The sequence below is a fragment of the Erithacus rubecula genome (assembly GCF_903797595.1).
Source record: "Erithacus rubecula genome assembly, chromosome: 1".
NCBI classification, from domain to species: Eukaryota; Metazoa; Chordata; class Aves; order Passeriformes; family Muscicapidae; genus Erithacus; species Erithacus rubecula.
The window spans coordinates 2,670,610-2,814,788 of record NC_136658.1 but is presented as its reverse complement, the minus strand read 5'-3'; the positions used below and the strand labels follow the sequence as shown (position 1 = coordinate 2,814,788).

The window sequence follows — 144,179 nt, the reverse complement described above, 5'->3', positions numbered from 1 at the left end:
TCAATGTGGGGAAAAAAACCTGGCCATGAATTATGTTTGACTTACGCCCTGGCAGCTTTGGCATGGGTTTTGTAGCAGAGTAGCTACAAATGGATCTTCTTTGCTAAAGGTTGAGCAGCCTCCTCTGAGAGGGGACAATCAGGGTGTGCTGAGCAATCCTGTTTGATTGCTGTTTACTCTTCTCTTTTTCCTGTCTCCATTTTCATTATCATCATCATCATTGCCATTATTGCTGCTATTTTCTTTAATTTATTTCAATTATTAATCTGTTCTTGTCTCAACCCATGGGTTTTACCTTTTTTTTCCCCCCAGTTCTCCTCCCCATCCCACCAGAGTGGATGAGACAGTGGCTGCATGGCACTCAGGAGCAGCTGGCCCTAAATCACAGCACAGCTTTTCCCTACAGGCTCACCCCTTCCTTGTACCTGATAACAAGGTGAAACCTTCACTGATGTTTCAAGTGGGGCCATTCTCTTGTTTCTGACCTGTGTGTAAACCTCTGTGGCCCCAAACCTGACACTCTCTCCTTAAAATGAATTTTCCTTGGCAGGTGACTTGGTTGAATTTCCTGTTAGACTAAAGGCTGCCCTGTAACTGAAAGAATCCTAAGAATTGGGAAAGAGAATTTCTCTCCTTAGCACAGGCATCATTGGAATCATCAGGAATTAAAGCAGAAGAACAAGAGCTAGGCAGAAAAACATAAACAGATTAAAAGCAGAAGTGATTATTTTAGTAATTAAACATTTCTTAACTGAAATTACATGAAAAGCAAAAGCAGCATGAAAGGTCAGGAGAGATTTTCAAAGAGTGCTCCAGAGGAAGGGAAAGGGAAAAGCAATTAAATACAAAGATAGAAGGTTATGATGCATAGAAGATTATTGCAAACAAGTGGCTGCCAGCAACAAACTGCATTGTTTTGAATGTTTAATTAATAAAATAATCTTTTTCATTAGCCACTGCCACTGGGGAAGATAGATTGGAAAAAAAAATATGCAGGAAATAAAACAGACACATTTATTACTTCAATGCATTTACATATAAGTGAAAATATGAAAATGAATTTTGTCTGTCTTCAAAATGTTAAGGTTAGAAGGAATACAAGGTTATTAGTGACCCTGCATGTTCCATCATGTTTTCTTTAAAGAGCCACCAAATTTGCCCATGGTTAGGTGGGCTATAGGATGCAATCTTTCTTCAGTTTGTTGTGTGTAATATTCAAAGGTAGAAAAGGCAGCTGAGGGAAACAGCACCCTCAAAAGGAAAAAAACTAAAAGAAAGCCCAGCACCAAAAAATTCCAGTTCTGAGACAGGGTTGGTTAGAGCCTGTGTTTATAGTGCCAGGGTTGTGGGTTCAATCTCTCTATGGTCCAGTCTCTTGAGAGGTGGATTTGACAATCCTGGTGGGGTCCCTTCCAACTTAGAACATTCACAAACAGATGATAATGACTTTGTGTGAATAATGCCCCCCTTTATACCCTTGCCAAGAATTGAGGTGGAAGGTGTTTGTTTTTCCTTTCTGAAAGGAAAACACTGAGCAGAGCATCATGTGTAATATTCAGTCCCTTTCCCCTTGCTCCCTGCTCAGGGAATGTTTTGCTGTGCCAAAACTCTCCCCCTCTGCCTTCAGCATCAGCCCATGAGCAAAGCTGAGCAGCTCAGAACTCTGACACCATCCCTGATTAAAGCAAGGCCTTGATCAAAAGCAGATTTTACACTCCCAGCTCACTGTTCTATACACACCGTATGAATCAAAAGCCCCACTGGATGCTGTAAATAAAAACACTTTAAACAACAACAGCAACAATAAGGAAGAGAGAATCTTTGATCAGGCTACAGTTAATTGATTAAAATGTCCATTTTATTGTCCTTTCATGTCTGAGCTACAGTAAACAACACGAGAGAGCAGAACTCAGCATGCAGTGGTAGAAAGGAGGCCACAAAGGAAAGCCTGGCAAGTAAACAAAGATTAAAAAGAAAAGGAAAAAATAGATTATACAGAATAAATACAGAAACCTGCTGTGCTCATGCCCAGAAGCTTAACCCAATTCTCCAGCTATGCCACTGAAAGGCAGGGGAGTTAATAACCATCAGCAAATCATGGACTCATATTAGCATCTCTTTTCCTCACTGTAACCATATCAAACCTTCCCTACCAAACCCACAATGTGATTTGTGCAAAACTAACCTCATATAATGCTTACAATATGAAATGGATTAAGTGCTGGGGAAGGATATTGACTTTTATTCTAGGGAAATCTGACAAAAAATCCTTGTCTTTGGTTAACAAATAAACCAGGTTTCCCACTCTGATGTAAGTGGAATTGTTGGAGTTGCAATTTCTCTCTCATCTGAGAGGTGTCAGGGTGGCACCCAAGATATTCCTGATATTCTCAAAGACACTCAGACATATAAACAGCAGCAGGGGCCACAGAAACACTTGAAGATGCTCACAGGAAATCAATTTACAGCTCCTTTTCTGTGCAGTGAAAGAGCCACACAACCCCTCCTGCTCCCCTCAGACAACTCAGCACACTCCTGCTTCACCTTCTTTGAATCTTCTCCCTGGAGATCCAAGGGTCCCTCCATAATTCAAACAGAAAATCTAGAGACACTTGTCTCACCCAAGACCATAATTTTTAATTATCTCTTTCAGCCTTACTGTTAAAAAGACATCACAACTTCATTAAACACTGTTGTTCAATGCTGGGCATGACATTTGCAAATGGACAAAATTAATTGAAACTATGTTCTAGAGTGCTTGTATTGCTCTTGTTTGCATTTTTACTTTTGCCTAAAGAACATCAGTGAGATCCCTCAAAAGCATAAGACACTCAAACAAAATGTTTTAAAACTTGAATTTTGTGTGTCAAGGCATGCAAATCAATAGACACTGACAGACTAAGCAACAGGGAGGGGAGGCAATGTCTCTCATGTTAAACCTTGGTTGAGTTTTATTAAAGAAGAGAAAAAATTATTTCAGAGTAACTTATCCTGAGCTAAAAAACTCATGAATACAGTGGTTTTAAGTGAGAGTAATGACATTTTTCCCTAAAATCAATGGTGCAGCTGCAATAACACCCCACTTGTGCCATTGCCCAGTCTTGAGCACACATGGGGAGACAGAATTGCTGCCTCTTAAATCTGCACCACTTCTGCAGTGACTGATGCTGTGCAGCCCAAACATCCACCCCCAGTGCCAAGCCTGATCTCTCTTTTTTCCTCATCTTACAGCCCAAATGCACATCCCCAGTCACTGGCTGGATTTGGGGTTATTGCCTCTTGCTTTTATGAGCTACTGGCTCCCTTCTCTGTAAAACATGAAAACATCACTCTGCAAACACTCAGAGCTGCCCAATATCCCACCTGAGGCATATTGGGCTTAAAATATAAAAGCACTGATCCTGCCAGCACTTATTTCACTGGGGAAAAAGGCACTACCACAAATAAAAAATAAAAATCTACCCAGAGTGTAATCACCCCTAGCACTAAGTTAAATTATTAAGTAGTGTTGGTGTAAGGATTGCACATTCAGATATTTAACAGGTGCAAAATCTAGGAATATCAGCTTCTGACATAACATGACAATTTGCCTGAAGTATTCCACAATTTCCTTTTCTTTGTGACAGTGCAAACAATTCCTCCACCTTGGAAAGGCAAACAAACAGCTGGGTGCAACATATTGAACCACAGCCCACTAAAAACACTTCTGTTCAAACAGGCAGAATTGCAGCAAACCTCCAGATAATATGCACTTTTATGGAATTTTTATGGATCCATTAGCTTGAATAGCTGCTGAATTTTTGAACTAGAATAACAGATTTGCATATATTGCCTCAAATTTTCACCTTGCAAGGTCTGTTTGCTAATTTTGAATGATGAAGGCAGCAATGTAATACCAGAGTGTGCCTGAATAGTGCATTATATGAACTGTAATACTTTTTATTCTCTCTAATTTATTAATGTGCCATGCTTCAAACAGCAGGGGCTTTTTCAATCATCTCATTGAAGTGTCAAAGATGCTTAGTACAAACATTTCTAAGATATTTGTTATTAGACTGTTCATGCATTTTATTTTAGCAAATAGTGGAACCACGCATTTCAATTTAATTTTAATGCTCAATTCACAGAGAACATTTTCACATAGTTTTCAAATCTACTAATACTTGTCAGGCATAGTGTTCTCTGGTTGGAAAGAGCAAGTTTACAAAACTTCATTCCCACAAGTAATGGAAGTGATTTTACTTAAATTAAATCATTGCAAAATAATTTTCATTTAATTTTTTTTTAAGTGCAAAAAATGCACACCACTCCTTTCCTCTTACAGCACAAAAAAGTGTAAAGGAGGGTAGGTTCTCACCTAAGTGCAGTCCAGCACTGATAAAAATTCTGGATTTTTGGGGTTGAAAATAAAGACAAGACAGTTTTTTTCCAAAATATCAAATAGGACCTCCCCTTAACTACTTTTTTTGTGGGACATTCTTGAATACAAAGGATCTACATAATATAAAATACAAACAGTTTTATCAATATAAATTAATATTTCCTTTGCTACAGAAGAGTAGAATTTTAAACTACCAAGCTATGTATATAAATAACCAGGGAGAAAAACAAGACCAAAAAGAGCTGAGACAAACAAAAGCAAATCACCAGATAATCTTTAAAGATTGCACTTTAGCTAAATTACTGGTACTGATCTTAATTATCCAAATGACTCCATTAAACAAATGAGATGTCTGAGAACCACACAGGAATGTGTGTTCTGATTTTGCTCCCCAAATTGTTTGATTAATATGCTACAAAGCTAATTAATCTGAAGGGAAAGCATAAGAGTTGTGCTTCATATTGCACAAGTTATCTGCTGTTATCTAGTAATACACCCAAAAGAACTTTGAATCTAAAGGGTGCATTCATTATTCATGTTTTCTATTTAATATTACATTTTAGGACTGCCTAAATATTGCTGATCTTTCTATTAAACCCAACTATTAATAGCATAAATGTGAAGATTCCAGAATACATCAGAGAAGTGTAGATTTGCAAGGTTCTACTTCAGGAAAATTTGTAATGATGTCATTAAATACAGAACTGAAAACTACAATGCTCAAGGTTGTGGGTCTGGAATTTTCCAAACAGCAAAACTTGCTTATGATTTATTTTTTTAACCCCTAAAGCAAAAAATCCTGAACTTTGGACACAATGCAAACCCTGGGGATGGCACCCAACACTTGCCTCAAGCCTGTCATACAGAAGAGCTCTGGACCATATGAGGGGGGATAAATTCATGTGGAGATGTGCTCCATGAAAAAGGAAAATCCTTTCCTCATTCTCCTGCAGAGGAGTTGAGCAGACAGCCTGCATGTCAAAAAAAACAGGGAACAGGAGTTGAGAGAACTTTAAAGAGCAGAAAAATCACTTTACAAACCTTGATGGATTCATTTTAGAATATCCTGGGTTGGAAGGGCCCTTAAAGATCATCCAGGTCCAGCCCCTCTGCCATGGGCAGGGACAGGTTGAAAAAGCTGTGATAAATTGTCAGAAAAAGCAGTAAAAGTAGTTTTAATATCCTTTACTATAAGGAAAATTTGACTTTGTAAGACTGACAGAAAAGTGAATTTACTTATTGCAATCATCAGCATTAGTACATATGCTACACGTGATAATATTTACAACAAATTGTATAATCATTCTACTACTTAGGGAAAATTTTGCTTGGTGGCTCTTCAATGCAAGGAGGTGTAAGGACTAATTAGGTCTGTGAAAATGCACATTCTGCTAACTTTGTTTTTAATTCAGGGAAGTTCCTCATGGACACTTGCTCCACTTAGTGTGAAAGTGAGAGATGTGCTGAGCTTAAGGGATAAAGATTTAGAAACTCTGCATTTCCAAAAAGGGGTCTATTAAAAAAAAAAAAATCATGATAATTCTTCAAAGATGCATTGAGCTGAATTGTACGTGAAATACTTGAAGGAATAAAGCAGAATAAGAAATGGTATCATCAAGGTGAGATTTAAAGCACATTTTTTTTGGCTAGCAGCCAATTACAGACTGCCACATGCAAAAGCTTCCATGCAATTTGTCAGATTTCTGTCAGAGGAATGTTCTAACTGCCTGTGGGATATATGACAAGAGAGATAAAAACAGCAGATGGGATCAGAGCACTGGTTTGCTAATCCACCTAAAAGCACTTATGGGAGAAAAGAGTCAGAAACTATGCTAATAAAAAAATATATTCTGTAATCAGAAAATAAGACTTTACATTATGCAATGTATGTCCTTGTCTTCTAGTACTTTGAGAGGATTTCCTACTTCATTTTGTTTTCTCTCTAACCTAGATTAGCCAACTGAAAAAAACCCAAATTAATTAAAAAATCAGTTTAGTGCCTTATGTTTTAAAAAAATATATTAGACTACAATTTTCTCTATTTTACAGCTTTGTATGGCCACAGGAATGTACTATCAAGATAACAGGTAAAAATTTTTCTTTGTAAAGCACACCTTTGCAATTACAAAAATTAATCCCAGAGTTTATCAATTAGACTTCTGTGCACACACAGAGACTCATTTTCAAGCAAAATATTTGCTTTTTGTTTTTTCCATTTTTCACAACAATAAGAGTTCCCAGTTGTTAAGAAAAAAAAGCTGCTGCAAAAACAAAACACACAAGCAGAATATATTAAGCCAGGACAAGTTTCTTTTGATGGTGAATTTCTCTTTTATATATATTTCTGGTTTTAATATCTACACTTTTGCTAAGGTCATTTGGTCTGTTCAGTCTGAGGACAGACCTCATCAGAGTCTGAAACTTCCTTGTAGGAAAGGGGAGGGACAGGCACTGATCTCTGCTCCCTGGTGACCATGATTTTGGATATTTTATCTTTTCAACTAGCATTACCCAATGCTTCAGTGGAGATTGAAGAGAAGAATCAGTAAAAAAGAAATACAACAAGAGCGAAATGCTGGAAAGATGAAGGGGAAAAAATCAAAAAGTTAAGTGAATCAGCACTTCAAGTGGAAAGGTTGAAAAACCAACCATCTCTGGTATAATTGGAAACCTCAAAATCATTGAAGTTCCTTTGTCAATGATGAAAATGGAAGCAAAGCTGCCTCTTGGAAAGAAGGGGCAGGGGCATAAAAGCAGAGAGAGCCCCAAATCTCTGAATGTGGCAAAGAGGGTGTGCTGGAAGGAGGAGCAGGAATGCTCACAAAACCTTTTTGGGACAGAAATGGGCAGAGGGGGAAACTGTGGGGAGGAGAGGAGGGTTGTAGTGTGGACTGGGCATAAAAGAGAGAAAAACACAGACAAAGAGATAAAAGAGATGTGAGAAGGTCCAAAAGGGGAGAGGAACTCAGAGTGTGAGAGGGGCATTTCTAAACATGTCTAAACTGACAGGCATCTGAAAATGGAAAAAGCAGTACTAAAGTCCAACTAGGAGAAAGGAAGTGAAGGAAGTGAAGTTTTACATGGGGTAGTTAAAATTGCATTTTTATGTTCACTGGAGACACAGTTCTCCATCAGCTGAGTGCATGATCAGGCTGAGGTAGGAGCTCTAAGAAAAATCATGGATGTGCCAAAAAAAGCTTGTGGTTTTCAGGTCTTACAGCCCTATCAAATCATTGTCATTCTTGTTTTGCAAATGGGCACTTGGTCCAGATCTTTTCAGACAAGCAACATGTAAGAAAAAATAAAATGTACAATTGGAGATCCTCTCTCATTCTGACCTTGGAATTCCTTGGAATGACCAAGGAATTAGAAAAATAACTCAAGCTAAAGTCACAGAGGAACAGATTAGGGACATGAGAAAAAAAAAAAAGAAATTAGAAGTAGAAACTAAAGTTAGATTTGTCAGTCAGCAAACCTTTGGTTTTGCCAGACTCTGTAATTTTCATTCCACAGAGGTCAACAGGAGAAAAATGGCACCTGAGGTGAAATGTTTAGTTCTGAGAATGTCTCCTGAAAATAATATAGACTTCCTTTATTTTCACAGTGCAGCACAAATATTTTAGTGCTTTTTCATGGAAGGCTTCACTTTGATAACCCTGGCTGCTGCTGGCCAGAATGGTGTACAAAATATCTCACTGCCCAGGGGAAAAAAACTGAGAAGAAATTTGTGTGTTGCATGGATGCGAAAATACTGACATTGTTTTGAAACTTCCTCAAAAAATAAGGCAGTATCTGCCAATAAAAGAGGTGTTTATACTCAGAAATATATATAACTTTTTTTTTTCTATTTCTAAAAAGTAAGAAGAGGTATCTGGGAGAAATCTTCACCCAGATAATTTTGTGTTGGGTGGGAAACAGTAGTACTGACCCCTGTAGTGTTGGATTAAGCTGTTCTCCAGAGAGGCAGGTGAATGACAGTGACACTATAAATATATATGTGCTAGTGGCATCTAACCCATCAGAATGAATACAGAATTTATATATATATATATATATATATTATTTATATGTCTAGTACAGAAGTATTTGTCAGCAGAACAATGAAAGAGTTGTTCTTCCTGCAAAAAAAGTGATGTCAAAGTTTTGTGTTCAGCCCATAAACACTGCCCTATACAGCTGATTAATCCCATTTGATTTGGATTTATGAGCTCACCAAAGAGAAACCTTTGAAGGAAGTGTCCTCAACTACTGTGGGGCCTGTTTTAAAAAGTGTTTTAAAAACTGTCCTACCTGAACAGATTCATTTTAATGAAGAGGCTGAAAAGCACACCTAGAAAAAAACTGGCCCTCACCAGAGTGCAGTTCCACATTCTGTGAATGTGAAACATTCTTCTGTGATTCCACAGGAGAAGGAAGAGATGGAGAGTGAGAAAGGTGTTGGGATGGAGCATAAAAGGTATCACAGAAAATATCTGGGAGCAAGCAAATTATCAGAACCTAAACCCACCAGTACTATGGGCTGTGAATTAACCTTGGAGGGTGAAATTCTGCAGGGTGGAAAGAGCCTGGCAGACTTCAAGGCAGAAGAAATAGGATTATTGCTCTCTATTTCTCAAATGATTGAGGTGATTGTAGATCAAAACTTGTTTCTGTGACTTTAGGCAGGGTCTGTGAATTGGCACTGGGCTTTGTTTCAGGGGCCTGGAGGTAAACTAAATCATTTACTCGAGATCTCAGCTTCTCTCTTTCATTTGTATTTTTCTCTCTCAGTTTCTACTCCTTGCTCCTGGCTAACTGTGCTGTGTATCACCAAATTCACATCAGCTATGACAGAAAATGTAGCTCTTCTCTTTTCCCAGACTGACCATAAGGCTGCTGCATTTTTTCCTACCTGTCATTAAAAGAAACTGCAAAAACCAAAGCAACCCCCAAAAGAAAAAAAAAAAAAGCCAAAAAGCTCAACCTCTCTAACTTTGCAATTACATCTAACACATAGCTAGAAATGAGAGACCATTTTGTAAAGTAAAATCCCTCAACACACAGGCATACAATTTGCTCTTGGAAAAATAAAATTCTGTTCAATATAAATCTGGAAAGGAAAAAAAAAACCTCAGAAATATAAAACTTTATCTCCTACTTTGTGAGCAACAGTGGAACACATTTTCAGAGTGTTTAAGGAGGAATTTGTGCTTTGCTTCACTAGAGCTACAAATGTTGGATCACTTTCAAAACTGAGCTAGCAACAAAAACTGATTAAGACATATCTGAAAGAGTTTATGAAATAGCAATATAAGAAAAATTACAGCAGACAAAAAAAGAGAACAGATGCAGAACTGGAGCTATTGTTTTAAAAGCAAAGTGAAGAAAAAACCTTTTAACTTTCAAAAGGGTTGAAAATGAGCAAAGTAGTTATTGTGAATGAGGAAAAAAAAAAAGAAAATTTATGAAGATGGAAAGGTGAACCACAGCTGCAGTTTGCAGAGAAAATTCAGTTCAATTCACATACCTCAGATGCAAAGGAAGTTTCCCTCCTCACTTAGAGCTGTGATCTTTATTAGTGTTTTGGTAGGTGAAGTGTGCAACCTTTATCTGTATTGTGGGGTGGTTTTCTCATACCCTGGCAAACAAGTGCTGCAGAATACAGGAGCTGATGGAAACCCAAAACCTGTGCACACCATGGGATCTGTGGGGAATTCTGACAGCAGGGAAGGGGGCAGACAGCAGGAGTAATACTGCTGACAGAACTAAAGAAAACAAATTCAGGTGGGTTTTGACCACATTTAAAAGAAATAAATCCAGAAAAGAATCTGTCAATGAGTTCTCTACACATATGGAGTTCTGGAGTGTCAGTAGATCCTTGAATGACCCAAATAATTCACTTGCAGACAGCCCCCTCCTAAAATTAATGGGAATAAAAGAGAAGCTTGTCTCCCTGCCTCGTGCTGTCCATTGAACATTGATCTTTAACCTGCAACAAGCAAAACCTATCAAAGCTCCTGCAATTTTTCCTGCAGCAATCACTGGGGGAATGAAGGGTCAATGCATTACAGTGCTGTGTCCAAGCCCTCTCAGAGATGGATGGCCTTGAACCCACACCCCAAAAAGCCAACCAGGCAGCTCCCAGCAGCTTCCTCCTGCAGAATTATCCTTTACACAGCTGCATGTTCCCTCCATGGAAAGCAAAAGGTGCTTTTTGTCAGACATCCAATGATTTTGACAGAGCTGCAATTCAGCCTTTTGTTAATTGGGTGTTAAATACTCAGCTCAAGGGATGCTGCTGTTAGACCCACGAAGAGAAAAATGCACATACATGAACAGCACATGAAATTTAAAAAGTTATGTGTATATAAATATATATATGTATACATACACATATATGTATAAATATGTAAATATATGTATAAATAATAAATATGTATAGATATATAAATATGTACACACACACACACATATACATACATATAGTAATTGCTATTCTGTGATGTGTAACCTACATATTCCCTATCTCATATTCCTTTTCCACTCTATCCTGCTCTATCTGCTCAGGTTCTCACCTTTAGTTAAAAAAATGGATTGTTACACTTTTTGTAGTATTTACAAAGTTGAAACAGACCCACCAGGTACAAATATGTCCCAATAAATAAAATGTCATACCTAAAAGACTCTTCAGCTTTATAGGGTAAATGGACTAGAAGTGAAATTTTTAATATATTTTTTTTGGCAAACACATCCCAAAGAATTCCAGTCTTAGGTCAACACATGACAAAGTCCTTCCAAATTTTACATGTCACCATAGCATTTATTTGGAAAAAAACTTTGAAAATAAGAAGATGATTAATGTTTTTCTTGTCTGTTTTGAATTTAAAGTGCAAGAAATTTGAACTGGTGATTCTCTTTTTCTCACTTAACATTTTCAAGCCTATAGATGATCAAATTCTAATGAAAAACATTAAGCAAAAAAACAAACTTTATCCAGCTTATTGCTTAATTTTATCAAAGCCTGATTGTATTCTTGTTCCTTTTATTTGGTGAAAGGATCCTAAAGAAATTCCCATTTCTATGACTCTGTCCAAGTAGGTGAAATCTCTACCAAACAGTTACAAAACCTCTGCTGGTCCTTGTAAAGTTTTTCCATCAGAGCAGGCAATGAATTTGTGAGTACCTTAACAACCAAGGTTATGAAGTGCATTATAATTTCATTGAATTCCTGTCTTGAATGGATTGATCCTCTCAAATAAAATAAAAAAAATCTAAAAAATTAAAAAAAAAAAAGATGAATGAATTCTGAAGTTCTTAGTTTCACTGTGTTCCTTTAATTCTCCACACTCACTGAAGCTGAGCTTCTAAATGTTTTTGTTCTCAGTATTTTCTTTACTCAGTCTTTTTAAAGATAATTATGATGTCTCACATTTTATAAATCTGCAGTCTTGTTTCAAGGAAGTGACCCTTTTTTAAAGGCACTTATGTGCTGAGTTTTTTGTTGTGCAATTTTCTTACAAAATGCAAAAGTATTGATCAGCATAATTTCATGCAGTTCCTCAAAATGTTAAGAATCTGCTGAGAACTCTCAAGCATTGAAAATTTATGTGTCCTGTGCTCTTAAGAAATTAAAAATTTCCAAGAATCATTTAGGGTACCTCCAGCATTGAAAAAGAATGAGGAGTGCCTTCTCTGGCATCTCCCACTGCTGTAGAAAAAGCCCAGATGATCATTGTGGGTCAGAACATTTTCAAGGTTGCTAAAGTCAGTGAAAATTATTTGAAAAATAATGTAATATTCTTATCTCTCTCATATTCCTCCTCCTACATCTGAGCTACAACAAGCAAATTCACAGGTCAGAATACATCTTTTGCAAAATGCTGCAGAGTGAGGAAATTCCCTCCTGATGAGACTTCCAGCAAAATGTGGAACTGCAGGTGAGGCACACAAGGAAAGGAGAAATTTCCAGTTCTGCATCATGTAACCAGGTCATGCAGACACCTACTAAACCAGGGGTGTAAAAGAAGAATGTAAACCACAATTAACAGGCAAGAGTCAGTCAGCTCCAAAGAAATACTGGGACATAAATTACAGTTGGCCAGAAATTGTGAGTTAAGCCTCTTTCAACCACAGGCATTAACAGAGTGTAAAAGGCCTGCTGAAAAAAAAAAAAAATCAATATATAACTGTAACATTTATCAAGTTCATATAGATTGGTGTTGTTCCTGTCTAATTTGGATGGCCTCACCAAGGAGATGCTCACAAGTGGGGTATCAAAAAGCACCTGGGAGGCAATTTCTTCATTTTGTTTCCTCCTTTTGGTGTCCTGTTGAGGAATAAGATCTGATGTTAACTTCAGATTCTCAAAAGAAATTGTTATTGATCAGAGGGCCACAGCTGGGCATGTCAGAGTGCTGTGTAAGACTTTTCACATGTGAATCTTCTATGTGGCTTTTCCTCTTATATTTAATTCTTTGTGCCAATGCTTTACCACTTTTTCCAATTTTACATACACACAGGAAAAGCTAATCTGAAGGACAAGCAGGAAATAACATTTGGAATATGCAATGGAGTTTGTTTCCATTCTGCTTTTATATTGAGGGTACTTGTTTTTAATGATGGGAAAAGAGAAAGTCAACAGAAGAGTAAGAAATGAAATAAAAACCTGAACTACTGTTTTTAAGGGGCAGCTTGAGATCAAATTTGCTTAGATAGCAATTCACCTTACATTAAAAAAAAAAAAAAATTCCCTTAAATTTTTTTTTAGTGCCTACAATGCTTGCAAAGTCAAATTTTACAGCAGTCATCTTGCATGACACTGGCAGTGAGAATTCTCTTACTGCAAGACTCCAGAAAATACAGAGCAATCTGTGATCCAAATATTGTTTTACTGTGCAACACTGACATTCTTCACACAGGATAAAAGATTAAATGGAAAATAAATATAATTTTCTGAAGGTTCCTCCATCACCTCACCAACTCTCAGTTTCTTCTCCATGGTTTCTGCTCTGAATATTTGAAAGACAGAAAACAGAGACACAGAAAAACATTGCAATAGTTCAAGGGGGCAGAATTAAGACATCATTTACAAGAAACATTAAGAATAATTTGACTAAAAGGTGCAGCTTTTTTTTTTTTCCTTTTAGTGACTTGCAAACAAAGTAAAAGCACTGAACTCAACAAAAATAACCATGAGCACATTTTCAGGATGGGGCTTGCACAGAACCTCAGAGATGTTGAAGTTGTGTGGCAGATGCATTTCCTGATGTAGGAATTCCAGCTAATGATCTGCCTCCCAGAGCTTGTTAAGATTGTCTTCCTTGCTCTTGTTATACTCACTTGAGTAGGCATTTTGTAATTTTTTTCCCCCTGTTTGGAGTTAAGGAGCCCTACTTAGCCAAATAGGTCTGTATAGAAACTGCTCTGCCATGTAATTAAAGCATCTTACAAAAGGCTGCTCTTCTAGAAACATCAAATCAGCTCCAATTGCAAAATTTCCTTTCTATACCCTTCACAAAAAAACTAAAAGCAAGTGGTTAAAGGAGAAACAACAAACCTCATGCTGGGTGCGCTGCTGGTGGTAATCATTGTTTAATTAGTCCAGAGGAAATTCAATTCATAAACAGGCTTAAATAAATATTAGGAATAAATTAATCCTTTAACTGATTTGGCAAATACTACGTGATATTAAAGTATAATTGTGGCAGAGGTTTAAGAAGCATTTTGTTTGATTCTAAAGTTGAAGTATTTTTTAATAAACAGGGATAGATTAGGGGTATGCATGTATGTATGCCCACATGCACATTCTTCTTTAGAACAGGTTCTAGTGATAGGTGGAGTCCAAAATTCAGTCCAAAATTCAATTTAGATTTCTGCATGTTGTATTGCTGCTTGTGACACTCCCTGGGAAACTGAACTCACTGTACAGTCCCCCTTGTAGCAATTTCTCCAAGCCAAGCAACAAACCCTCTGGAATTTGTGAAAACAGGGGAATAGAGAGCTGAGGAGTGCTCAAATTCTATGGAAACCCCAATTCCAGTTTACCCAGGGCTGGAAGGCTCAGCTCAGTCTGTGTGTGCACAGGAGAGCAGCACCAGTGTGATGCTTGTCTTGAGAAATTTTTTTTTTTATTATTATTCTGGCCTTTCATGGGACCATCTTTCTCCCTCACCATCTCCACCACCCACTCACAAAAAATGTTCTGGAACAGCAGCAGATCTACTAATCTGAATGAGAAAAAGATTTCAGATCTACCAGTAGGGCACAAATTTTCTGCTGTGATGCAGAAAATTCAGTGGCTTTTGTTTCCACTTTGTTTGAATGTGCTGCAATGCAGTTTGATGCAAATGGCTGAGCTAAAAATGAGTATAACCAGACCCAGCCTGTCTAGCTCTACTTTTATTTCTCTTTTTCAGGTGTGCCTTAAAAGAACAAATACATTCCAAGCTACCCTCACAGCCCTCCTTTCCCCAGTGAACCACACAAATATTCAAAATATCATCCCTTGTAGTCACTGTGGCTCTTTTGGATAGGAGATGTTTCTTCCCTTACTTCTTTCAATTCACAAGGGTTTTTTAATTAATCAATTCATTTCTCATGAGAATAAAGCTATTACAATGGCTAAGCTTGAAATGACATGTTTGTTTTAACAAGAGCCTTACCAACTTCTCAGAGTCCTGTTTTGAGGGATTCAGAATTCTAAGTTTCTGAAAAAAACACTTCCTCCTTTTCCTTTCTGTTCTCTTTTCTGCTGATGAAAAATGAAGTAAAATATTGGCATCTTTTGGATCCAAAAGCATAAAAGCTAAAAGAACCAGATTAAATAAAAAGCAGTGTAATGCTATTGCAAACAAAAGTAGCAAACATTTTCAAAATTTTAATTGTTTTTTAGTAATTGAAATTTTTGGACATCATCTCTATTAATATTGTTTCTAAGCATAAATCCAAGTTCAAGATAAGCACAACATTTACCCAGGTATTATTTGTTCCTGATCCTCTCCTCTTCAAGTTTCCTCTTTCTGCCCAGTAGACCAGACCTGGTGTTGCACTGTGAGAAGAGAGTTTCATGGAAACACAGCTTTTGCATTCTGAATTATTTGGTTAATATAATTTTATCATCAATCCACTTTTTGCATGTTTATATTCTATAATGTCCAGGGACCTGATATGATTTTTATAAAATACCACTCAGACCTCAGAAAAAAAAAAAAATCATCAAGACATCAACAAAAGCTTATAGGCACTAAACAGCTCACAGATGATTGTGTAATAATAAATATATATATATAATTCTGCTCAGTCTGGCTCATCTAGAGCACTGTATTTCTGTGAGACTGTTGGCTGGCAAGGCACACACTGAATTTGGAAGAGCTGGCTGAGTGCTCCAAGCAGCAGAACGTTATAAAAGACACATTATGTTCAGTTTCTGAGAATAGACTGAGCTATGGATTCATTTTGGCTTTTGATGCCCTGAGATCTTAGTAACAAACCAAGTGCACAGACAAAACCATCTCCACAAACTTGTGCTCATGACAGCAAAGCCACCCCCATGGGCCAGGACATGATCAGGGACAGAAGCTGAGCCCCTGATTCTGCATTTAATCTTTAAGCACTTTCCAGCTGTCATTTTAAACAAACAAATAAATCATGAAATAAGTAAATAATATAAATGAATAAAAATAATATAAATAATTAAATAAAAAGAATGTAAACTGATAAATAAATATAGGTTTGTAGAAGAATATGTGCATCTCTGCCCCCTGTACTACCCATACAGGAGTTTCTGGTGGTCTCCTATTCAGAAAGGCAATGATTTCTGTCTCAGGATGAGTGTTTCAGCCTGTGTGGCTCTCAGCAGGCTGAGAGGCATTTTTCCAATTTTTTCATTCTTTCAGCTTTTTTTTTTTTACAATTCAAACAAGCCCTGGGTTTATTGCTCCTAGAACTAAATTATCAGTGCTTCATATACAGGGACAGAAGTTACCATATCTTCCATTGGGTGAGTCCTTCAGCTGAAAAAAAAAAAAAATTATTAATTATCATTTTAAAGGATGAAATATGAACAATTTCTAGAGGGAAGAATCCAAAAGCCACAATCATTCCCAGTTTCCTTTAGACATTACACTTCCCTGTAAAACAACACACCTGCTCTTGCTCTGCAGCAAAACCAGCCCAATCAAGATGATATTTGCAATAAAAATTACCCATGAGATTGCTGAATTTATTAATTCTTATTATAAATAGAATATAATATAAATATAAACATAAATGCTGCAGGTTAGCATTGATGGTTCTGATTGTGCCTGCCAAGCCAGCACATCTCATCACACCTTCAGCAGGCAGAAAATGACATTTTCTCTTCAAATTTCATCATGTGTCCAGAGCTCCATGAAGAAAGGGTATCAGGTTTTCATCTGGGAAGATGGAACCCATGTTCAAGCAGAAAAGCAATATAAAAATCAATCAGGTTCCAGAGAATACTGAAGCTGAAAAATAAACTGGCTTCACTGTACACCAGTGATCAGAAGCTGACACTTTCAACAATGCTTTATCCATGGAAAGCTCAGAAATTTCCACTTTAACACCAAAAAAAAAAAAAAAAATTAATTTACTTATTAAGTTCAAACAGCCAACAAGTCTCAGTGACAAATTAAACTTTGCTAATTATTCTACCCACTTCTATGCACCACTGATAGTCTGGCACAGACCATGGATTAAGGGGAAATTCTTCATAAAGCAGAAATGTCAATATGCATGTCATGTCTTGGACTTCACTCAGCAGCACAGTAAACTTCAGGACTTGCATTGAAAAGGAGAAAAAAAAGAAAAAAATAAGCCCCAAGTGCTGCTGGCTGCAAACAGAGCTTGTCACTGTAGAGATGCTTTGTTTGTCAGCACTTCTCATTTTTTGATGCCACTACTGAGCCTACATGAAACAAATTTCTCTGGTTGAAACACTGAATGATGGGGAAGCTTCAGAAGAGGAACAAAAAACTTACATCATTTCTATTTGATTGCATTTTAAAGCAATCTTGCCAAGGCAAATTATTTTTAAAGTGAAGGCCTAAGTTAACAAATAAATAAATGTTATTTTCTTTAATGCTTTAGTAAAAAGGACAAATTAATTTAAATATAAATTCTACATTCTATCAGAAATACTGGCTGCCTTCTGCTAAGGTGAAACCTGTTTTTCCTCAGGTCTATGTTCTATCGTGCCATTAGGATTCTTTCCTGCAATATGCACTAAAGAAAAAATTAAATGAGAAAAATTTTGTGAAAAATTCTGTCTTTTCTGTTATTATGAAAAAATTATCTCTTCTCCAAAGGAGGACTCAACTTCCAAGCATTCCCATTTTGTCAGGAATAATCCTCTATAATTTAACAGCAGCTACCAGAGCAGTTGGGTGCCTACAGAATTCCTGGGATTTCCCAAACAAAATCCCCCAGGCCAACCACATCCTGCAAAGAGGGTCCTCAGGTCATCAGCCAAACCTGAAAATGTCAATTATTGCACTTGGTACAGTGAAAGATAAACTACTTTAAGAGGTTTAGAACTCCAATTCATTTTAGAACTTAAAATGGATAAGACAACTGATGATATTAACAAAGTTCAAAGAAATAAAAAGCTGTTTAGTGTGATGATCAAAATGACTGTAAATGGTACCACTAGTCCAAATGAAAATTTAATATTTCAAAGATAGGTTCAATACTTGAAAATATTTAAAATTCCTGTGAGAAGAAAATGAAATGTCTGTTCATGGACCAAATCAGTGTCCTGTGAACTCCATTTAGACAGGTGGATTTAGCCTGTATTCAACTGAGAGGTGATTGAAATCATTAGACCTACTTAAATGTAATTGTGTCTTTACTAACTTTGTTCCCAACTTCAATTTTCACTTAAAAGAATAGAAAAAAAAAAATCAGGATTATTTCAGTAAAATCTGAAGAATGTAGGAGGGCATGTGAGAAGATCAGACAATCTGCCTTCTGAACCATTCTACTCCATGATATCTAACTTTTTGTGTTTCAGAAAAATAAGATTCTCCTGCCTCTGAAAGACTCCCTTAGTGCTCCCACACACTTTTTCTATTTCTGCCTCCTGAGAAAATGCATCTCCTCACACTGAGCCCCTCTCATGCCATCAAGTGACAGAGCCACATGTCACCCAGCTCCAGCTCCTTCATCAATATTGAAACAAAGAGATCGTGGGAAGGAAAGCAGAATATTGGAAAGAACATTTGAGGAAATTCTCTTAAGGATTACTGAAAATACCTCGTAAGGAGAAGGAAACTAGGTCACATCTTCCCCGTTTCTTATTCATTTTTGCAGATAAAATAATTATTTTAAATAGTTTAATAAAGAAAACAGAGAGAAGAACTAAGGAAAACCTGTAATTTTTGAGGAAGTATAGTTTCCTAAGAACTTCAGAGGATTTTTTCTTAAGGCAATAAAAGGAGTTAGGATGAGGAAGAGAAAAAGAGTTTTGAAGACAGGTGACTTAAGTTGCATTCTGACACATGAAGGATTTTCTTTAACTTCACAGAGTGCAGGTAGAGACACTGTGGCATGTCTTTAGTGAAGGAGAAAAACCAAAACCAAACCAAACAAAAAGAACAAAAAAAACCCCCAACAAAACAAACAAACAAAACAAGAACAAAAAAACCCAAAATCCAACCAAACCAAAACAAAATCTGGAACCCCAAAAAACTGTGAATGACAAAAGGAGAAAAGACAAAGAACAACCATTTAAACTTCACCACAGGGTTAGAGATGAGATTACTGAGCAGGACAGGAAGGAGAGCAGGTCCCCATCCTGGTGGGGATGAGAAATGGCTGAGGGGAGCTGAGCTGGCCTGCAGGGATAAATTCTGGGATAAATCCTGGGATAAATCCTGGTATAAATGCTGGGATAAATCCTGAGATAAATCAAGGGATAAATGCTGGGATAAATCCTGGGATAAATCAGGGGATAAATCAGGGGATAAATCAGGGGATAAATCAATGCAAGGATAAATCCTGGGATAAATCATGGGATAAATCAGGGCTCAGCTGTGTGCTCCAGTGAGTGGATCCAGAGAAAGCCACAGCTCCCCATCCCAAGGGATTCAGCAGGCAAGCTGCCAGACCATATCCACACCTCCTAACAGCTCAGGGCAAATGAGTTTACACTCACTCTGGAAGCCAGAGCCAAAAAAAGCTTGGCTGACCTCAAAAGGAGGTGCCCAGACCACAGTGGATAATATTCATGAGGCTTGGTTGGCCCAGAACAAAAGAGCACCAGGGAACCACAGTGTATGAATGACAAATCAATCTGTTGGGAGCTACTCTGAAATAAGATATTTCCTCCCAGAGAAAGGTCACACCTTCAGAAAACTCCCTTTGCTTCAGCAGTTACCAGATAATGAGGAGTAACTCTTCAGTGAACAGCCCCATCACCTCTGGGGGAAAAGAAAGGACTTGGGACACAAAATTCATAGGAGGAACTTGCAACCCTGAAATTTGGAAAGCAGCAGGCTGTCCTACCCAATAAGCATAAAAACAAGTGGTGTTCTTCCAGGAAATGGAGAGCATAAATCTCTGATAAATATTGTTTGGGATGAATAATTCACCCAGCTCTAATTATAAGTAATAATATTATTATTATTACTCTGGAATATTATTGATGAAGAGCATCCCATGAAGCATCTAATAACAGTTAAAAAGAAGATAATATCTGGTATACTTAGTGCTAAATTACACATTAATACAAAACACTATTGTATAGATACTTTCCCATCTATTTGTTTAGGAGTTCTAAAAGTGCATATTATACAAGTGAAACTGGAAGAATGCCTAGTAATAAAATGCACTGAAAATTGGAAATTCAGACACTTTCTGGGAAGGTCACCTGTTTTCCCTAAGGCCTAGGCTCCATCTGTGGTAGAATTGCCTATATTCCTGATTTAGAAAATAATTTTTTTCCTAAGTAAAAGATTCAGAAAGAGGGAATCCTACAAGCAAAACTAAGCACCAAGAATTGTCAAACCCACAGTAAATATAGAGCAACTAAAGGGCTAAAATGAAAAAAAAAAAAAAAATCAGCATTACTGTCCCTTCATATTTCAAAACTGTGAACAGTCATTAAGAAAATGCTGCACCAATGTTGATTTTTCTCCTCCTTTCTACTCCTGTGGCTTCTGTGGGTAAATTAGTGGAGAGTGATGATTTTCACTGCCACAGAAAATCATTGTACCACCATAAGTTATAGGTTAAGATGTAAGATGGGCCACAAGTCACAAAACCAATAGACAAAAATCTCCTTTATTTCACACTACTTTTCTCCTCATATTAATACACTAATAGTACTATAATATTCTTTTTTTTTATAACTTCTTGTAATAAATTTTAGTAACATTGGAACACAAAGAACCTTACATTCTGCTTATGGGCTGATATTTTATTTTTACTGCACTACAGGTGCACTGTGCCTGCTTTGTGTGGGGGAGGGATTTGCAGTTTTAGAAGTGCAGAGCTCAGATATCTTATTTTCTGATTTAACTGTGACTAATTGCAGTGCAGAACAGATGCAGCAATCCAGCTCTGGATAGCAGCTTCACAAATGCCACATATGCTCTTTTATATTTTTAATTAGCACTTCCTTCCAGAATATATGTGACAAGATTATTTGAAATCGTGGAAGCCCCACAAGACCCTGCACAAATTCCATGCAAATCCCTTCTAACACGTGTTCTCTGCCTCCAAGGTGCAGAAAATACCTTAGAAACCTCCATGAATGTGCAAAATGCCTTTAAAAATACTTTAAAAATACTTTACTTTAAAAATACTTTTGCCTGAGGATAAGAGAGGCAGAGCAACTCATTGGGAAGTTTTTCTGGGCTTTCTCCATTCATTTCAAGCCTTCTCCAACTTCTCAGCTCTTCCAAGGCTGGTGGAGGAGCACTGAAAATGGTGAAAAAGAAAGTGAAAGGAGCATGTGCTGGGCTGCCAGGTGCTGGATTTGGTGAATTTTACCCACCCAAACCTCTCTGGGTAGATCTAAATCCCCCACACCAACATCCTCCATCCATTTGTAATAATCCTTTGTGGTTACACTTCTGTCTTCAGGCTGATACTGGAACATTCCTATGGCCTCCCACTCAGTTTGGGGATTAAAACTCAATGTATAAGCAATTCCATAACAATTTCTCTAATCATTTTCTCCTGCCTGTCGTGGACATTGTCACTTATCTTGCTCCCAGCTCGGTGGCAGCATTAACATTTACATTTTTCTCTGAGGGAGGATTCACATATGTTCTTTCCTGAGCTGTTTCTGAACTTGACAAAGTCTGATAAGCACCCAAATGCCATTTGGGATGGGGAGACAGTGAGCCAAAATACAATTCTTTTGTATATATGAAGACTTCTTTTTTATTTTTTTTTCCAGACTGAAAGGAGCTAAGTTTCTTTCCTACAGTATCCCAGGAAAAGAGGATGATAATCTTGATATCTAGAAGAATTGTTTAACCAAATATCTCTTCCCACACCAGCTATGTAGCAGCCAATCCATAGAGTCACCCAAAACTCCTCTTCTTGCTGAACACAGCCCTGAAACCCAACTGTTGATTTCACTTCTATCCATGTTATTCTACAAAACCACCACTCACAGATGCTACCACATAAAATTGCAGACAAACAGAAACAGATGAACGTGGAGATAAATGCATAACACACATTTAGATACAGGCAGGAAGGAGCAAAAATAAAACACAACACAAGCTGTGATCATCATCGTGGAACTCACCTGAAAAATGGTGATATCAAAAAAAAAACTCTCCTGGGGAACATCTTGTCTGAGATCTGCCATGGAAAGTGCAGTATGGCTGTGCCATCAGGGTTCTGATCTTTTCCAAAAGCAGAGATGTGACAGGCACTGCCACCCCCTGCTACTCGTTGACAGGTTTGGGGAAAATGCAAATATTGAGAAGTTTCATCATTTGTTTTCCTTGAAAAAAAAGAAAAAAAAAAAAAAAAGGAAAAAAAAGTTATTTTACATAACTTCTTGCTGCTTGGATTTTTCCTTTCACTTCTGTTAAGCAGCAGTACAAACATCCTAAATTTTACAGTTTTGTTCTGGGGGCCTGTTTCCTTTCTGACAAGCACTGCAGATGTATTTTTTAGGTGGTAATGTGACTTTATGACAATCATATGACAAAGGCAACTGGCTAAATCAGCTTAATAAGGGAAATACAAGCAAGGTGAATTCAGTTTAATATCATATTTCCCAAATATGTATTGTTATTGTATATGTATTAAAATACCAAATATGTATTATTATTATTATTAAATTATATCATCTTGCCCAAAGAAGTCACAGAAGCCCCCAAAAAAGTGATATATTGGCAGCAAAGGCTTCATTTCTGCCCCAAGAACTCTCAACTTTCCTCCTTTCAACTAAATCCCACTTGTTATGTCCACAAGTATAGAAAGAGCAGGATGGATGAATTTATTCCAGACCTGGGTACCTGCTATGAGAATTTGGATGTGCATATTGGTGAATGGGATCTAAAGCATTAATTGCCACATGTGCTAATTGTCTTCCTCAAAGCTGCATGAATCAGTTTTTTCAACCACAGAGAGCAGAGCCATTTAAATATTACTTTTAGTGAATGGCTTGCTTTTGCAGGCACACTAATATGAGCTAAGGGACATAATTTTTTTTTTTGTTAACATGCTTTTCTCAAAATAGGCAATGAATATAAGGTGCAAGAAAGTCAGAATTATCCTACTTTTACACAGGAGTAGCTGAGTCATTGGCCTCCCAAGTTTCTGGCAATTTTGTTCCCCCTCAGCTTTTAAAAACATTGTTCTGAATGCTGATCAAAGCTTACTAGCTTCTGCTTCTGTTTACAAAAGAGAATTAAACAGCATAACCCAGAATGAAGTGACTCTACAAACCCAGGAGCACCAGTGTGGAGCAGCAGGGAGAGCCTCTGATTTATAGCAGCTCAAAATGAGTGAATCCTCAAGTGCTGTGTGACTCTGAGTGGTCTGTGAATGCCCAAATCTGCAGTTTCCATAATCAGTCACCTGTGTTTGAGATGATCCTGCTCCTGCTCCTGCTCCTGCTCCTGTCAGAGCAGGGCTGGGGTTGCCACCAAGTCACTGGTGGAGCATCAGTGCTGCCAGCAAGGGTCTGCTGTCACATCACACCAGATGACCAGATGAAAGCTTCAGAATCATCCAGCAGGAGCTGCCAGGATAAAATTCAAATAAATCATCAGGCATTCCAATTTACCAGCCCTACAGCATTTTTGGGGGCAGTGCTCAAAACACTCCCTTTCCATCCCCACCATTTTCCCTTTACAACCTGTTAAAATAACACTGTCTACAATTACAGGGTCATTTGTTATGCATGATATAATAGACTGCAAATATAAAAAGGCATTATCATTACTTTTGTCCTTTGTTCTTCCAGGCCAGAATATTGCATAGTTCTTTACTCTGACATTTATTGCTTTTAGATTGGTAATAGAATGGTTTGTGTTGCTCATTATCTTGAATGATGATAATATTAGAGTTTGGGGAGCCTGCATTCCCTGTTAAGTAAAGTAAAGGCTTCATATAATTTACCAAAGGTTATTACTGGACAATTACCCACAATACAGTTCAAGTCTAATAAACGTTAGCCACATTCACTCTTAAATACCACATCTGGACTGTGGTTCCTAGGAAAGTGCAGGGGATGATTTAAGGCATTGCTGTGCCTGGAAGGAGGAGGGGAGTTTATCTGGGCATATGCATCTACATGGCTTTTTATGTGTTTTTGGTGTTCACTAATTGATATGTGGGTTTGGTGTTCATTAATGGGTGTCCTTAGGGAAAGGAATTAATTGAAAGACATGCCTAGCTGGGACTCTGAGACAAGAATGGAAGGGGAGGAGGGATAAGGTACAACCTCAGTTTTCACCCTTATGATTGGGAATAATGGAGTAATTCCATATTTAAATTCCTAACAATTTTATCAGGTTTTGGCCAGAAACTTTACATAAGTTCTTATACAACAGCCTAATGCATTAAATTTATTGGCCAGCAAGGCATGAAATTCAGAGCCTGATTTTATCCTTGCATCCCTTTTATCACTGACCATGGTCAGCATCTCCTGTTCTGGACACACTCCCCACCTCCATCCCTGGGGACAGTGACTGAGGGTTTTCCACCTGGGAAACTTTCTGGGCTGGCAATCCCACCCATGTCTGAGAATCTCAGATGTTAACATGAGTATAGCACTCTGTAGCCAGGCACATACATGTATACAAACAACATTTTTTTTCCCTGTCCCTTTTCTGTTTGCTGCTCTAGTTTGCCTGCAGCCATTTATGTTCAATTTATGTTTATCAGTTCATTTCTCTAGCAGCTGCACTTTCAATGAAATGTTTTTATTTGGTGCCAAGTAATAGTAGCTGGAGTTATTTGCCCTATGAATCTTGGTAGATTAGTTTTTGTAATTTACATACATATCCAATTGCTACCAATTTTCACTGACAGTTTTCTCTTTGGACTTTGTTTCATTTCTATTTTTGAACTGCAACAGTTTCAGACGTACAGCTCTCTGCAAACTTTATGATATGCCCTGCATTATTATAGTTATCTAGCAATGCAAAAAGTGAGGGAAAACCTTTAACTCAAAATGTTAAAACAGCCTGCAGAAAATGAAGTTAATGTTTCATGAAATAAATGTCATAATACAAAAACACTTATTTTAATGGAAATATGCTCAAAGCTTGGGATGTTTCTTTTCTGGTTGACACCAGTCACCATTCTTCACAAAGCCCAGGGTGGTTGCTCCATGGGCAATAAATACCTGTACAGCTCCCAGATTTGCAGCTGTGGTGATGGGAGCTGAGCACCAGGTGAGAGTGACACACCTGCAGAGGGTTTGCTCTGCACATGGTGCCTGGATTCCTGATGCTGTGAGATTTTTCATGGCTTTGTAGACTATTAATATGTGGTTATACAGCTCCCGGTATTTTTACTACCTTTTTTCTTAGATTTTAGAGTAATAAGCTAATCTAACACATTCCTGAAATACCATTTAGTCTTATTTTTCAAGAAGAGGACCTACAGGAAGAAAGTTTTGTTTTCCAATCTGAGGAGAAACAATAAATGGGGCAAAGAAGACCTGGACCAACTCCAGTGGGGCAGCATCTGGGGGAAAAATTACCTAATAACTAGTCTTCTAATTGGACAATGTTTATTAGATATTATAATTTGTTAAACTTATAAACATGGTAGAAATCTGATACCAAGTGTGCCCATAGCCCATAACACCTGCACCTGGGAGCTCCCAGCAAAGAAATGCCTTTTAAATCTTACAATTTTAACACTGCTGCAAGGGTTTTTATCTTTTGATATAAGACAACAGATGCATAACAAAATCTAAACTTGTTTGGTGTGGGGCACACATTGGAGAGCACAGCTCGTAATGTCTGGCAGGAGGGGACCTGCAAACAGAAATTTTTTGTTGAAATCTGAAAAGCAGCAGGTGCTGGGGACCAGGGGAAGGCATTGAAAATTACCCTCAGTGTCCATCCCAGACCTGCAGTAACACAGAAGGAATTTGTGAGGATTTTCAAATAGCCTGAGCAGCTTAGAAATACAAATTAAATCAATGTGCTTGTTACTTCCACCTGCTTTCAAAACTTCAACTTAATTTTAAAAAGCACAATGGCAGCATGCATAATGAACAGGTCCAGAGTTTCAACTTTGCTTGTCCTCTGGGCTAGAAACTGGGAGTGAATTCCATTGCAAGGCAAAGATACAAGGTGGCAGGCAGCTTTCCTGTATGAGAAAAGAAATTAATTCCTCCAGGTCTGTGTATCTTGCCAAAAAAAAAAAAAAAAAAAAAAAAAAAAAGTATGAAACTTTTCCTGTACTGTCATCTTTCAATAAATGGAAAAAAAAAAAAAAAATCAGAACAACATGTGATCAAATCTAAGCAATAAAAAATAAGCAGCTACATTTTGATGAACAGTGGCACATTGAAACAAAACAGCAGGAACGTTCAGCTGTGGAGCTTTACAATACAGCATGTTCCAAAGAGACTTTTTTTTTTTTTTCCTTTCAATATTGAGGCAGGATACTCATAAGGTTGGGGAGACTGCTCAGAATCTTATAACTGAACTGCACATAGGCTGGAATTCAGGCAGAGCAGCAGCTCAGCAGCCAAGCCCCATCCACCAGAGACTCCAAATCAAGCAAGGACAAGTACTATTGATGGTGGTGATGAATGCATCCCACATGCCAATAATCCCAGCTTTGTTCAGTGTGACACAAGCTTTGCATTGCACTATTGGCAAACACCTTGCTGCTCTTTTTCCTCCTCTCTGCACTGGGTGCCTGCCCACCTGGGCTTGCAAGCACTTCTTTGTTTTCCCTTTCCACCAGCTGCTCTTATTTCCCCAGTGCCCAGGAAACATGGGGAACTTCTCAAATTAAAGTGACCTTGATGCCTAAGTACATTTTCTTGTCTTGCTCAGCCCTTTTTAAATTAAAGTTCTACTGGTAGGTATGTTATGTTGGTTTTTATTAGTTCATTTTCACACAGCAGCTCCCAAAACTTAGGGAAATGCTCTTTGATCTGTTTGTGCCATTTACACTTCCACACTCCCTGATCAAATCTTTTAAAGGTTTCACCAGCACTCTGCACCTCAGCTGCAGGAGTTTCTTGATTTAGGCACCACAGTGGAGTTTTCAATTTATTCTTCTGTCTCTGCAAACAGATTTTCTAGTGCCATTCTAGTCCTTAGATCATTAATATCATGATTCAGAGCAGCAGAGAAATCAGTTCAGTTCCTCTCTTTTCCTGGGAGAACCTGAACCCTCACAGAATAGAACTAACCTGTTACCAGTGTCCTGATTTTAGTGCTGCCCTTTCAGAAAACAGAAAACTCCAATTACATTAAAGCAATGAAGGGTTATAGATCACTATCAAAATAAAATATCTAGTTACTCATACATAAGGAATTGAGTAAGCAGGGGTGTGAGCAGAAAATTATAATTTTCACATATGGAGAAGTGATATTCTAATGTATCCTGGCATAACAGGGCTTGAGCAGGAGTCTTACAACTGGAAAGAATTTTGACTTCCTAAGGGAAATGGTTTGAAGTTTGGCTTAAAAAAAATCAAAATCCATTTCCTGAGGTAAAAAGTCTTATTACAGAAGCAATAACATGTAAAGCAAATAAACTTTGTGTGTGTGTGTGTGTCATCTTTACCTCTCAGAAGGATAAACCATTGTTTCCAGTTGAGTGAATGGCCCAGGCAGGGACATTCAGCACATCCCAGTCTGGAATGTCTGCCTCTGCCTGGGGGTTTTGGGCTGCCACCATTGCCACCAGGAAGAAATTGGCTTTTCTGTGCCTAAATCACAGATAATTGCTGTAGAGAGGTTCAGGTGAGTCACTCCCTGCTGCTCATTTCTGCCACTGTGGGAAGAGCTGAGAACACCAAGGGTGGAGCTGCACCTGCTGTAGGTGCCTGAACTCACTTGGAATTTATTCTGCCAGATAGTTATTGACTCAAAAGATCAATGGCACTAAGACAAAAAGCTAGTTATTTTTATTTGCTGCAAGTTCTGGGTTAGGTTTTGAGTCTTAACTCCATTCTTGTTAATATTCAAGGAAGAATAATCTGTGTGAAAATTAATGGAAAATGAATCACTGCATTGTAACAAGGGAAGTGGGAACACAGAGCCAGTTGTCTAGGAATTTGATTTGTGCTGCATACTGAATGCAGTGCAGGGGGCTGCAGCACCTCATGTGAAGGATAAAAGTGAATATTTTATAGACATTTTTAAGGTTAAGGTAGGCAGTATCATTAGAAATGCAACTCTCACTTTTTTTTTTTTTTTAATCCAGTGCAAACACATTGTGAAACCTTGTTTTAATTCAATATGAAACAAAGAAACAAAACACCTAAGTGTGAATCATGTTTTTTCAGAACATTCCCTTCAGTTTTGCTCAAAATTCCATTCAAAACCTGATTCTTTTTACAACCCTGACTGTTATTTTGAACAGGTAAGTCCAAAAACTTTGACATTGATTCAGGAAGAAATAACTGTATGAGTCCCCCTACAAATCTGGGTTGCTCCAAAAGGGAAATACATCTGGAAGGACATATATTTAATGAACAAATTAGAAAGCAAGGACTAGAAGATTAATTATTGTTTCTCTTTGTGTTTTGGTTGTTCTTGCTGCATCTCTCAGTACTAACTCAGCTTCTCCCTCAGCCATTTTGTTTTTTAAATCCATCCATCAACAAACCAACCTCATCTTAACCCATTTTTTCAGCAAAAGTAGCTTTCATACCTAAACATCATTACACAAGTCAATTCTTACTTTTTCTATTCACACACCCTCTCACTCATGCATGGTTCTGTGTACTACAGATATGAATTTCACACAATTGGCAGAAAAAGAATTTGCCAAAGATAATGCATGTGCCAGAAAATACTGAAGCTTCATTTACTCATGCCTGGCATATAGATATTGTAGCAATTCCCTGGATACTCTCCTTACCAAAATAATCCTGTGTGCAGGACTAGAGCTTCTGAAAGCAAATCTGTTGTTCATGTGCAATGGAAATTTCTGAAATTTATTTTCTTTGCCATGTCACTGTCTCTCTCTCTCTTCCACCTTTTCTTTCAGTTGATGACTTGCTAACATGAATCTTTTACAGGAATTTCATTTGTTTCTGACTTTTTAATGCAAAACCAGGTACTGTTGTGCTTGAGGTGCAGAAACAAATCAAATTCATTCGCTTCCTGTGGGCAAGAATAATTTTATTTCTTGAGTTACTGCACCCAAATTTAGCAGCCTATTCTTTTAGCTGATCCATCAACCCAGAAATGGCAATCCTACATACAGGATCTCTTTGCATCTCTTTTCCTGTGTCATCCCTTTGATCCCTCACTGAATAAGTTATTTGTCATTCTTTGTACTAAATAATGAGTAGCTTACAAATACATCTGCTGCAAAATAGATAAAAAGCTCACTGCAACTAAAGGTGTGGTTAAACCCTCCCCATGAGAAGCACCTGGCCAATTTTATACTCTTCACTCCCTCTCTTCAAGAACAAATTCACTTTTCTTCTTATTTATCAGCTAGGGACCATGACTGGTGGCACAAAACATGCAGGACATGAATTAAACTTCCCAATTTGCAATGACCTTTACATCAAAAGAAAGGCAGAGTGGTTTTCCCAGGAGGTGGAGTGTACTTGCAGTTCCCATTTCAAAGTCACTTCATCTTCTTTGAAGAGAAAGTCCATTAAGTCCAGGAGTAATGCACATTTTCATATTGCTTTGGGATTTGCTGGTGGTGGTGGCACACAGTGCAGTGCTCATGGTTCAGATCAGGACTCACTTGAACAATGCAAATCTAATATGCAATCCCAAATTGTTCTGTGTTCACATTTTCTTCTGTGCATACCTGAAATTTAAATTACCTATATAACTCTTCCCAGACAGGTTTTAATTATTCACTGCTTTAAATTATTCATATTTAGCAGAGTCCCTGCATAACACCCACTGATTTTTTTAATAAAGTAATTTTACAAATACTATGAGTCTTTAAAACTAGAAGAGCCCTCCTAGATTCCCAAATCCAATATTCCACTGCTATTAGCAAACATTCATCTACATTGCAATCCCCATTTTCACATGCTACAAAATTTTCTTTCAAGGAATAAAATTCTATTATGTCTGGTAGGGCTGAAAGAGAGTCATGCCCATGAGCATCTCAGATGCAGCTATCTAGCCAGAACCTCATTGCCTCAATAATCTGGTGTTTCAGGAGGCTTTGGGGTGTTGGCAGGGCTGAGCCTTCTGCTTCCTACCCACTGAGGCTTCTCCAGGGGCAGCTGTCAGGGACTGTCCTGCAGGCACAATCCTGTGCTGGCCTCTCTCAAGATGCTCTTTCACTGCTTTTAAACTGCCTGGTAGCTTCCAAAGTTTTTCTTAGACTGTATAAAATGGGTTTAAAGCATTATCTGGGGAAAAAAAAAAATCTCTTTTTCCATTCTGTGCTGGAACTCAGTTGCTGCAAGCCATATGGCTGCTCTTCTCCTGCTCCAGGGATCATTAAAACAGGGTGCCAGAAGAAGGGGATCAACAGGCATTGACTGTCTGGAAGGAAAAGAGGAGGTGACATTCCTGGGAAGGTTTAACTGCAGCTCTGCTTCCTGCTGTAGCAGAATCCAGCATTTTCTTCTGAGGAGAGAAATGTGTCCTCACAGTAGCTGCACACTGGCCCTGTCACCTTCATTCTCCATGCAGGAGACTGAAGAACAGATTTTTATACAGTATTTAGATGGTTAATTGTTTGTTATTTGCTCTGAAATCCCTCCAGGTCTCTGCTCCTCATCAATCCATAGCCCAGTGCCTGGGTCACTCTCCTGAAATCAGAGCTGTCCTCTCTCAAATTCCCTCCAACATCCCAGATGAGCTCAATAACCACTCCTACTTTCCCCTCTCAACTCAAGTCAGTGCTTGAAACCTCAGCTTCCCCTCCCTGTTTCCACGGATCCAATTCTCCTGAGCCACAAAAAGCCAATGGAATGCTAAATAAACAAAGTAATAGCAAGATAAATGAGACAGGAAGGTTTTAATGCCCTTTGTCCTGGACAGTCTGGAACGAGGTGTCTGATTGCTTCAGGAGAGTGATGGTATTTACAATCCAGACAGGCTTTTTACCTTGACTGAAGGGAGAATGAATTATTGTTGATGTGTTAATGCAGTTAACACCAAGTAACAAGGTCTGGGGGTGGAGTGTGTGAACACCTTTGTATCCAGTAACAGCTTTACATCTGAATCTTTTTGGGGTGTAGATTTTGATAAAAGGGTGATGGATTGATTCCAGCTTTTCACAGCCATTGAGACAGGGGAAGTGAACAAGATTCTACTCAGTCAAATTAAATTTTTACAGTGATGTTCCAGCAATCATTTGTTGTGCCAGGAATAACAAAACCAATATGAAATTGTTTTATATTTGGTGTCATATTAATATAACATCAATATCCAAGCTCAGCTGGTCACAGAATAATGGGGTCCTGCATTGGATCTATTTTACAGAAGTGAAAACTCTCAGGGCAAAGAACCCCAAAGCAAATTCTGGGTAATTCTGGTAATTAAAGCAAAGACTCCTCTGGCTGCACAGTCTCACGACTGGGTCACCTAAAGACACAAGATGGCACAACAGACTGTAGTCAACACACAAATATCAGCCACCAAAACCAGCACCCACCTCCTAGGGCAAAGTATCAGGGAATTACAGCAACATAGGCTTTAAAATTTCATCCCCATTCAGATCAGCTCCTTAAACAGAGGTGTGAAATTACCTCACTCCCTTCCTTTGTTCATCCTCTGCTCCAAGCAAGCAAGACCTCCTAAATTCTTGCCTCAGGCAACTACATCTCTTCAGGAAGTTTCCCAGGGATTTTTTGCTTGTTTGTTCTGTTTTTCTTTCTTGTTTTGTTTGTTTTACTTTTTGGTTTTTGAGGGGGTTTTCTGGGGTTTTTGACAGAGGGAGGAGCAGTTTTAAAAACTAAGCTGTTATTTGTAGTGTCTCTATTCCTTTCAGCATTTCTCATACAATATTTGTCCCCTAACACCCAGGAGCTGTAATGATGGACATTTAAGAGATGCTGTTGGCACAGCATCTTCAAATATCCCTTCACAGGACCCTTCCCTTTGCTGCCAGTGGCAGAGTGAAATCTGCAATCTGGGCTGTCAGGACCTGGCAGGCTGCAGGTGCAAGCCCAGCCCAGTGCCTGCCAAACCAGCACCTGGCAGAGGATGCTGTTACCCTTTCCCTCTGCTGCTGTGCACCAAATGAATGAGCTGCCTTTGTTCCTCAGAAAAGAAGGCAGTACAAATGGCTCAAGCTGTTTTAATGATCCTACCCTGCTCTGCTCCCCTGTAGGGGCTTGGTTTGTGTTCAGCTTTTGTGTTCCTGTCGTCCTGCTGGATAAGACTGTGGGTGTTTGTGCACATGTGCTCAGCACTTTATGAAAGAACAAAGACCTAGCACAGAAGCAATTATTCAAAGGCTTTATATTGGTTTTGCTGTCAGGCTTTTGTAGCATTTGTACAACTTTTTTTGTCCTTACTCACATATTTAAATCCAGAGAGATGTTAATGCAGGTTATTTGGTAAGTTCTTTGGCAGTGCTTGGGTGAAATCAGCTTATATTTGCTAAACAAGGTCAACAATGCCTGTCACCAGGATGAGTTATGGGAGTTTCTTGACTTGCTGGGGGATTTCCCAAAGAAAAATTTATTCCTGAGATGTTTGGGTTTGTTTTATAATGTAACTGATGTGTTAATCAGTTTCTAATTCAGTACAAGCAGTACTGCTTTTAGAAAGATGAAATAGCTTGAGGAAGGTTGACTTTAAACCACCAAAATTTAAAAAATGTTCCTGTTTCTCTCTTCTCCTGCCTGCTTCTCCTTTCCAGTGACACCCAGCTGAGGAGGATGTCCTATATGGAAGCATGACTAAAACTCAGGACTAAAAGATAAATCAGGTTGAAAGGAACTTCAGAATGTCCCTGTGAACCTGAGCAACAGGAAATAAATACTCCATTACAGCCAGTAGATCACCTGCTGCTTTGTATACATGCTGCTAATCCAATGAAATTGGATTAAAATATTTCCTAAGAAGTTCACTGTGGGAGACTTCACCAGTTAAAGCTCTTGTGGCTGAACTGCAGCTTTTGTAAAACATAACTACAGGTGTTCAAGTGCTCCAGTCTGATCCAGCAACAAACCACAGGCAGGAAAGTCCAAGTTATCACCACCAGGAAGAAGTCAATAAGAAAGGCTTCAATAATCACAGGGGAAGAAGAGATGAGGAACAGCAGCCAGCAGATGAATGCCTGGTTTCAAATTATGTTCAGTTTGCCCAAGGCCTGTGAAACCTTGTTCTGCACCAGCCAAAGACAAAGCAGTTTCCCCCTGCTGGGCACTGGGAGGTTTCACAGAGGAGATGTCACAGACAGAAAAGACTCATGTTCCACCCCAGTCAGGGATGTTTTCCAGTGTCAATCAAAAGGAAGGCTGTACCACAGCCAAGCAGCCACCTCCCTTCATGCTGGCAGCTCTCCCTCTTATCTGTGTCCTTGCTGGGTTCATTTTCCCTGTGTGCAGCACAACTCTCATCTGCTGCACCAGAGATCTGTGAGCTCTGTTTTGCCCTCAGCAGCCAAGACACCAAACCTCCCCTGGGGCTGCTCTTTTCTTCTCCCATTCCCAGGCAGGCACAGCATTCTGAGATCCATCCAGGATGGATGGGTGACTCACTTGGTTTAGATTTCACCTTTGTATTATTTTCACTCCTTTGGGAGCACGAGCTTAAGAGTGTTTACTGAAGACAAAACTATTATCAAGTCCAAACTGGCTGCCTTTATTTGTGTCCATTTATTCCTGGGCTGTATTTTTAGCTCATTTTGTTCTCCTCAAGTCAAACAGTTGTTCTCATTTATAATTCCTGTAAGCAGGCTCTCTTTTTTCCCAGCTGACTGCTCACACACATTGCCATCACTCCAGACCTGTCATTCACTAAATTATTTTCCAGGACACCCAAAAGCATAAATAGCCACAGACTCTCAAGTACCCACTGCTGTGCATAATCTCCAATCTGCTGATTTTCAAGTACCTAGATTGGAGTTAGCAGAGAAATTCAATAGTCCAGCAGGGACAACTGCAACCAAGCATCTCTCAAATAACTTTTTGTGTGTAACAGAGTTTAATTCAGCTCCACTCACCAGTCAACATTCCAGGCAGGAGGGGAAATCAGAGTAATTTGAAATATTTAGAATGATAACACTAGCACATGAACATTGATTTTTGGTGTATCCCATCTTACTTTTACCAATGTTTCAGCTAGCAAATTTTGCATAATTTTCTGCTTGTTCTGGTGTTTTCTACCTCAAGTGGCATCACTGGTTTCAAGGGGACCCCTCACAGTTGGCAAACTACATTTATCTTACCCTTCAAACACAAGCAAAGGGGCAGGATTCGTTTTCCACATTCCTTCCTATGTCACCTGCAATGGAACTTCACACTCTAATTGTAAATACAATTGTCTTAATTTTCTACTTGTCAGGCACAGAGATCTCATCACCTGATCTTGAGAGGAATGAAATACCTTTCAAGGCAAAAGAGGAACACAGTTTGCTCCAGAAGATAAACTCAGAACTCATGTCAACATATATTTAACCTCAAGCTTTTCAGAATCATAGATATGAAGGCATGGAACAAGCCCCACACTTAGTGGTTTAATCTTAATGAATTTAGTTTTTTGTATATTCAATTAACCATAAGTGTTGATGAGAGCAAAATGATAATTCTGGAGCACAGTAAATAAAATGCAATTAAAAACACCAGTGTAGCAACACACCTGGGACTTACATTTGTGCAAGAATGTGATTCAGTAACAGATTGGGGACACATGTCTCAGAAACATTAGTGTAATATCTGCAAAAAAAGTGGCAGATTTCTTCAATTATGGCATAAGCTTAATCAAGTTGCAAAAATGTCAGAAATGTCTGATTCAGCAGCTTCTTAATGGCAATATCATACAACTTTTTCCACCAAACAAAAATAAATTTCCTCCTGGTAGATCTGCATGGGGAGGAAAAGCTTTTTGTTTTTCTTCATCAATACATGGTTTTAAGTCCAAACTTCCTCATGCACTGGTCAGTGCAGAGTACTTAGAGAATTCCTATAAAAATGAAGCTCTGTTGGCATATAAAACCCTCTCACCTCTCCAGCAATAGCAGTTTGCACACATTTACCACACAGTAAAAGAATATTAAATAGACCTGTTGTGTCTGATAACAAATGAGGTTGTAAGCTAAACATATGGCCTGGAAGATTTAGAAATTTCTGTCTCTAAAAGTAGAATTAATGGGGCTTTTAGAGAGTCACTGAAAGAAGGATTCCTTACTGGCTCATTTAGTGTCAAGCCATCACCCAGCCCCAAATAAAAACCTTCACAAAGTCATTTTTCTCAGGCATGTGAATGAAATCAGCACTTTCACATCTTAGACAGCTAGTCCTTTCTTTCCTCCATTTCTTTTGCTTTACAGTGGACCACAAACTTCAAGATATATCAATATATTGATATAATATATTATATTCATTCTGAATTCTGAAAAATCTATTACTTGTAGAATATATTGATATGCCCGATTAGAAGGCAATTGTGAAAAAAAATAAATTACAGAGCACTGGTAAAGTAGATTGGCTAAAATAAATATGATCTAGGACAGTAGCAAAGAACAAATTTAAAATAAGTCTGGAATTAAGCAGAGAAAGAGAAGTAGGAGTTTCCTGTCCCCCATAACTCAGATTCTTAGGGAGCACTCACTGGGCAAGCCCTGAGCACCCCAGCACTGCTTTGACAGACTCTGGTGTAGCAGGTGTAGGACTTCTGGACAGCAGACCTGAAGAAGATGAAAAAAAAAAAATTAATATAAGCCCAGTGTGCAATTAAAAGGGCTTGAAAAGGCAATAAAGGAGAAAACTGAAAATAAAGAGAACTGGCTTATAAGAATTCGGGTCATAATACACCTGTTTACCAGTAAAATAGTGAAAAAACAAAGGGGGTACAATGAATTAGGATCAATTCTATCAAATAAAAACAAGGGAAACCCCACAATATCAACATCAAGCAATTTCTCACACACAAATCTGTCAGCAGAAATGCTGAAGACCCACTCAAGAAAGTATTTTCAAAGAGAGTTCCACAAAGCCCCTGTGTGCAAAGGGCAAATGGCAGGAAACAATCTGGAGCTGTGGGTGGCTGAGATGGAAGAACCTGCTCCCTTCAGGGATGGTTTGAAACAAGGTCACAAGCAGAGACACAACAAACACCTGATCAGAGTTTTACCACAAAGAGAAAAAGGGTGTAACTACTATTTCTGTTGACTGGGGGAAATGGAGTTGTCAGGGGAGAGAGATGATGAATTTCTTGCATCCTCTCCCCAGGACATTGGTGGGGATGAGAAATTCCATTAGACTGGTCTTTCACCCAGTGTTGGAGGAATAACCAAGCTGAATCACACCCAAGAGGCTGAAGAGAAAAAAATTTGTGTGTCTGCTTCTAATAAAAGTGCAAATGAATGTTATCTGGTTTATAACTTAGAGAGCATGAGGAGTATTAAATAGTGAGGAATATTTCAGGATGTGTATCTCTCCCATCTCCCCACATAAGGAGACACAGGAAAGGTTGTGGTCTTCCCAAATCTAGACAGAGAGGAGGCCAAGGGATAAATTAAATATCTGCCCTGTTTTCCCAAAGAAAAGCACAATTTTCTACCCATAAGTAGTATTTTAAATGCATCTATTTGTCATCTGGCACTGTGGAAACCCCAATGCTTCCCATGCAGAGCTTACATTCAACTATCTCCACCATGAAACAAAATAGATGACATTTTTCTAAACTGCAAAGAATACCAATAAAAAAATAAAATTGCTGAATGCAAAACATCTGATCAAAGGTGTCAAAATGCATTTCCCCCCATGAATATTCATTCTATCACAGAAGCAGAGAAAACAGAGCCACAAGGGAAATCATCAGGTCAGTTAAGTCTGTCCTTCTTCAAGGTAAAAATCAACTATTCCAAAAAATAGAACCTGTAAATTAGCCTTCAGTTTAATGTGTAGTTGCATTTCACTATTTTTCATGCTGTAGTGACAAATAAAAAGAGGACCAGAGCTGATGAAATCCACATTTCAAACCAACAACAAATAAAATATTTTTCTCTCGAGGCTGGTATGCAAAACCCTTCAAATTACTGTAATGAAATGCAAGGGGCATGCAGAAAATGAAGAATACCCCTCTGATGGGAGGAATGAACGTTGTGAAATGAGTGATTTGTTGGATGCTGTGAGCATGAGCAGCCATGAATCCTTTTCAGGAGCAGTCAGAAAAGCTTCCAATGGCTCATAAATCTCAAGCTGGGGAGGGGGAAAAAGAGAGGCAGAAATAAAGCAAAGCATCTGAGTGGAATGTGAACCTCAATCATACACAGTTTAGTTTAGGAGCTCTCCCTTCTCCTGTATTTCTCTTTAGCCAGGTAAATTCCAGTGCACAGGTGTGGTTTTGTACACATCTCACACTGGCATTGGCCTAAAGAAAATGCACACTCAGAAATAACTTCTCTCATAGATAACAGAACTGCTTTTAATGTTCTTTCTTCCTAGGCAGCAAAACTAGCAAATCATCCAGCAAATAGGAAGAAAAAGATGTTGTTTGAAATTAATAATAGATGCAAACTTTTTTTCCAGTTGTATACATGAGGAAACTATTTAATCTGTTCTTCCAAACAGGCTTTCATAAGAATAATCTCCTTTATAACTTTGGCATTTTGTTGCCAGCACCTCTGGGCATTTATCATTTTTGGGACCAATGGAAGTCAGAAGGCCTGCATACAAACATTTAAATTTATCTGTGTGATATTTACTGGGAAAGAACTGTACAAAACACATGGAACTTTGGTGGTTTTACCCATTTTGAAATACAAATGTACAGTATCTACTTATCTTAACCTACTTAAATTTAGTTAACTACTGATTACACATCCATACCTTAACTATAATGGCAAAAGTAATAAGTAAATTTTTAGCTAAAATAATAATTAGTTATATTAAGATCTTAGTAATCTTTACTTTTAACATTCAACAAATACAAAATTCAATGAAATTCAGTTTCAGTGTGAGACTACCTTGATGTAGAAAGAAAAGCCTCCAAGGATTAGTGCACCTGATTAAATAGAAGTTTGAACTGAATAAATCCAAAATGGAAAGAAGGAAAGGGATATGAATGCTCAAAGAGCAGGCTGAATAAGAGTAAATTATGCAAGAATGGAGGAAAAGATGCCACTCTGCTCACTTTCTTTGTCTCATTAGAGACCTGGGGAGATTCTGAACGTGCTAAGAGAAGGCTGCTGGTCTGGCTGTAAAACAGGGAAATCTCTGCTGTTCACTGGCTGAGTTTAATGTTCATGGAGGATGCTGGACATGCAGCACTCCAGGGAGAAAATGTCTTTGGTCAGTTCATGGCCAAAATCACAGAACCTGCCAGGGGCCTGCTTGCCATGCACCAGGCACACCTTGATTAGTGCATCCCATGCTGGAGTGAAAAAAGCTCTTTGATGGCACTTGTCACTCAAGAATATCTGAATTACCTCTTCAAAAGGCCATTTTTCATCTTTATGGAGCAATGTAATTGCCTATACTAACCCCCATTGTTACACTAGAACAATTTCAGCTGTTCAAAAATGGGACCTTTGAGACTGATGTTTCATGACATAGCAGCTATTATAAAAGAATAGTTTTAAGTCTAAATTAGATTAAGACTAATTTGCCCTGACTACTCATTGCTGTCTCTGTTTAGCACTTTTTGACCCCTTCAGTTTCTCTGTTAAAATCTATTTTAAATCAGGCCCACTAAAAAAAAAAAAAAAACATTAAAAAAAAAAAAAAATCCTGCAACATAGAGTTACTAAGATTCTTCCTTTCATTAAACCTTTCTAAACTTTCTGGATGTAAATTCCATGCTCTGGGAAGCCATGGGTAGACATTAGCTGATTTCAGGCACGAGCTGGAGGCTCCACAGCAGGTGGTTGCAGATGGAAAAGGCCATCTGTACAGCACAACTTCCCAAAAAAAGCCTGCAGTTCACTTCCCAGCAAGAAATTTTGCTTCCCAAGTTTTCCCTCTCCTTTTCTCAAGGCCTTTCCCAGCACTGCCTCTAACCCAGCTCATGTTGAACCAGAACTGGGAAAAAAAAAAAGAAAACACAATTTATGTGTCAGCTGCAGCAACTACTGATATTGATGCCTGGAAAGGCTGATCTGGAGCAGAGACTAGGCAGAGGAAAAGGGATAAAACAGGAATTTATTGAAAGGATTCACCTTGGGCAGTGCAAGAGCCTGGCCAGGGCTGCACCCAAATCAAATCCAAGATAGATCCCAGTCATGAGCTCTCACACTTTTATAAGTTTTATAGTTTTGGTTCATCTGCACATTGGGGTTAATTATCCAGCCACAGCCCCAGGCTATGAATTCTCAGCCCCCTTCCTTTCTCTGTTTATACTTTTTGGGTACCAGTTGTCTTTGATTTTCCAGCTGGGAAGGGATTGTTTTGTCCAACTCCCCTGTGAAGAGAATTTACTAACACCTAATATGAAGTTTCAGTTACACACCAAGCAGCAGAGAGTCTGAAATATATAAAAGCTAAAACCCAAGGCATCATTTTCCCTCCAATACTGCTCCTAACAGCAATCCTTCCTTCTTGGAAAAGGAGATGGAGCAGCAGCAGCAGCATCAGGGCAGAGCAGTGTGCCTGCTCCCTGGCCTCCCTACTGCAGTAAAAACAGAAATGTTTGGCTCTTTCCAAAGCAGCAATTCAATCCCATTTGCCCCTTTCTTCTGTACATTCTATAAGCTGCATTTAAGGCACTCAGCTCCCTCCTGCAGCTGGGGAAACAGCCACAGACTTTTCTCCAAAATGAAGTAGTCAGCTTGTTCCCATTTGTTCAGATGCTTGTTTTGAACCAATTTTCTTTTGTCTCCTCTTTCTTTTGTGAAATTGCCATTCTTATGCCTTTCCTGGGTACATTCAGTGTCCCTGCTGATGGATTCAGACCTGGGCAGGGCACAAGCTCCAGGCATGGAAGAGCCTCTGTCTCTTTTCCCCAGCATTTGTGTATCCAAGGATCAATCTGGGTCCCCAAATGTGGGACTGTTCTGCTCCATTCCATGTTTAATCTTAAAAATTATAAATATCTTATTGAATGGTAGAATTATGACCTCAGCAATGGCCCAGCCAGACATAAAGGCAGAAAATTCATTTATTCCCAGCTGTTCTGCTGTTGAAGGTTCTGTACAACCCCCTTCATGCTTTGGTAAAGCCACACTCCACAGCTATGTCATTACTCTAAATGTGACCCCAAAATCACATTGCACTCATTTTATTTTTTTTTGCCAGCTGGCAGTAAAATATTTGCTGGGTGCATTAGATATCAAGATCAGATAGATTTTGGAGAATACACACAGCAAACACTGTAAACAGTGGCTCTGGAGCTAAAGAACCTCTGGCACAACACTCACAGGTTATTTTCAAGCTAGGAGAATTCAGCATCCTCCTCAATCTAAGAGAAATATTCAGTCACTCACCACATCTTGGTAGCAACTCCAATGATGAACATTAGCCCAATTTTTTTTTTTCCTTCTCTTTATATTCTGCCCAGTGCTAAGCAAATATGCTTTAGGATCAATAAAATCTCCATTTCACTTCATTATGATCTCATTTCTTGCATTAAAAGAGTGAATAAGATATTTTTGGGGAAAAAAACCCAGACAAAAGGGTACATTATTTCAGTGGAGTTATTAACTTGTTTTGCTATGACACAGGTTTTCAGACAAAATAATTGTGAAAAATCACACTCCCATGCAAATTAAAATGTTGAATCACCAACCAAAAGCCTCACAAACTCTGAGCACCTTAAAATTCAGAATAGCAAGACAGTATTTTTCTATTAAAAATTAAAATATAAATAAAATTCCTGCCTCCTCCTGGTCCACTTGTAATTTTTAGAAGTGTGTGAAAGCATATATATATTTTAATGTATCTGTAGGCTACATTTTTCTTCTTTCAGTGCTTTCTGTCTTTGCACTTTTTGAGTGAGAGGTGACATAAACCCACAACTCCCACCCTACACTACATGGAAGCCACTGGTACCCAATGCACCTGGGGAAACCCCTTGGTTAGGACAGAGCAGGATCACACAAAGAAAATCCTTCTGGAAAATCATGTGGAGCACAGGAGCAGTAAGAGAAGAGAATTCTTCCCCCCTGTGGTGGGAGATGCTCCCAGGACACAGATTTCCAAACCAGAATTCTGAAATTGCCCAAATGTTACCCCAGTAGAGGAATAAGGGACAGCAGCAGAGATCACAAATTTATGGCAATTCCTGTGTAATCCAGACATGCTCTAGTGACACCTGTGACATCAGGACAGACCTTCCAAAATGCCTTACAATGCCAAGTCTTTTTTTTTTTTTTTTCCTGATAATTGGAAGATTTCAGAGGCTCAGGTATCCAAATTATACTAATGTATTCCTACTACATCCTTTCATTTGGGGAAACTCAGGCTGTTTGAACAAATATTTAATTAAGCCTCATATGGCACAGCAGGGAAAATATTTTTAATGATATCCTGTGGTCAAAATCAAAATTTCCTGTCAGTTCCCTCAGAGTGGTGCCTGACTTTAATCCTGTTTTTTGTTGTTTTTTTTTTTTTCCACACAGATAGAAGGGTTGTGCTCTGCAGCACTTGGCAAACCCTGCCCTCTCTTAGTTATTCCTCACAATGCTGGGACAGCTCTGGGATGAAATGTGGCAGGTGCTGGAGAGGATACAGCAACACCCTGAGCAAAAGGGTTCAGGATGGGTAAATGCATGAATTTATCTCTTCTAGCATCTGGATAAAATACCCTTGGCATCTCTAATTCTCCAAAGCCAGATTCTGAGATCTACAAGAAGCAGTGAGATTAATTTTACCTATATTCAAAGGTTCAAAAGTTTTTTAAAAGGGGTTATGGGGTTTACCTATATTAAAAGGTTTTTTAAAGGGACCAAGATTTCATCAACATCAAAATACAGGCAAGTTTAATATTAGAAGCTGGAGGTAATTGCTGAGAACTTTCATTTATGTGTCTGTTCTGTCAAATTTTCCATTGCTCTGTTAGCCTGTGGTTAGACAAGTGAAGCTTTTCCTGCAGGACAAACCAGGTGTGGAGTCTTTAGTTGCAAACTGAACTGAGTAAGGAAATTCATCCTGGCCTTTCCCTTTTATTATTTCTCATCCTTAGTGCCATTGCTTCATTTGCAGATTGGAATAAACCAGAGTATTTCCATCAGCTCCCTTAAAGGGACTGGAATATCCAGAGGAAGAGTGTGCTGGGAATTGATCACCACTCCTCAGATCTTGCAGGAAACTAAGACAGGTCCTGATGGAAGGGAAATCAAGATATTGATGTAACCAAAGTAAAAAAACTGGTTTGGACATACCACATTAGCAAGGTACAATCCTAATTGCTGTTTCAACAATATAAAGGAAAGAAATATGATGCTGATCAGAGAGAAATTAACAGAGAAATAATGTCAGGGCTCAATTTACTACAAATGATAAAAATTTATTTTAACCAGGTTCAAATGGCTCCTTTCTTTTCAGCTGCCAGTGAGGCATTTTTTCAGTATCTCCAGCAAAATAAACTAGAATCCCTTCTTTTTAAATAAATGAAAATGTTTCAGGAAGTTAGGAAACATTTATTCACACATAGTGACATTTGACATTACCTTCATAGAGCTTAAAGCATAAGCAACATTTTTAGCAGGTAGCCACAAGCTAAAAAAAAAAAAAATCTTCTAATGAAATGAGAAGTAGTTCAAGACTAAAAAAGCATCTATTCCCAAAATTAATAAATTGCATAAAAATATAATTTGACATCCTGCATAATGTCTCTGAGTATTTCTTTGCCACAAATACATTCATCAAATTATACCAGCCTTTAGATTTTTATTTCATCAAGTAGGAGGAGGAAAACTTCAACTTTGAACATGACAAATGTCACTATGAGCAAAAATGGACAATGACTGATCACTCAATAACCAGAAATCCTTCTCCTGCTTCATTCCCATCATCTGCACTGCAACAGCAGAAACAAATATTGAGCTGGCCAGGAAAAGAGATGGATTGTGATGTGTGCATGTCTAATGCACTGAAATGTGCTCTGGAGACAGATTTAGAGAAGTGCAGGCACAGCCAAGCTTAAGAGATTTGGCTTTGCACACACTGGCTGCATGATGGCCACACTTTTATTAAACACAAGCAAAGAATGATGAAATCAAGGCTGGGACACTGCAAAGACATTTTCCCTGCACTTCTGTGCATGTACCTGCTGTGTCATTGTCAAATAGCAGTGTTGAGTCACAAACACCATTCCCAGAGTGGAGATAAAAAGCAAAGTACCTGGAGACACCAAAGCATGAAGAGCCTTTCAGAAAACCAACATGGCACAGCAGATTGCTTGCATCAATTCCAGATCCATTGCTACTTATAATATCTACACACTTATAACTACTTATAACATCTACCATACCAGTTTTAACCAATACGTCAACAAAAATATAAAAGCAAATGAAAAAACAAAATTTTCTTCTTTTTTTTGTTCAGGGTTTTTTAGTTCGCTTTTCTTATTTGTTTGTGGCTTAATTTTGCTGGTTTTTTTTTTTCTATTAAATATCCCCAATATGTTATATTCATAGAGTACTAGTTTACAAGGAAGATCAAAAGTGAGCAAAATTTCAGCAGTCACTTTTGTCTCTGCCTCTTAATTTCCTTTCTATTAAAAACCTGAAAGAATAACTGAACCAGAACAACATTTTAAATTTACATAGCCAGAATTTTGATACTTTTCTAAGCATCCTTGCTATGTTTGCAATTAACCAAATTATTCCCAATTTCAAGGAGCTTTTATTGAGGAGTAGTTGATTTATCTTGTTGCTCACTCTCCCATTTATTAATCTTGTTGTTTCACTCTTCTGCAGTTTACTAGCAGTAAACAAATCCCATGTGAGACCCAATAAAATATTTCTTTTGTAATGTTAATGCTGCTGTCTTTATAAATCTTTGATTCAAGGTGCAGCCTTAGCTTCTCACTGGCTTTGATTTGCAAGTGGGTTAACCTGGGCCTAACCCTGTCAGCTTTGGTTCTGAAACAGTCCTGAGCATTTCAGGCCTCTGATCTGGCAAATTCCTGAGAGGAAAAAAAAAAACTTAACTGAGGAAGGCTCTCTCTGACAAGTGATAAAGCCCTGTTCTTTTCAGACTACACTAGAGATGGGGTTATGGTCAGAATTAATTGAGAGAGACTCAGGGACAACACAAAAAAGTCATGTGAGGGAAAAAAAAAAAGGAGAATACAGAGTTTATGGGAGAATTATTGAATAGGAAAGAAGGAGGGGTTGAAGGGAAGCAATCAATTCCCATTTATAAGGTAGGGAGCCTAGCAAACTAATTAGCATTAAAGCCAGATCAATTTTCCTACACAAAGTGTTTTATGAGATTGTTACATGGCAGTGTGCTAATTAAAAGTGATCAGGCTAATTAGAGCAGCATCAATAGCACTGCAGGCAGGGGCAGCAGCACCCTGAGCCCGTGATGAGCTCTGCAGATAAAGATTCTGGAATTATCACACACAGTCAGCCCTGCTGAACACAACACTTGGGTTTGCAGCAAGCCAAAAATTTCATTAAAAATACTCTTCTAATGTGACTCTTAATAATGAGTAATGGATGAATGAAGAATCTTCTACAAGAGTTTAACAGGAGACAAGTCATCAAATATCTTTATCAACAAAATGTTGTTTAAGTGTGCAAAAAGAAGCCAAACTATTATTAAACAACTGAAAATTAAGACTTATTCAGAATTAAGTAGAATATTCCACAATGGTATTTTTGGAGTCTCCTTCTCATTTAGGCTTTACCTGCTGTGATTTTTCCCATAAGAAGTGAGAAATTACCATGCACTGAAAAATCAGGATATTTAGGGTTTAAAATATAGGTGCTGCAGGTCAAGGTATTGTAAATTTTATATTAATGAGAAAGATAAGTATTGCAACAAGGTAGGCAGCTAGATAATTTTAAAAAAACTTTAGAAAGTAGAAGTTTGGGGTTTTTTTTTTAGTTTTGGGGGAAAGTTTCCAGTCTATAACAGTTCTGGTGGCAATTGCTGCCAATGTTTTGTTCCTCACTGCACAAAACAAACCCAAGCACAAAAATTATTTGCTGTTCTGCTTCCAAAAACTTCTGCCTTGAAACCCCCTGTCCTGGCCACTGCTGTGTCCCACAGCAGCTGCTACAGAACAGGTTATAAATTTTGTATAGAATTTCCTAAATCTAAACACATTCTTGCTACAAAAGCATGGTAGCACAGAAGTAAAATACACACAGGACTTGATTTTAAGTTTCACAAATTAGAATTATTAAGCCCCACATTAATTACATAAAAGTCCATACAAAGAAAAGTATTTCTACAACAGCAAAGGTAAATCTGCCACTAAATTATAGTCTGAAATATATAATGAGTTTGAAAAAACCAGGACAGCTCATGGACCTTTGCTGAGCCAACCATGTGCCTCAGCTTTTTCATAATGCACAGCATCTCCTAGGTTTCACCTAAAGAATTTTATTTGTTTTGCACAAACCTATCTCAGAACTTTGGGGAGATTGTACTAAGTGATTTGACAACACCTGATTATTTCATGACCTGGAAAATTACAAATCATTTATTATTAAGTGAAAAAAAAATAGTTAAAAGCCAGATGTTACAGAAAGATTCTATTTCCTATTACAGTTACTTTTCTTGCCCTCATATCTGATATCTGAGCTGCTCTCTAGAACTTTCTGATGGGTTACACAGCTGAATGCACCTTGTGGAGCTGAAGCTCATCCTCGAGCTCCTTGTCCCTGAGATCCTGCAGCACTGCCTCCATTCTCCTGGCTGACAATGAACACAAATCTTCAGCCTTTGAGGGATTTGGAAACTACCTGAAAACCCATCTGTGAGGAGCTTCAGAACCCTCTGCTGAGCCCCAGATCCATCCTGTTATTTAAATTTATTTTTCCCTCAAACAAGCAGCTCTGCTGTTTGGAAGTACATAATATCTGACACAAACTCATTCAAGGACTGCAGAGGTTGAAAAGAACTTGGCATTGCTATACACAGTGCAAAAAAATCCATGGATAGACTGGGAATGAAATCAAGCCATCCTTTAGTAGTCTGCCTCAAAATTTTTGCCAGTCCTATCACTTATACTTTGAGAAAACTTATTTTAGTAAGTTTTCTTTTGTGGTTTCTTTTCCAGTCAGCAGTTTTTTCTGCATATAATTCCTTCATCCTTGTATTGCCCTATACCTTAATTATTCCTACAGATATCAAATAATTCCCTTTTATTGCTTTTCAATGTGCCCATAATCACCATTCATTCTGCTCCCTTTTCACTTTTGCCATTCTTTAAGCTAACAAACTTGCATCTAGCAGTTTCTTTTCTCTTCTGCAGATTTTTTCAGTCTGCAAAATCTCTTGCTAGAGATTAGAAAATTCAGCTTTTCATAGGTTGCATCCAGACCTTTTTTTTCCTGATATTCCTCTCTGAGATTGATTTGAAAGAATTGTAACTAACTCAACCTTCTGGTTAAACTTCACAGTTTAACCCCACATACTCTAAGTGATTGATTAAGATACATCACAATGCTGATCAAAACTCATAAATTGTGCAGTATATGTAAACCAAATCTGGCCTTCAGTCATTTGTTCCTGTCCTGAATGTCAGGTCACCCTTATTTGTGTGCCTGAGTATGGATTTGATAGCTAAATTTATGGATAAGTTTCAAAACTGATTCAACTATAATGGAAAATTATGGTGCTACCATTCAGTCCAATTTGTGGCAGTGGCAGATGTTCTGGGGAACAGCACAAAAAGTGTCCTTCAAGTGTTAGGCTGATCTAGAGAGAATTATTATTCTTTCTAACCTTTACTGCCAGCAAATCTTCTAACAAATATCATAATACAGCTGAGAAATCTGAAACTCAGAGCTTTGCAACAGAAATGCTGTTTGTAAGCATTGTGAAGTCTTAAATCTGTTCAGGTTTTTTGGAATTCTTTCAAAAGGCAGCTGCCTTCCCCTTCAGCAGTACCCTGAAGTGTATTAAAATACCACAGGAAGGGCATTAATAAAACAGAGGTGCATCAAATGCATAAAAATAAAAAAATGCTGAGGGGTTTGAAATTTTAGAAATTATAACCATGTTTACAAGTTTTATTTAGTTTTGTTTAAATACACCACTAATGGATGTTAAATATAGTGATCCACATCCTCAGGTCAGGAAAAAAAAAAGAAAATCAATGAAGTTTAAATAGATCTGGATCAGGTGTGGTTCTGCCCTTCTATCCTGATATTTACATTTCTGGTTGTTTGTCTTCAATAAGACTTCTTGAAGATTTTACATTTTGCAAACCACAAGAAAACTGTGATCTCTTGAGGACTATTACTGGTGCAAGTCTTCTGAAAACATAATCACCCTTTCATGCAATGTCATTTTAGCATGTCCTGTTCAAAAGGAAAATTAAAGTTCACACATTGAATGTTAGGCTGTGGGCAACTTGAGTATAAACCCCAATAGAAAACCCTACCTTGGGGCATTTGTTAATCTGAAAAAGTGGCCTCTCAAGCCCAATTCTTTTTAAGGATAGACTGATTTTGTTGGAGCAGATTTTATTTTTAATTTGACAGTTTTGGTATAAATTTTTTGTGAAAGAAGAGGATGTTTGCAATAATTTGTCTTAAATATGTAAGTTTTCAAGAAGGAAATTTTATTGTTTTAAATGTTTAAATGGACTTCGTTCCTACTCTATTGCCCTATCCAAAAATGCATTAGAAAGCATCAATGTGATTTAATCCTCTTACAAGATATTTACAATATCAATTTATCTTGTAAGTGGGAAAAAAATTGTGCCTGACCATAGGAAAAAATCTTCCAGCTATGGAAAATAATGAATCAAACCCAAGTTAATTCTATAGATGGAAACACACCATAACCTATCTGCTGTATTATTGCCAAAAACAAAGCTGATACTGCATGTCTCTAACAAATTTGGCCAACAAATAAATTTCTTTCAGGACATAGAAGGGAGGATAAAGAAGCCCCAGTATTCATAGAGCAAAGCATTATTTGCTGAGCTGGTGCACCAGAACCTTGAAAATCATTCCTAATTACAGCAGCAAAGCTCCAGACAACTTTCAGGTCAGATTTTCAAGTGAAAATTGTGTGAAGGGACACAAGGAGATGCTCCTTGTTCAAGGTGACAACAGCACCACTGGGAGCAGAGCCCTGGCTTCCCTCCCACCATTTCATGCACCACAATTCATATGCTGTGCACAGCATCACTCCACAATGGAAAAGATTCCAAAAGAGACATCTAAAATAGCTCAAGAATGCACAAATCATGAACCAGAATAACTTTCAAATGTATGATTATACTGCTTGCTTGCCTGGAATCATCCCAACCACAGATGGAGTAATTCCACAAACTCTTTCTGACTGTGAACATTTTGTGACTTTGGAGGTGATAGGAGCATTTCAGTGTGAGAAGCCAAAAACCAGGATCTGAGTATGAGTCTCTTTCTAGGTGCCATCAATGCCAGACTCTGTTAATCCTGAGTCTACATTCAGATCATTTTCACACTGCTGTGCATCTAAACCCACCTGATTTCTCTTTCCAGATGGTGTAAGATGTGTAACTAACTCCTCCACAAAAACATCTCACAAGACTTAGTGGGCCAACCAAGAAGAGAACCTTCAGTGATTCTTGGAAATAACTGCAAAATTTTATGATTTATGCTCCATCTGCCCCCCTGAACAAAGAGAGGAAAAGATGAGGTGGGTGTTGTCTCAGTGTTTGTTTCAAAGTCCAAGGTGGCTTGGGTTGGATGATCCCCTCTAGGGGGAAAGCAAAGTGTGTCCTGAGGAATGGAATAGACCTGGCTCTGCATGCTTGGATCCACAGGCAACTGCACAATGGGAGAGCAAATAATGGAGAGGAAATTCAGAAGCAATCAGCCACAAAATGCTCTCCTTTCTTGCCATCTGTGTGAGCTGAGAGGCCCTGGGGATGCACAGAGGACACAATGCTGTCAGGAACTCGTGTCTGCAGCAGAGGGACTCAGTCTGCTCCCAGGTTCACTGTGGCCAAGCACCCCTAAAAACTTTGGGATGTGTTTTGGGTCTGCCTGAGGCAGCCAGCCCCACATTCCTTGGTACAGAGGGCAGAGCATGGGGCTGATGGAGGGCTCCAAAAAAAGCCCAAATTTCTGTTCCTCTGCTCACAGCCGTGGGACGGGAGCTCTCCAAGGTGCTGGGGTGGGGACACTGAGTGACACTGCTGCAGAGAGGGACTGGAGTGATTTTGGCCAGGCATGAGGCACAAGGGCAGCCCTGCACTTGGGGCCAACACAGGGAAGTGTTGAGCTGAGCAGATCCCAAATTCTCCCTTGGACAGAGAGGTGGGTTCCATCCCGGCAGAGTTCCATTCCTAATGTGAATCTGGGGATCTCCACTGTGGGCAAACACACTCAAAGGTCTCCCAGAACTGCCTGCATCCCAGCTGGAGCATCTGCTGCTTATCAAGGCACACTTTTCATCAAGAAATCAGAACCCTGGAGAACCCACTTCTCCAAAAATACTTATTTGACAGCACCCTATTTTCCCAGTCCAGGTAGTGACATTCCTGAGCTTTCCTTTACTGCTCAGTAAAAGTATTCTTTAAAAATACCTAGGATTTTTTTTCCTTAAATAATTATCTCTAGGTCTGAAACCTGACGATATTTCATTTTGAAAGTGATACTTCCCCCCCAAATGATTAAAACAGCCTAAGCTCTGTTTTGCTTCCTTTCCATTCAACTTTGATTTCCTTTTTACTGCTCAATATAAGAATGTTTTAAATATTTATGCAACATTTTGTTCTTGAGTTCGAGGTGGGGTTTTTACTGGTTAAAAAATAACAGGTAGAAAGATTTTAAAAGTGGAAGAATAGTAAGAAACAAAAAGAAAAGAATACAGGAATACACCCCAGATTCCTCCTCCAGATACTATTTCTGCAACATTATAGGAAAAATTAAAAAAAAAAAAAAAAAAAAAGAAATTAACACATGAAAGAAACTGTGAAGAGGTTTTGTCAAAAAACTGCTATACACAAATTGTAAAAGCTTGCAATCAATATACAGTGAGAAAAAAAATAATATAACCAGGTATAGGAATATTGAGATACCTGACAACTTGTTTTGGAAAGCTCATCTTAGTGATCCAGCCATACATCAACCTCACCCAAAATTACAAGCCAGAGAGCACTCAGAGAATGAGTCTGTATGAATCTCAGTATGACAGCAATAATTTTATGAATATTATGTGCCCCATTGGTGTGATATTTACGTTTTTGCTTTACGATTCCAAGATGTTAATTCAGGCAGGAAAACTGGCAATAGCTTTGCACAGCACCATTTACCAAACTTTAAAGGACAACACAGGTGGGTTTCTTGCAAGGAAATTGCACCTCAGGCTATTCTGAACTGCAGCATCTGCTTGTAAACCCAGATAATGGAGTGCAAGAGAGAAAACGTGTAACATTTGGTGGATAAAAGCACAATTTTAAAGAAATGAGAGAAAAGTGTAGTAAGGAGTTCCATAAGCTCACTGAATTTCCCACAGCTATCAGGAACTTGGGACTCTAGGAAGAAAAAAAAAGTCTAATAAGCAATTACCCTAAAAGGTGCAAATGTGCCTTTTCTAACATTCAGAATGTTTCATTTTAACACCTCATCTTCGTGTCCTTTGTTGAATCTCAGTTGCATCGTGTTCCTAGCCAATGGCTGCAGGTGCCAAATGAAAGAACAATGGTTACTGAGCACATAATGAAAAATTAAATCCTTCTGGTTTCCAAATCGTGGTCAGCAGAGGGACCTGTGCTAAGGTCAGAATGACCACAGCATTATGTTCTGTGCAAATGGTCAGGTCACCATCTCTACCTACTTCTGACTTCTGCAGCACAAATCTTCAACTGTCTTTGTGTTTGGAGTGCAGGAGGTGAAAAATTTAAGCAAAAAATCTTTTCCAAGCTTCTTATAACACTAAAATTTATGTCAAGCAAGCAATGACAAGCAAAAAAATATATACATGTATGTGTGTGTCTGCACAAAAGAAGGAAAAATTTACAAAAATCAATGAAAATGTGAATGGAATTAGGACAGATTCATATATAGGATTAGAAATCGAAATCCCACTCAAGCTCCCTAAAATGTGCCCTGCTTTAATGTAAGACTGGTAGAAAAAATAATTTAAAAATAAGAAAACAAGGCCTGTATAAAGTATCTGTCCCTATATTCAGTTATACTTTTTATTCTGCACTGCTGCAACTTCTGTTATCACATCACAAAACCTGCCCAAATACACAAGACACTGCCTGGAGAAAGAAAGGTTTCTGAACAAACAGACAAATATATTTTTGCAGTTCCTGACACAAAGGAATTTATAAAAGGTGTGAAAACTTGAGTATTTTGTGTTTCCCTGGAGGTGAGAAGTCTTTTACTTTTCATCTCCAAGAGGACTTCACAAAATCTGATGTTAATTTTCTGTGATTATGAACCCTGGCAGGGGAGGGAGAAATTCTCCACAGAAAAGGTCTTTGATCCAAGTTAGCCACCATGGAGCAAATAAATGTGAATGCAAAAGTGGGATTCCTCTTTTGCTTATAAATAAATAATCCTATGAGATTATAACTGTATATATTACCCTGTTTTAAATATTTACCCCCTTCTAAACTTACAAAAATACCATAAATTTAAGGGCTGCATGTAATTCATACAATATTTGAAGAGAAGTTATAATCTGTGATTAAATTGTCCAAAGCCAGTTTTAAATAATAGTGCTGGATCTTTGGTTGGAATTTTCACACATTCTTGCATTGTGGGCTAGACATTTTATAAGAGAGCCTTTCCACATGTGTGAATGTAACACCAAAATAAGTTTCTGTGTGCTTTTCTCTTGATTTAGAGCAATTCTTTTCCTGATAAGTGCATCAATTCACATTGGTACCAGTAGAAAATAATCTTAACTGACTTTGGTAGTGTTGGAGGGGTAACCTGCAGTGGTACAATAGCAGTCAAAATATAACTGCAAACATCACACTCAGTTGAGGCAGAGCTCAGTTTTCAGCAGCTTTGTTCTCACAACAAACAGAAGGTTTCAACTCTGAAATCCTTCATTCTTTCCTCATTATCCTGCACTATGAATCAAACCCTCCTGTTGCATCACAGGAATGCTGCAAACACCTCGTGTTCTGTCATTATCAGAGTGCTTTAAACCTTCAGAATAACTTGGGATCATTTTCACCATCAGCACTTTTGGAAGAAGTTTTTAAATAATGAGAAGTTCCCAGTCTGTTCCATTTGATTTAAGAAGGAAAACATAGAGCCAACATTTGCTGGGACAGATTTTCTATTCACATCACAAAAGCTCCAAATGACACATTATCTACTTTCTCATCTTATTTGTAAAGTGGGGGGTGAAATCTATTTTATTGAGCTGGATGCTCGATGCTTTCTCACTAATGCAGTATTAAACACCCTTTTCTGCTGCTGGAGCAGAGCTCTAAATTAAACACCAAATCCCTTTTGTCAGGTGGGACATGGCCAATGTAACCAGCCCCAGGCAGGGGTGACACTCTGGCACTGGGTCCATCACCAGCCATTACTGGCTCATGCATCACCAACCAATTTTAGCTTTCTCCCTCCTTCTTCCCAGCAAGGCTTTTATTGATATTGGTTCCTCTAATGAAAATTCTTCTCTAAATCAAATCAACAGCTGTTTTAGTGGGCCAGAAATAGAAAAACAATGGTTTTTGAAGGCTCGTTTTTGGGTTTAAAAAAATCGTTTACAGAGTCTGGGGAAGATTTTCTCTCTGACCTGAGAGGAAACAAAAAAGCAGCTCTGGATATTTGATTTATTCAGGTGCAAGGAAATTCAAAGTATGGAAATCATTTGCAATCTATCCCCTTCAAATAAAGGAAATTGAAGGGCATTAGAGACAGCTGAGGTGTTTAGGGACTATTCTGATTTTGAATCCATCAGTATCCACACTCCTACAAAATTCACCAAGTGGATATACATAATTTCAACTCCAAATGTTCATGAGCATCTACCCCCTCTCCTAACCTGCTCCTACATGAGGATGTTTTCCTGCAGGATCTTAGTGCATACATTGAAAACTGTCCCAGCTCAGTTTGTGAACAAATTTGTGTAAATCTTAATACTTTGTCAACTTACATTCACTGCAGCAAAGCAAAATGTCTTATCCTCAGGTTTCACTGAATTTTCTGGGTCAGCCCTGAACTGGGATGCCCCAAAGGGCTCAGGGTCACATTGGGCTCCAAACCTAGCACAGCTCTGCTGGCAGAAAAGGTCTCTCAGCAATAGCAACAGCAATTTCATGGGCACACAGGAGAAATAATTTGTCTGTCCCAGTTTGAAGATGAATGACATGTTTTAAAAGACATTAAAACTTCACAAGATCACTCATAACAAGTGTTCTTAGCAAGAAAAAACTTGTCTGAAACAAGACAGGAGCTTTAATGAAGTGCTAGACATAGAATAAGGGACAGGGTGAACTGAGCTCCACAATACAAGAGCTTTACATCAAATGTTGAACAGAGGTGAAAGAGAGGGGAGAAATGTTCCAAAATTTTGATTTCTTACATGATTACATTGCCAAAACCTGTAATTCAGCCCTTTAAAAACTTTGAATTTTGGGCTGAAAAAATTATTAAACTAAAGTATTTCTAAAACAAATGAGTAGAACATACATGAATATTTCCTTTGCCATCTTGACCTGAGAGATCTGGTTGATGTTAGAAAAGAGAGTGATGCTACTGTTTCAGGATTTCCCAATTGGCTCATTCTTCCATGGACTAGGCAGCAGTAAAGACAAAAGTCTGTATGCAAATATCAGAAGCTTTCAAGCTACTGGGTATTTGAGTTACCTAGTCAATACACAGATTCATCAGCCCATTTTTTTTTTTTTTAAGGAAGTATGTTAGGAAATATCAGAAAAAAATCCATTAAAATGCCTTTTTGAAGATATGAAATTGCAAAATGAAACCTGGTTCCTCTTCACACAGCCACTTACTATCACATTTATTGTCTGGACTAAAACTGTTAGTTGTATATTTGAAAAAAGAATGTTCCATTTTTGTTGGAAGAAGTAAACTGCATAATTTGAGTAATCCATTTGATGCTTTTCTTTTTTTTCCTCCCTATCTTTAAGGGGAAAGAAAAAAAGAGAGAAAACAAAAGAAAACTTTCCTGTTTGTGTAAAAAAGGGTTAACCAAGAAGAGAACAACATTATTTCATTTTGGATTTTTCAGAAACATCTTGTGTCAGTGCTCTGCACACATAACACAGCCATACACACATTTTGTAGCTACAAACACTGAAAGAACTTCCATTATGACTTATCCACCTGATGCAACAAACCACTACAAATGGTTCCATTATCAGCTGGTTTTAACATAGAAAATGGTCCCCTTATTGCATTACCAGAATCCTCTAGAGAAAATTGGGTTATTCTGGTTTTAGATGAACTATGCAAGAGCCTTGTTGTTTGAAAGTAACTAAATCAAGCAAGTAGTAATCACAGTGTGTGTGGGATGGACAGCATTAATGTACAGGAGTAAACATACAATAATTTGAGCTATAATTTATTTTCCAGGATTATACCACTGCTAATGGAAAAGGAGAGATATTGGAGAAAAGTGCTCCTGTCTTAGAAACACAGACACAAAAAGTGAAGATAGAAAAAAAACAAACTATGTTTTGATTTACAATCTAACTATAAACATTTTGTATTAATGGCTCAAGGTATTAGAGAAAAATTTGGGGTTATAGGTCATAGAAACTCTCAGTTCCTTACATTACATGCATAATTTGTGTGCATGCAAATACACCCAGCTGGAGAGAGAGGTTTCTAAAATTAGTAAAATATTTATACCACACATCTAACTGGAGTTACCCCACCTTAGACAAGCTGGGCTGCTTCTGTGAACATCATTACTTGAAAAATAAAGAAGCTGTAAAAGTGCCTACACTGTCATTGTCTAGATAACTACTGAATAATTGCTCCAAACCAAGGCAATTAGCATTTCTTTTATCTCCTATGTATGATAATAAGAGTCATTCTACTTGTAATAAGGCATTTGATTAATATGGGTGTCTGGTAATTTCAGATTATTAATTCCCTTAACCATAAAGAGACACCCATGTACTTGCAAATTTGATGTAAATTGAAGCTGATATAAATTATCTAACACAAATTGAAATTTACAAAAACCATTAAGCGCCACAAATATGAAAATAAATCATACTTGGCAAACCTATGGACTTATTTGCTTCTTCTATAATTCAGATTACTCCATGAAAATTATTCAAACTTTTGGCCTTAAAACAATTAATTCAAGGGAAATAGAGATGGTTCTAGTTGGGCTTGGCTGATCAGTGCTCAAGAGTGATGCAGCACATGCTACCACTCAATATTCCACAGGTTTTACTGAGAAATAGAAAAGTCTGTAGGGATGGAGGATGTTAAAAGAAGTTTAGGAAAAAACATTTTGAAAGGCCATAAATGTACACAAATTTTTAAGTATCTCTAGCTCTCTATCACTGAGCTAGAGAAAATAAAGACACTGATGATTTTAGATAGTACATAAAAAAATGCCACACTTGTATGGATCAGTTAATTTCCCTGCACAAATATCAAAATGGCAATTGTTTAGGAAGCATGTGATAATCTGATAAGAACACATAGCAAACTGGGTTTTATTTCTTTAACTCTAACATTAATTTTCATCCTACCAGAGTGGTGTCTTTAACTTAGAATCTGAAAAAAAACCCCACCTATCATTAATTCTGGATTTAAATTTTCCTCTTATAGACATCAGACACTAAAACCAGGATCTAAAATATAACTTTGGACATGATTAACCCTAAATTTTGGTTCATTGCAGGAGTTCTGTGTAGAATTAGTGTGGCAGAATTGGTGATTAACAATGCACAACTCTAATAAATCTCATGACTTGGAGTGATCTGGCCAACTTTTAAGAGCATCTGACAAGAGCAACAGGAAAATAAATGTGAAAATGTGGGAGGAACCTTAATCTGAGAGTGGAAGAGGCATTTAATCCTAAATAACTAAGACACTTGTTGCTGTCCACTTTTTGAACTATTTATATTTTCCTTGCTGAAGAACAACCAGCAGGTGTAACAGAGTAAATATATTTATATTTATGAAACTGATTTATATTTACAGAAGCTTTTGTGAGATGAAAAGGTCCCTTTAGTCTTTCTGTTTAGAACACTTCTTTCAGTAATGTGTCCTGGTGCAAGAAAAATAAAGTGAAATAGTTTGCAAATTGTCCTTACTTGGTGTTAGAAGCCAGTTAAAAATCATGTTTATAAGTAGTTGAATAGAAAGGACAGGGAAAAAATATTGGAATGTATAGTTTAAAAATTCTGTATTTATGTACAAAATAGAGCTGTTAACTGCTGGGGCTGTTCTCAGAGCTACATCTCACCCTCATCAAAGTGTGGAATAGAGCTCATGTGGGAAACACAGGTATTACTAAGGCTAAGTCCTGGGGGAGAGATACTATTTGAACTGGAGAAATAAATAAAATAAAATAAAAAATAAAATAAAATAAAATTAAATTAAATTAAATTTTAAAAATAAAATAAAATAAAGTAAATAAAATAAAATAAAATAAAATAAAATAAAATAAAATAAAATAAAATAAAATAAAATAAAATAAAATAAAATAAAATTATCTTGGTCACTGAGTGCAGCTGGGGGTGATGGAGCAGACTGTGTGGTTTCCTTCCTGTTCACACCCCTACAATGCCTTCCCATTCAGCACCTTTACTTCCATGAGATGAATAATAATAAAAAAATAATAATATTGTAGAAGAAATAAAAAGTAAAAACACCTCTGCCAAACAATTCAAGCTTTGCTGACCAGGTTTCCAGAGAGAACTCTTCTTTCCCCCACAGCACAAAATCATTGCACAGATACCAACTTGCTTGTGCTTCTTGTTTTGAGAGCATGTGATGCTTTTCTAGCAATTATTGGGGAATATAGCCAAGGGTAATCTATCAAATGCCATCAAATGGGGATTTCAGGCTGCATCTCGTTTTTGTGAAACTCTTTCCACACAGGACGGAAAAGAGAGGCTTGTCAGAAAGGATTAGTTTCAGTGCCAGGCTCCTGTACCTGTCCCTCAGAATTCAAAGTATTGAAATCTGCTGTTTTCAGCCTCAGACAGGGAAAATAAATAAACTTTTACACCCCAGTCCTCTCCTGTGCCATGTCTCCACCCAGTTATCAGAACTGGGGGTTCTGCTTGGCAAAATGAAAATATCCTGGCACAGCTCAGTGAGAGGAGGAAGCCAGGGTGCTTTTTATTATTTTTTATCTTTTTTTAAAAATCTTTTTATCTTTGGCCAGAGCCAAGGGGAGAAGCTACAGGTGACACATTATATATTGAACAACAATATTATATAAAACACATTATATATTCAACAACCTCCTCTGGGTTTACAGGGAAATTTTATTCACCAATGTTGAAAGCCTGACTCAGCCTGGCCTTTGATTAACAGCAATATAAAATTGATAGAATTACCCCTTCCTCCTGCAACTCTACTGACATTTGGAAAGCACTACAAAGGGTTAATCTGGCCAGGATCCTCTTTCAAATAATTTTGGATTGGCAAAACATTTCTAGATGTGAAATTTCACCTGCTTTCCTTAAAACTATTTCCAGATATTCTAAGTAAAATAACTCTCAATTGAAAAAGAGTAGTTTAACAACACAAATATTAAAAATACTGGTAGAATGCACATTTTTATGACATAAATTCAGGTTTAAGGTATTTTTTCACCTAATGACATAACAGCCCACAACTACTAAGAGAATTTAATTTAATAAGAATTAGCCAGCACATACTGAATTTTTACCATTCTTAAACTGCTAAAAGTCAGAAGTGCATTTGTGAGACACACTCTAGTTGCTGAGCAGAATTAGTCTGTAAATATATTCTATAAAAACAACTTACAAGAATTCCCATCAGTTAATAATTTCTTCTACATGCAGAAGAAAACTCCGTTTTTCCCCTCAGTTCTGACATTCTGAAAATAATTCCACAGAATGAATCAGCACAGTAACTGGTGTGTGAGTAATCTCAGCAGAAACAGGCTGTGCAGGTACATTTATTTCCAACACATAACTTGTTCCATTCCACAAGCTGAAGAACTGCTGCAGTTATTTCACCTGCTGCCATCCTGATCATGTGCTTATTTAGAGAGAGGCTGAAGTTTGAGGATATATTATTATTATTATTATTATTGTGCTTGAGTTTGAAAAGGTTAGCAGTGGAGTCAGAGCTCTGAAGGTACAAATACACTTGTTATGCCCAGAGCCCCTTTTCTCCAGCATCTCCAGCTCATTCTGAATATCAGCCTTCCCTCTCCAGCACTCCAAATTTATCCCCAGCAGGAATTCATACAGTGAATTTTCTGTGAGTGTGTCTCCAGCCCATCATTCAGGCTGACGATGGAGACTTCACACAAAACTGGCACCAGTATCCACCTCTGGGAGCTGACAGTGCTCAGACACCAGTTTGTGCCACTGATCACAACCTCTCAAGTGCCCAGACAGTTTCCATCCATTTTCTCATCCAGTTGTCAGGTCCACATCTCACCAAATGTGGAAAAACCTGCCAAAGACCCTGCTAGAGGCAAGAGAAACAACACATTCTGTCCCCCTGTCAGCACACCACTCATCCATTAGAGAGGAAATGAGGCTGGGCAGGCAAGACATGTCCTTGGTAAATCTAGGCTGGCTTGTCCCAAATACCTTTTCCTTTGTGTTTCTGGAAAAGGTTATTCCACTTCTTACTGCCAATAAAGAGTAACTCAGCCTCAACTCTTCCCTGACAGAGGATTATGTGGTTTTCCTCTATTTCCTCTAATATTGATGGGGTCACAAATCATTATGGATATCAGAGTCAATTCCTCTTTTTAGCAAAGTTGTTTCAGCCATATAAGAGCATGAGATTACTTCCACTTTTAAATAGTGCCAGGTAAGTAGTACTGCAAAGAAACACCCTCTGAACAGCTTCAGAAAAATCTCTGTGCAGATTTATATTAAGCTCAAAATTCAGCACGAGTCTGTTCAACATGGCTGAGAGAAGAATTGAGTTATGGAGCTTAAGGCTTGAGGCTATCAACTGAAACTGAGCTTTAATTAAAATGGATTTGATAATGCACAGTAGAGTTTGGGATGGCTTCAAAAACCATTTCAGAAAGCTGATGTGATTTGCCAGCTTTAAAGGGAAGTGTTTATATGGATATCAGAGTTTGTAAATGATGCTTAAAATTATAGAGACGAATTCTGGGTTAACCAAAAGAGAGAATATCTTCTAAACAAGAGTCTGCTAACAGCTTACCTTTGGTACATACAAATTTGCTTGTAGCAGTTTTTTGGGGGCTGTTGGCCAGCACCAGTGAGCTGGCAGAGGCTGGAGGTGATTTTCTTTCCTGCAGGAGCAGCTGGCAGTGCCACCCTCCCTCTGGGCTCCAGGTGCAGCCTGCAGGTGTGGGGCTTGCGGTGCCCCAGGTGCTAGTAGTCTACCTGAAGAGGAAAGCCTTAATTCCAGGGCTTAGGGATTGTTCATTTTTGTTATTTGGAGTGTTCTGATAATATTCTTCCACCTGTGGGTCACACAATCACACACAGCTTTTTTTAGTTAGACAGAGAGAGGAAATTAATAGGAAGTGTTACAGAAAGAAACAGACAAATTATCCTGCTCACTTCAAAGATGAGAATGTATCTTTCTCAAATTCTCAGGTAACTGCTCCTTCTTCCCCACACAGCCCTGCAGGTTGTTTCTCAGCTGTCTGGATAACCAAAAAGCTGCAGAAAAGGATATGAGGAGAAGAACAGGCTGTCTTCTTCAGTTTTTATTAAGCACAGCAGACAGTCCCACAGAAGAGCAGCCACCATAAAACAACCACCAGGCACCACCTGGCAAATCCAAAATTAGTGAATGCTCAGGGCCTGTGGGGTGCTCCCTGCTCCAATACCCCATAACCAATCTGCCCCTGGCCACAGGGAGAGAAAAGCCATTTTAATTGGTGTTCACAGACACCTGAGGAACAGAAGCCTTTAGAAGAGGGATGTCTGAAGCTGAGCTCCTCAACACACATGAGTTTCTTGTGGAGCTTTGCTTGGCTTGCCTTTGCTTGGAAACTTGGAAAGAGCAGCTGCAAGTCTGTGTCCTTTTGCAGCAAACACTTCAGACAGCAAGGAGCTTTTCCATGAAAAAGCAATTTCCAGCCTGCTTAGAGTTCACTCTTACTGAGAAACGACTGAAGCTGAAAATTTTGTGTGAGTTGTGTGGCTGATGGTGGGAGACAAAGTGTTTTTCCCTCACAGTCACAATGACCATGTATTCTAAAGCCATGCTTTGAAATGGAGGGTGTAGCTGAGAATTTCTTACTTCTACAAGTACCATTCAGTGAATGATCATAATCTCAGTTTTTGACTTTCACAGTAGCAATAGGAAGGGGGAAATCAGAAGTGTTCTTCACTTGTATGTAATAGTTAGACTGCAAGCCTGCAAGAAATTGCAACTAAATAAAGGAAAACATGGCTAAATTCAGCCAGAGGTGTTGGTTATCCTGCAGATGGATAAGACTGACACTCACAGCTGATTTCTGAGTTAACTGCTCCAGCTGTCCCAGATCAAAGGGCAGTGTGGCTCTGAGCAATGTCCCAGTCAATTTATGATCACATTCTCGTGGTAATCTGAAACCACAGCAATCAGTAATTTAGTCTTATTCTGACTTTACAAAAGGTTATTAACTTCACAACTAAAGCAATTTTGTCCTTCAACATTTTCTGTTATCCATTAAAATACACACATCCCTGATTTTACAAACCAGCCTAATTGCACCTGATCTTTTCCACCCTACAGAATGCTGCAGTAAAATGTGCTCTCACTCACAAACTTTTGATTACAACACAAACAGTGTCCATCACCTGACAGTCTGGTCACCTCAAACAACAATCTTTAAACAATTAACCCTTCACCCACCCCATCTCATTCATGCAATGCATATGTACCCCACACAATCAATTTAATAAAAAACTATTCAGCTGAAGGCTTGTCAAGTCTCTGAATTTCCTCAAGCTGAAGTTCTGGAATGACTGAAAGGAGGGAATTTGCTGCCTTCATTCTGTGCTAATGAAGATTTTTGTCATGGGAGAGAGATCTCTTTTCCTTAGGACAGAGTTTGAGTGTTCCATAACTTTTGTCAAACTTTGTGTGTGAAATAAATAATTAAAAAAAAAAAAACAAAAAACAAAAAACAAAAAACAGCAAGAAAACAAACAAACAAACAAAAAAAACCCAAAAAACCCTACCATGAAAAAAAAAGAACCACAAAAAGTAATCCAGGGGCTATATTTTCATATTCTTGTCAAATTCATCAAGCCATTCCACCATCAATAAATGGTTACCCATTGTTAATCACAGATATTCCAGTCACCAAGTACCCTGGGTTTTAAACAGATCTGCTTTTTATGGCCTCAATTACAAGAGTTGCCTTCTCTTAAACCAAAAATTTGAAGCAATTCTGTGACGTGTTTGTCTTAGCAGAAAGAAATGCATTCACAGAGATTAAGCAGACAGCATTTAGTGCACTATCCTTCCTATTATGTCCCAATGCCAGCCCAACATTTATCTAGACAATGAAATAAGCAGTTCTGTCCAATCTGATATCATCATTCACACACTAGCTGAAGGCTACAGTGCTCATAACCCAATTTATTGCTAATAGAAGTTAAAGAAATAGTTGACTAGAATAAAATTGAAAAAAACCCACACATTAAAAAAACCCTCATCCCCCTCACAAGGAATATGATTAAATTAGAAAGTATTTAGATGACAATTGTTTTGATCATGATGAAGATCAGAGAGACACTTTCTAATGACAAAAAAAAAAAAAAAAAAATCATCCTGTCTGCAAGATTAGGTAGAATATTTGGCAGAATTTAATATCTCCCTGATTTTGCTTTCAAAGGCATTGCTGTTATCAATTTACAAGCTGATGTGCAAAGAACAGATTTGTTAAAAAAATTAACAGGAAAAAACCAATATATCTGCTAGAGAGCAGAGAGATTACACAGCTCTTTTCTGCTGTTGAGTAAAAGCCTTTAAGGAATAAAAAGTGAGGATTCATACAGGGAGGGGAAAATTGTTTTAAGACCTGCACAGGGCAAGAATAATACATCTGGCAGCATTGGCATGGTGAAAGAAAATTGAGGATTGTGTGGAACTCCCAATAAAGGGCATGCAGAAATCAGGAAAGATCAAGATAAAATTCCATACAGGCAGTCATAAAAGTTGATCCTGTTTATCTCTGAGGTGTTTTTCCACAGAAAATGTGAACAGGTAAATTTTGACTCCCACAGCTTCCTCCTTCATGAAGAACAACTGTGTTTTCCCCACCTTCTGCTTCCAAATTTAAATTATCAAATCTTGTCCTAACTCAGATTCTTCCCAGGCTATGTGCCCACAGAATTCACTATTGGATTAGATTTATTGGGGTCAATACCTGTGCACAAGCCAGAATCAGGACAAGAACTCTTTAACCACCTCTAAAAGTTGCTTTCCTGACAGAGTATCTGGGACTAATATTTGATATAATCAGAAGATTATTCTGGCATATATTTAACTCTCAGTCATGGGGAAAATCTGAACAAGTAAATTAATTTAATCAGTAAAGATTTGTATCAGAGAAAGATTCTGTGTGAATCTTTGCCCTAAATGTTCTGCAAGGCATTAAGACAAAACACTGACCTGCAGGATTTGTATCATAATCATCTCCAATAAAGTAGATTTACCTCTGAAGACTGAATTAAACCTAATGGGAATTAAGGAATATAGGAGTGCTAATTTCCATTTTTTATTAAAAAAATGTTTTACTAAAAAATAAAAAAGAAGAAGAAAAAAAAGCTGTCATTACCCTCTAAACAGAAGTGTCTGATCTGCTCTGAGCTCACTATATTAACAGGGAGTGCCCCCAGAGGAGGCAACAGACCTATAAAATCAATGTAAGGAAGGTCAGGTTGAGACCCTCCTCATTTGCTGTTGAAGTTTTAACTTGGCCCAAGCACTCATGGTACTGAGGATCCATCTTCACTGGGCTGAGACTTTCTGTGCCTCACTGAAAACCTGTGCTGAGTGAACACTGCAAGCCTGACAGCCTAATATCAGGCAGCAGCTGGAGAAAAAAGTCAGGCCATATTTTTCATTTCCTAAAGCAATAATCAAAGGACCACCTGCACTGTTAGGAATCACTGGATTGCTGTTTTTTCACCTGAGAGCCTGGCAGAGCCACAGCACCAAAGTCTGCCAGGTTGTGGGGAGGGATGGGGGATTTTTTGTTTATTTTCAGAGGGTTTGGAGCTGGTTTGGGTCTTGGATGGAGTTTTATTTCTTGCTGCTGTTGTTGTTTTTGTATTTACAATGATACCATTTACCAAAGTACAGAGAGAGAAGAAACCAGCAATAAAAGTGGGAGGCAAAAGTGAGTGACAGGATTTCTGGTTTTCTCCTTCCTTCCCTCCCCTTCAGCCTCATTTGTTTTGTGCATTTAATTCCAGAGCACACACCCCTGCATAGTATTGACTCCTCACCTGAAAATCAAGCTTGGCTTTCAGTCATCAACCTTGCCAAGGGTAAGAGTGAAATGAAATTATCTTAGTACAGGGACTCAGGTCATCTGTCCCATTGCAGTAATGGGAAATGACAGCTCCATTTTATCATCCTGCTTTGCTTCTTGCACTAAACAGTCCTCACAAACTCCCACCAATGAAGCTGGAGAAAGACAATTTTCTTTTCCAGATCATCCTTCCTGACAGCACTGCTTTTAAGAGTTATAAAACATCTTCTAGGAAATCCTGGCTTTTGGAATGTAATTTGTTTATTGTCAGCAATGTGGCTGCAAATATTAAACACAGCCCTGAAGAAACAGCAGACTCTACCAAAGAGGATTCTTGTTACAGACAACAAATGAGAAGTATTTCTTACTATTTTTCAATCCCAACCTGGCTACTTTTCTTTACCTAAAGAACAAACTTGTGTGATTACAAAAAAAAAAATCCACTACAAACCAATGAATGTGCAAACCCAGGGCTCCCTCAGCAGGTGAGCACACCTGGAATAGTTTGAAACTCCCACATCAGGCTCTACATCTCACATTTTTGGAGGACTTTTTAGGCAAGCAAGAATGAGGTCGTGGATCAGTACAGCACCTTTGTATTCCAACTGAAAGATTTCCTTCTCAGCACATTTCTGCATAATAATAATAATTATAATAATAAAAAATTCTATCTAGAGCTCGCTTATCAAACTGAGGGTTGATCAGATATCTAATAATGGAAACAAAAAGGTGAATTACCTCACCTGACATCACTCACATGGTTTGTTTCACTGTTGTCTTTTAAATTTCATTTATTTTTTTTAATTTAATTTGTCACAGGAAGTCCTGGGATTGATAGGGGATTAATAATCGTGACATCCAGTTGACTGCAATACATTCCTTTTCTAGAGATGTCATCTCTAATGCCTCAAGTGAGCTGCATCAAATTGAAAGTCAAAAAAAAATTATGTGCCTTGCATTCCTGTGGGTGCAATTCATCACCCACCCTTTTCCAAGCCACTGACATGCAATTAAAATTGCATCATATGAGTAGATGGGGAAAGTTGGAGAGTATTTTAATTCCTCAGAGAAGGGCAACTTGGACAATTCAGTAAATTACTTTTTATTACCTTTCTGTTTTCTCTTTGTATAGGAGACTCTACTAAAACACAAATTTGTGAAGTTTGGTGACACTCCATCACTTTGTTTTGACATCTGAAGAAAAATAACTAGATTTTTCACAAGTTCTAATATATATTGCTATACTGAATGCAATAAAAAAAACTATTTCTTTTTATGCCAAAATTCAGATTTTGGATGTCAGGCTTGATTTTTAATTCACCTTTACTTTGCTTGAATAACTATAAGAGAGAAGACCAAACTAAGCTCCATGCAAAGTTACAGACTTTCCAAAGAAGGTTAAAAATTTTTCCAAACTTAAAACAATTTGAAATTATAATATAGTAATATGAAGATAAAGCCTTTCTTGTCTTCAAATTTAAAATTGTCTAATTTTGTTCTGGGTCATGCAGTTGCCTCTTATTCAAAGCTGGGTTTTCCAAGATCAAGTAGGGGAAAAATTATAAATTATTCCATCTATAGTGTTCAGTGCAACACTTTTCCTTCTAATGGTGGTTGCTTTGTAACTAAAGCAAAAATTTTTTAATATCATTTTTGGATAAAATTTTCAGCACAAGTGTAAGCTAAAACAGATTCTGCCATTCTCTGCATAGAAGTTACAGTGAGTATTTTCCAGGAAAGAGAAAGACCATTTAAATTTAAGTCAGACTTTATAAGATAAAAATTGTAACTTCTGACATAAACCCACCCCACTGCTCATGCTAAAGATCAGTGGCTGTTTCCAAAGACTTCATTAAAAAAAAAAAAAAAAAATTATATATATATATATATATATATATATATATATATAATAACTCCTTAAGCACATAGGCAATGATACAGCAAATAATTGAGCTAAATCAATGCATTATTTACATTACAAAGCTTTCCATCACTGCAGCAAACTCGAGGAAAATGCAGCATTTGAGCACAGGAGAGCCAAACCACAGCACATTGTCTTGCCTGTCAATCTGGAAACTTTCAGAGATTCCTTAACTTAGCAAAACTTCCAAAATCTTCAGCCAAGAGACCAATTTTTAATTTTACCAGAGCTAAATGCAGACACTTCATTCACAGGAGATTGATGTTTAGGGCCAGACTTGGGGGAGAGAGGGAACAAAACTATCTGCAGCATCTTCCAGTCACAAAGACAGAAGGAGGGCAGGGGAAGGGCATCACTAAAATGACTAAATGCAATAAAACTGAGTGAAAATGCTGTGGTTTAGCTGAAAATCCCCTGCTTGATGATAAAAGTCCATTTTTATCATCATTAAGCTGCCACTTAAACATTACACTCTGGTTTCCTTGATAGCAGGGATGCTCCTGTTCAGCAAATTGGGTTTCTAGGGGAAGTGAACAAGCTTTTAAATTTGCTTTTATGTTTAGATTGTTGGATAATGCCCACCAGAAAGCCTTAAAAAAAGCAAAGAGCCTGGCTAAACATATGCACAGGTCATGACAACCTCATAGGCATTTTTGACATCTATGCATAATTCATTCTGATTTTCCTGCATGGGCCAACACTGAATGGGTACTCAAGAGATGTGGAACCAAATTTATACACTTATTTTTTTTCCATTTTTGTGGACAAACGTCCACAAAGCAGCTCACCCCATTAAAAATAAGAAATCCCAAATTTGTTTCAGACTTTTTGTGAAAGAAAACATTATTACAAAGACTATATTCTATTTATTAGGCTGGGGAAAACTTAAGGACAGTAGCAAATATGTGTTTGATCTACAGGCATTTGGAGACAACTGAAACTGGTCATTTTGGGAAATGACCAACATGCCAGCTACAAGGAATAAATTAAAATGTGGTTATTAGGGAACAAGCTGAAACAAAAAGAACACACAAACCAAATCAATCTAGACATGATTAGAGAGTAGGGGTTTTCTCCCCAGGGTAAAATTTCTGATTACAAGAAATTACTATTTTTAATAAAACCCACAAAACCAGCAGGCTGAAGTCCTGCTGGATTAAAGAGCAGCACCAGTGTGTCAAACAAATACCACTTATTCCCAATATCTCACTCTGACAGTAGCCAAAAAGCCTGAAAAACTTCAGAAAAAGGCAAGGTATGTATTGGTAACTCATTAAAATACTCCTGCATCAATCTGTGGTCAGGCACTTTTCACTGATATTGAAGGATTTCTCTGCTGGGAATTCTCCCAGCCTTTCCTTAAATTCATGTGAAATCTTAGCACCAAAACCATCTTGATGCAAACTGTCCCACAGGTCAAATAAACACTTTTAGGGATTATTTTCCATTCTGGTCTGTTGTTTCTCAGCATGAGAAAAGGACCAGCTTAACTGCTTGAATTAATAGAGACAGATCTTATATTTAAAAAAATAAAATAAAAAAAAAATCCTGATCCTCTACACCAAATCTTATTTTGCTCATGCTTTCAAAGAATACAGGCACCTTCTTAAAATATTTTAGGACAATAAGAGACAAGAAATAGTTGGAAAACTTGGCAGCCCTGGCTGTCCTGTCACCTGTTTTGGTTTCAGATTCCTGACCCTGCCCACATCAATCACATCTGTACAGACAGAGAATTAAAGGATCAGCCTATACCAGGCAATAAGAAATTACAGTCTGTGATGCATTACCTATCAAAGTCAACCTCTTAATCACACCTGAAAATTCAGGGGAAGCCCATATGTTGTAACCAGCAGAAATGTGCCTCATAATCATAGTTATCACTCAAGCTGGTACAACCACTGCTGTTAATTAAAATGTCACTGTTTGCACTATGCCATCATATCCCAGCACCAGCTCCTGTTTCCCTCAGGACAGCAACTGAGCAATGCTGCTTTTCTGACCAAAAGCAGATGAAGAATCACAAAGTCATGGGAATCCCTCTGGAGCAATAACGTGAGAAATCAGCTCCTTTGACCCTGTGACAAATCTCTGCAAATCTCTGGAGGCTAATCTCAGGTTTGACACCAGAAATACTCAAACAGCCCTCTGATGGAGGAACAAACAAAACTACTCAAATCACTTTACAACCCATCACAACTAATCAAGCCCAAAGCAGAAACTATCAATCATAAGGCATTGTCAATAATCACTCTGAGAGGCCCAAATGCATAATTAAACTGCACACTTGAAATAATTTTGTCTATCTATACTCAAATATAGACTTGTCATGATTTGATGCAATTTGCTGATGTGTAAGTGGTTGGTGGGGAGAGAAATGTGTGAGTGTTTTATTGTACAAGGCATTGAACCTGAGAGGAATGCAATTTTGACCTTTGTTGGCAAAAATCATCAAGAAAAATGTTCAGAATCTTGGATTATTAAAATGAGAACTTCTGAAATGAGGAGAACATACTTTGGGAAGTTTCTAAAAGGTTTCAATGTAGAATTAGTAATCAAAACATTATCAGAATAAACCCATGTGGGGAGACCAAATAATGAAAATTGGTTCAGGTCCTGAGTTAGTCCAAACCTCTGTTTCCTCCTCTTCCCCCTCAAATTCCCACAGGTACTTTGAATGTCATGTTCATCCTGATTGACTAAAATGCAGAAGTCCTTAGAGTAAAAAAAAAAAAAAAAAAACCCACAATTTTTTCTGTTGGCCTAATTAAAATCAGTTACCATTTGCTTTGCAAAATCAGCATCCCTGTCTCACTCTGTGATGGACATCACTTGCTTTCAACATCTCATTTCTCAATAAACTTGGAGGCTTGTTGGCAATGAAGAATATTTGGAGACATGGTTGTTGGTATCCACAGAAATCTAATTTAATTAGAGAAATAACAAACAAACAAAAGCACTAAAGAGGGGGAAACCTGTACCTGTAATAATGTACCTGTAATAATCCACCTGAAATTTTTAACTGGTATATCCACAATAGTGAATGCTAGAGTAAAATATCTAGGTCAGTAATGATTCATTCATATCACAGATTGAAGCCAGAGATACAAGTGGTACTTTAAATAGTATTAAATACAAGCAACAACATCAGGGGGAATATTTCACCTCTGAGCATCTCACAGTCCCACACTGCCTCACAGGAAAGCTCTCTGCTTATCAGGATTGAATTTCAAACTCAGTTTATCCCAAAGCCAAAGACCTGATTTTATCTCAGCTAACAAGAAACATTATCAGTGATCATAATATTATCAGCCCTCTGAAAAATGAGGCACTTGTGTCTGAGTGACCTCCTGGAGGAGTGAATGCTGCAGGCAGAGGCTTTCCAGAGATGATGACTTCCTTCTTTGGAACCTGATTTGAGCCAATGTCAATGTCTGCACTGATCTTAGCAACCACCTTTCCTTAAATATAAAATATTTCTTGCTAGTTCACTTCATTAGCTGAGAAACAGCACACTCTAATGAAATAAATAGGGCTCAGTAAACTGCTTTTATCCTACAGTCAAGCTGTCTGAAGGAGATAGTTATGTTTTAAATCATAATCTTAAATGTATATCTGTGACAATGTCACAGAAGGCAGCAGGGAGGAGGAAACCAATTTTACACTATGGTAGGAAAAAAGGTAAAATACAAATTTGAAGTATTTAGGCTGATGGAATACAATCTGAAATTAATACAGCAAGGGATACCAAAATCAATCTCCAGGTCAAAGCAGGTTTCTGAATGCTTTAGTTCCAGTTGGACCAGTGAAGCAGACTATTGGAACATCAGGATAGAACAGGAAATGAAATTGCAGGCAAAGCTAAGCTGCCAAAAATATCAAATAAATATTTCCTAACTACTGACTTAGAGCTGGCTCATCCAAATCAATTTGCAAACTGCTTGCTTTTTTAGATTTAAGAACCCTTCAAATTGAAAGCTGGTGGCAAATGCATCCTTGAAGAGCAATTCCCATTAAACATTCTGCAGCTATTCAGAGTGAAATGATTGCATTTACCTGGAGGTGGGCACTGAAAGATGAGCACTATTAGTCCAATTATTTATTATGTCCTCAAAAGCAACATGGTAAAGAAATGTATGTCATGTAGGCAGTGTATTACTAATATAATCTTAAGAAAAAAATAATTTATTTTCAAAATATTCAAAATTGGGAAACACAATTTTACCATTCTCTATATCCAACAAAATATCTACAGAGCATTTTTCCCATGATCATAGTTTCCCATAAACAAAAATTTAGAAGTTGTAATAGTGAATATTATTTTACTGTTGATTAAAGTCCAGAGGTTCCTTACTAATCTGAAGTTGGCCTTGGGAATGGTCTGGACTTTTCTTGAGCTGAGATATCTTTTGCCTGATTAGATACAATAATTACTTACCAATCAGGTAACTTACTCTCTAATTCCATTTTGATTTGATTCACAATAATAACAAGCAAAAGTTATTGTGTGAGGATTCCAGAAGGAAATGGAATGTGGTAAATAAACCAGCTGTGAATCAACATTTCTGATGTTTATGAGTAGTTTCTGCAGTTATTAACTTAAGTAATAAAAATATTTTCTCAAATCCTCAGTGTTGAAGAGTTCCCAATGTTAGGGTTTTTTACCCTGTTAACATTACATCAGGGTACGGACAATATGTGGATAAGTTGGAAGAGAGGTGGCACCAGCAGATTGATTTTCAGCCTGGAAATGGAGTTCCCAACAATTTTTCCAAGGATCATTTGATCTTCTCTTATAGAGAGAAGATCACTTAGGCAAGTCATTTTCACTTTGTGCACATAAACCCATCCTCACACTGGTTCTGTAATTCCAAGGGAAAATTACAGGAAAAAAAAAAATCCCAAACAAAACAACACAAACAAATGAATGAACTAACAGAAAGAAAACAACATCAGCTTAAAGTCTAATGAATCCTCAGATGTGAAAAACAACTTTTAGAGCCTCAAACTCCAAGAGAGTTAAACCATTGCTGAAAGTCATTAGTCTAATTTCTGATGTGACCTGCATCCCAATGGAACATCAGCCTCCAGGGAAGAACAAAGACATTGGGTCACCAGCCCAGTTTCAATGTGTGCCTGCCCAGCTTTTCCAGAGTCACAGGTTTTACAGCAGCTCCTGTCTCTGCAGAGCCTCTCTTCAGGTCATAAATACCTTTAAATTGCCATTAAAGTGCAAGCAGCTTTGTGCAGATCAGTCCTTGATTTCTGCCTGGATCTTTTTTCAGCCTAGAACCTCATGATTCAGAGCTCTCCAATACAAAAACCCAAACTCTAGGATGTATTTTGTATTTCAGACAGATTTTTTTCCACCTCCAGGGGTCCCTGCTTATGTGCAGGTATAGGATAGAGACCTGGGAATTCCCACTTTAATGGAAAATCTTCTCTCAGAAGGAAATATTGAGCATCATGCATCTTTCACCTCAGAGTGCTGGTGTAGTTTAAAGGAAATTTATGCACTTCTCATAAGGTTGGTCAGGAATCCATCTATACCCAGCACTGAATCTGAATCAATGCTTATACACACACTCACAACCTACTCCTTTAAATTAACATTTTTTTTTTTTTTTTTAATGAGTACTTCAAAGTGTTCTTTGCAAGCAGCATTCCTTAACAGCAGCCCAGGAACATTTTCAATGACATTGCTACTGACTCTAGAGCAAAAACAAATGCATTTGTGCAAAACTGCATTTGCAGCTGTTCCAAGAGGAATTAAAAAGCAGTTTATAATGCAAGAAGTACATTAATCTTAGCATTAATTTGCTTTCAAAAGGTAAATGTCACACCTCTGGGCATGGCACATTTTAGTCTAAGGAAAAAGAGTAAAAATCTACAGACAGGGCTACAGAAACTTAGATGTGGCTGGTACTTTAGAATATAATTAACTGCAAGATAGAAACAATCATTGACTCCTGCTTGGTGGATCAGTCTCAGAAGAGGAGTGATGGATGGGGATATTTTAGAATATTAACAAACACCAGCTGAGCTTCCCCTTGTGCTTAATGGACAGAGAAAATGCAGCAGTGTCAGCAATCAAAGAACTGGACAAAACAAGTATTTTTAATGGAAGAAAAAGAAAAAAAAAAAAAAAAAAAAAAAAAAAAAAAAAAGCAGGCCTGCTCTTAGCTTCCTGGAAATGTTACTAGCCTTCTTTGTGGAAGTGTTATTGCATGCTCACACTTTGCTGTCCCAGCAGCCCATTTCAAACTCACAACCTCTCTCAAAGAAAATAAACAGAAAATGCACTTGTTCCTTGTTCCCTGTGGCAGGGTAGGGGCTGTGCAGGGAGAAGCTGCTGCAGAACCCATCTCACTCTTGCTATGCCAACTAAATGCACCCCCTGAAATCATGGAGGGTGAAAGGAATGTGTAAAATAATTGCATTCAGAGCCCATTTCAGACCAAAGCAGCTTGATTGTTATATATCATAGTGCCATGTACTGATTCAACAGGAAAATTTGTCAAGCCTCTAGTCTTATCACTCCCTTATTATGAACAAACATAACATATATCCAAAGGAAAAACTAACAAAATATGAATGGACAGTTAAAAGTTTACAAATCATGTACCAGAGGTGGCTGATGAACTGCTCTTATCAAGTAGCACACACAAATTTGGATCAGATTATACACTGTTCACTATGGAGAGGGAAAGTCACTCAGCCTCTGGATCTGCCCATCTAAACATAAATACCTGGAAATGGAGGGGAAACAGCAAATAACCATCATTTAGAGAAATACCTTTGGCAAAGACCAGGGAAAAATTAAACTCCAAGCTTTTCTCTGACATGCTAAATATGTAATTACCTTCTCTGAGTTTCATGCTCCCAGCTGAAAAAAAGACACTTGTCTGTTTTTAACTTAGAATTTTCCCTCTTTTCTGTGAGACTGGGTTGCACTTTAAAGATTGCAACACACTGTTGGAGATCAGGTCACATGGAGCCACTGGCATTTAAAATTCAATTAAAGGCTAAAACCATCATATAAACAGTGATGAAGCATAAGATAGTTTCAGGAAATAAGGATGAAGCCCTTTCCATAGCTGAGGTTAAAATAAAATAAGCAATTAAGAACTGGAAAGGATTTTTTGCAAAGGCTTCTGAAATGTAATGTATTATTCTGATGCATATTAAAGAGGAGACCCTGAGTCACCAACTGGAACCAAGGCTCAACTCTGAGACTTCAGAGCAGCAGCCCCAATTATTTGTGCTTGCCACAGGCAATTACTGACAGCCCTGCCATATCCCAAAGGGTTAATTAATTACCATAGTTTAAGAGCCTATTACTTATTCTAGATGTCTTTGATCTCACAGGATTTACTTCAAAACAGACTTGCCTGAGCTGTTCATCAGCAACACAAACACTTGATTCTATTCACTGTGATAAGAGCTGAAGGTTGCATGCAAAATCTGAACCCAAAGTGCTCAGATGAAAAGAATTTGGGTGTGGGAGGAACATCATGTGCAGCCTGTGATGTTCCTGCTGCTAAAAGCTCCAATTGAAATATTTGCTTCTGAAATGCCAGGCAGGAAAAAAAAATAGCTGAAAATTTACAAGTAACTTTCACAACACCATATAATCTTTGATAAAGCACCTGACAGCTTACAAAGTGCATTGCTGGCAGATATTAGAGGATATGATGGATATCAATTCCCTTTTTTCTTAGAGACATGTGGCATTTGAATTTTACCTGTGTCCTTGTTCTCCCCAGCACAGTGGCAAAGGACAAGCAGCAGAGGTGTCTTAGTCCTTGGAGAGCCCTTGGAACACTGACCCTGACCCTAAATCTGCCCAGAACAACAGGAAGGACACAAACCCTGCAGGCTGAACAGGAATATCAGACTAGTGAGAAGAGGTGATCATCAGAAAGAGAGTATTCATTGATATTTCCACTATTATTTGACCTGGGCACCAAAACAAGAAGAATTTTGTGAGATGAAGCTGCAGGTGTGATCAGCACAGGATGGGGAGAGCTCTGCACAAAGCAGGCAGGATGATCACAAGGACTGGAACAGAATTATTTCTGTTCCATCACTGATGTTTCACATCACAACAAAAGGTCAGGATGTCACCACAAGCTCCAGCAAAACAGCAGGAGCTCATCAAGTGGAACAAACTCAGGTTGAGGAGCCACAAAACAGCATTTGACAGCTCTTGCAGTCGTGCTCTAACTGCTGCAGTTACAGCATTGACAGAATTTCATTTGTCTAGCTCATGGTTATCTCAGAGACAGGAAAAGAAATTGCCACAGTTCACAATAAACTGGGGAGCCTCACCTGCAGCACTGCCTGGAGCTCCAGCCACCCATGTCCCCAAAAGAGACCAGGAATGTGCAAGGGAACTGAACAGAAAGGAGATTTAATCTCTCATTTACCCTAAAAACAGGAAAGGAAAAAGAGCAGTTTGAATCTGCAGTGGTCATGCAGGTACTAAAGTAAATACCAGTGGGCAAGCAAACAGAAAGGGAAATAAGAAATAAATGTTTAATTAATAGATTGTCTTGGGGTATTTCTGACCCTAGAACAAACCATCAAGAATACACCAGGTCTTGAAGACAACCTGTACTTTCTAGAACAACAATATTCTGATATATATATTTCTGATTAAAGCAGTAGGGACAAAATATTGGTAACATGACAATTGTGTTGGTGGGACAGTAATGAGCAACCTAGAACTTTTGTGAATTTTATAAGATATAGCACATTACTAGGAAAAAAAAATTTAAATCCCCCAAACCAATTAAGCTCAAGATGCACCTAAGGAGGTTTTTCTTCCCCCATTAATATTTGGGGCCTTTGTTCTTAAGGTTCTTAAACACCCCATAGCAACACAGAGTTTTTCCACCAAAGGAAAGGTTACCCATAGCACTGCACTCACCATTGCACTGCTGAAACTTTGCTCAAACCTCTTCTTAAAGGCTAAAAATTCTAAGGTATCTTCTCTTTGGCATTCCAAGGTGCAGCAACACCACATGGCCTGACAGGCCCTTGCATGAGCTATTACCTCAAAATCATTTTCAATTTTCCCCCACTCGAGTTCAATCCAATTAATTTGTAGTCATGGATTTGTTTTGAAGCCAAATGTATATTTCATTCCACTTGTAGACATGCAATTTCTTCATTTGCTTTCTCTGAAGCCCCTTAAACAACAGATCTAAATCAGTTCTGAATTTTACCTGCTGTTCAGAAGTCACGTCAATTTTTGATTTTGTGGCATCAGCAAATTCAATTAGTTTAATTCCCACTTCTAGGTCATTGATGTTGGCTGGAAAAAAACAAGGCCAGAGCACTGAGCTCCATGGAACTCTCACTGCCAGCCAAACCTGACTTCTCCATTTTCTCCTGGAAAAATGGGGTTTTAAATGACAACTGAAGCTGTCTCTTTTTTGAGCTGTCAAGTACATGTTCCCATCACCATTGGCACATTACATTATTTCTTCTGTTCCCTTTTGACACCATTTTTACACTCCCCACATCCCCAGTCAGCTGAATTTCTGCAGGTACAAAATTCAAGGGCAGTCTCATGATTTCCACTTGTATTTAGTGCATTACCTTGCATTTAAAATCACAACTAAAGTAGCACTAGGCTGTATATTTATTTGGGCTTCATTTTGAACACATCCTTTGCTATAGCATTGATTCCTTAATAACTTAAATTGCCCAATTCATAGACAAGCCCTTTTAAAATTGAAGTTCCAAAGTAAAAAAGAGGTGTTCCACAAACTACAGGTAAGATGGTGAGGGGTCCCAAATTTCTAGCTCCAGATAGATTTAAAAAAAAAAAAAATCTTAAGCACTAAAATATTTCTTTCGTGGAAAAAAATAGGAATTCATGGAGCAAATCTAGATAAACTTAGCTACAAGATGTTCATTGATTACCCACCAATTGTTGAGTTATAGACTCCAACACTGATACATCACTGTCCACTATTAAAAAAACAAACAAACAAACAAAAAAACCAGCATTGTAAATTGGGGCTGTTTCAACCATCTGTTTAACAACAGAAGAAAAAAAAAATTAACAGATCATTTGCAAAACAATGACCATTCAGCCTTTCCAGTAAGTTGACCTTGCAGACAGAGTACCTGTAATAGTGTTTCCCAGAGATTTTCCTAATTTTTAAAAAAGGTTAATAGCTGAAGATAACCTTGGAAATCCTAATTCTGGTTTATCAACTTTTAATTTAAAAATAGAAAATTATATGCAAGGCTTTATATTGATGCAGTCATGGAAAAGATGTTTGAAGTTATCATGCAAAAGTCACATCAGGGCTATTTTTGCTCCCATCAAAAAGTGAAAGGAAAACAGACTGACAAAGATAAAAAAAAAAAACAAAAAAAACAATAAAACCCAGCTATTGCCCAGTAATGAATTCCATTTTCATCACTTTCTGTTGTCTCTAAATGACCATGTCAGCTGAAGAAGAGAAGAAGGAAATAAATCTGAAACACACTAAGTTTGAGGACAAAGAGATTGATTTTGATTTGACCACCCTGTAGAATGCATCACTTTCTAAAACTGGGATTGCCACATGCCAGGGATTTATTTCCCACCATAAACAAAAGGGTAAATATGGCAATAAGTACTTTGGACAAGTTTTTTAAGTCTTGTAACTCCTGCATTTACCATGATCACCTGGGTTGTAGCTATTCCAAGGGCACTTCTTTCAATCACATTGTTAATTAGAGAGGGCTGCAGTTTTAAAACAATCTAGAAATTCTTGCAATTCCTTCAGTGTGTAGTGCACTAAGCTTGCAGATCTGTGAACCCCAGGCAGGCATTTTGCTGAGTTCAGCTAAACAGAGCAGCAAAACAGGACAGACCCTGGTCACTGCTCAGAGAATTTCATTTATTCAGAGCTCTAAGCCAGAGTTGATCCCTCCCCAGTGCAAACAGCTCCTTCCTAGCAGTGGGTGGTGTTGGTGCTGTTGTTAAAGCTGTGGGTTTGATTATCCCCCTGTTTCCATGAGTTTTTCCATGTGCTTTTCCTTTGCAGCTAGCTCACTTGACAATGTGCTGCTTGCTGGCAGCCTGCAGGAATGTGTGGGGAAAGGGAAAGGTGGGGATAAATCACAAAAATACTTCCAAGCTGAATGCAAGGAGGAGGGAAGAGTGACTGAGCAAAGAGAGGAGAATGTGGGGAAATGGGGAACGGTGGAAATGCACATCCTGTTAAATTGGCTGAGACACCCACATGAGCAGCTCCACAGCCAGAACCAAGCAGCAGCTTGGCTCAGGAATTTGAACTGCAGGCTTGGGCAGTGCCCCTCCTCTTGCACAGACAATGCAAAAACCTTTTTTTTGGGATGCAGGGGCACCATGGCACAGCCAGGAATGCACAGCCCAGGGGATTTGCACCCCTGGCACACTGCACAGACAGCCCAGGGACAACCAAAAGAGATGTCTTGGGCATCTTGTATTTACATTTTTATATCTAGTAATCCATTGTCAATCACCTATATTCTTAAAGTTTCTTTGGCAATGTTTTCAGCTCCTTAACTAAATAATTAAATGCAACATTGTGTGCTTTGATGCTACCCACGTTCCAATACAGATCAATTGAAAGCAGTCTTTCCCTTTCCATAAATGAGATATTTCTGCATATTATGTGGAGCTCAAAGAGCACATTCATTCTTATCACTAGATAAGCCACAGTCCAAGGACTTTGGTCCAGTTTAAATTACCTTAACACAAAAGTCTCCTTTTGCAGTTTTAGTATCCAAACACTTCTGGTATAGGACATCTTATAAATATCTTTCCACACAAGTCTAAACCCTTTTCAATTTACAACAGCAAAGTTCACTGCATCCCAGAAGGATTTTTGTGTATCAAGAAACTGTTTGTGTACAAGCCACAGCAGCAGGCACTGACATTTGAAAGTCATGACATAAGGATTTGGCTTCATTGCCAAGCACAACCACTGGCCAGTGATTTAATTACCACAAGAATTAAGATATTTTATTCTATTATTTCACCCCTTCAGGAAAAAAAAACAAAACATGAAAACAAACAAACAAACAATGACACCCCCCAAACCAAACAAAAAACAAACTAAAAGCACTTAAACCAAAAACTCAAAGAATTCTCAGAAGGATTTTAAAGGAACACTTTCAATAGAAAGAAATAGAAATACTGCCAGGAAATGTTTTCTCATACAGTTAAAGTGTTACTGAACAATTTTTACACTGGTAAAACTTTTTTCTTACCATTACTTAGACTGAATTATGACTGATCAATACAGAAAATAATTCCTTTAATGTAACATTGCTGCCATCACTGATGGTTTGCATACCCAAATATAGATTTATGTACCATCCCACCAGCATGGACAGGGTGTGGGACATTTCACAAGAACTTGAATGGAACATCCAGATTTTAGCCTGTGTTTTAGTTTTGCCCCTCCTATGACCAAGGATGATTCTTTGTGCATTCAGGGCAGATCTCTTGTAATCCACTTTCAGAAGGGAAAATTCAGCAAATCTTTGATTTCATCTATTGCAGACAGGAAAGCATAGATATAGAACTATGCATTATTTTCAGTGGGTAACATTTATGGCAGTCACCCATCTCAGATGGAAAAAAATCAGAAAAGTTATTTTGGTCAATAGGAAGTTTCACTATTATTCACTTGGGAATATATTTAGTGTGCTAATTTTATAACTGCTGTGAATGCCTGAACACTACTCTAAATTTTAGGCTAATTCTGACTTACTGAAGAACTGATTTGAGTACACAAATGAGTATCCCTATGAAAGATAAAACATGGAAGAGAACCATTCCTCCCACAGCCCTGCATAGACTTTGTGATTTAAGCCAAACCTAAAACAGACTTACAGCCTTTAACTGAATGGGGCCATAGTTTTAGTTTACATCAGCAGACACCAGACTGCACACAAAATTTAGAGTAAAAAAGTTTAAAATAGCGTGAGAAAAACCTCATATCAAACACAGCTTTTCAAAATTCTGCAGTGGGGGGAGTTGGAGATGTTTTTGTGAATCATTTTTTTCGTTGTAAAATGCAGTTTAAAGTTAAGAAAATATGTCAATGCAAGGCCAGGAGTTGGATTTTGATGTGCCTTATGGATTCCTTCCAACTCAGGACATTCTGTGACTTTAGGAAATTGAACTGAAAGAAAGATCTCCTGCCGTGGGAGTAAAATGGGGGAAAAAAAAGTGGATTTGGTTGCAGACACCTACTGTTCCTATTCTGTGCAAGTTTTCCTATCACTAGAAGCTCACTAGTCATTTACCTTTCAAAATCCAGCATCCTCTGCCTGTTTTGGGGATGTTCACTGTATAAAACTCCAAACACAGCCATCAAAAAGCATTGAGCAGCTTGGAGTCCCATCACTCTGTAAAAACACAGAGATCAAAATGAAAGTGACTGCTGCAAGGGAAAAATTCTGTTCAGCTCATGTGAGTAAAATCACATTAGTATCCAAGGGGGCAATTGATTTATTAACAACATTTAATTAACTAAGAAGCAGAGAATTATGTATTGAAAATCAATGTGAACATGGCACTTTCAGTGCTGTTCAGAAGTGAAGGACTCCCAGGTATCACAGCCAAGAAAAGCACTCACCCTGCTCACAAATTCCCTTTTATCCCCCCCCTTGGCACCCCAGGCTCTTCCACATCCCCTACCTCAACCAGGCTGTAGATTCCCCCTGCTTAAAAAGCAGGGATTGTGCCAGTAATTCCAGCACAGCAGAAATCCCCCTGGCTCTGCCCTGCCACAGCAGAGGTCACATCCCAAGCACCTGTGGCTCAAAGACTTTGCATCCCAAGGAGATCCAGCCTGCCTGCCAGCACATGCTAAACAGGCTCTCCTCTGGGTGACCTGGCAGAAGATGCTCTGCCAAGTGAATTTTTAAGGTCTCACAGGGATTCAGTTAGCTCATTTCACTTGAGGAGGATTTACAGACCAAAGATCTTAACCCCTGTCTGTGAGCACAAGACAAAGCCAGGGGCCAGGAGGCAAAAATCCAGCCAAGCTGTTTGCAAGTTCATGGATTCAATGCAGAAGTACTGAGCTTAAAGCTAACAGCTGATAAAATTTGATGTCTTTGGTAGATTTCAAACAACACCAGTGATTATGCAAAACAAATCCCATCTCAAACAAAACAAAATAAAAAAATATTAAGTGTTTGAACTGGGGCTGTTATCTGACTGACTATTCATTCCCTCTGCCAAGGGAAACCAGGAATGGATGTGCTGCTCCTGGCACTCCTCCAGCCTGAGCAGGATGTGTGTCCTTCCATCACACAGCCCTGCAGGGATCAAATCAAACAGTGTCAGCATGTCATGGCTTTCTCCAGTTCAGTTTCCACCCCTACAAAACAAATTACTGCTACAAGATGACAAACATGTGAGGTGGAGTGTTGAAATTAGCTGCTACTCTGTGTGTGTGTAAAATAAAAAAAAAATTACAATATTGGGAATAAAAGAAAAGAGGGCACTGGAAAAAATGTGCCCATCACACTCTGGAGAGTAAAAAATAAACCCAAGAACTCAACAGTCCCCTGGAAATCTAAATATGAGATGCCAGTGGGGTCAGAGGATAAGGTCACAGTCTGAGGTACAGTGAACACATTGCACATGCCACCTAAAAACCCCTCACTTCCAACATCAGTGTTAATTCTTAGCACTCCTGGTACCATTATTGCTTTTATACAACTGAGACATGTTCCTGCAAATTTCCCACCTCCACATATCAGCACTGATTCTACAGGATTTGAATTTATTTCCTTTTTTTTTGGTACCTTTGTACTATTGAGACCCTCAAAAAGAGGGTGCACATCTCAGAAAACATCCACAGGAAAAAAAAAGGAAAAAAAAAATAAAATCTAGATTTGCAGTCATCAGATTAAAAAAGGGAGGGGGGAAAAAGGAAGGGAAAGGGAAAGGATCACAGTTTCTACATGGTTTCTACAGGAGAACACACACCAAAGAGGATGTGTGGGTTTAGGCACACCCCAGAAATGCACACTAAGGTTCACCAGACAGCTGAAAACCCCTGCAGGGCTCTGAATTGGTCTTGTTCTCACATGGTGGCCACTGAAATGGATTTTGTGAGCAAAAATTAGCTTGAGAGTTGTAACTGCAGTGCTGCAACTCCAGCCAGTTGAAAGCAAGCAGGGATTTACAGCAGCTCTGGATCCACCCCACTTCTCCTTTTTGTGACTTTTGTGAGATGAACATTCAGGAAAATTGAAGTGATCACCCTTCCCTTACAAGGCTGATCCCATGAAATCATTTAATGATACACATTATGTGAGGCACAGCTGATTAACCCAGTCCTCTCATAAAGGTCTTTAGGGAGGCAGCCTGAAATTTTGCTAATTTTAGTGCTTTCTTTTGTCCTGTTATTTAACTTGGGGGTTTTTTGCCTTTTTTTTTTTAATGTAGGAGCATTTAAAACCCCTCAGGCCTGAATGAGGTCACCATTAAACAAAAACAGGAATATATGCTGCTCCCTCCTGTTGAGCACAACTGTTGTTAAACACTCCAGAAAACATTGTTATGGAGACATTTCTCCCACTCTTTTTGGATAAATTCAGATTGAGAGGCAACAAAAAACTCTGTTAGAAGTGCTTATAAAGGTTAAATATTTTTGATTGATTGGATTAAATATGTGCACCAAATGAACTGGCTTTGGCATTTCCTCTCTTCTGTATGTGTTATTTTGTTTATTACAGAGTTTAACCATATTCCATATCAGCAATCCAAATCAGAGTTTGTGTCTAAATTCAAAGGTCCATGTTCCCAAAAATGAATATATTGGTCAGCCCTTAAGCCATGTGCCTGGGTACATTTGAGCAAGGGATTACTTCAATAGAAAATAATATACAGCTGTCTATAACACAAAGGTTTCTTCCTTATTTTATTTTGAATATTGAGTACACTTTTGCACAGAGCATTTTTTTTTCTCTTTGAAGAGTTAAGAGTCATTAGCAACCTTTAATGACCCATGATCTGTAGATTTTCTCAGCAGTAGTAAAAGCTCTTTATTGATTTGTAATTAAACTTAAATTAAGTTATAACATTGTAATACTGAGTTACTAGCACTGCTATAGCTTGACCAGTTCAGCAGGGGAAGGCTGTGTTTCAAAGAGAACACACTCAACTTTTGAAGCATTTCCCAGTTTGAAAAAGTTTTATCTACAAACTGAATCCTGGTTTAAAGCACCCATAATTCAGCCAGCATTCCTCATCTCTGCTGTAGAAAGTAGAATGAGGATTACATGAGATTAACATATTTCCTCAGATTAATATAATTTGAAATAAATCTTGTCAGCAATTAAAAAGAAAAAAATAAGAATCTTTGGGGAGGGAGGTCCTGAAAGGTGGAATCCTATAAAACTTGTGCCATCTGCTGTTGTCCTGTTGCCCTTGTGCTGCATTTCCTGACTTGCAGTCCACAGAGCAAGTTCCAGAAGCAAGTTCCATCCCTCAAATGTCCAAGGCACACAGAGGTGAAAGCAGAAGCACTGTGGGAAAGGTCAGAAATGACACAGAACATTTGCAGGGACCACAGACCAAGGAAGATTTGACCCAGCCTTTCAAGCAACTTCCCACAGAAGTTTATTCTGTTTCAACATCATTGAATTTGTAATTGCTCATTGCAGTTGTGAACTGTCCAAACATTGACAGAAAAAGCAATTTAAACAATAAAGCTTTATCTCTTATTTGACATCCATCAATTAATTCCTGATCTCCTTCATTTAATCAAGGCTGACTGCATAAATTTACTTCTATTTTCTGTTAGCAAAAAGTGATTTATAGGATAATTCAGATTGGATATCTCTAGTTCAATCTCCCACTGAGGCCAAGGGCAGCCAGACAGTCAGATCAGGCTGTCCAGAGCTTTAATAATTTTGATCTTGAAATATTCCAGTGTTGGAGACTGCATAACTGCTCTGGGTACCTGCTCTTTGAATTGTTGGGGGAAAAGTTTTTTTCCTATCCTGTCTTCACACCTTGTTTCAAGCTGAACCCATTTCCCATCTCCTCTGCACCATGCACTTCTGTGCACTGTGGTCCTATCTTCCCTGAAATCTCCATGTAGGTAGGAGAAAATCCTGTCACTAAATGCACCCCAAATTCATCTGTCCCCTGTGCTCCACAAGCCCAGCAGGAGAATTCCTCCAGCCCTTTTAGTGTCTGCCTGCTGAGCCCATTCCAGGAGCTGAGCTGCTGCACAAAGCTGGGAATGAACTATTTCAAGTCAAGACACACACTTGAGTTTGGAGAGACTGGAAGCACTTTGGAGATTTAACAGGAAAAAAAATAGAAAAGGGGAAATTCCAAGGAAAATTTCAACCCCCTGCCCTTGCCCCAACAAATCTGCTACTGATTCCTGGCAGGATTACAGAGCAGTGTGATTGTACTCACTGACACACCCCAGTGCACTCTGAATATTATGCTCCACATTTCTTTATTAGCTGAAATAAGGCTCTCAACATTAATGCTAGAAAGAGCAGCAGCTTCTCAGCAAACTCAGAAATAAATCTGAAAAGCTGTTCTAGTCTCAGAACCACACACAGCAGGAAGCAGGGAATAACCTTTTTTTTTTTCCCCTCTTCCAACAATTTTGTCAGCAGAATCCTGGAGCTGAGTGTCTGCAAGAGAAGAGAATCCACCTGCCCTAAACACATGAACAGGGAGAGAGGGGAAGAAACTTCCCCTTTCAGCCCCCAAAAGTCAAAATGAGCAAACTGTTTTCACTTGGGCCAGTCAAATATTAGTCTCATAATAAAACCTTGAGTAATGCTGAATTTCTGGCAATAAATAAAAGCCATTTTATAAGAAGACTCTTTGAGTGCAACTGGGTATAACTAGAATTGAAACTTGTTCTAAATCTTTAAGAAGTGAGGTAGCTGCTTCAACAAAAGTGTTTTGTTTAATCACAAACCTCAGACTTTGGTATGAAGAATGCTGGAAAAGGTGAAACAAAGGGGAAATGAGCATAAAATATGTTATTTCTTTAGTTCTCATGAAGTAAATCTGAGCTTTCCTTGTCTTTTTATAATGAGTGGGGCAGCACCCCCAGCACTGCTCAGCTCTAGTTTAGGCACACTCTATAGTAGGATATTTTACTTTGTGTTTCATAAATTTGAAACTATGCAGAGACGGGAATAAGGATGTTTGCAATGTTTCACCTGACATAAAAAAACAAACAGAAACAGGAAAAAAAAGCAAGCACAAGTCAGCTAATTTCACTAGAGCAAGACAAATATGAATTATTTTGGTAAGTTTTAGATGCTATTTTTAATTTGCATTAAAAAAAAAAAAAGTAAAGGCAACAGAGATTCTTAGATAGAAGAAATGAAAATAAACTCTTCCTCAGATTAATAAAAAAGTTAATTCAAGTCAGTGTGAGCCAGGGTTAGATTTGTCTCTGTCCTTTAAAACACAATAACAAGTCACACTGACAGGCTGCATTCCTAGGAATTTTAGTGAAGTCAAAAGCAATGTGCCTAAGGAAAATGGACAGAAAAGTGGAGTCAACCATGCCTTTTAACATCCATTTTCAACTAAAAACAGAGAAAGGGACTGGCATTTTGGAGACAGCCTTGCTGCACATGCCACTTTCTCTGGCTGGCAGAACTGCAGACACACAGAGAACACACTCTGTGCACCCAAGAGATGCCCCAGGATGCTCTAAAATCCCACAAAGAACCATGAGACTGTGGATATTTAGGTTGAAAACTCCAAGTTCCAGGCCAGAAGGCAGAAATCACAGTCCCTCTGAGGGTGGCAGCTGCTGGATTTGTGACAAGCTCATGTCACCCAACAGTTTTAAGGGAGAAAATTTGGTCTGGAAGAGTTATTTAATGTGCTTGCTTCCCAAAGAGAGATAAAATGGAAATCTTACAGATTCACTCAGTCCCTCCCACTCAATTTTGGCCTATATCTAGAAAGAAGTACATGTCAAAGGGGAAAGGGCAAAAATGCAAAGAAACAAAAAAAAAAAAACCCAAAAAACTCAGGGTAAATTTCCTCTTCCTTTCCTATCACTTACACCTCTTCACAGTGAATATATCCTGGATGGCCAAGTAATCTGGTGCAACACTATAAATTAGGAGGCATTTACTACAGGGAGGGAGCAAGGCAGAGGAGAAGGGAGCACTCAGATATAGAAGGAGCCATCCATTTTAATAATAAAGGCAATTACTCCAAATTTTCTTGGAACAACAACATACAGCACCTTCTGTTCAGGTATACTATTGACTTACATCCTGCTTTATAGCAACTGCAAATACTTTGCTTAGTGAAGTATGCTCCAGCAGCAGCTGATATTTCTGCATTCATCTTATTCACATTTTATTAAGATGATTACCTAATCTGCCTGTTGAGTAATGCCAGCACATCACAACTGACATGGAAGACCAAGCTTTGGAATTATAAGGCTCTGGGATATTTGTTAGCTTCAATTTACTTTCCTGCACTTTATGACAATTTAAGGATAGTTCAAGGCAGGTAGGAACTTATGGAATGTCTAAAAAATTGGTTGGAAATTCCTAGATTTCTAGCTAGAAATTATAAATTACTTTTAATTGAACATATGCCTATAGCAGATTCAACTTTTTGAATATTCTTGAATAATATTTCGTTCCAAGGGTATCTTGTTAGTAATGGGGGGAAAAAAAAACCAACCCAAAACCAAGAGAACCCCAAAACACTCAACAAAAGTTTTATACTTGTTAACAGTAGAGCAGAGATTTGAGAATGGCATAATCTCCACATCAATTGCCTCAGTGTTTTTTAAAGAGAAATATGAATGGTTCTCTCTAATATCAGGACTGAGTCACCCTCTGGATACAACTACAAGATCATTTAGATTAAAGCACTGGCAAGAAATGCACACAAAGCCCATTGAAATTCTCCTTCAAGGGATCTCACTGACTTTGGGGTCAGACTGCAAACTTCCATTTCAATCAAGACAGCACATGCAGGAGGCAAACCAGCCTGATGCCCTCACCACAAAGGCTCACACTCCAACAGGCACTGGGACAGATTGGAAAATTTACTTCCCAACCACATCCTGAACAACCAAGAGAGAGCAAGGAGTGTTGGTGTCTGCCTGCTGGTCTCAGCTGATGGCCCAGGCTGGCAGATTCTGCATCATTAACACATTTCATGATGCAGAGAGGTGGTTACATGTGCCACTAAATGACTTTAATTTGATGAAGACACCTCCTTACCCCCTGCTGGTGTAGATCCTTTCAAGTGTTGTCTGCTTATGAAAGGGAATACATAAAGCAACAGAAGATTTAAATGAAATTATATTGGCACAGAGTCTCAGCTCCCTGCATGGTGCTTTACAGGCACAAATCCTATTAGCATTAATCAAAGGGAGAAGATGGGCTTCTCACACCTCTGCTCTGGGAGACAGGACCTGCTCTAAATCTGAGAATTGGAACCTCACTGGGTGGGGAGGGTGAAGCCCTGCCCTATTTCACAGTGCTGAAATGGGAGGGTTTGTTCCCTCCCCTGGCTCCCCCAAACCTCTGCACAGCACCAAGGTGGGAAGAGCATCAAATCCCAGGAGTTGAGCTGGCACAGCCCATTTCCTACAGAGCCCTGCCCAAACTGGGCTCTCAGGTGAATAATTACAGCAGCACCAGCAGTGCCCTGCTGTGCTACAGCTCTGCCCCATAAAACTTTACAATGCAGAAGGAACAAATTCAGTGTGGCTGCAGGCAGCACACACAGCTGAGCTGGCTGGGTTGGAAATGGATGCACCACAAATTTCCAGCAAATTGGACAAAATCTGACACAGTGCAGCACGTGGATCTCCTAAACTGGCACCCAGCAATACTTGTGAGTATTTGCAGCTGATATCACAATCACCTGGCTGACATGGAGCTGCTGTTTATCCAGATGCTTTATGTTGGAAATAGCTCCATGTGCTTACCAGCAGATGAGCCAGAAAGAAAATCCCCACTTGCTGGCACCTATTTTGTAGAAATAAACTCAAAACAACAAACAAAAAAGGAATTATGCTCCAGCCAAAGCTGCATAACTGGAAAAACTAGGTAGAATATCCAATTCTAATTGTGCAAACCTCACCTAAAAAAAAAAAAAAAATCTAAGTGCCCATTATATGACACATCATATCTTTTCTAAAAACTACACTTTTGTTCAAATAGTAACATTCATTTTCAGAGCTAAGCAAACAGTATTTCCCAAATACTGATTCTGGTAACTTTGGGTGTGCTTTTTGCTGTGACATAATCACAGAACATCCTCTTTATTTGGGCAACACCTTGGAAATATGTGAGGAAAATTAGAAGCAAACAGTTTTATCTGTTGACTAATGGTATTGAGCAGTGGTGTCTGCTACCTAACATGCAAAACTCAGAATTAGCTGTGTGATTATTCTGATAAAATAAGTACATGGTACCAAAATACATAGATTTGCTCAATTTATGCTCTTTCCTCTGGAGGATTTTTTTGAAAGAGCAAGCATGGTCAAATAACATTTAATCCCCACCCCTGCTGTGGTATTTATGTTTTCCTACCCCTGGGCAGCAATGCTGGGCCAGCTTTGTAAAATGAGCTCCAGGATATACACATATTTTTGCTCATCACAGCAAATCCCAGACCAGATTTCCTGCTGCTATAAGTGGGCTTAACCTAACATTTTTCCCTCATTTACATCAGCAGGTAATTTGGGGTTGTGGTGTGCACAAAAAATACAAATGTGCACTTAAAACTGATTTCTGGAAGTGTTCCCACTGAGAACATTTACCAAATGTTGGGATTCCACTGGAATTTCTGAAATCAGTGAGATTTAAGCAGCTGCTTTAATCAAATGAACCTTTGAAAACAAGAAATGGATTGCAAAGTTTGCTGGACAGGATGCTACTACCAATAATAATAGAGTGGCCTAATATTAGTAAGGAACAGTGATATTCAGCAATTAATTTTCTGTTGTTGTATCTAAATAGATGTAAAACTTGAGCTGGGCAATGAGAAATGATACTGCTGAAAATTGAACAAGCATCTGCTCTTGTATCAGCCCTGTTGCTAGGTTGTAATACCCATTAAATATGCATTTAACAGCTGAATTACTGCTATCAAACATTTCCTCAGTGCCACAAAACTGACTGGGAACAGAGAGATCAGTTCTCACTTCACCCAGGTACACTGCTCAGCCTGCTGCAGCTGCACTGACCCCTCAGAGTTACCTGCACTAAACTATTATTGATATTTTCACTCTATACTTCATATTCTGTTTCCTGTATAATTGTAGATATACATATATATTTAAAATTGGTGGCATTGAGCCTTCCAGGAGGATGAGGAACAATTGAAAGAAGTTCAGAGAACCACAAAAAGCAGCAGTCTTTAAGAAGATGAGGATAAGTTAATTTAATTTATTTTGCTTTTCAAAGAGGGAATTGGGGGCAGAGATGATCATGGTAACTTTTGTTATTGTTACATAATCTCCCCTTCAGCCTAAAAGGCAAAAGGATGAACGATGTCCAAGGCTTTGAGTTGATAAATGTAGATGAGAAATAAGACTCAAACCTCAAGCTGCAAGCCCAATCAATCACCACAAATTACTGTTTAAAGCAGCTTCTCTTTCTTTGCAAATCCTTGAATCAATATCAGAGTTCTGGTTCTCTTTTGTTGAGGAGCTGCTTTGGGTTTTTTTGTTTTGCTTTGTTTCTCTTTAAAGATCACCTAATTTAGCACAATTCCCAGGTTCAAAGCAGTCTGTGAGAGTTCTGTGATAAATAGATAATATATGCAATATAGATAATAGTACAAACAAAAAGTTGGTTTGGGGAAACTGAAAATTTATAAACCCACTGTGTGTGTATTTTGTGTGGTGACAGAATCCCAAGTAAGATCAGAGCCACACCTGGGACTTGACACACCTTTGGATAGAAAACCCCCTGTTCCAAACCAAATCCCCACGGATAAATCAGGTTTCACATTGCAGGTAGAAAGATGCACAAAGAGGAGACAAAACTTTGACCAAGGTGAATCCCAGCTTTCCCAAAGACACACAAAAGTCTGTCCCAAAATATGGATCAATTCAGTGTTAACACTGGTGTCCTGTTCACTTTTGTTTTATCAGAACTGATTAGACAACCTGAGGTTGTGGTTGGAGGAATCAATGTGTGCAAGGACAGCTGAACCTTCTACATGCCTTCATTGGCTGTCTGGACAATTTAAAATACAAAACAGAATGACCAAACTAAATTAAAATAAACCTCACAGAGCTTCAGTTTGGAAAACCCATGTCCAACATATTAACCAAAGGGATCAATTGAAAATATAAAATATTGCTTCGGCAAGTACCTTTTTGCCTATAATCCTAAACTGTCATTATTATCTCCACCCTTCTGCAAAGGCTGATTTCTGCAAAATCAGATATTTCTACAACATATCTTTTGAAATGTCTGCATTGGTGTGTGAAAGGACAGTGGATCATTTGTCTTTTAGGCCAATATCCTGCGTGTTTCAGGAGCAGAAATTAATTTCTTATTTCTCTTCTAAAGCATTTATTTTCACAGTCAAGGAAATAAGATTTGTAGTGCCGAAATGCTGATAGCATGTTTATATGTTCTTGTAATTATATTTATAGCATACCTGAGGGATTCCAACTCTGCAAATAAATCTTGCAATTTTCCACACCATGCAAATAAACAATTCCACGGTGGGAATAAATGGTGGCAGTAAACTGCTCCATCAGTATCAGCATCCTGCCAGACAGCAGTGGGCAATTTCCACCAAACTGTGGCAATTGTGGCTTCCTGGCTGCTGTGTCCTTGGGGCAGGGAAAGAAAAGAAAATGGAGATGCAGCTGAAGAACCTGCAGCTCATTCTGCCCTTGTTCTCCTCTGAATCCTGCAAATCCATCCCTTGCTGGGGGAGCAAGGGCAGCATCAACCTGTGGGAAAATCTGAGTTTGGGGCAAGCAAGCCTTGTTGATTTTCTGCCATGCACTGTTAATTTTAAATTCAGCAAGGCAGCTATCAATTTGAACATATGTAACTGTGAGAAGAATTAATGTTGAGTTGAATTCCCTTCCTTTCCTTTGGTGGCATTTCAGCAGCAGCCAGGCATCCTGCATTGTTTAATTGCATTTATCCTCACAGCAGCCTTGTGGAGAGGCAAACACCATTATCCCTGTTTGACAAGTGGGATCTGAAGCACAGAGAAACTGAATGACCTGTCCAAGGTCACAGAGAAATCTGCTGCAGCATAAGCACTAAATCCCAGATTTGCTGAGTCCTCTGACAGCACAATCCACTAGAACTACCTGCTGCAGGTGCTGGCAAATCTTCCTGAAAGGACAAATAGTATTTGCCTTTTAATTGCCACAAACTTTTCCTTCATGCTAGAAAGAAGCCAGGCAAATTGCACAAATCAAAAATACACTAGGAAAAAGAATCTGACCTGAAGTATTCCACACAGGACTATAAATACAAAGAGATAAGAAAAATCTTTTTTACTTCATAGAGGCAGTGTTTTCTTCTTTCAAAATAAAAACTTCTTGATGGCAGCAGTGCACCACAAAGAGATAAAATATGGCATGTCTTACATAGTGGGAAAAAAAAAAAAAAGGATTTCCTCTCTTTCCTTTTTTTTCTTTACACATATTTCATCTTCCCTCTCCCTGTTTCTCCCCTTCCTTTCATGAAGGAAGATAAGTCCTGGCAGTGAAGATACAGACACCTGTTTCCCAATTAATTGCTAGTAAAGGCATTTTTACCATTTCCCTAAGGATGGTGCAGCTCAGACTAAAAATATTTCAAGTATTTCATGTTCAAATAGGTAAGCCCAGCTCTACAGCTGCTGGGACACATTTTTATCTGAGCTAACCCATCTTCAGAAGGATCCCTCTTCACAAAGTAGCATGGGCCCAACAGAGAATTCTGGGGAACCACACAATTTAAGGGAAAATAATGTGAATAGCAAAGAAGGTAATTGCAAAGGTAACCAGGTATGTGTGGCAGGGAAGGCAAACATACAGAGGTGAGCTAAGTTAATTTACTGAAAGGTCAGAACAGAATCAGTCTTTTGCTCTCCTTGTGCAAGCAGGAGGGGAGCAGGTACCAGGAGAAACGTGCATTGCTATGCAAATAATTTCCTTTATTACAACCATAAAGAATAGGCAGCTTGCACAAAAATGTCAAAGGGAGCATGGAGAGCAAAGGGGAGGTGTGAATTAGCGAATAAGTGAGGAGATGGTGACTAAATGCCACTTTGTCCCTTTAGCTCTTATGGAGACACTGTTTCCCTCCCATCCTTCAATCTCCCTCCTTGTAAAATTCACAATTATTAACAAAATAACGATGGCATGGCTGTGGAGTACATGGATTTCTGCCAGTAAAACAGCTAAATATTATTACCTATAAAGGAATATCTGTAGGAAAGTCATTTCATTCTAATGGCACAGAAAAAAAAGAGGAATCTGTTGAAAAATAAGAAAAGCAGTGACTTCCCCTTCAGTGCTGCATGATCAGTGCAATTGTGCAAACCTCCCCTTCAAGCTCCTCAGATCCCTCACATTGCAGCCTACAAATGCTGCAATTTCACATGGACTAGGATGGGTGACTTGTCTGACATTTTCTGTGTACTATTAGCCCTTCTAAAACCAGTTGAAACAGAGGTAATGTCAGCAATGGCCACAGATTTTTGATGTTCAAACTTCCAAAAGTTTGCCATTGGAGGTATGGAATCTGATTTAAAATTCCTCTTTAAAAATAATAAAAAAAAATCCCAAAACCACAAAAAAAAAAAAAAAAAAAAAAAAAACAAACCCAAACAACAAACAAACAAAACCCCCGATTTGATATACCCCTTTTGTGAATGGCACAGAACCAAGGAATCCATAAATAACAGATTTTATAATCAAGAAACCTTAAAACAAATATCTAGATGTGCTTTAAGAGAAGGCTGAAACAAATAATCTTTGCCAAGGTGGTGGCTGCAAATGGCACTTGCCATTTTGGAGAATGATTGAATTCCCCAGGGGAAGAATAACAATGTCCCCAGTGTGTGGGACATCCCTGTTAGCTCATTTCACATATTTCCCTTAGTGGCACTGGGGAATGTGCTCCCTCCCTGCCTCCACATGCCCCCAGCACTGCAGGTTTGTGCAGTTTTGGCAGCTCAGACACAGATTTGGCAAATCTCTGCCCTGATGTGGCATTTTTGGTGCCAGTTCCTCTGCACTGCCTGGCCAGCAGGAGCCCACCCTGCTGCTCCACTACACCATGGGGTGGGAATTTTACCTTAAATTGTGCAGCAGCTGAGGTGAGAATGCCTCAGCTGTTATTGCATTCATCTTGGTGCTGACCTTTAAGCCTCTCTTGGTGCAGAACACACATTTTTTATGCTCACTGAGCTTTCCTTTTCTATCAAGAGGTGGAACTTTATTGTAGAGGTTGTGTCTGTAATTCAGTTTGTGAGAAAAGAAAACATAACATTTATTTTTTTTCTATTGGAGAAACATACAGGGAAAGGTCTGTCATGCTCTTTAAATATGAAATTCCTTTTGCCCCAAATTGCTGTTGCTGCTCTCCAGCATCCACTCATTCTCTTATGGGGTTTCTTTCCAGGTTTCTATCCTCTACAGGGAGGATAACTGAACTGTACTTGCAAAAAAACAAAAAAAAAAAACAAAAAAAAAAACAAAAAACAAAAAACAAAACAAAAAAAAACCCAAAAAAACCACCAAAAAACAAAAACAAAAACAGAAAAAAAAAAATCAAAAAAACCAAAAGAAAACCAACCCAAAATCAAACACTAAACTAGTGTTCTGTTGTTTTCTGTTGGCTGGAGGCAGATGGGGGGGACATAACATATTTTATCCCTTCAAAGACTAGAGAGTCTTTTATCCATTTCTGTGTAATGCAGCTTTGTGGCATGGGATGCAGGATTAGTAGCACATGAAAATCTAGGAGCATATTGGCAGCCTCAGAAAGAGATGCTGCTTTGTAAGTCTGGTACTAAAGAACCAAAAAAAGGTTTCCCAAGGCCCTTCTATATCCCATGGTGTTTGGAAACTTCTGAAGGGAGAGACTGGTACATGAGTCCTTCAGGATCACTGATATTTTCTCATGGAAATACCAGGGAAGCAGCCTCCAGAACATTGGTTTTATTCCTTGCAAAGTTGTCCCTCCAATTCTCTCTTCACTAATTCCAGGCAAAAGCTGGATCAGTTAAACTAAATTCCATAGGTGACTGATGTCCCAGCTTCTCTTCATGATGTGGATGCCCTAAAACACCCCAAAACTGATGGAAGGGAAGGACTACCAGCTACCAAGTTACTTTCAGGTATTTCACCCACAGTTTTTATGTTGTAGCAGAGATTCTTGTTCCTTTGGTTTGATGCAAATGTCCATCACATGCTCCAGAAATAAACTTCTCATTTCTCCAACTGCTACTGTGACATGCAAAAGCCCACCCATAAAAACAGAAAAGAAGGCAGAGAAGCAACTAAGAAAACATAAGAATCTGGCTGTCACCTTATTGATGCCTCTTTCAAGTAACCAAACAGCTCCCAGTAAATCTCATCCATTCCAGAGCACAGTATTTTTCAGCCTTATTATTTCCAATATTTTGCCTGTCATTCCTGAATGGTTGCTCAGAAACAAAAGCTTGTCCTTGAGAAGCAAAGAGAAAGTTACTCTATTTTCAGTCTGAATGGCCTCCTAATATAAGCACTGAAACACTGGGAATAATGCAAACTCTCCAGTAAAATAGGATGATAGAGTATACCTAGAAATACCTCAGCTTAATAGGTGTTGTGCCATTAACAGTGGGTTTTATGGAGGCAAGTAGATGTAAATCTGTCAGGCAGACAAAGATTTACACTAATGTCCCCTCAGTGCATGGTTTTTATCACATTTAGGACTGTCAGGCAACTAGTGGGTTTTCCTCCATCCCTTTAGGGATGAAGGCCCCTTCATTTTATTTAGGGGCTGGGATGCTCACCTTCAGACATCCTGCACTGCCAGATTAAGCTCTCCAATGGGTGAAACCCACAGCTCAGGTGACCTTACACATCCTCATTTCCAAATAACAACCTTCTGCTGTGTGTTGGACACTAAACAGACAAGACCCACCCTGGTGGCACCTGCATTTACAAGGTTAAAGCATTCCCTGCACTACAGTGCCTGCATATTCCCAAAAGAGAGGGGGAAAGCCCTGCTATTCTCCCAGGGGGACAGCAGCAGCAGGGTAAGGGGGCTGAAAATCTTTTTGGCAGTCCCAAAAAGCAACCTGGAAAGTCCCTATGGGATGCACACCTAGCAGTGAAGATGATACAGGGAACAGAAACAGGGGGAGCTGGGACTCTACCATTTAAATTTGGGGTTATGGCAGGGAAAATTGGTGTCAAAGACTAAAAAAAAAAGTTGTTAAAGTATGTGATCCCTTCTGCTGAGCAGAGCTTTTCAGCCAAGTGTTCACACAAACACATCAGAACTCTGGGGGATTTCTCCAGCATGGTGAGAGATTCCTTCCTTGGGGTCAAAGAGAAGCTTCACACAAATCAAACTGCAATAAAGCAAAGCTTTGATTATGCCTCACTATTTCTGCTCTCTTAACTGTCATCAGTGGTATTATGAGCAAAATTATACAAAGCACCTTGGACAGCCCAAATTTCCAGTACTTGTTGTCAAAAAGATGAAGACCTCTGGCAATCAGTGCTAAACACAGTGTCTGATTGTGCTAATAACTCAGGCAAACTATCTCTGCACCACCACACTCCAGATGCAGCAAATCTCAAACCTAGAAGCCTCCAAAGCTGAGCAATTATGGGCTTAAATCTGCTTTGATCAAGAACTTCAAAAGCACCTGGTGTCCAAAAGAAAACCTTTTGTTATGTGCTTCCTGCAGAGAACCCCTCATCTGCTTCAATCCTAATTAATCCTTCCAGCTGCTTCATTTCCAGGTGGAAAAAAATAATAAATATAAACAGCAGAAGAATACCTGTATCTTACAGGTTTATTCACAAAACAGCATCTTCCCCAACCAGCCAGCCTTGTGCTATTCCTAAAAACTCAGTTTTGGCACAAAAGCCCATAAATAATTCACTAGCAGCACATTCTAAAAGCCACTTACCAATTACCAGTGAAACGTGGAGTACATTCAATTGCATCCTGTGGTACTGAAACTTATAACTGCAATTTCCATATGAAAACTATCTGCAAGATAAATTCAAATACACAGAGGCAGCAACATTTAAACTAAATTAAAACACTTTGCAGTTTCCCTTTTTGCCACAAATGCTCTAATGGGCTTTCCATTTAAAGGCTTTTCCTCTATTAAAGTTTCACCATTTCAAATCCTGCTTTGACCACAGCCTGCCAGGCATCACCTTCAAGTGTGTCCCAGTGTTGTTAAACCAGGAGTTATGGATTGCAAGAGCAGAAGGGGTCATCACAATCTTTAATCTTACTCTCTGCACAAAATGGGTCAATGTGAAGACAACACATGACAGCAGCTCTGCCTCATCCCTAGAACTGATTATCTAATTACATTTACAATTAAAAGTCTGTTCTTTATTTTGATTTTTATAACTGTGCTAATTGCATTGCTTGAGTCCTATAATGCTTTTGTCATCCAAGAGGCCTCCAGGGACAGGCAGCTTCTTTTTATAGCATCAGCAACTTTATTTCCTCTTCCTGCCCTGAAAACAGTTTTATGACAAGGTTTGCAATGAGAATTCTTTGAAGTATCCTCACATTTGAAGGTGCAATTTCTCAGGATGCTTTAGTTCCCTTTCCACTATTTTGATTCATGTGAAGAACAATTATTCAATTAATAATTTGTCAAACACATTCACAATTACACACAAGGAAATTAGATTGATTCCCTCTCACCTATATTTGAAAATGTGTTTGGACAAATGGTTTGCAATTCCTGTTGCAATTGGAAGGAATTACTTAATCAAAATATCCCTGTTTTTTCTTATTTTGGGTCCACAGTTCCAAACACAGCATCAGATTTCCTAGATATAGAATATATATATAATTTATTTATTATTTCCTAGAGCAGTGAAATTATTCATAAAAGGAAAAAATTTTTGGCACATGCCCATATGAAAGACAGCAAATTAATGAAAAAAAACACATGGCAACTCAAAACCAGTCACTCAAACATAGATATTCCTTAAATATTGTTACATTCTATGTCTCCTCAGCATTTTTGCTAGCATGCTGCTTTAAGCCTCCTGAGGTGGAATATTTTTGCAATTTGGGCCATTTTATTGCTAGAAATGGACACAAAAATGTGAAAACTCGCCAGCAACTTTGTACTTTCCTCAACAGCACCACTGAACCCAGCAGGTCCAGCCATAATTAGGATAAAGTCACTGTGGAACAAACTGGAAGTCAGCATTTTCTGAACTATATGTATATTTCCCCCACATTTTTGAAAATTGGGATACAAATTCATTTTAATTGTGTGCACTACATGTTCTGCTCATGATTCAGCTTCACATACCAGGAATTTTATTTGGCCCTCCTTGGTTCTTCCACAATTTGTAGGGGTAGAATCCCCTCAATTCCATATATTTATTTGCAGAATCTATTCTGTACATATTATAGCCATGTAACAATTTCCTCCACTGCTATGTGCTCAAACTACTTTATTTTCTGGTCTGAAAAACTCAAGATTTAGGGGAAGGAAAGTAGGGGCAAGGAAACCATAAAAAAATTCAGAAACAGGAAAACAATCCTATCTATGCCTCTGCTGATAGGAATAAAGGCTGTCACTCTGAACCTTGCCAAATAATTTCCTTAAGGAATTTTCTTCTGTGATCCCATCCCCTGGAGCATGAATTACAGAATAAATAGAGGGCAGCTGCTGGGATTTAGAGCATTTGTTGTGCTGTGTCCCTGGGAAGCTCCAGGAGCTGGTGGCTGTGCCCAGGGCCCCTCAGGAGCTGCAATTTCACAGTTTGATTCCCTGGTGAGCTCCTGGAGCTTCTCACACCCTGGGAAAGAATCTCTCTGCTGCAGCTCCCAACAGGTAATGCAGAAAACATCAGAGCAAAACACAGTGAAGGCAAAGCCCATCAAAACTGGCAGGAGAGGGGGAAGCACTCAGGATGCTTTGGCAGAGCTGGATTTGTCTTTTTGTTGTTGTTGTTTTTCCTTGCTGCACTGTCATTGTATTTTCCCCAGTGCATTTTTATTTCAGAGCACTGCCATGGCTGCTCTTACCCAGCTGAAGTGCAGGGATCACCTGGGGAACTTTGTATTTTTGCATAGATCACAACTGCTAATTGCAAAGAGTGACTGGATCTGCTGGGAAGAGCAAGGGAATTGAAAGAACTGGGAATAAGTCAGCCAGGAAACTTCAGCTGAGAGGAAAAAAATAAACAATTGCACACACACAAGCTTTACAACAACTATGAATGCTTTCATATTTCCTTTTAAAGCACTAAAAACAACTTTCACAAGTTCCTTTTGGTCAGAGAAAGAAACTTCATACCTGGTGTAACCTCTGTAGCAAGTGCTCATCTTTTACTTTTTCCCATAACTGTGTGGACATTCAAGAGACATCTTAATAAAGCAGGGATTTATGAAGTCACCTTCCAGCCACTAAAATCTCAAGAGCATTCATCCAGGACATTGACATTTTTATGTAACCAGCAGTGAGATGTATGCTTGGCTTCAAATATTTTACTTTAAAATAAAATAAATCTGAAAATAAAACCTCAAACCTATGGGTCAGCATAAGGAAGATTCTTACTTTGATATTTACTCGAGATATCAAAAGAAGTATTTAAGCATTATTTGGGGTTTAATTTAAAAAATAATTAAAAAAACCCAACAACCCAACAACAAATCCTATAAAATAAAGACCAGTTTAAATAGTGCCTCATGGTGTTATAGAGAGTGAAATGACACAGAATAGCTTCCTATTGTACTGAGTGAACTGTATCTCATCATCCAGCTTCAAATAAAGGCATTTATATTATTGGCATCAGTACTGATCAGTACAGGGAGACAACTCCTACCCAGCACCTATTTCAGCCTCAGGTGACTGATCTCCATCTTTTGGAGCCAGATTTCATCCACTTCTACTTTCCCATATCTCACCAAATTAGCTCCAGTTGGAAACCCTCTCATTTCATTCAAGAGGTGCTTGGGGGAATGTTTAACCAGGAAAAACCTGCACAGGTTATTCCCAGTTACCTTCTCACTCTCCATGTGCCTAGGGATGGCTTCCAAGTTTGCTCCATAGACTTCTGAGTGCCTGGAAAGGGTTTGAACAGTCTGTAACTTCCCAGATCTTTCTTTCCCTTCCTATCACATTTTATCTTCTTTTTCTTTTTTTTTTTCTGCCAAAGTCAGGATTAAATGCTCAAGAGAGATTACTTCTTGTTGGGGCTCAGATGTTTATTAATTCTTATCTATATTACAGTGAGTTCTACAGCACTTTTAGCTAACAACCTAAAAATGGAGATGCAAGGTCTTTTAAGGCCCAACTGTTCAATTAATAAAAGCCACCTACATTATTTTTACTTTTAACCCAATAACTAATCACCCATGACCCACAATGCAGATTTGTCTATTTGATTAAACAAGATCTCACCTAGACCCATGATGAAGAAGGTGGAGAAGAAGAAAACCTCCACCCTAAAACCTCCATCTTGCTTTCTATATATTTCTGTATTCCAAAACCTAAAATTCTAAGTTTTCCACCATGTGATATTACACACTTCTATTCAAATTACACACCTGTGGTCCTAGTTCTATCACTCAATTTTGGAAGTTTCTCCATGGCCTCAGGTCAAAAGCTGTGCTCTCCTGTGGGTCAGTGCCTGTCAGCACAGAAAGTCTAAAATTCTCAGTGTCCAGGGATCCAACACTGACAACAGGTGTGAAGTTTTCCTGGAGAAAATTCCCAATTAGCACACCCTTCCTAAAATAATCTACAGCACCTTTGCAGTGGCATTGGGCACTCAGCAGCCCTGGAAACAGCTCAGGAAGGGAAGTGTGGATGCTCCTCAATTTGATAAAGCAGGACAGGTCAAGGGAGGCAATTCAGAAAGGATAAAGTTCTTCACTTAGCCAGAAAAGCAATCACATTTATTTCTCCCTGCATTTGTCACGAAGAGGGGCTGCAGCCAGCACTGCCACTTGAAAAGCATTGCTGTGCCAAAAAAAAAAAAAGGCACAAAGAGCTCCCTGAGGGATATATTAGGGTCTTGCTCAAAACCTGGATTTTTGCTGCTCTGCTTCTTCAAAGGCTCATCTCTTTCCCACTCCAAAAAAAAGCAACAGATTTGGGGTTGAAAACAGAAGGAGCAGCACTGGGACGGGGGAAAATGGGGAAGGAAATGATTAAAATAAGAGCTGTCCTCCCACTACACACAGGTAACACTCTGACAGCTTCTGCAGCTACAATGTCATATAAAAAGCATTCTGAATTAACTTCAGACCTTTCTAATTTCTGATTCCATATTAAACCTCCACTAAATGCCCACCCACTTTAAGCAAGACAATTTAATTAATTCCCTGAAGATATATTTGAAGAGACATGAGAGCCACCCCCTTTAGGATAAGTAATAAGTGTTCTGCCCAAAGTGGGAGATAAGGAGAAAACACCCACAGATGATGTTAAAGCCCATTTTGTGCCATCTGAGGGAAACAAAGCATCTCAGAATGAAACTGTCCCAGCAGCTTTAAAGGCTGCTAAAAGATCACCTTTAACATCACTTCTGACTCCTTTAGCAACTCTGAAATTCACAGTTCTATTCATGGTCATTGTTTTATAATTTTGCTGGCTTCATGGGGAAGATTCCTTGCTTTAGCCCAAGACTCAGAAGTAGACAGGTTTTGGTGAAGATGGTGTTAAAAAAAAAGTGCAGAAAGCTCCAGGCACCCGAACACCTGCAGCTCTCCCTTGCATGGGAGGTGGCATTTACCAAAACAGTCTGGGCATCAATCTCCAGCATAAAAAACCCCACACACCTAATTCTGGGTGCTCTTTGCAGTTCACTGTTCTTCCATTTTTCACATCTGATCTGGATTTTGCTGCTCCAGAACCATCAAAGCCCCTCATGAAATATTCAAAGGATCACTGAGCTATCAGTCTATGGAAGGAGCCAAACCCACATTTACTTTCTTCTCTTTAATCTCCCAGACCTTAATTGCCATATTGACAAAAAAGAAACACTTGTTTACCTTCTAAAGTCTCGGGAGTGCCTGCCAAATTAATCCTTTTAAGCAGCATTTCTCTAGCTCCAGAAACAAGCAAGCAGCATGCAAAGCAGGGAGGTGCTCCCCTAGGAGGCAGGAAACACTCACTGCTTCAAAATTAACCTTGCCTATTATAACCTGCCACAGATTTCTTCTCTCCTGTTTCATAGAGTCCAGGGGTGCCTAAAAGTGGTTGTTTCTCAGAGCAATCAGATTTTGAAACTTATGCAAAAGGAATTTTATAACCTAGATGTGTGCAGGGGCCAAAATAGAGTCAAGGTGTGGAGCAGATTTATCTAAAGGATGGACAGAATCCTAAAGCAAAATAAAAATTATTTTCTGTTAGAGTCCTGGCAGATATGAAAATGACTGATAATAAAGTCTGTGATGCTGTGTCCAAAAATTTGCCAGTACTGTACATTTTAGAGCACCAATAATTTTCCTTCCCCAGACTGTAGATAAATTCACAGGAATTGAAAGTTTCTATCTAAACCGACTCTTGTCTTACAACAGAGACATTGAAACAAGTATTGCTTCCTGTTAGATGATGCTTAAAATTCAGTTGGCAAAGAAAATTAAATTTATGGCAAAAAAAATGAGGACGAGGGCTTTGTGTATCAGTACCAAACGTGCTGATGGGCTTTAGTTACAATCCCCAATAAACTGAAATACCCTGAATGATTTGCAACTGCTGTCCACACATTGCCTTCTGTGTGCCCTGGGGTAAACCAGAGTTCTCCAGAGAGAGTCTTTCCCATTTTGCCTGCAGCAGGAAACACACCCAAAATACTGGGCTGGAGCAGCTGGGCAATGGCAGGAAATTTAAGGAAATTTAAATCAGTGCAGTGCAGCACACAGCATGTATGATTGCCATTTTTTTCTGATGGCTTCCCCTTGTTTCAAAATCTCAGAGCCTTTATATGACCCCCTGCTGCCACCTCTAAATTTCACTGATTCACAGCCATTCACCCCAGCATTAGTTCAGTCTACAAGAATAATTTTTTTTTTTGCGAAAAGGAGGCTGCAATCAAGCCCAAATAAAACCTAATTTGAGAGTAAATATGTGAGAAATTAGGTTTTAGGTTGCTACATAGGTTCAGAGCAGGATCAATGGGAATAAAAGAGTACCACTAATATCTTTTGTATATATTTCCTATATATCTCTTCAGACAAGTGTAATACAGATAGTTGCTCCAACCTTACTGTTTAGATAGTGTGGCAAGTGACAGGGCCCTTTTCATTTGCCAATTCATTATGATACTTGTCAAGGTTATTTAAAAAATAAGCAGGTTTGGAAAAAGTAATTTAGGAGAGCATTTCACTCCAGAGCTGATTCCCAGGCATTAATTGATCATTCCATTATGAAAAAATGTGTCTTTTTTACCCCACTGCCCAAGACTGATTTTTACTTGTGGGATAATCTCTCTGCTGGCAAACAGTAACACTGCTCCCATTCATTTTATTTTGGATGGGCCAGTGTTTGCAAGAAGGTGGTTTTGTATTAATAGAGTTAGACAAATCAGCAGTAGCCAAAAGCTCATGTGCTTGAAAGATCTACAGCAGCAAATAGTTGAATATTGGGCAGAAACAAAGAGGAAAAAATGGTAAAACTCCTCAGTGAGGACAGGCACCAGAGGGTTGGCACAACCTCCCTCCTGTTTTCTGTCTGTGTGGATTTCTGCACTCCAGAGTGCACACAGCTATTTGCATTCTAACCCAGCGAGCAACAGGCTAAAAATAGTGCTGAAAATCCACTCTGTGGATACTGAGCAGTGCTCTAGGAACTTTAAATTGAAGCCCATTTTTCCCTAGCAATTATAGGCAGTGTCACAGAAAAGGAAGCCAGGGCTTATCACTCTCTGCAGAGATCCCTGTTTGCAGGGGAAACCATGTGCCTGCAATACATATTAATGCATCAGCATGCCTGTGCACCTTCACTGCAGGTTCCTGGGAGCCTTCAGCCTTCATATCTACCCCTTTGCCACAGCTGGAAATAAAATAATAAACAGAAAGTGAAGCTGCATTTGCCTTTCAGACAGTGCCAGTGAAGACTGTCCCAGGTAGCACAAAGCTTAAATTTGATGCCTGGTACCACAGTCCCTGCTCTGCAGAGCCCACTGAGCACTGAGAGGTCTGGTTTGGATATGAACTGAGAAATTGCAGACCTGAATGCAAAGTATGAATCACCAGAACATGAGGTCAGACTGGCAAAATGCTGCTAATACTGAAAAATCTACCAGAAAGCAAGATGATCACTAATGACACCAACCAGAACAGAGGACTGCCCTGACAGTGAGCTGAGCTTTTCAGAGAGATGTTACTCATTCAAGCATTTATATTTTAATGTGCAGGGTAAATGGTAGCTAGAGCAGGCTGTGGCATAGCAGTTATTGCTGGGTTATCTGCCAAAACCCAGAAATATTCTCTCATTCATGTTTCCTTCTCAGTGTATCTCCCTGAACTCTGAAAATAAGGCTGGTCTCCCCAGCAGGATTTGAAGCAAGATCACTTTCTAAGGAGACCAGATCCATGTCTCAACAGGCCACTGGCATCTCCCATCACACAAAGAGAGGAACAAAGCCCTGGAGATGTCACCAACATCTCTTCAGAGACAGAACTGCTGTCAAAAGTGTGAGAGAGTTGGAGAGTTGGTTTCTTTCATCAGCTAACAGCTTTTGTTTCTAATTACTGAGAAGGAAAAAGTACAAGTTAGAAAAAGAAGTTTTTAAGGAAAGTTTCCCATTCAGCTTTTCAAAAAGAAGCTGACTGGTTGGAAGCTCTGGGGTACCCAAATTGTAACTTTCACCAAAAAAAACCACACTCAGACCCTAGCTCCCATACACTCCCAGCAATTACTCCCTTTCCTAGAGAAAAGGAAAAGCAAAAACACCTCAATGCAGGTTTTATATCATAAAGAACATTAAAATGAAGTCTACAACACATGGGAGATGCCAACAACACATGAACTATCATTCCTTTGTTTTCTTCATGCTCCAAAGCTACACCTCCAGGATTTCTGTGACAAGCAGACAGCTCCTTTCCTTTAATCTCCACTTGGATTTGTACCTCAGTATTTTCTCCAAAGCTTTGCCCTACTTTTAGCAACAGCAGGGCAAAAACATGAGAGGAGAATAAACAAGCTGTCTCTCATTGAACCTCTAGAAATGAGTTGTGTGGGATGAAGGTACACAGGATTCAGAGAAGAGTGAGTTGAGCTCAGCAGATACAAAACCTGAAGTCAGTCTGAGACTGCACCTGTGTGCTACAGGCTGCTTCCAGAATCAGGAATCCTGTGAAAAAACTAGAAATTTCCTCACAAAAAAATCATTAATATGAGAAAGGGTGTGGCTGTGCAAATTAAGAGAGCCATAACTGAGTTACTCAAATGTGCAAAGTCCTAAAATGTTCAGTGAGAATGTGCAGACTTGGTGCTCTGTAGCTGTTTGCACTGAAATCATCATTCTAAGAGCCCACACAGAACTCTTCTCAAAGTAGCATAGCTCAATTTCATTGACTAAAACAACTAAAATCTTCAGTAAGCTACAGGCACACAGCTACCCCTGCAAATCTGAGATTGCCAAAACTCTCTTTATCTCATCTTTCATAACCTGGTGACCTTTAGAAAGGCAAATGTGCAACATACAATCCTTTTCCTTTGAATTTATCTCACTAGAAACACAACAATTTAACATAAAATACAGTGTAATTTATTGTGGCCTTTTATTCCTCTGTCCCCACAGTTCACAAGTCACTTTTAAAGTGATCAGAAACACACTCTGCCTGTGTTCTGATCAAAAAAAGATGCTAAGAAATGCCTTTAAAAAAAAAAAAGCAGCAGGATAAGCATTAATAACAACAGTTCTTCTGAAAAACCACAAAAAAAAAAAAAAAGCACAAACTATAAACACTCAAGCAGCATGTATAACATTTTTGCTTCCCTTTGTCCTTTTAAAGATTTATTGTCTTGGAGGATGCTGCCTCTCAACACTTCACCACAGCAAGGCTGCACAATGCTGACAACCCAGCCAAGGCTCAGGAGAAATAAATGAGAGTTCCTGAAACAGAGCTGATATAAACTGAACTTCCCTTGACTTTCCAGTCCCTCCCTCCAAGTTCTTATTTCTCCACCAGGAAGAAGTGAGAGGTTGGAACAGGTTGTGGAAATTATTTAAAAGCAAAGTGCTGCTGCAGTAAATCTCTTTTGAAAAGGATAATCCTAATTTTGATAGATATTTTGATTCATATTTCAAGCTATCCAAATTATTGGAATTCACACAGCTTACAACGTTGCTATAAAAATCACTTTCTGCTGAAAGCTGGTCCCACTTGAACTGGACCAGCTGCCAGCAAGGCATTGCTTTTTCCATTTAGAAAGTGGTATTTTAATTCCTTGTCCCAAAACATGCCAAAATCCCAAGCAGAACCCCTATGGTGCATTGCTGGTGCTTCAATGATCTGACTGAAATTCACCTTATTTTGGCCAAAAATAATCAATGTATCAGGGTGAGAAGGGGAAAACAAAGCAAATTAAGACACACAGACATATTAAATCAGCCTACATCCCCTACATGGAACTTCCAGGCAAGATTTTGTCTCCTCCAGGATTGTTTTGCTTCACATGTTCCAGAAAAATCAGAATGGAAGAACTCCCTCTTAACAGAATAAAATCTCTCCCCTACTTCATTGGTGCACAAAGAAAACCAGAATTGGGTTTTTTTTTTTGCTAGCAGAGAGGCAAGCAAACAAATTAAAAACCAGCAAAGAATTCCCTATAAAGTGGGATAATTAAGGAGAACATTAATGGGGAGGGAAAAGATTCCATGAATACAACCTCGCTTACAACCACCTACACATGTTTTTGAAGAGACTGTCCCCAGTTTATCTTGCCTTCATGTAAAAATAAGATGTTTTAGACTTTCTACAAGACAAAAATCAGCATAGCAGAGCTGCTGCCATTGTGGCTTACCTCTGAAGCCATCAGTTCATGTAGCCATGTCCTTAAACACATTCCAGCATTACCATCACCAGCCCAGGCACTGCAAAAATTTCTCTGACTGTAATTAAACAGCTCATTTCCTTTTATTTAATCCTGAAAAGCAATAAGATGCTATTAGCAGGTGGAAGTTTTAATGCCAGTTTATTAGTGGCTCTGCCTGGGTGCCTGCTGATAGTTACTGTGAAGGCCAAAAGGTTAACAAGACTTGGCTGGGATGCAGCAGCTTGCCAGGTGTTTTCCTTGTGGCTGATGGGGCAAAGCCAATTGAAATTATCAGTTTTTAGCCACTAGCAACTCTTCTTTGCAAGATAGAAACTTGATTTTCCTTAAATATAATTTTTTTTAAAATTAATTTTTTCTTTCTGTCTTTTGCTGCAAAAACTGCCTCATAATTTGTAATAATTAGATCCAGTAGCAGCCAGCTTTCCCTTTGATTTTAACAGCTTCCTCACAGAATAGGAGTGCATGGATAATGTAGCATTTAAAAGTAATAAGGATTTGTTCAACAAAATCAAGTTTCACAGCTTTCTGAATTCTGTAAACAATATCACAGAACAGGTGTTAAAACTTTTCTGGAGGAGTTTTAATTACCTAATTCATATCTGTGGTATTGTAATAAAATAACAAAAATATGATTAAAGATGAGGCAAGCAGCATGCATGGATAATAAAAGAAATGCACACTGTGGTTTTGGACTGAATACACAGGTATTTGGTCCAAAATAAAGCAGATGGCAAACCAAACACATAAGCATCCACTTTATCTTGCAGTTCCTGTGGTTCTCTGATTGCTTTTATTTATTTTGTGTATGTAAAATTAGGCAGATGAAAGACAGAGGTGAGAGATTCATGCTCCCCAAATTCATTGTTAGAGGGGAAAAAAAAGAACAAAATAAATTCTCTTATGCACAGCAGTATCCTGGAAAACACATCCATCAAACCCAAGTAAATGATACTATTTGAGTTTACAGGTTGTTCCCTTGTACTTCTTCCTATTTAGGAACACACCCTGACTAGAGAGTTTACCAAAGCATCACTCCAGCCTTTTAGGAGTGTCCTTTTGAACAGAAATTTGTCTCCACAAATATTTCAAAGGGTTCCAAAGGCCAGAGTGAAGTTCTCCCCACACTGATACCAAAAACAGCTTCGGCAAATCCAGGGGTTTACAATAAAATAGTTAATTCCAAATATAAGAGTAACCACTGTGGGTAGGGAGGGCAGGGGGATTTCTGTGCAACAGAGACATTTGAAAATTATTTTCCAGATGAATTCTGCTTCCCAAGGAGTTTGTGTCTTTGGGGGCTTGCTGGAGTTGCAAAGCATTTCAAGCAATTTATTTGAAAATTGTTTTATTAAACTGTTCAGCCTCATTCCCTGCCTGCCCACTGTATTGCATCTTCTGTTCAGAGCCCTATCATTCTCATAGTGCTGCTAATGGCAACAAAATTCCCTGTTTCTTGCAGAATCTTCAGAGAGATAAAGCTGAAATATCCTACGAGGACAGGAGGTACATTAGGAGAAACCTTGGAGTATGGAACTGTGATGTGAAGACAACAACTTCTCTGGGAAATTTTTTTCCCAGTTTGTCCCTCTTCAAGATGCAAAAACACATTCAATTATTGTGAAGTTTGAATTTCCCATATTCCAGCCCGTGTCTATTGTCCCTCATCCTGTCCCTTGCCCAGCTGTCCTGAATCTCATCCAGGTGAAATCAGTGATCCCAGGAGGCACCCAGGGAATGCCCTTCTGGCACTGGCTACATCTGCACTGGCTCTCCCACTGACCCTGTTCCTGTGCTTGGAAATGCAGGATTTGCTCCATGACCCAGAGCCTGAAGTGGACCTGAGCTTCCTACATGCTCATCCCTGAAATCACCAAAGATTTTTTTCAATTTTCCCTCTGTTTTGCAAATCTAACCAAGGCCAGTTAATTGCCATCATAATTACTATCAGTTATCTGTCTTGTGGAGGAATCTCCAGTATTCCTCAGTTAGCAACTTTTTGCTGTTAAATTGTTTGAAATCCAGCAGTAAAATTCTACAATGCATTTTTATTAGCACATTAGCCAAGAAATGGTTCAAGAACATAACAGCTTTTCTGAAGTGGATTTAAATTATCAATCATTCAATGAACTCTAGCAGAATTTCCCCTTTCTGCACGTTCTGACAAAACCACTGCATGTTTTCCTGACTAAGGTTTATGGTGGCCAAAAGAAGACTACTCTGTCAAAGATGGGCATGGGGGATATATCCTTTAGAAGGCAAAATTGTTCTTGGAGTTTATCCCCCTCTCCCATTATTTCATTTTTCCTCAACACTACAGTCCTCACAAGAATGGCATATCATTATTTTTCAAAATATATTTTGACATATTGCTCAAGTAATCACAACCACCAATTAAGTGACACATATATTTATTTTTCTCAACATTCTTCTGCTCAGTGTTTTCCATGGTGTTTTGCTTTTCCTCTCAATGCAATCCAGCCCTGTAATAGCCTTCCATTTGTATACAAATTGTGTTTGAGCTGCCCAGGAATCCAGCTGGACGTGCAGCAATCCTACACCACTTGGCAGAGACACAGCACTCTTCCCTAGTTAAACCAGAAATATTTCTGACTCTGTAAAATCATCAAGATCCAAAGCAGAGAGAAATGTGGATTGCAACATCCTCACTGCAGGTAGATGCTAAAATGACCAAGGCTGTACCTGTTCTGCAGCTGAGCAGAGGGCACTGCAGTCCAAATGTGAGGTCTCTGACAAACCCCACACAGATTTAAATTCATTCTGATCCTGATGGAATGTAAAGTCAGGACAAATGCAGCAATCCTGTACTCACACCAATTAATGTGTCATTTCAAGGTACAGCCTTGTTTCAGCTTCTTCCCATGAAATTAAAATAAAACCATTTATCATTTGGAATTATCCATGGTCCTATCACAACTTGCAATTTATAGTGTATTATATGCCTCACTTTTCCTTGGCATTTACATTTAGCACATGGACCTTTTTTATTAGACAATAATCACCCAGTGCTTCCAGCTTAGTGAAAGCTCACAAGGTAACAGGAATTGTGTTAATGTGTCACAAGTCACCCTGGCTAGAAGAATGCTTTCCAAAAAGTAATTATGTATTTATATCCTTTGACTAAATTATATCTATAATTTTATCTGTAAGATTTATAACAGGTGTGTGGGATTCTGAGAATGTGGCTTAGGAGCTCAAATTTTCTTTTAATATGTGTGTTAGCACCTTCATATACATGGCCATATATGCACTTATATGGACTTACTTGTGGGATAAAAAATATTTTTATTTTAAATGTTTTATTAAGATGTGTCCCATTTCCTCTTTCCCCATTTTATTTAAATATATCTATAACACTGTACAACCAGGATATGGCTTTCAAAAACAAGGGAAGGGAATGTTCTATTCCTTTTAAGACAAGAAGTCTAAGTTTGCTTTTACCAAAAATTTGTGGCATTAGGCTCTAGATAAAATAGTTAGACAAGTAGGTGAGTGATTTAAAAACTGTCCTCTACTGGACACAGGAAACAATCAACAGCAGCAAAACTGGGTGTGTTAAATATATATATATTTTTTATTATTATTATTTTTTTCCAGAGAAGCCCAATTACAAATTTGAAAACATTACAAAGTGAGAAAAGAGATTCAACACAGTTGAACCCAACATCTTGCAGAGAAGAATTCACCCAAGTAAGGTTGAATATGGATGCAAGGTACAGAAAGCCAACTAAAAGTTTGATCCAAAGGTAATAACAAAGTGTCATGGGGAATTTCCTAGTCAACTTCCTTTTTCCAATATTTTCCAAACTTTGCCAGGGAAAACCTGAGGTTTAAGAGTTCGTTTGACAGCACAGGTAAAGAAGATGAAAGTGGAACACGATGAGCAAAATCTAGAAACAACATGGCAGATCAGCCATGCAAGAAAATTCAGCAGCACCCAGGTTTTGTGAAGCTCTGTAAAGATGCAGCTGTCATTTATATCACTCTGCTCCTTGTCTTTTTTTGTTTGTCTCCTTCCACTGGTACAGCTTGTCTCTTAGACAGCCTTGTCTCTGGAACAAGACTTGTTATTCTGCTGTGTGTGTTTTATTCAGTTTCCAGCAAAATCGGTCCCTGAATGGATGAGATTCCTCATGGTATTACTTCAATATAAATGTTAAACAACAATATTATTGTTATGCTATATAGCTGATCCACATCAAGGGATTTGGAGTTGATTCATTCATCATTGTCAGGCAGGCAGTTTAAATTCCACTCGAGCCCATATGCAACAGCCCAAGAATAATGTGATCACTTTTTAAGGATGTGAAAGGAAAAAGGGGTCTTGGGAACAATTCAGAATGAAGGGAGCTCACTTAAAAGCTGCAGTCAAACTGGAGCTCTACATCTTAATCCAAATTACTGTCCCTTATTGGCTGCATCTCAGGGTGGGGCTGCAGATCCAAAGTTGTTTCTGCAGGGCTTTCCTCAGGCTGGTGCACGAGTGACACTGGGGAAAGGCTGCCCTGGACCTTCTGCCAGTGCCAAAGTCACTGATGCCATGCACTGGTTTCAGCTAAACCAGGTGGAAATTGTCCCCAGAGGGACACAGTGCCTGCTGCCACAGGGCCAGATGTGATTTTTGGGTTCTTCCCAGCACAGTGCTGAGACTTCCTTGACTTGAGCCCAGTGACAGCCAGCAGGGCAGCACAGCAAGAGAAGCACTGCCCTGCCAAACAGGACATCAGGAAACACCTAATTCAAGCATATTTGTCTGGGGAACAAAAATACTGAGCTCTCCAGTGGCCCCTCAGCCATCCAGCAGATTAAGACTGAAGGGTTTCATTTGCTAGAAACCACAGAATTTCTTTGGTGTGTGAATGCTTCTTTCTGCACTCACATTAAAACTTCAGTGCATTTCAGCACTCCACTTTCTCCCCTGCAAGAACATGTAAACCTAAACTTTTCTTCTGCTTGATATAATTTCCAAATAACCTTTCAGGAAGTCCTTCTGCTCTGAAACAGCAGCTCTGCCATCAAAATCAAACTGCATTAGGCTCCAGCACAACCACTGAAATAAAGTTTACAGATAATCTGAAAGCAAGAACACTGAGCTATATCTGGCTCCAATGTCACTCAAGGCTTTGCTTATTCTTACTTATTATGGCATGCAAGCAAAACCATGCAAAACTCAGAATATATTACCCAAACAAGCTTAATTCCTTTCCTTGACAGTATACTTCAAAATGGGCACCAGAGATAAGCAATTTGGGAATTAACTTTTTTTTTTAAATACAAATTAGTGGCATATCTTACTATGGCAGTCAGGGACCAAAGGCAATTTAATTGGATGAAATACAAAACCAAGGTCCTGACTCTCCATGTTCAGTGGAAAAACTCAAGGGATTCTTGCAAGCTTGAGCATTCAGCCTGTGTTTTCTCCAAATGCCAAATGAGATTAAACTCTGAATATCATCTTGCACCAGGGGAGGTTTAGACTTGGTATTAGGGAAAATTTCTTCATGGAAGGGGCTGCTAGGCACTCAAAGAGGCTGCTTGTGTGAGTCACCATCCCTGGGGGTTTTAAAAGATGTGTAGAGGAGAAGTTCAAGGGCATGATTTACTGGTGGACTTGGAAGATCTTAAAAGCCCTTTCCAACCTAAAAAATTCTATGATTGTATTTGACTTGCACTGTACTTCTAATTTGGAAAATTCTGTATTCTGGGTAAAAAAAAAAAAAAAAAAATCTGTGAAAGGCTGGTGGATTGCTTACAAAATTCTCCACAAGGAAAAGCTTAAGATATCAGTAAACATTAATAGTGACAATGGACTGTAACAAATAAAGTTAGGATAGGTACATTTAAAAACATGATTCCAAGATGAAGTGTTTTCTCTGTATGGTGAAATGAATTTGATGTAGTAAAACAGTTTTGCCTCTTTAAAAAAAAAAAAAAACATTTTTTCTCTCTGCAGCAACAGTTTCATCTTTTTTTTTTTTTCCCCCCCTCCATTTTATGTAACAGCTGTGGGGTCAAAAATACATTCCCCACCGAAAAATATTTTCTTTTATTTCTAAATGCTGCACTTGCTGGCCAGTTACCTCCCCTTAGGAAAGAGCAGCAGCTGAGCACTCAGCAGTGCCTGAGCTGCTGAATGTTCCCATTTTGTGCTGGGGTACCCAAGGGCAGGAAAACAACCCTCAGAAATGCCTGAGTAATGCACTCAGTGGGGACAGGGTGTTGTCACTGGCCCCTGGAATATTTGCAGGAGGAAAGGGCAAGGGGAGGGGGAGGCAGAGCAGGCTGTGCTGATGCTGTGACACCAGCAATGCAACTGTGCTGTGTCTGTTTACTAACAAAGGTGTCAGATGCTTGCTTGGTGCTTGGAAATTTTCATATTCCCTTCAGGGATTTGCCTGCACTCTGTCTTATGGCTGAGGAGCTTCCTGAGGCCTTAGGGGGGCAGATTTTCCTGTTTTCTTTTCCCTTTTTCTTGTTGCATCTTTAATTTTGCTGACTTATATCTAGGAAGGGAGGTAGACAATGAAGGATATAGCAACCACTGAGGTTTATGTACAATATGTTTAGTTTTTAACCACTGAAGTTGTAATAAACTAAGTACAAATGTCATAATAACTGCTGAGACTGATTTTTGTTAATCGCTATTTGTAAAAAACAGCCTCCTCACAAAGAAAACACAGCACATGAAGTTTTCAGGATTTAGAAGAGAAATAAAAAGGGTTTCCTGATTCCTGCAAGTTTACTGATCCTTTGAAGGGAAACCCAAAACAAATCAGAGAAACAAAAGTTTTCTCACTAGCCCTTTTTAAAGGCCAACCCTTCCTTCCTTCCTTCCTTCCTTCCTTCCTTCCTTCCTTCCTTCCTTCCTTCCTTCCTTCCTTCCTTCCTTCCTTCCTTCCTTCCTTCCTTCCTTCCTTCCTTCCTTCCTTCCTTCCTTCCTTCCTTCCTTCCTTCCTTCCTTCCTTCCTTCCTTCCTTCCTTCCTTCCTTCCTTCCTTCCTTCCTTCCTTCCTTCCTTCCCTTCCTTCCTTCCTTCCTTCCTTCCTTCCTTCCTTCCCTTCCTTCCTTCCTTCCTTCCTTCCTTCCTTCCTTCCTTCCTTCCTTCCTTCCTTCCTTCCTTCCTTCCTTCCTCCCTCCCTCCCTCCCTCCCTCCCTCCCTCCCTCCCTCCCTCCCTCCCTCCCTCCCTCCCTCCTTCCTCCTCCCTCCCTCCCTCCCTCCCTCCCTCCCTTCCTTCCTTCCTCCCTCCCTCCCTTCCTTCCCTCTCCTGCTTCAGACCAGTTTTTTCCTTTTGATATTTTTTATGTTTAAATTTTTTTTTTCCCAGTATTGACTTTTTAAGCTTGTGTCAGAAACATCACCACTGTGATGATCATGGTCACCTGTGGCTCAAAACAGCAGCAAGAAGAGACAAGCCCTGGCCAGGAGCATCAACTGCTCTGCATGCTCTCATCACAGTGATGCTCCTTTGACTGATTCCTGCCATCATGTGGCCACAGGCAGCAACAAACCAAATTTAAACAGTTCAAAAGGAGGTGAAAGTGGGACAGGAAGAGCTGAAACTGCAGGAATGCATCATCCAGCCCTCCAGTGACACTGCCCTGCCTCTCCCTGCTGCCAAGCCAAATGAGGTTATAACCTCTGTGCCCCTGGTAAACGTGTTGCTGCCACAAAAATCAAAGCCTAATGCACCTCCAGAGAGTTGTGCATATCCTGGCAGATCAGAGAGGAGCTGCATCCTGCTCAGCTGCTGGTGCTGAGTGAGTGCCCTGCCAAAGGAACCAGGCTGATGAGCTGTCTGCAGCACACAGGGTCAGCTCTACACACAGCAGCACAGGGAAATTACCTTCAAACAGCACTCAGACTCAAACAGCACATCCAGCCATTTTCACAAGAGGTGCTCAATGCAATTTCATGGCCTTGCAGCGTGGCTGAGAGGAATTTCCTGCTCCTTGGTCTGGGCAGGGCTGAGGAGATGATTCTGGATGGAAGAGCTGGTGCTTCAAACACGTGGACTTGTGGCACAAAAATCTGATGGGCATGAGGCAGCCCCTGAGTGCTCACAGGTCAGGCTGCCAGGCCACACACACAAACCAGACACAAACCACAAACATAAACCACTGCCATAAACACAAACATAAACCACAAACACAAACCACAACCACAAACCACAAACATAAACCACAAACACAAACCACAGCCATAAACACAAACATAAGTCACAAACACAAACCACAAATAGAAACCAAATCACAAACCACAACCACAACCAAAAGCACAAATCACAACCACAACCACAAAATTAAACCCTTGCTCAGGGATGCCCAAGTGCAGAGCCACCTCTCCTCCAACACAGCAGAGAATTCCTCTCCCCAGCACACAAGCTCCTTTTCTCACACACAGAGATTAAAATTTACACAAACTACTGACCAACAGAGCCCTGAGCCATCCAGCTACAGGCCACTAGGCTTAGTTGAAAGAAACTGGGATTCAGAGAACATTCATTCCAGAACTGAAGATCTGTATCTTCCTGATGAAAATCTATGCAAACCACAGCTGAGGTCAGCTGTTGAGCTGGTGCAAGGCAAGGAAAACCTCTTCTGCTCAGTGACAGCCCAAGCTGTTTTGCAAAATATTGACTGGATCTCTCGAATTTCTTGTAAAAGCAATTTGTAATTTGATGCTGCTGTCAGAGCCAAGATGGTCCTTGGGATTAGCATTAACAAGCTGCTAAAATTTGGCAGAAAGTGCACGGCTACATTATTTTCAAGAAATGTACTTGAACGACTTCAGGATAATAACAATTAATTCTGCAGATCAAATAAAGAAAAAATAAGCAACAGTCATTGAGTTATCAGATACAGAATTAAAAACCAAGAGCAAACCTAATAAATAAGAATTTCATTAACCAGATCATGTTTCAAGGAGCAGCTGAAGAACAAAACAGCTTTGAGTCACAAGCTCCTTAGTTGAGCAAAATTGCCTCACCTTTATCTTTGAACTATCTTATCCTTTCATTTGGCTGTCATTAACTTCAAACAAATCACTCACCTGTCCCCAGATTTAAACATTAAACAGTCCCTTAAATGGATTGATAAGAAGAGGGCATCACAGAACTGATGGAACTGTTGTTCCATCCACCTTTACTGAAAGAAGCTCTATCACAGACTCAGAGACCCTTCAAAGAGCAGCTGAGACATCAGCCATGGAATGAAAGCTGGATTTACATGGAGAGAACAGCATCAGTTTAAGGAGAAAACTCTGAGTTTGGAAGCAGCACATAAAAATAAGAATGAACTAACCATGGAATATGCCCTGCCTAAGATTCACTATAAATAACACTTCAGCTATGCAGAAAGGGCTACAAAACTCAGGGACCATAATTCATTTATTCAAATGCTCCTGAAAAATGGCAGGTTACCACCAGATGAATATCCTGTGAAGGAATAAAAAGTGGCTTCACATGGGAAGACTTGTTTTCTATTCTGTGAAAGAGCAAAATGTGTACCTTACATGGAAATTAAAACCTGGCAGCTAATTTGTGTCCAGCTCTGATGGTGGAACATGTTTACAGAACTACAGAGCTAGAAGGGACATAAGAAGTGGTGACTTCACCCTGCCCCAGCCCCAAAATCAGGACCATTATATTTAAGTTTAGTCCAAAATAAAGATGCTGTTGCAACCTGGGCTTAAGACAGACAATCATCCAACTTTCACACCAAAGATCAAAACTAGAAATATCTCCAAGACTGGAAATATCTCCAAGCATGAATGCCAGGAATATTATGTTGATTGCAGCACTGAGTCTGATTTGCCATCACATCTTTAACCAAGAAGTTCCCACTGCCCTTACCTTCCACACAAAGTCCCACAAGCCAATCTTTCAATCAGAAAACTCTAACCAGTGAAGCCTCATCCTGCACTTCACTTAACCAACTACTTGGAAACTTGTTCTAGACTTAATTAAAAAATATTTAGCATTTTTGTTAAGCTTCAGCATAGCAGGTTGCAATACTCTCACAATATACCCAATTCTGAGTGTGCTATTTGTCCATGAACTATCCTGTATTTCTCATCTGTCACAGGTCATTTAGCTCAGACAGGATGATAATAATAGAAGGAAGATGCAGGAAAAAGAACCCTTACAAGTTATCATGCTGACAGCTAAGGGCACAATACATGTGGGTTTATCTTTTACCATGAAATACTTGTCCAGAGTTTGTGTTTTGTAAGGTTTAGGATATTTCAATGCACTTTTCTTATGGAGAAGGAAGATGGCACCACAGCCATTCCCACATCATGTTCCTCTCAGGTTTATATCATATATAAATCTTATATAAATTTATATAGTCATATATACCTGACTACTGCATCTCTATTCATCTTATTAATAAAAATAAAGGACAACCTTCCCATGTTCTAATGTACTTTTAATCTTAGAAATATATACATTTCAGATTGTTCCATACAAATACTGAGTGTTTCATATGATTTATTAGGAAGCATTAAAATTTAAAGCAGTAAACTGTAAATGAAGAGTGTCCAAGAACAGAACTCTGTAGCATTTCTGCTTTCTGTTTTCCTTTCTTGTAGCTATTTTTAGTCTCTAGACCCCCTTTCTAGGTAATCAATAAAAGGCTTTCACTTATGTTTTAATGTCTGCCTCCAAACTTCATGGAGTGTAATACATTACACTGGGCTGTAATGGCATCACTGCCATAACTTACTCTGTGTTAGTAGATGCAAATTATCCTTCAGTGTTTTCTGTGAAGAGGTGAAAGAAATTATCAACAGCCAAGGAGCAGCACTCCTGTGCATGGGGAGGAATTTTTTGTAAGTGGGAAGGAGGAAGCAGCTTGTGCTGGGAGCCAACCTACTGCAAAAGCAGCCTGGCAGAAAATAACCTGGAGCTCCTGCTGGAAAACACAGGGAACATGAGCCAGGAATGTGTCCTTGCAGCAAGGAAGGCTGACAAGATCCTGGGCTGCAGAAGGCTCAGGGGAGAGCTGATTAACCCAAGAATCACTTGGGTTAAAAAATGTCCTTAAGATCTTAGAGTCCAACCCTTAACCTAACACTGCTGACTCTGTTGCTAAACCACATCCTTTAGACACCTCCAGGGATGTCAGCTCAACCACCTCCCTGTCCCAGGGCCTGATTGCCCTTTTGATGAAGAATTTTTTCCTAATATCCAATCTAAACCTCCTCTGGGACAGCTTGAGGCTGTGTCTTCTCATCCCATCAGTCATGGTTCCAGCACCCTGGAGGGAGGTGCAGAGAAGAGGGAGCCAGGCTCTTCTCAGCAGTGACAGAACAAGGGAGATGGGCACCAGCTGAAACACAGGAGATGCTGCCTGAACCAGGAAACAATTCTCACTCTGAGGTGAGCAAGCACTTTGATCAGAGAGGTTGCAGAGGCATTAATGGGATTTGGAGACATGCAGCAGGCATCTGGACATGGTCCTGGACAGCAAATAAACTTTCACAATCCTATAAACCCATGGGGAAAACTCTTCCTAAACACAAGTTATTGCAAATTGATGATCTAAAGCATGAAGGTTTATACCCTTCATGACCTCACCTCATTGCCAATTGTTTTCCATCAGGGATGAGGCAGAATAAAGTGAATTAGCAGAGTCCCTCAGTCTGGCTGTTATATTCAGCTTGTTATATTCATCTGGGGAAATTATTTTTTCCTGATACAGTTCTAAGAAAAGAGACATAAAGCATTGGTTTACAATGTTTTAAAACTGCCAGGAATCTCCTTTGTTTTGTGTACTATACATACACAACTAGCATCAACTTCCATGCACATTTCTACACATATATTTTATTACTTTTCCTCACTCAAAGATCAATAATGTTTTAAGAACTGCTTCAGTTAAGAGTGCAGCTACTTTGCCTGCTGTAAAACCATGGAAAAAGGTTTGGCCATCAAAATTGGCCAGCTTTACAGGCTGCCTCATACAGAGCATTTAGAGGTAAGGGTAAAAGCCACCCTCTATGAATCCCATAAGGTCCTACAGTAAGTCATATCTGACATCCCATTTGTCATCCTGAAATTCTGAGAACAGAAGACAAATAGCCCTCAAAGTTGAAGGGAGTTCTTCAGACAGAAGTCACTTAAAAAGTAATAAGTTAATAAAGTCATCAGGCTCATGGGCTGGGGTTTTGCTCAGACCTCTTTAAATAACTTCCTAGATAACAAAGAGAATTTAATTTTCCTGATAAAATTAGACCAATTAATCAGACAGCACAGCAAAGGATATATTTCCCTTCTATAAGGGGACAACCAGCTATGTTATGATAAAGAATTTATTAGCAAGAAGAGTTCTCCTTAGACTTCCTTGGGAAATGAAGGGCAAGCCAATAGTAAAATATTTTAAAGCTCATTGAGGGCTTTTGGAGCAGTGGTGAAATGTGCACCATCTATCAAGATTATTAAGATGAAACTATTAACCCTCTGACAGTTTAATAACCATTCTTTATGTTATAATAACACAGGGCCCCTTTGGGATCAAAGTTCCAATTTTGGAGGCACTGTCCATCATTTGTCAAGGAAACTGAACCTTTGTGTTGAGCAAAACAGCAACAGGACCAGCCTACCCTACCTTTTGGACAATAAAATATAGAACCTTGCAGTTCAGGGTCAGGTTTCCCTCTTTTTATAGACCTTTTAGGGTAAATAGAGCCACTGGGTCAGCACACTTCTTGGGGGATCATGAATCACTGGCCCAAAGGAACAAATCTGAAAAAATGATTAATCAAGTGTGGTGTCACAGATCTCAGCACCCCTGCAGCTCATGGAGGTTTGGAGCATTTCTAGAATTGACATGTTTGGGATCTAGACTAACATCCAATCCAGTCAGGGTAACACAGCAATGCTGCCCAGAACATTGCTACCATAACAGAGATGAGAACCATTCCTCCTTGCAGCATGTGAAGATTCCACTGGAACCTCTCTTACAAGCTCATTAATGTCCTTACAGCTATTCCACACACAGAGTGCATTCTCTATGTTTTGCTTTATCCTTGTGAATGTTAAGGTTTACAGTGCAACCAAGAATTCTGCTTTCCTAAGAAGTGGCAATGCATGGTCACCCAGCAAAGGAGACTTCTGTAGAATTGTCATTGCAGCCATGCTAAAGTTTCAGCCAGATTGATTTCCAAGCTGTTTCTGTATTAAAGCAAAGTGCTTTGTTGTCAGCCTGTTTTCCTTATCCAATTCATCCTCAGTTGACACAGTTCTGCATTGGTAATGTAACCTTTTGAGGGGAGAATCTTCTGCTTTTGGATGGGATAGAGTTAATTTTCTTCCTAGCAGCAGGTGCAGGGCTGTGTTTGGATTTGGAATGGGAATGATGTTGATAACACACTGCACTGATTGTTGCTGAGCAGGAGCAGGGGCTGCACAGTGCTTTGTTCTTAGGGTTAAACCACACACAACACTCAAGATTCTCCTTGGATTTGGGTCTGAGGTTCACCTGAGCTCACAAGAAAAACAGAGTTGTTTTGGAGGCTGTGCCATATACCTTGCTTTCCCAAGAGGGTAAAAGAAATAACAAGAACACCTCTAATTTTAATCAAAAATTATATCCCAGTATTTAGATCATAGCTTTGTTTATCTCTTACCTCTTCAGATTTAATTTTCTGCCTCTTTTGTATCAGGGTGTAGGCTGGTTGGTTTGTCCATTCAGTGTTCCATAAATGTCATAAATGTTCTTGAAACAATTCCTGCCCCATTTTGCAAACCAGCTGTACCAGGCCAGGCCTTACATCCTTCAGGTGGTGTAAGAAAACACCCCCAGGCACTGAAGTCAGTAGAGCAATGGACAAAGTAAGGATACCCTTGTATTTTTTAATTCAATAGCCACCTCCAGGTGTTTTCCCAGCATCAACCACCAGCAAACTCTCAGGGGGAGAGCTGGCAAAAATAGTGGGAAGTAAAAGAAATCATACATGAACACTCCTGAACAACCAAAAAAAGGTGGGGAGAGAGGGGGAACAAAATGGGGACACACACAGGGCAGAAGGGGTGAAATTAGGAAGATTGGGACCACAAACAAAGGCTCAAACAAAGAGAGGTGATTATACTCACTGTCTGACAGAGATCTGTAATAAACAGTCCTCAGGATGTGCCTTTTTTCCCTGTAATTTTTGCTGACTTGGTTTATGTTTCAATGCAGAGATTACTCCAACTTTCATAAACATTTGTGCATACCAGCATTTCTAGCTTGCACTTTTGGCCCCGTGCCTAATTTGATGTAGTTCACATCTGTAACCTTGTTACTTTTTGAGAATTCAACCCTGACCTTCATCTATTCCTTCTGCAATGCAGCTCAGTTTTCTATCCTACCCTACTTGGCAAAACTGCATTGTTTTCCTGACTGACAGTCCCACCAGATGTCTTTGGGTGACCTCAGTACCCTTCTGAAACTGTCAACCCTTCCCAAGTTCCTAAATTAAAACATCTTCCCACAAATCTCATCAGTGTTCTGTGTCAGCAGTCTAGGGAGGAAAAAAAAAAAAAAGAAAGAAAGAAAAAAATACATTCATTTGCATAACCTTTCCTTTCTACAAGGATTTGAGTGCCTAACAGGGCACTGAGGATGTTCCTGTTGTCATCTCTGTCCTCACATTTAGGCAAGGTCAAGCTGGGCTTTCCCACTGAACTGGGACATTCCAGAGGAAGATGCTGGTGTTTCTTCTCTTCCAGCCCTGGGAATGAAGCACATCTCCTCAAAACCCTCTCCCCAGCTCATCACACTAATTATAATCAGAGTTCCTTAGAATCCTTGCAAATGTAGGGATTTTCTTTTTGCTGTAGATATTGAAATCACTCCCAGAAAAACACTGCATCCCAAACTTGATGTCATGTGCCTATACCATCCCACTGGTTTATCAAGGTTTTCAAATTTAATGTGAATATTCATTTTTCTCACCAGAGCTCTTGAGGACTGCTCTCTTTTGATCAGAATCTTTAGGTTTCAGACAAAAAATATCAACATAAAACTTATTCCATTGCATCCCACATTGGATGATGATGCTAAAAAAACTTCCTCTCTGTGCAGTCCACTCTCCCTACATCAGAAATAAAGAAATCTGATGCAGTCAGTGCCTCTTTCTCTCACGAGCCTCTTCCCCTCTTCCAGTCCCTGGGAATGTCTGGAGTTTTGCCCCTAGGATTAGAGTGAGAAAGAAGATTTCTGGTATTGAAAATTTTGATGGGTTAGTTGTTTTTTGCAATTTTTTTCTTCAGCATGATCCCCAAGACTTCCTACTTTGTGCTACTCTAATTAACAAACTTGCTTTTAATTAAGCTGCATGAGAGCTTTGGCTATGAGGAACATGGGCACTTATTTTCAGTTTCCTTTTATTCCAAGCTTTTAAGAAGTTGTTTTTCAACTTCAGGCAGACATTTAAGCCACATGAAGCTCAATGGCTTTTAAGAACCTGTGTTCTTTGCTGAATGCAGAAAGACTTGGAGACATTTTTAATCAGTCTGGTGAAATTGGAGCTGGAAAGAACAGATTATGCCACTTTACTGCAGAGCCCCTCACCATTTGCTATCCTGGTGCCTTTTAAACTGTCATGATTTATAAAGTATCATTGGAATAGAAATCTAGACAGGGCTTTTAGAATGGGAATAAATGCTTTGCAGATTACAGAACATTAGGAAACCAAGAAGCACACAGTAAAGACCCAATGGGTCAAAGACCAAATAATTCACAGTCCTTGTTACTTAAATGCTTGCCATGTCTACAGCTGAGCATAACAAAGCGATTAAAAAAAAAAGAAAAAAAAAACCAAACAAATCAACTTAGAAATTTACTGTATATAGTTCATTAAAACAAAGAAGAAGAGGCAAATTGGATAGAAGAGACAGAGAACTGAAATTAGCAGTCTAAAAAGAGAACTATCAAAATTACCCTGGTTTTATAAAATAATGTTTTGCAGCGAACTCCAAAGCATTTAATTTCCTGTGAAAATTTTCAGACAGCCTGAAGGCATTGTTTGACCAGCTGTAAAATATATCAGCTAAATGTCCTCTGGGTGAATAGATGCTCCTAGCAGAGGCACCTGCAGGATGTGTAACTTGTATTTCACACATTCTTTCAAGGCAGCCATGCAGCTCCACTGGCTCATCGTTTGCATTCACAATGGACAGCTGGCATCACCCAAATGAAACATTACACTTGCTTTTGCTGGCAAATAAATGAAAAAAACCACAAAAAAACCCTCAAGAAAAATAAAATCAGCAACAAAAAAAGAGGAGGGGAATGTCTTCAAAGGTTCTTCCGAATTTGGAAATGTTTAATTGGAGTTTCAAATGACAATACATCAAAATATGCAGCTTGTCATGTACAATGAGAACTAAGGAAACAAAAAAAAAAAATAAACCCTTGCAATACCCCAGAATTCCAAATAGATGAGCTTGCCAAATCAGGAAGTTTGAGGAGGGAAGTATAATTATCTTTAGTGTCTGCTTCATTAACAGACCACGATGCAGCAGGAAAGTTACCCATATGTTGCACTTTGCTGAGGGAGAGGAGAGAACAAAACAGAAAGCCTGACAGAGTCTCCTAAGCATCTGCTGAGTTCTGCAGGGTAAAAATCCTCCCCTTGCTTGTGTGAGTGGAAGCAATCTACTGATTTTTAGTTCTGGACACAGCTCAAGTCCCAGTCTCCTGCCCAAACTCACCCAGTGCTGATGGTGCAGACACCTTGTTCTTTTTAAACCATGTTAACCTGCCATTTGTTAGTAATACATGCACATCACAAGTTCTTAATTTGGAGAATTATATACAAACAGAAAAGTCCCATTAGTTCCAGTGTCATCATTTCCAAGGCTCACTTTTCAACATGCAAACTTGCAGCAAGAGAGAACTCAGCCAGCAGTTCTGACTTACCTTGAGTGCTCCTCACTCTGAAAAATTTCAGCTCCAAGACTTCTGGACTCAGTTTGGTGTTGTAGAATAGTTCTCAAATTCCTTCTTTACCTCTGTGCCAACAAAATGAAGAAAACTCCTTTCCAAGATCCTTTGGTGGAAGAAAGATTTATGACTATAAAGAACAGGATTAACAGATTACACCAAGCAATGCAGCTTTTATACAGTGAAGGTATTTCCCTCCTTTTGATGGGCAAGCACAGTGAAACAAGAGATTTAAAATCATGGAATCACTTAAATGGATGTCTGTGCAAGAGAAAACATCTTTAAACAGACAGCCTGATAAAAAGCACAATTAATCCACAGTGAACAGAAGACACAAACCAACTACCTCTTATCCAGATGCCTCAGTGCTTTTATTTTCCTTACCTTTTTGTTATAACACTTCAAATGCCAAAATGTATCTATAACATTAGTCCAAGAAATATTTGTGAACATTTCTTGCTGTGCTCCCTTTGCTCTTGCTCACTATTATTTGGTAGCTCCTCACCAGGGCACTTGTGATCTCATCTTGAATCTAGAACCTGGAGTTAAACCCTGTACTGATCCCTTGAACCTCATATTTACCCCTCTGACCTCAATCTCATCACAGACTGAAGATGGACTGAGTCTAGTATTCACAAATAAATGCTGCAGGCAAGCTTAGAAATGTGATGCTCTCAGAAAAAAGAAAAAGAAAAAAAAAAAAAGAATAAAAATAAACCACCTTTTTTATTTTTGAATGTATGACAAATTTACTTTTAAGCAGCAGCTTTAAAATTAATGAGAAATACATTCTGGAAATATTTAACAGCCTAGTGAGAGTAATGCTTCTTTCCCCAGGATTTTCAATGGAACATGGAATCTAAACCCATTTTGTGCCTTGAATAAAACTTCAGTATTATCGAAAATGCTGAGATTTGTGGAAATCTTGGTGCCTTCTTCCTCTCCCTTCTGATGGCCACATTTTTCAGTGGATAAAGAGAATTGTGGCTGCATGGATCCAGCATGTCTCAGCCAGTTAATGCAGATGTAATTTCCTGATATTTTGAAGAACTGCTAATTGTTGTTATCTCTCCCTTTGGTGCTATTAAGAAAAGGTTTAAACTGCTTCAAACTTCTGGACTGGTGAATCTCTTTTAAAAGCCACTTATTTAATCCTGGCAACATCAGGGAAATGTTACCAATGATAAAGTCCTGCTGTTAAAATAAATATTGAATTCTGGTTTGCATCTGTATTTATTTTTAATGCAAACTGCTAAGGACTTGTTCAGCAGTGGGAGTCTATTTATCTGCATAATGCATGCTCTTGTTTACACATTATCACTTGTTAAGTGTTATGTCTGCATATAAAGAGACAAAAGAAAAAGCTGGACTGAAACCACATGAATCTGACAGGGGAACACTGCTGACAGAACAGACAAGGTTATGGGTTTTTAGCACACCCTTTTATGAATTGCCAAGTGATGACAATAGCCAGAATTTTACTAAGGCTTATAAAAGGCTCTGCTGCATTCTGCTCTTAATCAATATGGTGCAAATGTTTGCATAAATAATACAAAATCCTACACAGGCAAGCAATCAGGCCAGAGGAGAGGGAATAGAAAAGGAATTTCCATCCAGTAAGAGAGGAACCACTGCATTTTAGCAGGAATTGCTGAGCCCATGTCCAACCCTTTCTTGCCATGACATTGTTGGGATGGGATTTTCCAGCACATTTATTATTGACATGACACTTTTGAAATCCATGTCTGACTTGACTCAGCCAATGTTTTGCCCACATTTAAAACATAATTCTGAATTTTCCAGGAGGCCATTTATACCTGGATCCAGCCACAGCATCATGCCTTTCATCCATGTGTTGCTAGATCATTCAAGACTCTAGATCTTTCACTGGCTGATTGTGAAAACTTCCAGTAACATGCAATTCCTCATTTCATATGAATTTTACAGGTAAAATACAAATTAGGATTAAAGATCTGCTCTTAGTCTCAAATCTTAATTTCTATTTCTTCTGTATCTGGAAAACAGACATTTTAATTTATACATAAGCATCATTTTTCATCATGTATTCTGCTAAATTTATTGCTCTTATTTTATTATTGTGTTATTTACAGACAAAATATAAAGCATAGCACTGAATAATCTGTTAGGCTTTGCTGAGAATCCATTTTCATGCAGAGTTTCCTTCCATCACCCCTACAACCTAACCCAAGTCCATAATGAACAGTAGGGAAATTTTCTTTTGCATTGTCTAACACTATTTCAATTTTTATATCAAGTACATGCTTCTTTTCTTTTTATATATTGCTTTTCAGTTTACACTGCACTAAGTCTGAAAAACACTCTTCTGTTTACCAGGGGAAAAATAAACATAATCTTGCTCCAAAGCAGAAACACATGGCCCAGTTTTGTGGAATACAGTAAATATAGCTTGAGAGAAGCATCTGAATGAGTTTGTACAAATGGCCACCTCACCATGAACTGCAGTGTGACAGGGTCATGATCTCCAAATCATGCACTTCCCTTCCTTCAAGCACTGCCAGCCTGAGCTCCTTGTCCTGGCTGAAGTGGCAGACCTGTAAAACAGAATCAGTGCAATTTCTGTATCAGCTATCCCATTTCACATGGAAAAACACCCTCTTAAATGCCAAGGAAAGAAATGTGCATCCAGTGGGTACCAGTTCAGTCAGTAACTTCCAGTGGACTCTGTCTATTCAGGGAGGGCATTCACTATTTTAAGTCTCTAAACAGGAGATTTCTCACTTTTCTCTGTTGAAAATCATCAACATTTCTTTTCTGGTTGATTCTCTTTATTAATAAGTGGATTTATTACTGTGTAGAAATCCTGTGTTAACAATTACATCATATCAAGCACATAAGTGCCTATTAAATACAACCAGCAGCATCCTGCAGACATGAGCACATCCATTACAGCCTTCAGCTGTGCCAATGCACAACATTAACTGCAGAGAAGAACAGTTCTGTGCAAGGCAGCAGATGGGAGCTCAGTGCTGTGTGCTTTCTGCTCTCAAATGGGGTTTTAAAATCCACCTCCTCTCTGGGGAATCCACAGATGTAAAAATGTAGAAATGCAAAGCCTGTGGCCAGCAAAGCTCTGTGCCAAGAGGGGCTGATCTAACCCCCCTCAACTTTCCACCTTCCATTCTCAGACTGCCTTAGATGTTCTTACCATTTTCATTATTTTCCCTCAAAAAAACTGTCTAATTCTAATCTTTTTTAATGCTGGGCTATCCACAGAGCAAAAGGTAGGAAAAGATCTCTTAGATTCCATCTCACTTAATAACCACTCACTTAATTCCATCTCACTTCATAACCACTTTCTCCCTAACATTTGGAATGGGTGAAGCTGAGGTTGAAAAACTTGTCACTCTTCTGGATCCATCCCACATTCTCAGATCCTTTGCCAGTGTTATTAATTGAACAGATTTTTTAAATATAGATTAATTTGATGAGGCGTTTGCTTTACTCTTTCTTCTGCCTTCATTAACATTTGAGGGACATTTGATGATAAAGTCTTATTATATCCATCACTGCAAAATCTGACATTTCCTGAAGGATCAGATGGGAATTAACTTTGGAGAACATTGTGATAGGCAGCACGTCGTGATACCTAAAGTTAACATGCTGCATTTATGGGAATCCTTTCTGGAGCAGATTTGCTCACCTCTGGTGACAGTGAATTTAAGCAGGACAAGATTTGGCCTTTACCTGATACCTGGCTAAGGAGGCAAAAGGCTGCCCTGCTGAGCAAGGACTCCAGACCATTCCCTTCCCTTCCTGGGAATGCATCTGTGGACATTTCAAACCCTGGTGCCACCTGCAGCATCCTTGAACAGCCATTCCCAGGCTGGAAGTGAAGCCCATCTGCTTTGTGCTCCATTCCCTGCCAATGGATTTCACATCTGCTTCTGCTCTGCAGATATTTTATTCCCAGGGAAGCCAGGTTGTTTTTCTTGCCTATAAGAGTGCTGCTCTAGAATGCTGTTGAGCAAAAATACACAGTTACAAAACTTAACATAATTATGGCTTATTCAGAAAATTATTCAGAAAACCTATGCAAGGGATCCTGCATCACTGTGCTGGATGATCCAGGTGTTTGCACCTTTTACAATTTTCTAAGTTTGCATCAGTTGTTTGTAGATTTCATACTTTAAAATAAAAAACCCTACAGATAAGAATAAGTCAGTGCAAACACATGAAAGCAGTTACAATAGCAGAGTACAATGGAAAAACAAAAAAGCAATTACTGGGTTGTTGGTTTTTCAGCACGTGTTTGAGAAATGTCTCACACCATCACATCTCAAAATCACACGTAGCTAACCCCTACCCTGAATGGAAACTCCAGAAATATCCAGCATCAGTTTCAGTAACTGCTGCTGCTGTGCAAACACATACAGACAGAGGCACACAAATTATTTAAGCAACATTACCTTAGAGTTTAATGTGTTTGCATTTCTTGCTGCGGGCACACCACAAGGCTGCTATCATAAAATATCCCACACCCCCCCAATTCCTTCTCACCAGCTGGGTAGTTCCTTGAATTCCAATTACATAGGCAGCCTTCATCTTGAAGGTTCTTCTCACTTCTGCCTTATGATTCCATATTTCTGCTTGTGACATGAGTAACAAGAAAAATCTCCCACCATAAACTGCAGCTACTCCAGGCTGGGTTAACACAGTACTTCCCTCTACTCCAGGTCAAAATTTGCTTTTTTTATTACTTCATGTGTAAGCTGGTGTTAGTTTAAGGTAGTTTCAGTACTAAAGTTGGTCCTACAGTTGAAAGTTATTATGTCAGGACTAAAAATTCATGAAACATAAGCTACAGAATTGACTGCAATAAATGCAGAGGCCAGTGGCACTTTAAAATTATCTTGGTGAATCATCTAAGTCTGTCATCGTGCACACATTTGAATATTTTCATATATTTGTCTCATTTACTATAGATCAATCATTCTGAAGTAAAAGCATCAGGAAAGAAAGAGATCCAAACATGAATGATCACCTTGAAAATCAACGTGGGAAATCCCACAAAATTATCATGTTTGTACAGATTTCTCATTAAAATTTTTTCATCCATGAACGTGTCAGAGTGGGCCACTGTAGTCACTGTATCTATAGATACATTTAAGGGATTCTTCAAGCTTCTCATTTACCAGTGAGAAAAAAAGGAAATCTACCACATGAAATGCCAACATAAATGAATGTCATGGTCATTTCACCCCTCTTTTTCCTGAGCCTTAAACAGAAAACAAGCAGATCATCTGTCTTCTGTATATTGGGGGGAAAGTGGAAAAGGAACAAGTTCTACCAAAAGATGGAAAGTAATGGAAGCAGATTTGTTCATTTGGGGTGTGCCTGGGGATGGGACTGTGGGCTTGGGGGAATATTTGAATACATAGCTAGTGAAACATTTTGCAACTTTTGAGGCTCTGATCAGTGATACTTTTAAAGTTCATACACTCACAACCTTCACCAGACAAACCAGAGTTGCCTAGAACCCATAATTCTGCCAGTGGTTGTTTGAGTATGGTTGTTTTCCAAATGCTGAAGACTTTTCTGGATTCCTCTACTTTGATCCCAAAACCAAATACTCAAAACAATCTGAAATATTCACTTCTACATATAATTAGGAGATGGATGCTAGATACAGCTCGAGGCCTTGCAACTAAACACAAACCTTGGCCAAATCACTCCTTTTTTTCCTCAATCTGTTTAATCAGGAGATGATAATAAAGCCTCTCCCTTCACAACAGCTAAACCAAAAGGTTTCAAAGTGTTTGGAGATCCCAGGGGATAAGCCAGCACATAAAAGCATAATATTCTGATTGCAAGGGGCAGGTATATTTTATCACCTGCTGAATAAGCCAGAGTGCAGAGGATTAAAAGAAAATGCATCAAAGGAAAAGTCTCCATGTAAATGCAGCCAGCCACAGTCTCCTCACGCCTCAGCTGCTTTATAAAACACAGCCCAGCACCACTCTCAGCTCAATGACTCCAACTTATTAACTGCTCACAGACTAGACAAGGAGATAGGAAACCTCTGAAGCATGTAAATTCCATTGTCTGAAAATGTAAGCTGTTTTAAAATGTAAGATCTTCTGACCCTGCAGAGTCACACCAGATGTTTGGAGCTCTCTGTCTGAATGTCAGGAAGACACCTCCTAATTTTTTTTTTTTCATTTTCCTTCAGTTTGCCTCAAGACAAGGAAGAACTGACCTCCAAGAGCCAGCTAGACAATTTAGTGGTGAAAAAAGTGGAGGAAAAACACCTGGTAAGAATCCACACTTCAGTAGTGGTAAAAGCTAGGAAGAGCAGTGGCCAGCTTTGTGAAGCAGCTGTGAACATCAGGACAGAGATTTAGAATAATATTTTTAAATTTGCCAGAAGTGAGCATGCCAAATCACACATTTTTCAGGATTAATCAGGAATTGAGGGGATCTGTGATCCTGCTATCAGCAAACTGTGTTGCTCCTCAGGAACACTGGAGTCCTTTCCAAGGCAGGAGAAGCAGGTTCTCTCTCTGCAATCCCACACAGCATCTTCAGAGATGCTGCAAAAGTTTGGTGCAAACTTTGCCCTTCCTCATAAAAAAATTGTTCATTACAAAAGCTGTTGAAAGACTTTCCTATAGAAGTTGAAGCTTTATTCTGGTGATTTTAGGACAGAATTCCAGAAATCACAGATTTGTTGGCCTGAGCAATTTTACTTGGATCCTTCTCTGGGTTTTCCCTAAAGCAGTATCCAATCCTCTCATATGTGGGAGCAGCAATTCATCCAGAAAAAGCCATTTGTTGCTGACAGCCAAAAATACTATTCAATAAGCAGAATTCTTTCCTCATCTGCACTGGTTTTATACAACTCAAGCCACAAGCTCAGTGAAACAGCTTCTGATTTACAGCAACTAGGAACAGAACCAGGAGAAAACATCTTTACAGCAAACTCCTCAGACCACTAAGTGCACCTAACAGGAGCAAACCAGGGATAAATCATGCTGATGTTCTGGATCTCAGTAAAACCACATCCTGCTTCACTCCATGACCTCCCCACCAGATGCAGATAAATTCCACTGATAACCACTCCAATACACTGCTCCACGTGAAGGGAATGCCAATTCTTTGAGGGGGTGGCTTGTTTTGTTTAGTTTTGTTTTCAGATTGGTTCCTTAGGCTTCCCTATTTCTCTAAAGCAGCTGCTTTAGCAGTTCAGCCACCACTGCTAAGACAAAGTGGTTGTTGAGGAGAGGCTGAGGAAGAAATAGGTGTGTGCTGCTTCCTGAAATGTAATCAGTTCTGGGGAATCAATGCTACCAAAACAAAAGAGTGACTTGCTAAGAGATAGTCTTGATTCAGAATGGCAGATCAAGTGATGATCACACTTTTTAGGTTCATTCTTTGGATAAGCAGACCATTTTAATTTGTGTCACAGGTGAGTCTATGAAGGCATTTAACTGCTAGAATTAACTCAAACCAGACTGAAATCCCTTCATTATACACATAAGTGCATTACAGTCCCAGAAGGGAAGGAAAAGGGCTGGAAAGAGAAAACAATACTTGTTTCTGGGTACATCATGAGCTGTTGAAAACATCATAACCCTTCTCAGACACCACCACACATTGGAAGGATTTGGGATTTCTGCCATTCAGTCCAATAGGATTCACACAACCCACTTTGATCAGAAACACAGTTCAGTGCTCCAATAGGCAAAAAATCAATATACAGAAAATGCAGTAAACCCATAGATGAATGAAGAGAAAGAAGCACTTCCTTCACAAGGTAAATAAAGGGTGACAAAACAGACAAAATATTGTGGACAGAGTAACTGGGACATACATGGGATTTATGTCAGCATATCTTTAACAGTGTTAGTCCCACCCACCAGCTGATCATCAATTTATTTTAATTGTGAGGGGTAGAGGTGACAGATTCAGCTGTCACATTCTCAGAACAGACATCTTTCCTTAAATATAGCCAGCAAAATCATCCACCAGTGCATATGGTCTTTCTCCAAGCAACATTTCCCACTGTGGATGAAACATGAGAGAAGCAACAGAATCTTTTGACTTACAGGACATTCAGTTTCACTTTAAAAAAAAAAAAAAAAAAAAAAAAAAAGGTACTTTTGGAAAGCAAGTATTCTACATCTTGTAGGTACTATTTTTAAAAATGAAAAAGAAATAATGCAGTTTAGCAGCTTATTGTAGGGAAATTATACATGTGCAGCTTGGATGTGAGAGTGCACACAGAGACAGCAGGGAAAAGTGTTGGGGAGTTTTATGAAATTACAACAGATTTTGCAACAGAGTAGAAATTCTTTAAACAGAAACCAGAAATAGGAGTTTCAGCATTATTGTCCCTACCAAACAGTCACTTCCACAGGTGACAAAAGCCACAGAGACTGCTCTTGCTGCTGAGTAAAGGAGTCCAAGGGAGCACCCAAAGACACCCAAAGAGAGCCTGCAGCTCCCAAAATATGCCCAGTGACCTCCCTGGTTGGTCCTGTAGGTAAGGCCCAAGTGCTCAGTGAGAACACAGTGACTCTAAATCTTTTTTTTTTTTTTTTTTTTTTTTTTGCTGGCACAGTAGTATAAACATCTGCACCCTCTGCTTTGCTGGTGTCCCAAAGATGAACCTGGCCAGGATAATTGACTCTCAATCTTCCTGATATAGTTACTGAAAATAACTTCACCTAATGTAATCTCTTTATTACTCCTGTAAAACACTTTACTCCTTCTGCAGGTCACAGGCAGAAGGGTGAGCTCTTTGAATGCCTAGCATGGTCTCAGGAACACAAAACTCCAGCAAGCACTAATAGAGCTTCATATATAATCAGCACTGCTCTCAGCTGCAAGGAAATCTGATTTACATCAGGCTACCACTGCAGCAAAGCCAAGAAAGGTCCTGCAGAGCTCCAATAAATTCAGACACCATTTCAGAAATTAAACTGAGGGTCACATTCTGCTCCTGGTAAGGCTGGAGAAATGGCCCTGCACTCAGTGGAATTATTCTTGATTTATGTCATACCTGGTGCCAAAATCTGGCCATCAGTCTCCTGAACCAGGCTTTGTTCTCTAGAGAACTTTGAACTATTTCTAAGGTTGTTATTTTTTAAGCTTGCAGTAACAAACAACAGAATATGGGTTTTTGGAAGCAAAATATTTCCTCCTCCCTAATGAGGGTGTTAAAAGCAGGTCTCCCTTGTGTGGCTCTCAGAAACCTGCTGAAAGCAGGAAGCAAAAGCAAAATCTGCAGGAGTCTGATGGGCCATAAACCATCACTTTTGAAATGATTAGCCAACTTCCACTACTGAAGCTAGGAAAAAAAAAAAAGACCAAAAAAAAACCACCTCACAAAAAAAATCCCACTCATTTTCTACATCCATTTGGGATGTAGAACACTTGGGAGTGGCTGTGAAGTGTGCAGGGACAAAGGAGTGTGAGAGACTGGAAAGCTTAGCACCTGAAATGCTGATTTAACCATGAATGTTAGTCCTTACATTCATTTTACAGTCTGAAGTTACAAAGGACCAGCAGCAGCAGTTGGTTGTCTCCTGTCTAATGATTACAATAGCTGGCACCTTGTCAATGCCTCAGATTCAGATAAAGCACCAGGCAAGGCTATCAAAAAAACTCCAAACAAACACAAAAAGGAAAAGAAAAATCCTTTCTATGCTGTACATCCTGGTGAAATATGAAAAGCATGGAAGAGAAGCAGATTGCTGCCTGGAGAGCAAAGTTTTTATGCCACCATCCCAGCTGAGCCCTTGTTCTGCAGGAGAGGTGGGACAGGTCTGTGTCTTCTAATCAGAGATAAAACAACTGGGAAGTCAAACAAACTGGAAAACAAACTGGAAAACAAACACCATCACCTTCTCAGAGGCCAGAGCTTATCCAGCACATGGGAAAGGAAGCCACAGAAAGTGTGATTTGTTTTATGTTTACTGTTCAGGGCAGTGCCTGTCTACAGGTGATGCTGGGCTGGATCTAACACTGATTTGTGCTGGATGTTTTGACCTTACCCCATTGCTCAGAGGATATTGATATCAGACACAGCAGAGCAAGAGACCTCCACTTGCTGTGCTACAAATCACAATTAAAATGACTCATCCTAAGTGAGCCCCAGGATTTCTTTGCAGAAGAGTCAAAGGGAAAAATAGAATTATTCTCACAGAGGCACTAGAAAACTGCTGTGCCAGGACATACATGCAATATGTATTTATCAGTATTTAATATTAATATTTTAGGGTATACCTGAACAGAAAGATGTGATACCCACTTGATATTACAGGTGGAGTTCAATCAGAATGGGACAAAGCTCAAACTAAACTTTGTTCCTATCATAAGACATTAGTAGATGCCATATAAAGGATTTTTTAAAAAAAGTGTATTCAAAATACACACTGCACACAGACTGAACAAGTAGATTTAGGTGTAATCTAAAATGGATGAAAATAATTTTTCCTAAAGGCAACAAAGCTATAAAGCAAGATCAATTATAACAGTGTAGCCTGAAATAATTGTCTGAGAAAGGTCATCCAGAAGAGTCCTGTCCTTACAATGACACTTTGGAAAGGAATAATTAAACCTTAACAGAACAGTGCAAAAGAAGGGAGGGGAGCCTAAAGCATGCCTGGTCTGTAGGGTGGGAGGAGTAGGAAAAGTGTTCAACCCCAGAATAATTTTAATGAGGAAATAGGTATTTTTTCACATTCACAAACCAGATTTGAAATGAGGAGAGATGGATGCTTTACCTGGCCTTCAGTAAAATAAATCTTCTCCCTTTTCTGAGCCAAATTTCAAGGAAATTACCACCAAAATAACATGAGTAACCTGAGCATGGCCAGGTGTGCTGCCTGGTAAAAACACAAAGATTATAGACACAAGACACCTGCCAATTGTAATTGTTCATTAACAAAATAGAAAGATGGAAAATGGATTGAGGCTGAAAATTAAAACAATTCAAAAGAAAGATACATAAAAAACATGAGGAAGAGAATACCCAAAGGAAACTTCACAGGAAAACCTTGTTCAGGTACAAATCTTTCAACATTTCAGCAACTGGGTTTCAAGAACCACCTTGAGCCACAGAATTTCAAGGACAAAGTGCCACCATTATGATGCCAATCCTGTCTTTTATTATCTTAATAATATCCAGCATCTTAATCCGTCTGAGGGAATCGGATATGGACACATAACCTTATATTGATCCACACAAGGCTAAATTTATGTTTACTATATACCTGACTGACAAGTAATTCTTTTTTGACCTTTTTTGTTCATGGAAAAGTACAACTGTCCCTCACATTCAGTATTCCCTCATCCTGCAAATTACAGAGAGCCTACAGATAAATTGATTTAAGGTGCCTAAAAGAGCTGCTGGTGGCTCTCAAACCACTACTTATAATCTTTTGCCTTCCCACTGAAAGAGTTAGGATTAAAGGTGGGGTGTCATTGATGCTAAATAAGTTTCTTTTCACCAGGCTGGAGGTAATAAACTGCATGGAACCCTTTGAAACCAATCTGTCAGGGTGCAATAGGCACAGGTTTTATTTCCCTCCACCAAGTAAGTGCTTGCTGTACTTGCAGCCATCTGTCTTGCATTCCTTGCAGAAGCAATTTCCCCCTTCCACCTTTGAAAATAGCAGAGAGCTCCTGTCAGCACTGGGGTGACATTGCCTGGGACAGGCAGCTTTCCTGCAGGGCTGCAAGGAAAAGTGAAACAAGGAAAACCAGTGGATGTCAGTGGGAAGAGTTGAATACAAGTGGTTTGGTAAAGGGGCAGTGAGTGATTTGGGAAGAGCATCCCAGGGGTGTGAGGGATGTACCCAGGGGCTCAGGGTGAGGTTTCCACAAGAGAAGGTGAGTGAGGTCACAGGCAGGATGCAGGCAGGGGAAGGGAAAGGGAGATGCTGCTCCCTCCTCACCCCAGAGGCAATTACAGATAATTAGTATTAAAGTGAGCCCAGCTCAGTGCAGGTGAGGCTCCCACCTCCCAACCTGGGTTTAGTCCAATGTTTCTAAGACAGAAGCAGATGGTTTTTAGATTAATTCTCTGGGAACAGCAGAACCTTTAAAAATGATGGTGTTTAAGAGTGCTGTAAGACATTGGTTTATAAGCAGTTTCCTTTATAAACAGCACTGTTTACTGTTTGGAGAATACTGCATTTGTGAACTGCTCTCACCTTTCAAAGACAGGACACGTGCTGCAGCCAAGATTCTTCTTATTGTTGTTTCATTATTTCTGCAGAGGACAGATCATTGAACAGTAAATGATGAAGCATCCTAAATAAAGGTGAGCTAACACTGACAAAAAAGAGCAACAGAATTCCATTTACTGAAGCAGCAGCCATGCATAGCTGCTAGTGCACAAAGTTCATTAGAGGACAAGTTTTTTTAATCCACCACTGCAAATTAGCAAAGACCCCTTGTTCTGATGAAAGGCAAGAAAGTCATAGAGAAAAAAGAGAAAGGAAAAGCTTTTATTTCCAGGAGTGCCAAACCCCCTCACATTTACACATCAAAGTTGATGCCTAAAGTCAGTGAAGTTGTTTCCTTGATTCAGCCAGTTCTGGATCACATCATGTGTTTGATTTTCTGAAAGGCAAAGCACATATGTTTAATCATTGATGGATATGAAGCATATACATATGTATATTTAAAAAAAACCAAAGTGAGGAGCTCCAGCTCAGATGGAAGCCACGTCTCAAGCTGAGATCTGTATATCTGTTCAAGATATTCAAAACCCAGTTAATTACACAGAATAAACAGTTATAAAGATTTGTGAAGTGAGCTTCTGTAATTTGTATTGCAAATTCCTGTTTATAGGGTGATTCCTTCAGTGAGGGACTTTGGTTCCATTTAGAAAGTTTCAATGTTTGTACTCCTGAGTTTTAAAAGCAAGACATGCACACTCATCTTTTGTTAGACATACATGACTGTTTTCATTGTCTTTTGACTTCTTGGCTTTAATTTAATTATTTAATTTAATTATTTAGAGAACAACCATTTAGCTAATTACTTTCATCATCCTAAGCCTGAAGGATCAGAGACCCTTCTAGAAAATAGTGGGGAACAGCAAACTGAGTGAGAACTCAAATCTTACACAGCATGTCTGGATTGTAGCTGACAGCTGGAAAAGGGCAAAGCAGTTTAATCAAAGCCAGGAATGTGCAGAACTGAGTATAGGACAATGTTTAGACTCTAAAGATAAATATTTCTTTAGCATGACAAATTGGACATCTCTAGCCTGTGGTTTTCTGATTTTGGAATCATCTGAATTAGGTAATTCTCCCAAGATTAAAATTCTGCCTGGTCTCTGCTCTCTCAAATAGAAATTCTCATCTCATTGGATATGAGAATTTGATATGTTGCATTCTTAACAACAGAAAGACTTTTTTTCCATACAATGTGAAAATCTGGGGACAGATCCAAGGGAAACAAAACAAAACAAAACAAAAAATGCAGCTTATTCCAACAGTGGTCACCTATTCCACATCCACAGGAATGTGTTTCACCAGGTGTGTCTTTCCCAATAAATATTCAGGTGTGGATCAGAACCAAATAATGTCAGACCTTGCAGAAATGCCAGAAAAAGAGGACAAAAGGTGACAATTCCCCTAGAAAGCCCCATAGAGTGAAAGGTTTGACCTTTTTTTCTGCTGTTTCCCTTCCAGCTCCAGATTTATTTGCAGCCTCTTCACTGCAAAATTCTTAGATGAAGGGAAATAAAGCCATGACTCAAAAATATTCTGCCCATCAATCTGCTGTGGGGAAAAAAAAAAAAAAAAAAAAAAAAAAAAAAAAAAAAAAAAAAAAAAAAAAAAAAAAAAAAAAAGGTGGATTTCTGGTAGTAAAGAATAAGTGTACTAATAATGATTTTTAATTTACTATTCATACCCAGAATGCACAAGAATTTTAATAACTTCAGTGAACAAAAGTCAAAAACAGGACCAGATAGAAAGGAGACTAAGGAAATTCAGCACCTCTAGAAATTTTGTATTAAAATGAATACTGTTATACCTTAAACACCAAAAAATCCAGTTCACAAGTCTCAGCTTAGTCAAAAGAAATAAATATCAACAATAAGCCTCTCTCTGATCTTATAAATGTTTCAGATTTCTCTAAATAATTTCATTTTGTACCAATCAATATGTTTGTATTATCAGAAAAGCAGATCTACTATAATTAGAATTTTAAAAATACCAAACACCACTGAAATTAATACATCACTGAATATCCACATGTGAGTGTAAATACCAATTCACCCACTGCTTATTTTACATTGGCCTTGTCATTTCTGGAGGAATTTTTAAAGTTCCCTGTCAGCCAGAGATTTGGTTTGTCCACATGAATCAGAATCACACAAAATTTCACCTGTTTGGAATAAAAAAAAAAAAAAACTAAAACAAACAAATAATAAAAAGAAATGGACCTAGTAAACATACCACAATCAACAGATTTTTTTCAGTTAATAGGCACAAATGATCTGTTTAAGTAAGCAGCAATGCTCAGTAAACACAGGCCCATCCTTGTCAAAAGTATATTTATTTTGCATTTTATGCCATGGTTCATACCAGCATTTCAGCAAAACATAAAATAGATATAATCTACTTCTCTATGGAAGGGTTTGTGCAATTTAGAAAAAGGGTAATTGGGACAATAAAATACCACAGAAATGCCATGAATACTGAAATTACTAAAAAATCAGTGGAATTTTTTTAGATAGAATCTTGCTTTAAATTTGTGTTAAAGCACCCTACAGGAATGGATATCACAGATTTTATTTCTATTAAACACTACAGCATGGCTCAGTTTAAGATTGGAACTTTTCCAATAGTAAGAAGGAATTACCTGCAGTTCTCCTTGTCCCTATGTGGGCCATATGCAATACTTCTTATATTTTTACCTATATATTTAATATATATATGTTATTTTTATTATTTATTAATTCATTTGTGTACTAAAAAAATCTCTATATTTCTAACCCCATAATTTGGGCTGTTTTACAGCATTATGTCCGGCAGAAACCAGCAGTGTGCAAACAGTCTTACATCAGAAGACAAGAGGGAACAAAAACTATTAACTACAGTAGCTGAAATATTATTTAACAATTATTAATTTTGGCTGATTCAAAGCATACTTTAAAGAAATAAAAAAATAATAGAAAAAGAGGTGGTATGAGCATCACCATCAATGGCAGACAACAAGCAGCAATAGCAAACCACTCAATTTTATCTGAAGCAATAAATCAAAACCTTCTAAATAGTAATGAAAAGAAAAACCCAAAAAACCCATAAAAATGCAATACCAGAACTTAAATAAAGTAATTTATAGGAGAATATTTGCAGCATATTTCTAAACCACTGCAGGAGGAAAATTCATGAATAATATTAGGAGCATTTATGTGATCCACTTTCCTCCTGTACAGTGTTTGTCCAACATAATGAGATCTGGATTGGCTGAATATAATACAAATTTGAGAGTGTTATACTTGAAACTGATCATGCATGTTAGGAGGGAGAAAAAAAAGGCAAATGGAGCATTTTTAATGCATATAATCCCATGTGTTAATATTGACACTCAGCTGCACTAATATAGGTTATTGCTACTGAATTAACAATGCCCACAAATTAACAGCCAGAGAAGTCCCATGGATTACACTTGCATCTTCTGTATAAATATTTTTTTAACATTTGTTTCTATTCAGGTCAAGGCCATGACATTCTAATTTCATTGGAAAAATTCAAGTCCCATTCTCTGAGGCAGACAATGTGAGAGAACTATGACCAACAGAAGATGGGTTTGCTTTATTCCCTGAAATTGAAGTGAAAATTACATTTGTGTCATTACACTTTAATACAGCCTCCCATGAATATACATACCAATATACATCTCTCTCTCTAAATATATATATATATTTATATTTATATATATATTGAACTTATTACCATTCCAGACACTAAAAGTTGAGGTTTACAGCTGCAGGAATTCAAATAGGATTAAACACAAAACTTTTAGTTGTTTGCAAGCCCTGCATAAATTTTGAACAGCAATTTTCACCAGGAACAGAGCATAAAAGTCTCTTCCAAGAAAGCCAGAAAATATTAGGTGGGATAGGATGGGCAGGTAGGACTGCAAAATTTTACCCCTGTTTGTGCCTGATCCTGCTTTCATTCATTATAAGAATAATCCATTAAATAGTGTAAACAAGTTGCAGTTGTAAAACTTTTTTCAAACACAAATCTACACAGTATTTTTATTAAAATCAGATCAAGGAGACTTTCCTTCACCAGCAGTTCTGTACCTGAAGAGCTGTCTTACAGAATTGAAACTTTGTCCATTTTGAGCATTAAAATTTAACATTTTCCAAGTGCTGAAATGGTTTTGAAGGCCCAAGGCTCCAAGGAAGTGAAAAGGACTTTGACAGGGTCACTAAAGGGAGAAAAGAAATTCCCATTTCCTTTTAATTCATCAGAGGATGTGCTTTCCTGAGAAGTTTGTCTATTATCCTTCTTTTACAGCCTATTGAAGAAACAGCCATTTTCCTGCTTTCTTTTCCTCAACAGAAAGAAAAAAGGAAAATAAGAAATTTCAGAAGGTTTAAGAATTTTAAGATACTTCTCCCTAGCACAGGTTAGTTTCTTTCCAAATGTTCTGCTTATGCAAAGTCCATGAAGAAAAATCAATAATCAAACAGGTTCAATAAAACAGAAAAAACCAAAACATACCTAAGTTTTAATGATAAAGAATGGGATGCTTGCACACTGTTAGATGCACAACAGCTACAAATTTATGCACATCAGACCACTGAAATTCAGAGTTCTGTTCCCAGCACTCTTTAGACTCTTTTTTTAAAGTTTTCTGCCACTTGAAAACACCTGGAAATAACTGAAAAATCAGTGTTCCAGCCATTACTAAAATTACCTTAATTTTCTTTTAATTAGATCTACTAGACAGCTGTTGCACTCTACAGTATTTTGTTTCCAGCATGGGAAATCTGGGCTCAAAATCCATTTTATGTGCAATTTTCTATTTCATGGGTCAAGCATCAATAACCTTGATGAGCAGTTTATATCTTAGACTAAAGCAAAGCTAAGTTCAGAAGCTAAAGCATTTTGTATTCTGAAAAAAAAAAAAAAAAAAAAAAAAAAAAAAAAGCCAGGCATCTGTGCTTTGGGGTTGGTGGGTTTTGTCTAAGAAAGAACATTTCATACAATTTTTGTTTAACAACTTCCACATATTCTAATCTTTGTCATCTCTGGATGTCACAGTGTATTGCCAACAGCCACTGTGACATCTGCTAGGGAGGGCAGAAATAATTTGCAGGTTACTGACAGATGCTGTGGATTGCCAGACTGTCATTTGAGAGTGTACATCAGAAAAAAAAAAAGTGTGGCAAAAAGCTTTCTTCATCCCCACCCTCTGCTATTAAAGTATTGTACATTCTCAGCAAAACCAGTGAATCCTCTAAGCATAAAACAGCCTTGAAACTTTGAAAATAAATTCCCAGATCAGCTGTCTTCTGAAAATTGGTGGAGTCAAGTCAGACCTTCACAAAGGTGTGAACTGCAGCAGGGGAGGCTCAGGGTGGAAATCAGAATTTCTTCACTGAGAGAATTGTCAAGCACTGGAATGGATTTTTCAGGGAAGTGGTGGAGTCACCATTCCTGAGTGTCCAAGAAGTGACTCAGTGAGATTCAAAGTCTGGAATCCATGACCTTGGAGCTTCACCATGATCAATCCATGACCTTTTCCAGCTTCAGTGATTCTATGGAAGTTAGCAACTGCTCCTGGGGCAAGCATGGTTTTGTTGCTTCAAGATCTATAGGGCTCACATGTGTGCAAAATTATCAGGAGACAGATGAAAAAAAAAAATCCTGGAGAGTTTGAGGGCAAAGCAGCAAACGTGCTCCTGTAAGTCTTAACTCAGTTTTTAGGTAAGGCAATGGGAAGATTTGATTTTTGGTAGCACTTAGGCCTACACTAAGTGCTTTTAAAAATCACAGCAGAAGCAAATTGCCAAAGGAAATCGATAGAAAAAGGAACCAGGAGCTGAACTCTGCCCCAGGCTGAGCCTCTCCTCAAAGCCCCAGTGGTGGTTTACAGCTGCACAGCTCAGCACTTGGGACACAGCTCCACCTGGAATGCAAGGTCTGCAATCCTGAGAAACACTGAGGAATACAAATCCCAGCCTGCTAGTTCAGGTCAATTTTGAATCTATAATTTAAAACAAATAAGCAAACAACCAACCCGTCCCAAGCAAAATAAAAGCCAATAAAGCAGAATATCCTGCTACTTACATATTTTAAATAAACAACACAAACACACCTGAAAATATGAAGATGGTGAAGACCAGCCCTCCAAAAGCAGTAAATTCCCATGTCCTAAATCAGTGTTGTTTTCCAGGAGTGCTGTGAGGGACTGCATTCTTCAGCATGGTGGCATTTGTCACCCCTGTGCTGCACACCATCAGAAAGAGGAACTCCCCAATGTCCTGGCACTGTGTGCTTCAGCAAAAGCTGGGGATGTTCCTGTGTCACCCTGAGCAAAGAATTCATGTCTTTGCAGAATGCAATTGCAGGGGCTGTGGGTGCAGCAGGCACTAAGGGGAAGTGTTGTACAGCAAGTCCTGATGAATTATTTACTCTCTATCAGCACATAAGTCACAGCTACATCCTAAAAGTTTTAGTTACACTGCAAACTTCTTGTTTGAGTCTGTTCCTGCATTCAACTGGGAAAGCACTGCTCTGCACATACATTATGGTGAGGAAAGGAAGTTTCCTGAGTGCAAACATCAGCCTGGCAGGTCATTCCATTTGCACTGTGCACATGCTGAATGCTGCTATGAATTCAGAGCTTTCACTGCATAACCAACAAGGTTTACAGCCACTAAAATATTGCTCACACACTCTGCATTTTCTCTAGAGGGTCAAGGATGATGGGTTCTGCAGGAAGCAGGCACCTTACCTCTGTTCAAAACATTTCTCAATTACAGCACAAGTTAAAATACTCATCCAATTAATTTTTTTCTTGTTTGTTTGTACCTTGCTGATTGAGTGAGTCACTATCCAAACAGCTGCTTTTCAAAAGGGACCTTTCTTAGCCTCTGGTGCTGCAGACTGCTGTGTTATGTACTAACCCACTGATCCATACTGCCTTCAATTTTCTTTGATGCTTTCTAGTTTTTAAGTGCTCTAGCATAATGTTAACCTTGCAAGTGCAGCATCTATTTCTAACACAGTTACCTCCTGCAATTTATCTGGGCACATTTTTCAAAGGCAGCACTCTACACCTGGAGATGTTCTGCATGCATCCTGTACCCCTAATAAATTAAAAAATAGGTAGATAAATAAATGTCAACCTTTAAATCCAGTTTTGAAGGCAGATCACATTATCTCATCAGCTGGAGACTACATCAATGGCTGTGACTTCACCACTTTATAAAACACTCTCTGAACCTTGATGAGGGGCATGTTACACACAAAAAATTGTGTGTGCAGGAAATATCCATTGTATATCTACAAAATGGGCCATATCCCAGAGCCATTAAAATTGATGGGAGTTTTGCCATTGCCTTCAATGGGATCAGCAGCAGTATATAAAGATGGATTGGCTCTGAGCCTGCACACTGGCACTTTATGGGTGTGACAAAATAACAGCCCTGTTGGAGTAATGGAATGAATTATAACAGTGCTGGGGATGTCAATTTGCCTTCTTCTACCTTCACTTGCTGTACAAGGAACATTAAACATTTCCCTGGTTAGCCACAGAATCATAAAAATTACAGATAAAAAAGTACTATTAAGTCTACTCCTGCCAACACAAAATTACTCCTCCTTGTCCTTTTCTAATACTCTTGCAGCCCTGTTTTACACCATTCAAATGTTCTGGCATGTTCTCCTCTCTGTAAAGAATTATTCCATCAGCTACTTAATCACACGCTCAGACAAGATAGAGTAAATCAAAAAAGCAAAATATTCTCCTAAAAAATATAAAATTAATATTGCTCTGAATTTGTTTATAGTGTTTTATTCCACTTTGGGACAATGAGAAAAAACTTTTCAAGAAAATTTTTGAAATGGAGCAGTGGAAGCTGCATGATGCTTTCCCCTGCTGAAAACTATATATAACTATTAAGAAAATAAAAACTCCCAAGGCCATTAGACCTTGACCTCAAGTCATAGGATGCATAGGAAGATCAGACAAGGAAAACAATTTCTGACAAATGATTGCTGTGATCTGACAAAAATCAGTCTTTAGTCAGGAATCACGTGGTGGGGTGACATCCTAAAGCTGTCACCAGTGACTGTGTGTGCACTGTGTACTCTGACCCAGGTCTGGCAAACAGAGAACTCCAAATTTCACTTTTTCCTAGAAGAGACTACCAGCATAGACTGTTCCAATTTCACCTGGAATAAAGAATCTCACTTATAGCCAAAACTGCATAAAATCAACTTAGAAGAAAACCACATTCTACCACAGCCACGCCTGATTTTCAAATTTTCCTCCCACTCACCAAATCTATTTTTTTGATAGGCACACCTACAAATACATTTGTTTGGTAGCTATAGCTAAGTTAAAGACCCTGAAAATTTCAAAGCACCCACCATTCTCTCCTCTCTCCACTCAGACCTTTTCCTGAACAGGCTGCAGCACTGCTGCTCTTCCTTGCTAAAAGCCACACAGTCTCTTCTCCACTATTGCACATTTCTACCCACAGCTGTAGTCCTGATCTTTTAATTTTGCTCATCCTTCAAGGTGCTTCACCTTCTCTTTGCACACCTTCCTGAGAAAGCCAAGGGTTCATTAGTCCCCTGGTCAGCTGCATTGTGTAATCTGCTTTTCCAGAATGCTTTTGACAAGCCATAATTGAACTGTGTCAGATGTCACTGAATAAAAGATAAAATTTGGTGAATACTGAAATTACCTTTAGATAAGGCTTTCCAATTTCTTATTGTGCCAACTCCCCTAAAACAGGGAAGTGACTTTTTGGATGTTGGAAAAGGGAATAGCAGCAAAGCATGAGAACAGCTGAACTCAAGAGCTCTCTGTTGCCTCCAAGGTGCTGGCACTGGTGTGTGCTACACTTACAACTGTGAGCAGTTTCACTGGAGATCATGAAGATTTCTCTGGGACTCCCCAGTCCAAGAAAATTGGTCATTTTCCTGCCCCCATCCTGCTTAGGGGCTGCAATTTCCTCTACAATAGAAAGGCTGATTTGTTTTCCTCTCCATCTCCATCAGCATTGCTGAGGAAAGAGGAGGAAGGACATGGCAAGGAATTAAATTACAATTACCTGGAAAAAAAAAAAAAAAAAGGTGTAAAAAGGGAAAATGTTACACCCTTGTAATGAAGGAGTTAGAAATAAGAAGCCTTTTCAAGCAATGCCTTTGAGTGGACACTATTTGCCAACTTGTACAAATTTTCCCCTCACCTCTCCATCCTTTCTACTTTTCCCTCCTCACTTTACATGTGCTCAACAAATTCCTGTCACCAGCTAGAACTGATTAAAAGAGAAGAAAAAAACCCAGCACTCTGGAATAGAGTACAAACCAAAATTCATCAAGTACAACCAAAAATAAATATCACTTATTCATCAGCCTTGTTTTTACCTCTCTTGGTGCATTTTTAGACTAGTTGGAAAGGGTGTACAGGAGATCAGAACTCAGTGCAGATTTTAGACACAGCAGCAGGCCTTGCTGGGTTAGGTCTAAAGCAGCTCTCAGAGATTTGCCCACCTGCTGAGACTGAGAGAAGTTCAGCTTTCAAGGGTGTCTTTGTTCTTCCTGTGATTACCCAGCCCATGTCCTCCTCAACCATCCAATTCAAGCACATATTTCAATTCCATCCCTGAGCAAGTTCCATTCTTGCCTTTCCATTTCAATTTCCACAGGGCAAATGAAACTGATGGGAAGCATTTTGCCAAAGGTATGGTTATTTCACCCAGCAGCCTGACATGACTCCAAATCTGGATTTTAATTTAATGTTCCTGGGACAGCTGTTGTCAGGCCTTTCCACAGTCTCATCTGCATACTCAAATTGCATGAACTTCACAGCCTCTCAAGTTTTCAGAGACATTGCTGATAATTTAATACTACAGGGACACCTCAAACATTTCTCATCCTAAAGCAGGGGAAAGGAGAATTTTCACAGAGTAAAGGGTGAGGTTTCAGAATCTCTGATGCATTTGTTTG

At 38.8% G+C, this 144,179-nt stretch overlaps 1 long non-coding RNA gene across 1 annotated transcript; it reads right to left on the bottom strand.

Annotated features, from left to right (window-relative positions):
- Positions 1–29,114: 29,114 nt before the first annotated feature.
- Positions 29,115–105,105, bottom strand: LOC306809842. Its single transcript, XR_013776314.1, has 3 exons — positions 104,987–105,105; positions 34,806–34,871; positions 29,115–29,827 (listed from the first exon to the last, which is right to left on the bottom strand). It is a non-coding gene; the product is annotated as an uncharacterized lncRNA (long non-coding RNA).
- Between the last annotated feature and the right edge of the window lie 39,074 nt (positions 105,106–144,179).